Raw genomic sequence first — 118,754 nt, 5'->3', positions numbered from 1 at the left:
GGCTGTAGAGGTGTGCACTGGTGGAGTTCGCTGTCCTGAGGGATGTGGGACAGCAAAGAGTAAAGTCAGGACCCTGGATTTTAGGAAAGCCACCTTCCAGCTCTGCAAGGGGTTAGTCAATGGGACCCCTGGGAAACTGCCCTCAGGGACAAGGGAGCAGAACAGAGCTGGCAGATCTGTAAGGAGGCTTTCCACAGAGCTCCAGAGATCACGATCCCCAGGTGTAAGAAATCAGGTAAGGAGGGCAAGAGGCCAGCATGGCTGAGTTGAGACCTGCTGGTCACACTGGAAGGTGAGAAGAAAATGCACAGGCGGTGGAAGCAGGGACAGGAGTCCTAGGAAGAATACAGGGACACTGCCCGGTTGTGCATATTTTATGCAAGCGGAGATTCAGAGGACAGTCCTTCTCCAGACTTCTGGTTTCTCTGGCTACAGCTTTTCCCACCTGTGAACCCCAAGCATGCACTGGTCTGTTGCACTTGCGTGCTGAGGGGGCTTGCCAGCCTTTTATGGTCTCACTGTCTCCTCCAGGACTCTTCTTTTCTAGGGTTGTAAATCTTAATGGGAATATTAGCTCACAAGAGGAATAGGCTCGAGCAGACAGAAACCTACCAGATAAGGAGACTGCAGTGTCTCCACAGAAGAAACACAGGCAGAGAGATGGCTTACTGCAAGCAACTTCAAAGATGTCCCAGATTTTCTATGAAGCAGCAGCTACAGTCTGACTCAGAAAGACAGCATAAGCAGTGACACTGAAGAGATCACAAAGCAATTGTTATTTTAACGACCTAACGTGAGGTTTTCCAGGGCCAGCCACTTAAGCATCCCATCTTGACTGAATATTGGGCTAGACTGTTGGGGACACAACAGCATTAATCTTCCCAGCATGATCCACCACTCCAAGAAGGCTGAGACTCTGACAGCAGGGTCCACCAGACTTCTTCAAGCTACCCAGTCTCCCTTAGCTTGAACCACCACTTATTAACATGGACATATTAGCAATTTCATACTTATAATATGTATCCTTAAGAACAGGAAGCAGCTACTACAACAGGGCTGCAGTCTCATTTGAGCCTGTTGCATTGCAGTGGAAGAGACATGACAAGGAACAACAGTAAAGTCCAGTAAAAGTCTAGGGCTACAGCATTATCCTAATGCCTGGCTAAATCTGGAACAGCCCTGTGTTGGGAGTCTTGTAATTGACACACATTTTCTAAAAAGCAGACAAAGGCATCTGGGACTCTGGCAACAGGGTATGCTCCCAGTAAATGTTCTTTTGAGGTTTAAGAGGGAGATCAAATAAGATATCTTAGCGAGCAATTTAAAAAGAAGAAAAATATATACCTCATGTAAGGATCAACACTGAGAAACACTGACTCAAGCAGCAACTCTGCAATTAAAGACAAAGCAAATTCCTGAGCATTAACAGTATGGTAAAGCATAGTTTCCATAAGTCAGTCTTCCAGTAAAAGCTACAGGAATTAAAAAAAAACATATCCCATCTTCCTTTAGGGAAACACTACCAGAAAGGACGGCTACATTCATTAACTTTGCCTGGATTATCACTGTGTTATGAAAGACACTTTCTATGGTGTCTCTGTAGCAGGCTAGCTTCTTTTCAACCCTATTTTCTTTATCTGCCTCCTCTCTCTGTAGAAAGCTCCAGACCCCATAAGCAAAACGCTAATTTTTAATCCTGATATAAAATGCCTTTCATAATCTAGCCAGCAGAGGGTAGTAAGAAACCTTGGCACAGGTCAAATATAACTACTTTACTGCCTTAAACAGAAAGCATTAGGCTATCTTTTCTAGGAAGCCTAATCCACTTTACTGTCGCTAGTTCTTGGGAAATACACTGTTAAACAAACTTTAATTTAAATTCTTATTCACACAGCAGTTTTCACCATTTGTCTCCACCTAATAATACTTTTCCTTGTGTGTGCTGCAGTGATCTAGTTAGTACTAATTATTACTACTATTATTATTATTATTATATTTGTGTGATTAGGCAATGTGAGACTGCAAAAGGCTGCATGCTGGAGTTAGAGGAAGTCAGCCACTGTTTTAAAGGCTATTATCAGAAGGCAACGTGTCTTAAAACCCACCAAACCCTTCAGCATACGTGTTCATGAGCAATCGCCCTTGACTGCTAAGGTGCCTGGCTTGCCACAAGCCATGCCAACCCATTTTCAAAAATGCAAGCCAGAAAACACACAAACAGTTCTATGGATGCACAGCCATTTGTCAGCAACCAGACAAACTCCAGAAAAATAAAAACAGGTGGCACTCCACTTACGTCCATCTTTCAGGTTTGGTAGCTCTATCGTTATTAGTTCTAAGTCACTGGCTTTGGGTAAACCATCAAAATGCTTCTTCAGAGCCCAGGCCTTGGCAGTCACCATCCTGCAAAACAAACAGCACAGTCAAAGAACACCTGTCAAAGAGATGCCCAGTGATGCTGGGCTGGTCATGGGGGCTGGTTGAGACTTTATGAAGCAGAAAAGTATCTTGATAACCTGCTATTACACAAGACAGACTCTGCTTGCATCCTATGGCAATATTTCTGTATGAAGAAAATGTCTGAAAAGCCCCTTCATTCCCTAAGCAACCCACAGCTCCCTGCAAACTGCCAGACCTCCCTGTCTGCTGGTAGCAAGCCCTGGCGTGCGAAGTCAGCCCCAGCAAGATGTACAGCTCCTGCTCTAAAGAAACTGAAGAGGGGAAAATCTACTAGTTTAAGAAAATAAAAAATCCCAGAATCAAACCAAACACACACACCAAACCAACCACACAAATAAACACCCCCTCCTAAAAAACAAACAAACAAACAAACACAAGACACTTAAAACTCACCCTTTTGCATCGATTACATGAGATAAGTACTGAACGTAAACTTTTACAAGCTGGAACAAAAGTGTGAGGAATACAAAGGCAAGAAAGACCTCTCGCTATGACACCCCCTATGTTGAAAGAAAATACTTCTCCAGTTGCCAAGGTCAGGGCTTGGAACTGGAAGCATACTGTCACCAGCATTTTCTATACAAGGTGGAAACAAATTGTTTTACCCTCATAGCCCCTTTTTCCTTCCTATAAGCAAGCACATCAACAAAGGCAAAGAAAGAGAAATTTATACTTAGAGCAGGAAGGTGGAAAACTGTGTCTTCTGTTGTAAAGGCCTGTAAAAAACCTTCTGCACTGGACTCAGTTGCCGGCTGGACTCCTTCAGTCACACACAGCTTCTAAAAGGCAAAACCACCTGCTTTTATTGACTGAGTAAGTACCACCCCCAGTGCATTTCCACTGGAGCAAATGTAAACCCTCAATAAACTTGTCACAGGGCATACTCAATGTGATTCACCTTTCTCCTACTAAGATTTGAAATCACCCTTAACAGACTGCCCCAACTCAGCGGCCAGCCAAGCTGCACAGGAATGCAATGTGCTGAGCCAAATAAGAAAACCCCATAGTCCTAGAAACCCTGAAATACGGCAGTGTGGAGACTGAAATTATCTCCCAGAGCAGTTTCTTCAAATCACATTTTACCCATTCAGCCCTAAAACTCTTAATTGAAAGTGAATATATGTCGTGCTTGAGACGGACAAACGACATGGACCAAGTTCTTCCAGGATGAAAGTAGTAGATACCATTTATTGCTACAAGTGCATTTTTATACAATTCTACCAGTTCATGTGTCTTTTCACTATTGGTTACAAGTTACAGCACTAACATCTCGTTGGCTAATTTTGCTATCATCCATGTTATTCTTCTATCCCCTTCTCTCTCACAGGTACATCTCTCCTCTCTCACGGGTACAAATCCATATCTCTGGATACTCCTTTACTCCCATCCTTCTCAAGGGTAAACCTTAATATCTTCAAGGCTGATCTCTACTCCCATACTTTCTGTCAAGGATTCCGCAGACCCGCTGCAGTTTCCCACAAATATAGAATTAATCACTTAACGAATGATACATACATATACCACTATGACAAGTGTGAGAAATGCAGTTGTGATTCGTGCTGAGATGTTTAATGTTTACAGATGTAACCAAATGAGGCACGGACTCTGAACCTGGAAAAAGGGAAGGTGGTTAAGTTCTATGTAAACAGTTATGAAACTTGTTTATGAAGTTATATTGACAGAGGGAACTAACATTTTAAGGGTTAACTAAACATATAATGGGTGCCTACTAACGAACTAACACTTTAAGGCTTAGCCACACAATAAATGCTTAGTTTAGAGCTTTATGTAAACTTATGTTAAGAAAAACAGAACCACATCCAATGCCAAGATAAGTAGTTTTACTGCACCTAGCTGTAAACTTGAGGAGACAAGATAAAGAAGATTTACAGCAAAAGGGGGTGCCAATCTGGTTTCAATCCACTTGGCAGCTTGGGTCCCAGTCAATTCAACATAATGAGCCAAAGGTAAAAAGTTCACTGTGACGAAGCTGAAGGAGTCTTCATCCAAAGACCCCCAAAGACCCCTCCTCAAATTCACCAAGTGACACTGCGCAGATGCAACAGGGGAGGGTCAAGGAGGGGCTATGGAAGTGGTTATCTGAGACTCACTTTATGAATATGTATAGGTGTTCCTGGGGTTATTATGAATATGTAATACCTTACTGTATTTAAGCACACTTCTTATTGTTAAAAGGTGTGCGTGTTGGGCAGAGTGAATCCCTTGTGCACCCAGCACTGTTTTGCTTATGCTCTAATGAACACGTTTAAAGAATACAATTAAGGAATTGCATTAAACGTTGTTTATCCATAGAAAAAGTGTAAGTTATTTATTTCACAAGGGAACACTATAATGACATTTACAGTGTGAGATGCCTGCAGGCTCTCAAAGGAGACATGTACCCACATCTGTACTCTGCCATCTTTGATGTTCCCAGTGCACCCACCAAAGGATCAGAACTGGTGGGGCTGGGCCTCTCCATGCTGGGACTACTGGCATTGCAGAGCCACCTTAAGAGACAGCAGAAACCTTTGGCTTTTTGCCTCAATTGCTTGGAATAAGGCATGTGGCATGTGTCACATCCCACTCTCAGATACTAGTGAGTGGGGAGAAATGACTCAGGTTTGTGGGTCCCCTTTGATTGGAAAACAGTGCATACAGTACTTAAGACCCACAAAGAAAAGGCTTTTATTTTGCAGCTTGGCCCAAATGGTATATGATTTGGTGGCAGAAGGATTTACGTTACTGTCGAGGGTTAAGATTGCGGGGTGACAATAAAACCCTGGCAGATGTGTTGTTAACCTCCTCTCCTCCCCCCACTTCCCCCTTTTGCCCCTCCCTCTCCCCCTTCCCACTCAGGACAGGTGATAGAGAGGGAAAGAAGGACAGAGACAAGAGAGTTGGAAAAATTAAAAATGTTTTACTAATGCTACTGATAAGAATAGAGAAAATAATACAAAATATACAAAACCAATCTTCAAGAGTCTCAGCAACTGCAGAGCCAGCACCCAAAGTCCTGGAGTGGACTCTGCAGCCAACCGGAGCTGGATTCAGTCTGTCACTAGGCCTCAGTTCGCAGGGACGTCTAGCAAGGTCCTCCTAACGTCGGCCATAAGGAAAAGGGACGAGATCCTCGTGAAATACCACTTTTATATGAAGTATTCACGTGAATGGCATGTTATACACAGTTGGTCAGTCTCTTGGTCACCAGTTTCTCGTTGCCCCTCTCGTGAGATGTGAATCTGTGCTTATCAATAAGTTTGCATTCCATTGCTATGTTTACCAAAACATGTATCTGGTTCTCCAGGAAAATGCAGCCAACATGAAGGCTTTAGCTGACAGGCAAATTCACTAAAAGAGAAACTTGGTTTTTAACAAAACCAGGACAGTTACTGTAGGTTTGATTGGTAAACATTAGAAGTTTGCAGGATATGCGGGGCTGTGAACTTTATGTTACTATGTTACATATAAAAAGGAAAGCAAAAAGGCAGAAGTAGGCGGAAGAAAGAATAGAGAGATTTCACAATCCTTATGGCTCCGCTTTATGTGTGATGGAGTTTGCAGTCTCGGGTCCAGCGATGTGCGGTGTCCTCTGGTGTCTTGTTCAGTTCATGTGGTGAGAAGTTCATGTGGTGAGACTGGTGGGCAGAGTAGTCCTCAGGATGGGGGGTGGGCACCACCAGTGCTTGTACAAGGTGGGCCTTTACAGCCCTCTGCATTGCTTGCTTGCATCACTTCTGGTCTTTTGTGGAGGTGTTGTGAAGGAGAGGAAAGTCTGGGGGGAAAGGGTGATGGCGAACGATCGACAAGTCTCGGGACATGTTGAAGGGTCTCAGCTTTTCCCCTTTGTGCCATGCAGGGTGTATCAGAAGGTGGAGCTATGTGCCCTCCAGCTCGTCCCCCACCTTGTGTATTGGACATAAACGCGGGCTGCTGGCCCGATCTGTGGCTCGCTAGCTTGTCGTTGATATGTAAATCGCAGTTCACCCTATACTCACTGTATCATCTCAATGTTTTGGCCATTATTCTTATCAGTACCTGACAGCATGAGAGGAAACTTTGTCCAGGGACTGTCTTCAGCTTTTATTTTTCATGTGAAAATAATTAAGTGTAATATGAAGGGTGGAAAGCGTGAAGAGACCAATACGTAGTGGCAAAGACTAAACTACTCATTAGGAACATAGACCTGAGTAAACCAACAAAAGTTTTCAAAATGTACAAACAAGGACCAGGGAGAACAGGGTGAGCTCTCTGTAATTTATTATAAAGGAAAAGCCACAAGATCCAGTAATTCAACAGCATTCAGCAACTTTCTGGGATGAGTCAGGGATATTCCTGGTCCTTCCATGAGAAAGAAACACGGCACAGGTAAAGGATTCCTGAGTTACAAGTGTGTGATGGGGAAATCATCTATAGCAGGGCATGTACAGAAGCATAGAATAGTGTGAGTCGGAACGGACCTCCAAAGCTCGTCTAGTCCAACCCCCCTGCCATGAGCAGGGACATCTTCACCCAGATGGCATTGCTCAGAGCCCCGTCCAGCCTGGCGTGGGATGTCTCCAGGGATGGGGCATCCACCACCTCTCCGGGCAACCTGGGTCAGTGTTTCACCACCCTCACTGTAAAAAACGTCTTCCTCATGTCCAGCCTGATCTCCTCTCTTTTAGTTTAAAACCATTACTGCTTGTCCTATTGCAACAGGCCCTGCTAAAATGTCTGCCCGTCTTTCTCACAGGCCACTTTTAAATACTGAAAGGCTGCAATAAGGGCTCTCCAGAGCCTTTTCCAGGCTAAACAACCCCAACTCCCTCAGTCTGTCCTCAAAGGAAAGATGTTATAGTGCTCTGATCATTTTTGTGGCCCTACTCATCAAGCTTATTGTCAAAGCATCCTGCATTCATCAAATAAACAGCCAAAATGAGCATTCCTTACATCCCACATACAACCACAAGAATCGTGCTCACAGAAAACCTATCTGCAGCAATTGCCACCGGACCTCAAAAAAAAAAAAAAAAAAAAAGAAAAAGAAAAAGAAAAAAAGAAGCATGTGGCACTGCCCTGGCATTCCCATCTGCTGCTGTACTTGCTTTGGTATAATTTGGTATCACCGTTGCTTATCTGTACTTTTCAGTGACAAAAGATACTGTGACAATGCAGCAACAACAAAGCAAACTCAGCAAAGGGTCTTACAGGAGCAAAATGTGAGAACAGGTTAACACAAAACTGACCACACAAGCACGAGAAGGTGTTTGTCCCAGAAGTGTGTCCTGTGTCTGGACACAGGTACCCAAATGCTCCAGCCAGGAATGACCAGGGACAAGGGATGGTGGCCAGGCTGGCAGCCATGAGCCAATGTGCCAAGAATGATTCAGAAACACTTGTCTCCCATACAGTCCCACCTCTGTGAGTCATCAGTTTTGAATCCTCACTTTTTGTCTCTTTTGCCTGTGTGTCTCAGGGCTCCAGCCCCGTTCTTTACATTCCCACCATCATGATGATCTGCAAATCTAGGTGCCATCAGTGTTGGCCATTTCTGCTTTCTGTGACACACAGATTTTTCAGCAGAGCAATGACCCTTCCTCCAAATGATACTGAACAATTTTGATTACACTTAGGCTGAACTTTGAGAACAAGACAGATTTTCTGGTGACCACTTCTCATCTTTTACTGAAATTGCAATTATTATAGCCATCTCAAGGCTAGTGATGTTTTCCATAGGCTACAAAACAAAAAGCCCCAAACCAACCAAACAAAAACCAGAACACGGACACGTGCTTGATGAATGGATTCACAAACAAACTTCCAGGTTAACAAATCAAGATTATTTTGTATTTTTAGATATAAAATTATAAGGACTGTTAAGGAATATGTTGCTTAAGAGTATTAAAGAACTCTAAAGCACAAACAGCAGTGATGCAACACATGATAGCCACAGTCTCAGGTCTAAGAACAGTAACCATTGTGGTATAAAACTATTTTATTGTCAGTGTCAGTGGGTTCAATTAATACATTTCTTTTGTGTATTTTCTGTAGGAAGTGTTTCCTCAGCCATTATAATCATTACTGCAAAGCAGCTATGATAAATACTTGAGAAAGGACAGTCCACAAAGATGATAAAAAGACTCTTCTAAAAATAATTCACTTCCAGCAAGTCCTGGGGGAAAAAAAAAAAAAAAAGGAGGCGATGAATTTCTGTCTGATATTCTTACAAAAGAACCATTAAAGCTTTTCCTGAAATTGAAGTCCAAAACAGCATTTATTCTGATGTCCTTCAAACCCTTCTTGTACTTTGGTCTAGCCCATCAAGTTATCAAGAAACAACGCTTTACATTAATCTCTATCAGCTTTTTTAATAAAGTCATATATATATGAAACAGCTTAGACTCACAGCTTTGTGCACTAACAATATAGGTAAAGAAGAAAAGAACCAGTCTATGTTCAGACACTGCAGTTAGTGCAAACTGAAGCAGAGATGCAGGCAAAGCACCTTCACACAGGTTACTACAGCTCAATCCTCAAAATCACCATGGGGAAGGAGGTTCACAATTCAAGGGAAAATAGGAGAGAACAAGGAAGAGGTGAAAACTGGGATCCCATAGAAGAGACTAGCAACTGGAAAAAAAAGGTCAGGAATAAAAGAGAAGACAAACTAATTTGAGAAAATCAAGAGAGTTTGACAGGAGGCAGAGGAGATGGTGGTGATACCTGGAATTTGGGAATATTTGCATTAAAGTAGAAGAGTGGTAGTGCTTTCAAGGAAGGAAGTGTCAAATCAGCAAAGTTAACTTTCCTTAAATAGCTCGAACTAACTTTTGTATCCTGTGTGGTATGGTTTCCTAGCCTGGGCTTCCCCAAATCCACCCTTGAGGACAAAATCATCTTAGAAGCCTGTTAGTTACAAATAAGTTCAATTCAAATATCAGGTTAGTTTAATAGTTCATCTTGCTGCCAGTCACAATTAATTTGCAGATACGGCTATGGTACTTGTTTCCTTTCATCTTCATTCTGAAGCAGGAACAGCTATGCTCACAGCTACATTGGAAGAAAACGGTATGATTAAAAGCTGAGTAAAGTAGATCTCTCAGACATAATCAGTTTGTAGATTGGTGCTGAGGAAAAAAAAGCCAACCACCACAACAGCAAATTCATTCAGGAAGACGTGATCTCATCTAGTCCTTTCCTCCAGACCCAATTTACACACTCTCCTGCAGCATTTCAAAGCAATCTGCCAGGCACCAGCATAAAGGACTTTCTAAATACTTCTACAAAGTACAAACAAACTAACATAAAAGGACTTCTTGGCATTAGAGACTGTCAAGAGAGACACAGTTCAGAGGCTATCATGGGATTCCCCATACATGACAGGATTATTGATTACCTGGGAGTGAATATTGCCTCAAATCCTAAGTGCCTGCAAGTCTTAGCAAAACTTGTCTATTCCTCCCCTCTGGTTTAGCTACTACAATGCTCTCTCAGGAATTGTTTCCTGTGGTGTAAAACAAGGTAAAGGCGCACCACCCCCACACAACTTCTAGCAGACACTAGACTTCCAACATCTGAGCAAGCATGACGCTGCATTATTGAACAGTAAGTCTGCAACTTCTCCTCCTTATGCAATACTATGAAGCCCTGGAAGGAGGTCAAAGATTGGGGGTGAGCGGTCACCGCCTAGCAGAAAGACTGTGCTGCCCTGCACTCTATTCAAAGGCTGTAATTCCAACAAAGGTTCAAAAGTCCTGCTGCAAGTGCACATGGGGACAGGAAAAGGGAAGCCAAGACCCACACTGAAATGGGGCAGTTGCCCTTCAGCTTTTAGAATCCGCATGTAAAACAACAACCTTAAGAACGATGTCTGATAAGAAAGAATAAACAAGAATATGCAGGCAGACAGGACAGAGCAGGTGACCTGAACTGACAAACCAAGCCAAGGCTAAGGGCCATCTGTGATTCCCTGGTCACTGCAGGACACTCTTAAGCTTCTTTCAAGCACTCTATTTCCCCCTTGCTTAAATATTGATATGGTCCAAGCACATGCTGCAACATCGGTAAATGCAGTTTCATCAAAACTGTTGAGACATACTGCAAGGTAGCGTCACTTTGTGCATTTGCAGGGACATGCCTCTTACTGCACTACCCAGAAAAATGTTTCATTTGCTTGATTTTACAGCTGCCAAAGAAAACTCAGGTTTTTTAAAAGCTCCATTAAGCTTAAATTTCTTGAAGACTCAAACTAAACCCTAAACTTCTGACTATGGCAAGTAATTTTAGTTTAGGAGGAGAAAGACAAGAAACCTCAGGCTGGTATCTGATGTTCTAAAGTTACTGCAAGAGCTTTGGGACTTACTAAGTCTGACTGCTGGCTCCTCCTTTCCACATTTCTCATTACTTACCTCTACAAAGGTTAAACACCCTTGTCTCTTTCAGTGTAGTGTAATAAGACAGCCCTGTGCACTCCAACGGGAACGCACAAGCACACTTTCAAGCACCAGAAAGCCCCTGAATCCTTCTCCTGAATTTCTGTAATATGACAAGGGCAAGTGGCCTGTTGGTCACCAACACAAGTGAGCTAATTGATGATGTCACACCTGGGCTGTAGAGGTGTGCACTGGTGGAGTTCGCTGTCCTGAGGGATGTGGGACAGCAAAGAGTAAAGTCAGGACCCTGGATTTTAGGAAAGCCACCTTCCAGCTCTGCAAGGGGTTAGTCAATGGGACCCCTGGGAAACTGCCCTCAGGGACAAGGGAGCAGAACAGAGCTGGCAGATCTGTAAGGAGGCTTTCCACAGAGCTCCAGAGATCACGATCCCCAGGTGTAAGAAATCAGGTAAGGAGGGCAAGAGGCCAGCATGGCTGAGTTGAGACCTGCTGGTCACACTGGAAGGTGAGAAGAAAATGCACAGGCGGTGGAAGCAGGGACAGGAGTCCTAGGAAGAATACAGGGACACTGCCCGGTTGTGCATATTTTATGCAAGCGGAGATTCAGAGGACAGTCCTTCTCCAGACTTCTGGTTTCTCTGGCTACAGCTTTTCCCACCTGTGAACCCCAAGCATGCACTGGTCTGTTGCACTTGCGTGCTGAGGGGGCTTGCCAGCCTTTTATGGTCTCACTGTCTCCTCCAGGACTCTTCTTTTCTAGGGTTGTAAATCTTAATGGGAATATTAGCTCACAAGAGGAATAGGCTCGAGCAGACAGAAACCTACCAGATAAGGAGACTGCAGCGTCTCCACAGAAGAAACAACATCTAGTGAGTATCCAACTTGTGTAGATTAGAAATGTACTTTAGTCTCAGTTATCTGACAGAACAAAGGTCAGAATATCTAAATTGACTGCTCAATATGAATAAACACCAGCTGAGTGTGGTGGTTAAGGTTTGTTCTTGCCTCCCGTCTCAAACTGTAGGATTAGTGAATTTCAATGCCCTTATGAAACTTTGAACAACTGACTGGGTTTGCCAGTTCACCTGTGGTCCCAAATTTCCCAGGAAACTGATCCATAACCTGCACTAGTGGATCTTGGATACTGTTGGTTGCCGCAAGGAAATCTGTACCTGCTTTAGACTGAGAGAAACATGTTTTTTTCACATGAAAAACATTTTAAGCAAATAAAGCTGCATAAACACAGCCAAGAATCAGATACAAATACGTCCCTTATGCAATCTCCTGTAGTATCCTTACTGCCCAACTGCTGAGATAAATTGGTCCATAACTGGATAAGAAGGTAGAGGATTGCAGGATTGTGCTCAGTGGGACAAAGGCCCATTACTAGTGGCATCCCTTGGGGAACATATTAGCAGCCATAATGTTTGGTGTCCTCAAAAAACACCTGGACCTGAAAGGACAGAGTCCTTCTCCACCACTCGGAACTTGGACAAGCTGCATTTGGACCACCATGTTGAGTTCTTAGCTCCCCAGTACAAGAAAGTCACTGACATACTTGAGCAAGTCCAGTGTAGGGTCACCAAGCTGATGAAGTGACTGGAAAATGTAACATGAGGAAAAATTTCAGAGAAATGGCTTTGTTCAGCCTCCACAAAGCAAAAGCTACAGGGAGATTTACAACTTTATACAGCTGCTTAGCCAGACAGTACTGAGAAAATAGAAACCAGCTCATCTGAGGGGAGTGCACTGCAGCAGGGTAAGACATGATGAATGTAGCTTGCAAGACAGTCTTTTCCAATGATGCATGGAAAGTTTGGAGATTTCCCTCCCCACCCCCTGAACCATGGAAGGGTCAGATATTGGAACAGGCAGTCTCAAGAGATTGTGGAATCTCCATCATTCAAAATTTTTACATCACATGCCTGTAAGCAATCTGATCAGTCTGGGCTGGCTTTGCCCAGGTGTACAGACTACAGGACCTCTCAAAATCCCTACCCTATTATTCTGTGACTACATAATGGTGAAATAAATAACTTATGCTTTTTCTATAGATAAACAACGTTTAATCCAATTCCTTAGTTGTATTCTTTAAACATGTGTTCATTAGAGCATAAGCAAAACAGCGCTGGGTGCGCGGGGGATTCACTCCGCCCAACACGCACACTTTTAACAATAAGAAGTGTGCTTAAATACAGTAAGGTATTACATATTCATAATAACCCCAGGAACACCTATACATATTCATAAAGTGAGTCTCAGATAACCATTTCCATAGCCCCTCCTTGACCCTCCCCTGTTGCGTCTGCGCAGTGTCACTTGGTGAATTTGAGGAGGGGTCTTTGGGGGTCTTTGGATGAAGGCTCCTTCAGCTTCATCACCTTTGGCTCATTATGAGTAACTGGCTGGAACCCAAGCTACCAAACTGACTGAAACCAGACTGAGACCCCCTTTTTGCTGTAAATCTTGGTTATCTTGTCTCCTCAAGGTTGCAGCGGGTGCTGTAAAACTTCTTATCTTGGCATTTGATGAAGTCCTGCTTTTTTTAGCACAATTAGTTACATGCAGCTCTAAACTAGATATTAATTATGTGGCTTAAAATGTTAGCTTGTTAGTAGGCCCTTATTATGTAGTTGCTTAACCCTTAAAATGTTAGTTCCCTCTATCAATATAACTTCCTAAACAAGTTTCATAACTTTTTACATAGAACTTAATCACCTTTTTCCCTTTTCCAAGTTCAGAGTCCGTGCCTCATTTGGTTACATCTGTAAACATTAAACATCTTAGCACGAATCACAACTGCATTTTTCACAATGGCAACTAGAAATGTAATCATAGAATCATTTTGGTTGAAAGAGACCCTTAAGATCATGGAGTCCAATCATAAGCTAACTCTAGCACTAAACCATGTCCCTAATTTCATATTTATTTATTACTGTTGTTTTTACTTATTATTTAACATAGGTTTCTACAGGATATTCTTCAAAATACCTGAAGAACCAGAAAACTCTCATGGGAGATTTATTCAGCATGTACACACTGTAGTTTCTTTCACCAGAATTGAGATCCTGAGAAGAAAAAAAAAAGAACAAAGAACCAAGACTCAACAGTGCTATAGCATGATTTGCAGAAAAACCCCACCAAAACCCAGAAAACAACCCTTACAATATTTGTCTACCAAAAGAGCTTTGTGTTAAGTTCACCCCATGAGATAAAAAGAAACAGGTGTTGCTTTACCAAAACAGAACAGCATCTTTTATATATCTGCTGTGACCATGCTTTTAGTCCGTAAGAGATTCTAGTGAGCACACTAGTGAGTTCCAGCAAACCCACATCTTTCCGAACTATCATTAATGTTGTGCTCTATTATGATGTACTCACTAAAATCAAACCCTTTCCCAATTTTTAAAGTACTAATTTCACAAACCAGTGAAGATACACTATACAATTACCTTTGCAGAGTGACTTCAGAGACAGGAAAGTTATCTGCTATACATTTAGTATAATGCACATTATGGTATAATAATACTAAAAATTATCTTAGATAAGCAGCTGCTAAAAATACCTTTGCCTTCCTCAAACCACATGCTGTATTCATTCCAACATGCTAACTCCATGTTAGGTAGCTGCAACATTTTTTTTCCTTAAAATTAAAGACTATAATTCAAATAGCACATTTTACCATTATGCCAGATGCACCCATTTTTTTAGGGCCTATGAGGTCAAAAGTAGTATGTAGCAACTTAAGAATGGTGAAATTATTCCTCTCCCTCATGTCATATGCAACCAGAGAACATACATGGTTATCTTTATAGTGGAAAGCCTTTCACATCAGAAGTGGTGTTCTGGTTTGACTGAAATCGAGTTAACTTTCTTCATGCAATTAGAAACTCTTCTATTTTTGCAGCTAGCACAGTTGTTGTTTGGATGTAGTTTGAGAATGAGAAGATAACACCCCAGGACAGAACTGATGTTTTTCTTCAAGTAACTTTCCAGTGTTCTTGAGATGGAATAGAGAATGGAAGAACTAACTGTTATCTTAGCTGTTTTCTGGAAGCCATGGTCTTTCTGAGCTCTACCTGCACGTGTGAGGCAGCTGGTAAGGGAGGCACAGATGGGACAGACCTTGACTGACACAGAATCGTAGAATAGTTTTGGTTGGAAGCGGCTGTCAAAGGTCAGCTAGACCAGCCCCCTTACCATGAGTAGGGACATCTTCAACCAGATCATGTTACTGAGGGCCCTGCTTAGCCTGGCCTTGATTGTTTCCAGGGATGGGTCATCTCCCATCTCTCTGGGCAACCTGGTCCAGTGTTTCAGCAACCCCATTGTAAAAAATGTCTTCCTCATGTCTAGCCTGAATCCCCCCCTCTTTTAGTTTAAAACCATTACCCCTTGTCCTTTCGCAACAGGTCCTGCTAAAAAGTCTGTCCCCATCTTTCTTATATGCCCCTTTTAAGTACTGAAAGGCTGCTCCCTCACAGAAGAAGTGCTTGTACAGATAACAGCTTATTCCCACTGTCCCACACATGCTCTGGAAAGTGAATGCAAAAGCCAAGTTATTAAGTTAAAAAATGCAAAGTTATTGCTACACAACACCTGCATATGTGTAGAAGATTACTCCAGGCGCTGACCTGAAGAGCACCCCCATTACCTGCCTGACAGCTGTCTCAATTAACTGGTAGCACTGGGAGCAGTGCATGGACAGACAGACACTGTACCTGGTGTGCAAAGCCACACAGAAGAAGCAGGGGAGCCCAGTCTGCTTTTGGTGCTGGAGCCACTGGTTGAGCCAATCTGGAAAACACCTGTATTTGGTGCTGCAGTAGAGCTGTGAGCAGGCTGCGAGTACCTCAGGCAGGTAGACAAGTGACAGCATGACACAGGCCATGCAAGGCAGCATTGTGTTGACCACCTCTATGGGTATCTTGTACAACTTGTTCTTCTGCTGCCTGATGTACAGGTGGATGACCTGCTGGATCAGGTTGTATGTGAAGAAGCAAAGAGCCCCAGAGCTAAAAAGACAATGGTGTTCCAGGCTCCAAGAGGCACAGGGGCATGTTCTTGGTCTCAAGGGCTGATGACATGCAGTCCATGTCCACAGAGGTGAAGCCCATGGCTTGAGCAATTTCTGCTACAGTGCACTTGGTTTCTTCATTATTTGAGCAAATCAGAACCTGCTTATATTCCATGCCATTAACATCTTGCTTTGTATTTAATGAGAGTCTGTTTTTATGGCGTGTTAGTCCCGTTCTGGTTCTGCTCTGTTGCGGTTGAGTCTGTTAGCGAGTTCCTTTAGTCTGTCCTTTTGCAGTTCTGTCATTTTGAATTTGCCATCTGGGCCTTTCTGCCTCTCTGGTCTTTTCTCTCTCTCCCCAGTACTGGCTGTTAAGGACCATGGTGCTCTCTCTCCTCATGGGACTGGCTGCTTGGTGCAGATGGAGTTGGTGATGAATTACATTCAGTATGTTTGATTTTATACATATTATTATATGAGTATTATTTTGTTAATTTATTGAACTGTTATACACGAGTTTCTCCCTTCCCTTTCAATTCTCTTCCCTATTTGGGGGGGGGTGGTGGTGAAAGTGACCAAGCAGCTACTGTAGTTTTGATCGCTCTCTGGGGTTAAACTGTAACAACTGGTTCTTCTTTATTCTAATTTCCTGGTTTCAGGCTGCAGTTAGCCTGGAAGGAAAAGGAGTGGCTGGAGAAGGTGCATCACTGGCTACTCAGCTGCCAGCTCTATCAGCCACACATTGACAACCATTTCATTTTCTTTGAAGAGCAAGCAGGTGCCACCTGCTGTGCAGCCTCTCACAGAAACTAATCAGGAACTGGCCTTCAGGCAAGAAACATGCAAGCACATTTGCCACAGATTGCAGATTTTTTTACCAATCAAAAATGATTCAAAAATCGATTTTGAAAGATTTTCAATTTGCCAAATAAAAAGTGGCATGTAATAATGCCTATATAGTTACGTGGTGGACTGATTCTTCCCCATACTTCAAAACATGTTTTTCATAGTATGTTGTCCAGATTTTAGCAAATGAACAGCTGACAGAACATCAAGTGACTCCTAGCTGCAGTACCTCCAGCAGCAGGGCTGTCACACTAATGCCTTGAACAGATCAAGCTGTGTTCAATGTAATTCTTGAAGGAAGCAGACAGACAGATAGTTTTCCCCTGTAATGTAAACCTGCAGCCTGAATTATTTCAAATTATTAAAATAACCTTAGACTATAAACTAGGTAGTTCAATACCACTGGTTTTACAGTAGGGCCAATGCTACATCCAGCTGACAGCAAAACACAAACCCCCCTGTGAAACATCGGTCTGTTTTTACAGCACCACGACAGCAATTGTGGGAAAGTAGATGCATTTGGCTGACTTTGCTTTTCTGCTTTGACCAATGCAGAAAAGACTGTTCTTCTCTTTATTCTGCTCGACTGGAAACATTTCTGGAAATCACAGCAAGAGAGCTAAACAGGCATAGATTTTTTTTTTTTTTTTTGGGGGGGACTGTGGGTGGGACTAAGGCCTGTGGGATTTGAAGCACAGAACTGTACTTTAATTTAAATTAAGGGCTATACAAAGACACTTCCGCCGCAGCCTGCAGTTGGCACTCAAACTCCGCAGCCCCGCTACATAGCCCCACACTAACGTCCAAGTGCCTTCTCACCCACCTCGATCTGCCCTCTGTCACGGCCCGCAGTGCCACAACTGCAGCTGCTATCCCTCACAGAAACGAAACAAAACAACCCCTCCCTCACTCCCATCTCCATCTTCCGTCCTTTTCCGCCATTTTCTGTCCCTTCCCGCCCTGCTCACCGGACCTCTCCCGCCTGTCAGCGCTCGAGGGGGCCTTTCTTCTCAGCGCCCGCCTGCCCGTCGCGTTCGCCTGACCTGAAGGTGCCCGCCGTCCCCTCAGACCGAGAGGCCGCGTAATGGATGTGCTCAGTCCTCCTCTGCAATGGAAGAAGGAGCCGACCTAGCCCCTCACTTCTCTCTCCAGGAAGGGAGGTGCTGGGCCGCCCGAGGCAGGCAGTGTCGGAGCAGCTGCCATCAGGCACCGCCTCTAACGGCCGGCGGCTCTCGGCGCCACAATTTAAGTATTGCCAGCGGGAGCCGCACGGCTCATTCCGCCGTTGGAGCCGCCAGCGAGGGCTCGCTTGACGGAGACTGTGAGGAACCGCGGTACCGTCGGAGAGAAGGTGGGAACGGGCGCTCTGGAGGTGTCAGGGGCAGGGCTGAGGCAGAATTCACGGCGCCTGAAGGGCGAGGCTGTCGTTTTCCTGGGCTTCAGCCCGCTGGTGCGGTGGGGCCCAGCAGGTAGCAGTCCTAGAGGCTGGAGGTGGCCTTTGAAAAGTTGTGGAGAACAAGAGAGTTGCTGCTTTAGCTTTCAAAAAGGCAAAGAAGGAGGACCCAGGAAACTACAGGCCAGTCAGTCTCACCTCCAACCCTGGAAAGGTAGTGGAACAGCCTATTCTGGGTGACATCTCTAAGCATGTGGAGGAAACAAAGGTTATCAGTAGCAACATAGGTTCACCAAGGGGAAATCATGCTTCACCAGCCTGATAGCCTTCTATGATGGTGTGACTGACCGGGCAGATGAGGGAAGAGCAGTGGATATTGTTTACCTTGACTTCAGCAAGGCTTTTAACACCGTCTCTTACAACCTCCTCATAGGCAAGCTCAGGAAGTGCAGGCTGGATGAATGAATGGTGAGACGGATCGTTAACTGTCTTGATGGCCGAGCTCAGAGGGTTGTGATCAACAGTACAGAGTCTGGTTGGAGGCCTGTAATTAGTGGGGTCCCTCAGGGGTCAGTGCTGGGTCCAGTCCTGTTCCATCTGTACATAAATGACCTGGATGAAGAGACTGAGTGCACGTTTGCTGATGATACCAAACTGGGAGTGGCTGATACAGCAGAAGGCTGTGTTACCATTCAGTGAGGCTTAGACAGTTTAGAGAGTTGGATGAGGTGGAACTTGATGAAATTCAACAAAGGCAAGTGTAGGGTCCTGCACCTGGGGAGGAACAACCCCCAGGCACCAGTACAGGTGAGGGGTGGACCTGCTGGAAAGCAGCTCGGCAGAGAAGGACCTGGGAGTTTTGTTGGACAACAGGTTGACTGTGAACCAGCAACGCGCCCTTGTGGCCAAGAAGGCCAATGGTACATGGTGTACATTAAGAGGAGTGTGAACAGCAGGTCCTGCCCCCTTATTCTCCCCCGGTGAGGCTGCATCTGGAGTACTGTGTCCAGTTCTGGGCTCCACAGTTTAAGAAGCACAAGGAATTCCTGGAGGGAGTCCAGGAGTGGGCTATGGAGATGATTAGGGGTCTGGAGCACTTTTCTTATGAGGAGCAACTGAGACAGCTGGGCCTGCTCAGCCTGGAGAAGAGAAGGTTGAGAGGGGATTTCATCAACATATTTATAAATACCTCAAGGGTAGGTGTCAAGAGGATGGACCAGACTCTTTTCAGTGGTGCCCAATGATAGGATGAGGGGCAACAAGCACAGACTGAAACACAGGAGGTTCCATCTGAATATAAGGAGAAACTTATTTACTTTGATGGTGACAAAGCCCTGGAACAGGCTGCTTAGAGAGGTTGTGAAATCTCCTTCTCTGGAGACGTTCAAAACCCACCTGCACGCATTTCTGTGTGATCTGTTCTGGTGAACCTGCTTTAGCAGGTGGGTTGGACGAGATGACCTCCAGAGATCCCTTCCAACCCCAACCATTCTGTGATTTTGTGAAAGTGAGGCTCCACTTCTGCTGGGTTCTGAAAGAACTGAACCTTTGCATTTCCTTCATTGGCTGGTGGACTAGCAGCCGGGTTTGTGAGAAACCAGGCTTATGCCACAATCTTCATACAAATGTCACTATGAAGTCATGTTGCTTAAAAATGTTGAAATATAGGTTATTATTGGGCTGCTTCCTGGATCTGGGGTCTGCTTGGAACTTTTCATTTATAAATGCAGAATCTTTTTGTTGTAAAAGGCATGTGTTCTTTCTATTTTATCACATGTTTATGTGTTAGCTTGACATGCAGTATGATTAATTTGCTTCTTTTTCTTTGTTTGAAGTCTGTAGGATTATAATCCAGATAACTTCCTTCGTATTCTTGGACGACTACTTTGCCAGGCACCCTAGGAACACAGAGAAGATGTACATCAAGTCAATTGTTATTGAAGGGTTTAAATCCTATGCTCAGAGGACAGAAATCAAAGACTTTGACCGATTATTCAATGCCATTACTGGTTTGAATGGTAGTGGCAAGTCCAATATCTTGGACTCTATCTGTTTTGTGTTGGGAATCTCCAATCTGTCACAGGTAAAGAGAGGGGGTGCATTTAGAAAGGTCTTTCTTCTTTCAACAACATTTCATATTACTCTCTTGAGTAAGCTCTGATGGAAGCCCTGAAGTGGTACTTCTATCAAAACAAAATAATTTTATTTATATTGACTTTTCATTATGTAAAACTTGGTCTCTGTCATTCTTGCTCACATTAAGATTGAATTACAATTTCATCAGTATACTAAAGTAGCTGAAACTATGCGACTTAGAGCATTAGATCTTTTGCAACTAAAGACACAAAGTTGTTTATTTGTAATAAACTTTTTCACTTCTGGACTGGGTCTTACAATTTGGCCAGCTGGTTCATCAGAAAAAAAATAAAAAATTGTTTTTCATTCAGTGCTTGCTATTTAAAGATTATATATCTACTTTATTCTTATTAAATATTATGTACTCCAAGATCAGTTTTACTCTCTGTCTTCAGGTATTTTTTTTCCCCACCACCTGTAACTGTAGATAAATCCACCAGACCTACAAGAAACACTTTCTGAGTACTTTTTCTGAGGACTACCTTGTGAATCCTTGGGTGTATTACAAGGGGGGTGGTCAGTAGATCGAGAGAGGTCCTCCTTCCCCTCTACTCCGCCCTGGTGAGACCCCATCTGGAATATTGTGTTCAGTTCTGGGCCCCTCAGTTCAAGAAGGACAGGGAACTGCTGGAGAGGGTCCAGCGTAGGGCAACAAAGATGATTAAGGGAGTGGAGCATCTCCCTTATGAAGAAAGGCTGAGGGAGCTGGGGCTCTTTAGTTTGGAGAAGAGGAGACTGAGGGGTGACCTTATTAATGTTTATAAATATATAAAGGGTGAGTGCCATGAGGATGGAGTCAGGCTCTTCTCAGTGGCAAACAATGATAGGACAAGGGGCAATGGGATCAAGCTGGAACACAAGAGGTTCCACTTAAATTTGAGAAAGAACTTCTTCTCAGTGAGGGTAACAGAGCACTGGAACAGGCTACCCAGGGAGGTTGTGGAGTCTCCTTCCCTGGAGACATTCAAAGCCCGCCTGGACACATTCCTGTGCGACCTCACCTAGGCCTTCCTGCTCCAGCAGGGGGATTGGACTAGATGATCTTTTGAGGTCCCTTCCAATCCCAAACATACTGTGATACTGTGATACTGTGAATACAAAATGCTTTTTACGTAAACTTACTGGTGACTGACCTAGACATCTGGCTTTTTTTTTTGAACATGTATTCAGTTTTTGTCAGGAATCTCATGCAGAAACAATTAGCTGACTCAGTAAAATTTGACTAGCATGGTCTGTCTAACAACGCTAGCACCTTGCAGCTCCTATATGTCTGTCTCTCACATTAACTCTTAAATCTACTACTAGGTCTGCATTTTTTCATTAATTTGTCTAAAATTTATAGCAGTGCACTAAAGCTGCGTAACTCATTTATTTCAATAATGTATTTATCTGTTCCAGGTGCGAGCTTCCAACTTGCAAGATCTCATTTATAAAAATGGGCAAGCTGGAATTACTAAAGCAACTGTGTCTATTACCTTTGATAATACTGACAAGAAAGTAAGTCCACTGGGATTTGAAAATAATGATGAGATCACCATCACTAGGCAGGTGAGTATGACATCTGTATTGCTCAGTAACCTGTATACATTTTTTACTATGCTCAGAGTGACTTTTCAAGGAAAAAAATAAATAATTTTTGAGTGTTTGCAATTGAGGCAGTGCTTCTACAGTGTAGTTAGTAACACAAACTGTAGAAGTAAATCCAGTGTACTAGATTAAAAAAATCAGAATTACTGGAAAAATAAGTTTAATGTTGTTAAATGTATTTTATCAATAAAGTTTTCTATGAACTTGCAGAGAAACATCATAATAATAATAATAATGAAATAATGTTCGTGAAGCAAGTTATAATTTTCTGATTTGTGGCTGCTCCTTCTGCTTTCATATTTTCCTCTTAATATCTTAAATATATGTTAAATTTGGTATCCAGGGAAAAAAATACTTTCATCTTTCTGATTAAGATGTCTCTGAAGGTTTTTAATTAAAAAAAAAAAAAAAATTGAAAACATGTGGAGTTTGGAAACTTTGTAAATATTGCCCTCAATGACTGACCTTTCTTATGTTTTACTTAGGTATTTGAAATGTCCCTTCAGTCAACAAGAATCTGTTTTGATGTTCTGTATAGCATACGTATATACATGTATGCAAAGACATAATATATGTGATTCGCTCAGATGATTTCTTTATTACAACTGCTATTCTTGTAATGCCAAGTCATTTTTAAATCACTTACATTTTCTTCCATTTCTTTTCCTTGTCCAGATTATCATGGGAGGTAAAAATAAGTATCTTGTCAATGGCGTGAATGCTAGCAGCACTCGCGTGCAGGACATCTTCTGTTCCATTGGACTCAATGTCAATAACCCTCACTTCCTCATTATGCAGGTACTGTGTGCATCTTTATAAAATCCAAAAAGAATAGAAGTTGCACTGAACTTGAGGCAGGCTAGATAACGGAAGAACACTTAGTTTTCTCATCAGAGAAAAGCAACTTCTTATCGAGTAAAAATCAGGTGTCTGTTAAGTAGTTAAGATTTCTGGTGCGGCAGAATTTGATCGTAACACACATGTCATGTAGCATGAGACTTCATGCAGCAATCTTTTTCTAAAACATGTTCCAATTGTATTTTCTTTTTTGTCTCTTTAACAGATAGCTATTTCTTCTATTATTATGATAAAAAGACAATTATTTTCTATCCTGTTACATGTTTTCCACAAGTGGGGTTTTTCGAGGTTGGGGTTTTGCTTGCTTGCTTTTTTTTTTTTTTTTAAACTATCATGTGGTACACAACCACTGTTTTATTTTTTTTTTTTTTTTTTTCTGTCACCAGGGTCAAATTACCAAAGTTCTAAATATGAAGCCACCGGAGGTAAGAACATTGTGGAATTTTTTGTCTGAGGTTTTACTGTTTTGTTTTGTTCTGTTTTAAATGAAAAGAACCTATATGGGGTTGAGATGGGGCAACAAAAAATGTATAAGAGGGAGAGATGAGATGTTCAACACAGATCTGAGTTGAACCCATCTAACATACCAGATAACATCAAGTTTTTGTTGCATTGTTTTATTTTAGATTTTAGCTATGGTTGAAGAAGCAGCTGGTACTAGGATGTATGAATGCAAGAAATTAGCTGTCCAGAAAACCATAGAGAAGAAAGAAACCAAACTCGGAAGCATTACAATGGTACTAAAATTTGGAAAGCATACTTTCTTTTATATTTGTTGAAGATAAATGAATAACTAGTGTAGTATGTTTTTTTATTTGCGGAATATTTTATTTCTGCACCTGGAACTAGACATGTAAGAGTCTTAAAAATCTGAATATAAATGTTCTGGGTTTTGTTTCAGATCATAAATGAGGAGATCACTCCAACTTTACAGAAACTGAAAGAGGTATGGAAAAATTGGAAGAGTGGTAGGCCCTTAAAGTGCTGAAAAAATACTTTCAGCTACCTTGAAACTGTAGGTGGTGACTAAAAGCTATCATGTTTTCAAGCTTTGTAGAATCTTCTAAGAGAGGTAAAATTTGTCTTCTGTCCAAATAGGGAAATTGTGACATTCAGGACTTCCAGAAAATCCTAGAGGAGGATGTAGGGAGAATGAAGAAAACAAGAGAACTAGATAAGATATATTTTTATCTTGTACTTTTACTACTTAAACTTGTGTCAAGTGATATTTCTGCTGTACACTCAATTGTGCAAGTATTGTTTTAGCTAAGATTTTTCCTAAGCAGGTCTGCAATGTACAATACCAAATGTATTACTTAACATAAAGAATCCTTCCTCTTATCTACAAGCATTAATGTTAGTAGACATGTTTAGAAGATTTCTGTAACAGTCCTACTTAATATTATTTTACATCAATTTTACAGGTTTTTTTATTTGATATCTTTTCAGGATCGAGTGTCCTATCTAGAATACCAAAAAATAGCACGAGCAATAGACCAATTAAGCCACTTCTGCATAGCCTATCAGTTTGTTATGGCTGAAAAGGCAAAGACTTCCTGCACTGAACTGTTAAGGAAAATGCAGACTGATGTAGAGAAAAGTCAGGAAATGATGGCTGAAAGTGAAAAGAAGATGGAACAACTTAATGAAGAAGTTGAGGAGATGGAAAAGGAAAAGGCTAAGGTAACAGAGAACAGAGTCATGCTTGTTTGAACTACAAGGAGTTATAATATATGAGAAGGGCATTTATTGAGGGTGCCAGCACACTGGAACAGGGTGCTCAGAGAAGTTGTGGAGTCTCATTCTCTGGAGACATTCAAAACCTGCCTGGACACATTCCTGTGTGATCTGCTCTAAGTGAACCTGCTGTAGCAGGTGGGTTGGACTAGATCAGGGATGTCAAACTCATTTTCACCAGGAACCAGAGTAGTTACATTTGTACATGTGCTAGTTTGACTGAAAATGAGTAAATTTTCTTCATGCAGTTAGGTTTCTAACTGCATGAAGAAAATTCTTATTTCTTCTTCATAGCTAGCACAGTCATTATTTGGACTTAGTTTGAGAACAAGAGAGAACACCCCAGGACAGAGTTGCTGTTTTTAATTGTTCTGGTCTGAGAACCAAGGGTGTTCTGAGTGTTTTGCCCACAGGTGTGAGACATTGAGGAAGGGGGACATGTGTGGGCTGGAGCTTGACTAACATCCAGGCTGATCAATAAGAGTATTCCAACCCGTTAGTGTCATGCTTCAGATTTAAAGAGAGTGAGGCCTTCTGGTCTGACTCTCTCTCTGTAGGGTGCCCTTGCTTTTGCTTGCTCTTGGGAGTTTTTTTCTTTCTTTCTTTGCTCGTTACTGGAGCCATGGCTCCCCCATGGTAGTTCTGCCAGATAATTTGTTTTTCTCCTTTTATTGTTAATGTCTCAAAAGAAATACACTTCAAGTAGGAAACTCATGTTCAACAAAAATTGGTACTGACCTCGATTTTGGGGGCTGTAAATTTGGTTAGATACAGGATGGCCCATAGGCTTTTTGGATGCCTCAGTGCTGCTTTTGTGCAGGGACAGTGCCACGTGATATGGGATGATGTGGGGCTCTGGTAATTGCTTCAAGTCAGCTTGCATTTCAGAGGGAAGAGATGTTCTGACCTGTTTGCACTGGAGCCTAACCTGCCTACTTGAGCAGATATTTGTCTCTTCCACATTTAGCTTGGAACGTAAGATGAAATATTACAAATACTGTGTCTGTTTCTTAGGCTGATTTAAATTTACTTAATATCTTTTTGTAGGTAGTTGGTGGGAAGTTCTGTTCACTGGAAGATGCGCTCTCAGAAATGAAAAGGCTTGATACTAAAGCACAAAGTGCCCTTGACCTCAAGAAGAAAAATTTAAAGACTGAACAGAATAAGTACGAAGAACTGGTAAAAAATATGCAGGAGGTAGGACCTTTGTATATGATTTTATTTTAACATTGAATTAATTCAGATTGAGTTGGACAGCTGTTTCTTCTTACTTATTATGATAAAGAAAATCCTATGATAGTTAAGAATTACATCAGGAAAGCAGAAATAAATGGTAAGGGCATTGGTTTGTGCAGCGTAGGTAGTAGGTTCCCATTAGAAACAAATGTGTTGCATATACAAAGAATGTGCTACTCTTTATGGTTGTCATCCTTCTATTAAGCTCAAGAGAGACCTCTATAGCTTCAAAAATATTATGCTCTCTGGGCACATGGTATTCTTTAGAGGAGAAATATCTACATTGCATATTTCTGACAGTTGATGTTTTTTATGTAAGCAGAGCACTGAAGAATACTTTTGAGATATTGGGAGGAAAGAGCTATTTCTTCTAGTTTTTGGGCAGCTACCTTCTTGTATTTCACTTTTCTGTATGTCTTCAGTGCACTCGTGGGACAAGTACACACTTGAAACCATGAAAAGACAAATTGTAAGATCAAAAATCTGACAAAGGGTCATAGAAATATGGTTGATTAAACTACTCTTAGCTCTTCCTCTTAACTAAGTGAATTTAAAGTTAATGGGACTCAGGTTCTCTCTTCCTTTTTTTGTTTGTTGTTTTTTTGTTTTGCTGAAGGATTCTAAAGCATTAACATCAAAGGAGAAAGAAATACAGAAGATACAGAAAGAACTCAATGCTTTACAGGAAGAAAGTGAAAAAGATGCAGATGCTTTAGCTGCAGCACAACAGCATTTTAATGCTGTGTCTGCTGGCTTGTCCAGCAATGCCGATGGGGAAGATGCTACTCTTGCGGAGCAGATGATGACCTGCAAAAATGAAATCAGCAAAGCAGTCACAGAGGCTAAGCAGGTATGTATGAAAGGTGTCAGAAAACCAAATGGCGCACACTTGAAATGTCAGTGAAGAGATTTTCTGGATATCTATGCAAGATATTTTAGAAACTGGCATATGCATTAAGGTGACTTTGATAAAACAAGTCCTTGAAAAAAATATCCTTGCATAAATGCAGACAAATAAGGAAAAGCTATCACATTGCTGTGAGGAAGTACAGAAACTGATATTTGAGACATAAAGTAATACAGTACTCAAGTGACAGACAGGATAGGAAGAAATGAATACTGCTTTCCATGATACACATTCATACTATAGAGATTGCTACAGTAAAACTTAATCGAATCAAAATAAAGGTGCGTGAGACTAGGAATGGAGAGTCCAGAAGAAACTGTTTTCAGTTAAATTGTGTGCTAGTCATATAACTCAAACAGATGACACTTCTTTTGTCTTAAGACAGGAAACTTCTGCTGTGGTAGTTCTCATGGTGGAATTTAAATTGTCAAAGTTGAGACAGCCAAGCTGCAGTTTCACTTAAAGAAAAACTCTGAGGAAAATAACAGAGACAGCTGTGTCCTGCGTTTTACCTTCCTTCTTCTCAGACTCTATTCGTGTGCTAGTATGAGTTATTGTATCCAAACACAAGATGTATTTTCTCCCAAGTCACCTGTGCCTTACTTTCAAAAGCCAATGCTGCTTTTTGGCATTTCTGCAACCAATGGAAACTTTTACAAATTATATGAGCACCTTGTTAGTGCAAGTGTTCCAAATTTGCACCTGCAAGATTGTTTTTAAAAATCTGCTGATTCCATATTTTCTTACTCATTACAGGCTCAAATGAAGTTGAATTATGTACAAAAAGAATTAAAGACAAAACAAGCTGAAGTTAAAAAGATGGATGGAGGATACAAGAAAGACAAAGAAGCACTTGAAGCTGTCAGGAAAACAAAAGAAAAACTAGAGAGCCAAATGAAGATGTTGAACTATGAAGGTCTGTACAGACTTCTGGTGTGTGATTTGGGGGGAATCCGAAAAGGAATATAAAAGTGTGGTGGCTTAACCTTGGTTGGCTGTGTGGTACGCACCAAACTGCTCTATCATTCCCCTTCCTCAACTGGACAGGGGAGAGAAAATATAACAGCTCATGGGTTGAGATAAGGACAGGTAGAGAACACTCAGAAATTACCATCATGGGCAAAACAGACTCAAACAGGAGAAAATTAATTTAATTTATTACCTATCAAATCAAATGAGAAATAAGAGCAAACTTTCAGACACCTTCCCTTCTTCCTGTGCTCAACTTCACTCGTCGTTTTTCTACCTCCTCCCTGCGAGCTGTGCAGGAGAACGGGGACTGGGGGTTGTGGTCAGTTCATCACATGTTGCTCTGCTGCTCCTTCCTCCTCAGAACTCCTTGCACTCTTTCCTTGCTTCAGCATGGATTCCCTCTCATGGGAGACAGTCCTTCGTGGACCTCTCCTCCATGGGTCCTTCCCATGGGCTGCAGTTTTTCATAAACTGCTCCAGTGTGGGTCCCTTCTGTGGGGTGCAGCCCTTCAGGAACAAACTGCTACACCCTGGCTCCCCCATGGGGTCACAACTCCTGGCAGCAAACCTGCTTCAGGATGTACTGCTCTTTCCGTGGGGCCACAGGTCCTGCCAGGAACCTGCTCCAGCACTGACTCTTTGTGGGATCACAGCATCCTTCAGGTGTCCACCTGCTCTGGTGTGGGGTCCTTGCTGGGCTGCAGGTGGAGATCTGCTCCACCATGGACCAACATGGGCTGCAGTGGACAGCCGGCTTCACCATGGTCTGCACCATGGGCTGCAGGAGAATCTCTGGCACCTGGAGCACCTTGTCCCCTGCTTTTCTGGCCTTGCTGTCTGCAGGGCTGTTTCTCTCACATATTCTCACTCCTCTCTCTGGCTGCTGTAGTGCAGCAGTTTTTACTTCTATAATATGTTATCCCAGAGGTCCTACCACCAATGCTGATGGGCTTAGACTTGGACAGTGATGAGTCTGTCATGGAGCCAGCTGGAACTCGCTTTATTGGTGACAGAAGCAAAGGAAAACAAACAGATTTACTGTCTGCTTCCCATCAGCAGGCAGCGTCCAGCCACTTCCTGGGAAGTGGCGCCTCAGCATGCGTAGTGGTTGGTCTGGAAGACAAATACCTTAATAATGAATGCCCCCTCCCATGCCTCCTTTTCTCTTATTATAGGTTTTATTTCTGAGCATGTCCTCATATGGTATGGAATACTGCTTGTGTCAGCTGTCCTGGCTTTGTGTCCCCCCACCAACCTCTTGCCCACCCCCACCCTACTGGGGGTTGAAGGGGGCTGGAGAGGCAGCCTTGATGCTGTTGGGAGCACTGCTCAGCAGCAGCCAAAACACTGGTGTGTTACCGACACCATCCTAGAATTACTCAGCACAGCACTATGAGTGCTGCTCTGGAGAATGTTAACGTCATCCCAGAGAGACTCAATACAAGAAGAAGTTGAAAAACCAAGCTTGCTGCTTTCATGCAGAAAGAAATTTCTCTGGTCAGAGTTCTGCAAGCTTTTACATTCCACAGAAAATAGTTTAAAATATGATTTTATAAACTTAGGCTAAATCTGTTACAGTTTGATGGAAAATTAAAATGCCTTCTAAAATCTAGGTGGAAAAAGTGTCCAGCCTCTCTATTCTTTCATGTTTTTCCCTACCTAAAACACTTCTTAAAGTTCATTTCTTGTTCCAGGTAATATTTTATACAGAAGCTACTCAGAACTGCAAACTGATATTCCAGAATGACATTCAGAGAAGCACATCAGATGTTAAACTCTTTCTTTGCATGTTTGGTATTGTGATGGTGTTAATGTGGCTAAACTGGAAATTTACAAAGAATTTTAGAAAGTCTTTAAGTATTCTACACATATAGAACAGTGTAGCATACCAATCTTTAAGCTAATACATTTCCATGCTCTGGACGCTTATCTACTGTTTGTGTTCAACTCTTCAGAAGAGAAAGAAGCAGCCCTTTTAGCAAAAAAGAAGGCATTGACTTCTGACATCAGTCGACTGAGAGAATTGTATGAAGGCTTAATGGCGAAGTTTCCTCATCTACGGTTTGAATACAAGTAAGATCTTAGTGTGATCCTGTAAGGCACTTGAAAGTGCTTTTGGGGGCATCTTATGTGTGGCTTATGGGACTAAGTGGATAATTCACAGAATCACAGAATGTTAGGGATTGGAAGGGACCTTATCCAGTCCAATCCCCCTGCCGGAGCAGGAACACCTAAATGAGGTTACACAGGAAAGGTGTCCAGGTGGGTTTGAATGTCTCCAGAGTAGGAGACTCCACAACCTTCCTGGGCAGCCTGGTCCAGTGTTCTGTCACCCTCACTGAGAAGAAGTTTCTTCTCAAATTTAAGTGGAACCTCTTGTGTTCCAGTTTGTACCCATTACCCCTTGTCCTGTCATTGGTTGTCACCGAGAAGAGCCTGGCTCCATCCTCCTGACACTCACCCTTTATATATTTGTAAACATTAATGAGGTCACCCCTCAGTCTCCTCTTCTCCAGGCTAAAGAGCCCCAGCTCCCTCAGCCTTTCCTCATAAGGGAGATGCTGCACTCCCTTCATCATCTTCATTGCCCTGTGCTGGACTCTCTCCAGCAGTTCCCTGTTCTGCAACTGAGGGGCCCAGAGCTGGACACAACATTCCAGGTGTGGTCTCCCCAGGGCAGAGTAGAGGGGAAGGAGAACTTCTCTGGACCTACTAACCACCCCCCTTTTAATACATCCCAGTATGCCATTGGCCTTCTTGGCCACAAGGACACAGTGCTGGCTCATGGTCATCCAGCTGTCCCTTGGGACCCCCAGGTCCCTTTCCCCTGCACTGCTCTCTGACAGGTTGTTCCCCAACTTATACTGAAACCTGGGGTTGTTCCTACCCAGATGCAAGACTCTACACCTTTCCTTGTTATATTTCATTAAATTTTTCCCTGCCCAACTCTCCAGCCTGTCCAGGTCTCTGGATGGCAGCACAGCCTTCTGGTGTGTCAGCCACTCCTCCCAGCTGTGTCATCAGCAAACTTACTGATAGCACACTCTACTCCCTCATCCAAATAATTGATGAATATATTGAATAATACTGGCCCCAGTACTGACCCCTGAGGCACTCCACTAGATACAGGCCTCCAACTGGACTCTGCCCTATTGACCATGACGCTCTGGCTTCTTCCCTTCAACCAGTTCGCAGTCCACCTCACTACCTGATCATCCACATCGCACTCCCTCAGTTTAGCTGTGAGGATACTGTGGGAGACTGTGTCAAATGCCTTACTCAAGTCAAGGTGGACCACATTCATCGCTCTGCCATCATCCAGCGATCCTTTTATGTCCTCATAAAAGTCAATGAGGTTGATCAGGCATGACTTACCTTTGGTGAAGCCATGTTGACTGCCCCTAATGACCCTCTTATCCCTGATATGCCTTGAGGTGGCACCAAGGATAAGTTGTTCCATCAGTTTCCCAGGGATGGAGGTGAGGCTGACTGGTCTATAGTTACCCGGGTCCTCCTTCTTGCCCTTTTTGAAGACTGGAGTGACATTTGCTTTCCTCCAGTCCTCAGGCACCTCTCCTGTTTCCCAAGACTTGGCAAAAGGGGTAGAGAGTGGCACCGCAATGACCTCAGCCAGCTCCCTCAGCACCCGTGGGTGCATCCCATCCAGACCCATGGATTTATGGATGTCCAGATTGCCTAACTGCTCCCTAACCCAGTCCTCATCAACCAAGACAAACTCCTCCATTGGCCCAACTTCCTCTGGGACCTCAGTGGTATGGGGCTCCTCAGGACAGCTTTCGGCAGAGTAGACAAAGAACGCGTTCAGTAACTCTGCCTTCTCTGTATCTCCTGCCACCAGGGCAACCACCTCATTTATCACTGGGCCTGCATTGCCTCTGTTGTTAGTTTTATCTGCCACATATTTGAAAAAGCTCTTTCGGTTGTCCATGACCCCTCTCACCAGCTTTAATTCTAAGGAGGCCTTAGCTTTCCTAGTTGCCTCCCTACCCCCTCTATCAATAGCCTTATATTCTCCCCAAGTGGCCAGCCCCTCCTTCCATGATCTATAAACTCTCCTCTTCCACTTGAGCTTACCCAGCAGTTCCCTGTTTAACCACTCAGGTTTCCTAGCTCCCTTCCTTGACTTCCTACATGTGGGGATGCTCTGATTTTTGCCCGGTAGAGACAGTCCCTAAACACTAATCTACTATTCCAGTGATTGCTTAGCAGTTACTTTCTTTTTGGTGCAAATGAATAACAATTATCTTACCTGTGATCCAAATGTTGTGGGGGGGAAGTCAGGAAATGTTTGCACAATTAATGGGCAGGAGGGAAGGTGACACAGTCATTCTTAAATAGCAGCCTTATCAAAATCACTGGAATGTAACAGTTTTGTACAGTGGTGTTTGCAAGCCATGACTCAACTTCGGTAGCTAAAAACATAAAATTCAAAGGTCGAAACCGCAAAAATACATAATCGTTACTTTTCAGAAACCTGCCATGAGGACTGTGAGTAGACCTGCTCTGTGGAGTTCAACATTGTATCTGTCTCCACCAATCAAATATATGTATCCCTGGTTTTTTTTGCTTATCTAATAACCAATATGAACATATGACTTTACTAATAATTTGACCCATAGTAAAAATAAATTGAAAATTGCATGAAGAAATTATACCAACATCAAGAAAAATATTTTCTAATGACTTTGTAACTGATTCTTTATTGGAAAGTCACTTGCCCTGAGGTATTAAATTTAACCATTTCTTGAGGTTTTGGTCTTGTGCTTGTTTTGTTTTGTTTGTTTTTTTTTTTTGTGGTAGAATTTAGAACTTCTTATACCGATATAATAAGTCTTATGAGTTTTTAAATACATGTGTGGGAGAGAAACAAACATGATTTTTCATAATTTAAATTTATTTTAAGAGATCCAGAAAAGAATTGGAATCCAAACCATGTGAAAGGCGCTGTTGTGTCTCTTATCTCTGTGAAGGATCTGTCCAAAGCAAAAGCCCTAGAAGCTGTGGCTGGGGGGAAACTCTATAACATTATTGTGGACACAGAGGTATGTTTATTACTTTAATACAGAACTCTGAATGTTGAGATGAGGCCTTGTAATTCCAGGTTAGCAAGCATGTGTGTTGTTACTGAATGCTTAAGAGTTGCTTTGGACCCATGTATATGTTTAGATTAGGTCAAGAGAGTCCTGCACAAAATCAGTTGTGTATTCAGGTATCCTTTGTAACTCTTCTCATTTGAGGGTACTGGCAAAAAGCTTCTTGAAAAGGGTGAACTTCAGCGTCGATACACCATCATTCCACTGAACAAAATTTCGGCCAGATGTGTTGGACAAAAAACAGTCAAGTTGGCCCAGACCTTGGTATGTAAATAAATACACTATTTAAAATATTTTGCTTTTTCATTGTGTTTCTTTGCTAAAAACATGAACTTCTTAATGGTTATACTAATAAGAACTTTTATAGTGTTTGAAGGTATTTTGATTTGATTTTTTCCTTTGTATTATCCTTTCAGCTATGTGATGTTTAGATAGATTTTCATTATTGTACTTTTAACTGTAATTGTTTTAAAACATAATGATGCTTTTAGACAGTGCTTTTATCAAGAGAACACAGAAATTATATTTGAAAATTCTTATAACTTAAGGCATTTCATTTGCTTTCTAGGCTGATCCTGAGAGCTTGCATTTAGCCCTGTCTCTAGTTGAATATGAACCTGAACTGCAGAAAGCAATGAAATATGTATTTGGAACAACACTGATCTGTGACAACATGGATATTGCTAAGAAAGTGACCTTTGACAAAAGGATAATGACAAAGAGTGTTACACTTGATGGAGATGTGTTTGACCCCCAGGGCACTCTGCATGGAGGCAATTGCTGGTTTTATTCGTACAATAATACTGTGTGCCTGTTGATTTGTTAACTGGCCTGCATGTTTTTTATAAAAATGACCAGTAACATTTTTATTTAGACCCATACTGGGAATAATATGATCGGTTTCAGCAAAGATTTGTCAGTTTTTAGCTGAAATAAGATGATTAGGCTATGTAAAAAATGGTTAACTATTAGCATAGGATAGTTTAGATTTTAAATACCTAAGTCGTATTTGACTATATAATCCTCTTAGAAGGAGAAATGCTTTGAATTCAAGCGCTTTTTCAAGTAATTCATAATTAATTTGAGGTAATTTCATAAATTAGGAAAAGTTAGTTGATTTCACAATAAATTCCTGTGTAGTATTCGAAGTTTGCAGAACAAAATTCTGTAACAGAGGAGGTAGTCTTTCTGCACTGAGAACTGCTGTAATTTTAGCCTAACTGCCTTTGTTTCAGAACATGTGTCATTAACATTTAGAGTTTACTGTTTGCCAGTAATGAAACCATTAATCTCATTGATCTAATTCCAGTTAGCTTGACTTCCCTTTTTTTTTTTTCTTCTTTTCACTGGACAGGTGCATCCTCACAGGCTGCATCCGTATTGTCTAAATTTCAAGAAATTAAATGTGTTGAATTAGAACTCAGGACAAAGGAATCTGAACTTGAGGCTGTAGAGAATGAACTGGCAAGCTTGAAGAATGTTGCTGAAAAGTAAGGTTTGCCCTATGAAATGTCTATCATTTCTGTTGTGTGACTGAGGAAGTGTAATATAAAGAAGTATTTTTGGAGCACATAGGGCCTATTGAGAATGTGATATGCAGAAAATTATTCCCTTCCTCCCTCTCCCTCCTCCCAGTTACATTTTTTAGTACAGCAATCAACAAGCAAATTTAGTTTTTAGATAAAACATGCAATAAATCTTTATTTTGGGTAATACAGGAAAAAAAAAGATGTCTACTTGAAATTACGTGAAGATTTCTGAAGTTTCATGAAGTCTACTGAAGAATGGATCTGTCCCAGTCATATTTTGCAGTAACCATACAGAATTTCATTTTGTGATAGCTCTTACTTTTCTCCCAATAAAATATAGATACTAAAGGGGAATATCTGAGTGATAGTGCTATAAGGAGTTAAAATAAATAACTTAAGTATATTTAATTTTCAGCTACCCAGTTTCTGAAGATATTTTTAAAGGATGGCATATAAAAGTACATTTAGTCAGTTCTGTAAAATCCCTTAAAGAGGCAGTGTTGTGTATACACTAGCTACTGACTGGATTTATTTTTCAAATTATTTTGAGTTGCAGTAGGCTTCCAGAAATGTGACCAAAAGGAAGGAGTGAGTTTTGCTTTTAGACATCTTTTCTTTAATGCTTCAGCCTAGCATCTCTCATGCTGCTGGTTGGAAAAACACAAGGTCTGAATTGTTGCCAGCTTCCATGTGTCCCATTTGTTAGTTTTTGAAAACCTTGTTGGCGCTACGTAACCAGGAGGAGTTATATATGTAATAACATACCTACAAACTTCATAACTGCTATTAAAGAAATTATGCCAGACTTTCATGCATTTAAGCTTACTTGTCCTACAGTCATCATTGTGTTTCACGTTAGAATGGGAATATAAATATTTCTTTATCTACTTATTTCTGTATCTACTTTTTTCAACTTTGAAACTGAAGTGCTGGGTACCCTGCATTATAACAGTGTATATCATCACTGTCTTCAAAGGTACCAGAAACTGAAGCAGCAGTGGGAGATGAAGTCAGAGGAAGCAGAGCTGTTGCAGACAAAACTTCATCAAAGTGCTTATCACAAACAAGAGGAGGAGCTGCTTGCCCTGAAGAAAACCATTGGTGACAAATGTGTTCTTATTCTTTTAACTGAAAACTAACTGCTAAGAATGAGCTGGATATTTGGCTGTTTGAGTAGCAGAATGTTTGCTTAAGGAAAAGAATAGCTTTGAAAAAAATAGCTTTATATTCTGAAAAATGTAACAAATACAGAATCATAATATACTTGTATGGAGGTTATTCACGTAAGGTCAATCATTCTCTTGTAGTAAAGGTTATGTTCTTAAGTGTGTTACATATTTCATAATAAAAGGAAAAATGCCTTTGCAGGGAAGCTTTTAAATTGATTTAATCCCATATTTGAGTAATCTTTGTTTTTTCCAAGCCATCTGTTTCTGTAGTTATTCAAGGTTAGCAATATGAATAGTTTGTGTAACAAGAAGGCATTGGAAAGAAGTACTGTGCATATAGCTAAGGAAAAACACAAAGGGAATCAAATGCAGCAATAAGTAAAACATCTAAAGGAAAAGGTGGACAGAAGTGATATACCTGCACCTGTTAAAAAAAAAAAAAAAGACTTATTTTCATTAATTTTAATGACTGGTTGTCCATTTGGTCCCCTTCTAATAAATGGTAACAACAGCATGCTGTCCTGGAGTAATCATTGAAAGAGCTGATTTCAGTAACTAGCAAACATACAAGCATTTTTGGGTTGTTTTGCTAGAGGCAAAGATAAATTTATTTCAGTTGGAGTTCAGGATCTAAATATAAAGATAAAAACAACATCCAAACTCAGTATTGTGCTTCTTGATTCAGCTGACTGTGAAGAGACATTAAAGAGAACTGAAGAGAACAAAAAGAATGCAGAAGATAAATACAAGGTATTAGAGACTAAAATGAAAAATGCAGAAGGAGAACGTGAAAAAGAACTAAAAAATGCCCAGCAGAATCTAGATGGTGCCCAAAAAAAGGCAGACGCTTCAAGCAAAAAAATGAAAGGGAAGCAACAGGTAAAACTTAACCTTTTTGCCAATTTTCTCGAGGTCAAAATTTTAATACTGTCATTTTTGGAACTTGATATGTTACCCTGTAGTCAGTGACACAGAAATTGCTGGTGCCTTTTTTTGTGATATTGTTTCCTTGGTGAGTAACAGGCACTGTTAGTCTTATACAGCATTACTACATCAAACTGAATCTTAATTCTTTCTGTTTGACTGTAATAAATTTGAAAACATCTCCCTAGGAAGTTGAAGCCGTAGTTCTGGAACTTGAAGAGCTCAAACAAGAACAGGCCTCCTATGAACAACAGATAGAAGCTGCAGAAAAAGTAATAAAATCCTACAAGGAGCAAGTTAATGCTCTGGCAGCTGAGGTGTCCAAGACAAAGGTAAAGCAAATACTGCATTTCATTATCCTTGTTGATGTTACTGATTATATGATTCTCCTAAAGCTCAAATTATAATGTGTATTCTGTTGTTTGGATTTTCTTGCCAGTACTCAATTATATTTAGCCTAGGTAGTTATTCTTTTGCTTCATTATGACACGTGAATTTTTTTTCTCATTCCTTGCTGTGTCCTTCTCTTCTAATAACTGTCTGACACCAGCCTTTAAAAGCAGCTAATAAATGGCTCTGTGATTTGTTTTTCAGGAATCTGTAAAGAAAGCAGAGGATGAGCTGAACAAGCAGAAGGAAATAATTATGTTACAGGATAAAGCAATTAAAGCTAAAACAGCAGAGATAACAAAATACAGAGAAGAAAATAATGCATTACAGCTTAAGATTGAAACATTAGAACACAACATCAGGAAACATCAACAAGATGCTGCTGATGCTTCTGCCAAGGTATTTCAGAACTGTGCTTTTCTATTCATCTTGTGACTGAGAGTAGTTATTTCCCTGATCACAGGCAAAGGAAAAAGCCTTTTTTTCTAATAAGCAATGACAATTGCAGCTCTTGATGTGAAGCTTTCTATCCCAGGAGAAGGGTGTGGAAATCGTGAATTGTAACAGAGCTTATTAGTATGGCTTAATAGAGAGTAGATCAGAGTCAGAACGTGATCAATGAGAAGAACATTCTGACTGTAGAGACAAATTAGGTAACTAATCAAATAAACTAATCCTGAGATTTAGTGACAGTGTCTTATCCCACGTGTTCTAAGCAAGTGTGATGAGTGTATATGAAAGCTCTCTTGGAAATCACATGAAGCATTGTAACGGTATTGTGTTGCGTTGGGATTGAAGAATTAATGTACAGTAATTGCAGGATTTTTGAAAAAAAATTATTTTTCATTCACATTTGAGAAGGAAAAAAAAAGCCTCAACATACCTTCTTGTTTACAGGTGACCAGAATGCTGAAAGAGCATGAGTGGATAGCTTCAGAGAAATCACTTTTTGGTCAGCCAAACACAGCCTTTGACTTCGAAAGTAATGATCCAAAAGAAGCATGTGAGCAACTGCAGAAATTGCAGGAGAAAAAAGAGAAGCTGGGAAAGAATGTGAACTTGAGAGCTATGAATGCACTTTCTGAGACAGAACAGAGGGTAAATGTTTTGTGTTTTAACCTTCAAAGATTGGGCAGGTCGGGTATCTGCTATTATGTATAAAGTAGCTATATATTTTTATAGGTTTTATTTTTGAGTACAAAAAATATAAAACTATATCTTCATGAGACAGCAGGAAACTTTTTGTTAAATCTTTTATACTAATCTTACATTTTTGAACTATTCTGTTGTGCAATAGTCTTGTAAATTATACATAAACTTGACTTCAGATGGCAAGAAGAATTATTTCTTTCTGCCCTACCCAAGTCCATCCTGAGTTGTCAGCCGCAGCATTAGACGAGCTTTCTGGTATCAATTACAGTGTTTGTGAATTACAAACTTTATCAAGGGTTGCAATCAAAAAAATGTTCATCTTCAAGCATGATAGCTTGGAAATGTTCTAGGCTTGTCTTGATTTCATCTGTATCTTTAGGCTATTCCAAGAGTGTCTCAAAACTATCCACTGACTGACACTTCAAGTTTTCTAGTACTGTTCTTCCTATTAGCTTCCAGAAGCATTCTTTGCTCTAAGGAAAGACAAATAAAACATGGTTAATTTGAAAAGGAAGTGCAGCTTTCAGAGTAATGTTGGTCTTCCTCTTTGCCAGCTGTTGAAATTTCTAATGCTTGAATTTGCAAATAATATCCTGAAACTTAAATCCTGCATGCAGCTCTAAATGAATGCTTTGGATTTTAATCTTGTGGTCAATGGATCTTTCATAGTTACAAAACCGATAAATTGTGAAACTGTAAGATTAGCATGATATATTTGAGCACAAAGTTCATTGAAATATTTTCTTCTTATTGCAACAGTACAATGACTTAATGAAGAAAAAAAGAATTGTAGAGAATGACAAGTCAAAAATTATTGCAGCCATTGAAGAGCTTGACCATAAGAAAATTGAAACTTTAAATATGGCTTGGGAAAAGGTATGACACTTGAAATCTAATCTTCACATTTTAGCAAAAGATCAGATTTGTTTCAGATTAGTTTTGTGTATTTCCATGCCAAAAGTAAAAATGATGTCTCGTTCCAGAATTAATCTCCCTTGCCTAGTGTTTAAATTACAAAACAACCACTTCATTTCTCGTGTTTCATCTCACTTTTGGGAATAACACATTAATTCTCTGAGAATTTTAAAAATAAAGTTAAACCCGAAAAACTATTTTACTGCTCTCTTTTAGTCCCCACAAAATTTTAAGGACAGTTAAGCTCCTTACATGCTGAAATCATCATCTGTCACATGGAAGTTGGACAAAACAGTGAGACTGTTTATTTTTCTTTTTGTTTACTTAAGCTACTATTTGACCAGAGTTAAAATCTGGTTCTGTGTAGCCCCACACCATGTGGGGCTGTGTTCCTTTCACGAATAGTCTGGGTAATACTGGAACAGAGCAACAGCTGATTTAGGTTTCTATTATCTAAGCACTCAGCCTTCTTATTACAACAGTTCTCTCATATCATGAACTAAAGTATAAAATTTCCCCTTCTATGTGGAAAGTTCTTGACATATTCTTTTCTGCTGTAAAAGGAGAAGTTGTACTTTTTGGCCTTTGAGAACATTGATTATGTCAAAGATTAAATTGCTCATAAATGAAGTATTTGTTTTAAATATAACTGCCCATATGCAAGGTATCACTGACAAAATGATACCTTTTCATTGCAAAATCTTGTTTGGCAAAAATTAGTGAACTGTATTTAAAAGCATCATGGGTGCTGGAAGAAGTGTGTGTTCAGATGCATTCCATGACCTAGGAAATTTTAATCTACATTTACAAAGTTGCATCACATCCAGTACCTGGACATTGCTTAAGTAACCTTGGGAAGCAGTGTGGAGGTTGACAGTGTGTGCCTCTTTCAAGATGCTTATACTTCTAATAGTTTTTTAATTGGGAGAAATCGCAGTTCACCTATTAATAAATCTGAGGTAGGGCATAACCATTTCCCTGGCTGATAGGATAAATAAGCCTTCCAATATTTCCTTCATTTGATCCTTCTAAAATGCTTAGTATAAAAGTCCTCTATATATATCCCTTGGTGTTGCTTTTCAGTATAGAGAAAATAAAAGATTCCACATGCTAATAATTTCCCTCTATCCTGTATGTGCTAATCTTAAAGATGGAAGTGGTAATTTGGTTAAATTGGGCAAGAAGTCTAGGACACTTAAGTTTTTAGCTGTTTGTGCTCTTTATTCAAAGCACGTACCCACATCTTTTGTGGTTTGACTTCTAGGTGGATAAAGACTTCGGTTTAATTTTCTCAACGCTTCTACCAGGAGCCAGAGCTAGACTAGAACCCTGTAAAACTGGTCATGTCTTGACTGGTCTGGAGTTCAGAATTGCCTTAGGAAACACCTGGAAGGAAAACTTAACAGAACTTAGTGGAGGACAAAGGTTGGTGAACTTTGCGGGTTTTTTGTTTGTTTCCTTTGCAAACTGCAGTGTATATAATTGACATGTCTAGCTAACTATAGTTCAGAAAAGCAAAAAACGTATCTTTTCCCTGGTCAAGTCAGGGATTCTGTCTCCTAACTTTCAATATTAAGTCAGGTTGGAAGAACAATGCATTACTTGGCATATGGTAACAAACAAAACTTTAATCTGTAGCGAAGTGACAAAAAATAAATTGAGTGGTGAGAAAATTGCATTTAACTCTAGGGTAGTACTGAGGTGCTGTTGAATTAAATGCTTCAGCCTTTGAGTTATAATCTCAAAAAAATAAATAGGTAAGTTCTGCCCCCGTGTCAGAGTAGTGTCAGTGACAATTTTCTTCTCCAGTGATTACAGCTACTGTGTAGGGTATGTGTTCCTCTGCAACTTCTAAGGAAAAATCTAACAAATTTAAAAGTAGGAACAGAATTTAGGAAGCAGTGAGACAGATACGGAACTTTCTGAAGGACAAAGTGCTTCAAGAACAGTGTTGAAAAACAGCACTGCAAAACTCAGAATTGAAAATGGGTAAAGCAACAGGATGATTTTAAATATCATTACCCAGCTAACCTGACCATCCCATAAAAGAATAAGTAACATTGCCATTTCTAACAGAAGGCTTCACATTTTAAAATAGAAAGTTGTGGCAGAAGCTGTGATTCTGTCTCTTCAAAACTCATCGCATGAATCTGCTTTTGAGAGAGCATTTTGTTAATTACCAGACAATTGTTTTCATAAGCCAAAGCCTCTCGAAGAAGACAGTAAAACATAGTTTTCCTGTTCTCTGTCTTAGATCATTGGTGGCCTTGTCCTTGATCTTAGCTCTGCTTCTCTTCAAACCTGCCCCAATTTACATCTTGGATGAAGTGGATGCAGCCCTTGATCTCTCGCATACCCAGAATATTGGGCACATGATTCACACTTACTTCAGACACTCTCAGGTATGGTCTTGAAGCTATTGTGGTCATCCATTTATATATTTAATTGTTTTCAGAGCAGTCTGCCACTCTGGAGTGTTAGCTGTTCAAGTATTTTATTTCAGTGTGTTGTATTTTTAAGTTGTTTCAACTGGAAGTTACACTGAAGATATGGCAACTATGAAACTTGTGAGTGTTACATTTTAATATAAGCGGTTGCTGCAGTGTCTGAAAAAAAACCCAGGTAGTAATGGGGAAGAATATCTGTTATGATAAATTTTAGGGATGACCCACATCTAACTTTGTAGGATTTTTTTTGCTAAAGTTCTTTAACCAAAGCTTTAAAAATATTTCCTTTTTGATCCCATTGAAATGAGGCACTAGCAGAAGGAATCTCTGTATCACTGTGGCCTGTGCTTTAAAAAAATCGGTAGAACTGAAGGAACTTAGTACTCTGAGTAAAAGGCAATACCTGTCTCAATTTGGTGGTTGGATACAACTTTTCCAAATTGTGAGAGAGAAGGGAACATTTGTTTCCAAAATTGTAAAATAATTAAAGCAGCATCTTTAGACTAGAAAAGTTCTTGCATTCTTCCAAAATTCATGACATTTCTTCCACTGATTGGTGCACCATGAAGTGCTATTCTGTATTGTGGCCCGTATCCCAGGCCAAGTGCTGGCATGTGGCCACAGCTGGACATCATTAGCTGCAGAAAATGTCTGGCCTGTGCATGTACGTTACCCTGCCTGGCACTTTCTGTTGGGATTCAGTTATGTTCATAACATTTTTAAAAAAATTACTACCAAGATATTAGCCAAGTAAAGTAAAAGGAATTATATTTGTTAGAAGCCTTCTCCAGTGTTGCATAAAGTCTTTATTTGGATAGCAGCATTTACTTTTAAGCTTTCTGGTTTTAGTTTCTTGTGGTGTCCCTGAAGGATGGAATGTTTAACAACGCAAATGTCCTCTACAAGACGAGGTTTCTGGATGGTGTATCAACTGTTGCAAGATATGAGCAAAGGAGAAATGTATCTGCTCACAGAGAAGTCCCAAAACCATGTAAGAACAACGAAGAAAGATCTGAAACAGTGGCAAACTTTTTAATCAATTCTCCATATGCAGTAGTAATTTCTTAAGTGTTCCCTGGCCCCAGTCTGTGTGCTGTTGTGTGCTTGTTTTTTTTCTAAGTATTTTGAATCTTGAACTTTATGTGTTAGATTTCTTTGCATCGTAGTAAGAAGTGAAACTTACCAAGAATGTTGGCTGTACTATTAGCTAAACTGGCTGCATTTATTCCTCTTGGTATCCTGTAAGTAATTCCCGTCATCGCTCCACGAGCATTTATGCATAACCATATGTGAACAGTAGCTCTGTGAGCTCAACAATAGGAACTGAAGCCTTTGAGGAAAAACTGCTTGACTTGCATTGTTCACGGCCTCCAAAAAACCTGTTCTAAGTGCTAAAGCTGTTTTTCTTTTCTGTTGGCATATACCAGAGGAAAGTGGCCTATCACTTTTTATTCTACTATACCTGTTTAAGCAGCAAGCATTAAACATTTTTAACTCCCAAGCTGTCTTTATAATTTTGCTACAGTAATTTTTAATAAACATTTTTAGCTACACAACCTGATTGTGTATGGGCTTTCCTTCCTCACTGTTTTTCACTGAATGGTGCCTACTCAGAATGAAACACTTCCTCAGTTTTGAACCTTCTTGTTTTATTTCTCAAAGCTTGATGATTTAATTCTGTACTCCAAACACCAGAGCTAAGAGCAAATGCTGTAAAATACAGTGGGAGAAAAAAACACTACCAGTCACTTCAAAGAACAGGTCATGCAGCTTTTATTTTTACCTTTTTGGTAAGCAGGAGGGTTTTCTTTCAGTCAGACCATTCACATACTTTGACAGTACAGATTGCAGTGAATTTGATGGAGATCTTGCAACATTAGAAAACTTTTCTCAATGTACATCCATTTAAGCAACAGCTTATAGGTCAATGCGAGTGCTAGAGTCAAGTCTGCCCACTGCACTCAGGTATACAAAGCATTGCAGCAGCACAAGAGATGCCCGTGCTGGGCAAAGTACAGTGTGTTTTATGTAGTGCAATCACTTTTAGAGGAAAAACTCTAGGAAGGCCACATCTATTTATTAATTTTATGTTTACAAATGCGAGGGGGGTAGAAATCAAACCTCTGACTGAATTAACTTTTGTACAGGTAGGTTTTGTGTATAGGCACGTGCTTTAGAGAGGAGCTCTGAATCTGTTCTGTAATCGCCAGAAAGACATATTGCTTTGTGATTCAGAAAGTGTTATACCATCTCCCTAACATTCTTGGCCAGAGTTGATGATCCAGCTGTTTGTAGAGTTCCTAGAACATGCTCTTCCCTCTAGTGTAAATCCCCAATAGAGAAATTCAGGTTGCTATTCACAATTATTACAGTTATTCTACTTATGATCATTTGACCATATTATGCATTGCCTCTGAATCCTCCAGTCCACAGTGAAAACTTGAACTACCAGAGATGTGGAGGCTCTTGCTTTTCTGTTACTGTCGCTCACCAGTATGAAAAAAAACCCAAGTCAGACAATGAACTGCTACAGCAAAGCATCACTGGTAATATTCATCTAATACAAAAAGAAAAAAAAAGCACTGATGACACTACATGTCACGGTAAGCGAGGTTTCAAAGATACTGCAAAGTGATTTGCTCAGGAAAATTTTAAAATGTACACTGTGCTCGATAGTTCAAACTACACGTAAACAAAGAGCAGCTCCCTGCAACAAGGTGTAAATCAAAACATTATAGCACCAGCTCCCAGCACCAAGGAGTTGCCCACTGACCAGTCAGAGTGTACAATGCAATAGTGCTCGCTGAGGTTTCTGCTACACGAGAGCCACAGTGGGCAGCTCTGCCCATTTCTTGCTGAATATTTTCTGTGCAGGTCTGCACAAATTACATTCCTCTCTTCCTGTGGAGAGCAAGTCAGACGATGAGATGGTTACAGTACCAGAAAACACTGAATTGGAAATGGCACCTGAGGGAAAAGTAGGTACTGCATACCTGATTCTGAAGAAAAGGGCATGGAGGAAACGTGGCGTTATCTGAGCAATCCTCTCCCTAACAGATGAACTCTGAAAGGAGCTGCAGACTGTAAGAAAGGAAATGAGCCTTCCAATGCTGAAAGCCATGGACATTATATTGCCCACACTAGCGATTTTACTTCACCATCAGCAAAGCGTTTATCCCCAAAAAGCTGTACACATACTGGTCAGATTATGGTGCAGTGCTAAATTTACATGATTAAAGGTCTGTTGCTATAGTGGTCTGGTTTGTCTTTTATCTCAGGAGGGCAAAAAAAAAAGGAGACAGGCAGCATGGCCACATCACCATATAGCAATTTTACTCCACATTAATGCAGTTATAATCTTTTTTTGTAAGTGCAAATTAAAAAGTAGTTGCTAAAAACCAGCATGACTTGGGCTGCTGAGAAATGACGCGATTCAGTTTCTTACAAATATTGACAAGTCTAATTCATTACAGGTTTCCAAAGCAAGAACAGGGTTACGAACAGGAAGGGATTAAAACATTACCACTATTAAAAAAAAAAAAAAAAGTGTCATTGCAAACTTCAAACACTCTTCAAAAACATATCTAGAAAAGATTGTTTTTGTATATTTTTTTTCCTGCAGCTGAGGAGTGTCCATGCAAAACAATTTTGAGAAGAGCAGTGTTCCATCTGGGCACCAACTTTGGGCACAACTTTGTCCCACACAGCCCAGTAAAGTGCTTTCTTGTGCATCCTTCGAAGAAAAAAGCTCTCATTTAAAGTTTGGGAGGCCGAGGCTGCTAGAAGGCAGAGTCTCGGTCAATCCATGTTGAGGTCAGAGAAGAAGGAAGGAGTGAAGCTAACAGCACTCTGCCTTTCACAGCTCACAGACAACAGCCTGCAAGGGAGGAGCAAGCAAGAGAAGCAGAGGTGGGTGGCAGATGAAACCCTGCCCTGGGAAGCCGTCAGTGTTTAACATGGGCTTCATCAGGGGAAGCATTTAATTCTTTATAGATAACAAACACTAGCTCTACTGCAGAGTCCCAAAGATTTACTGTTTGCACACCAGGTAACAGATCTCCACACACAACAAAAGTGAAAATCAAATATGCTTTTCACTTCCTGGACTGGTGGTTTTTCAACAATTCCTTTGATGGACGAAGGGGATCTGACTAACCTTTTGCCAATTTAAATTAAAAAAAATAAAAGCATCTTGCCCTCAACATCTTTCATGTTGCACACTTACTTACAAACATTCTAGGGCAGACTGCTAGAGGTATTTACTGATAGAACAACCAACCCTCAGCTTAAAAAAGTAAAAATAACATTAATGGGGAAAAGAATTTAAGGCATTTTTTATTTTGGCCAGGAATGATGCATGCTACACAGTAATCTTCATTTTCTCACTTGGTTTTCAGACCACTGCACTCTTTTGTTTTTGTTTTACATGGCACTTTGTAGTTTGTGTTTTACAGCTTAGTCAAGATTTTCAAGTGTTTTCTTCAGTATAAATGCTTTCTCTTGTAGCTCAGGTCTGCTATCTGACACCATCGTAGACAACGAACGAATGAGGTGCTCTCTGCATTCTCGTGTCAGGCTTTCCCACTGTTGGGCTTCTGTGTAGATAAAAGAGAGACAGACACTGGTCACGAATACCAGAATGCAAAAAAAAATCCAAGACCCCACCTCCATCCCCAGACAGGCTGAGCGAATGCTTCAGCATTTCACTTGCAGGCTGTACTGTGCTTCCAGGAGGAGGCACATTCAGCTGACACTCTGCTGCATGTGCTGCCTCCTGCACAGGGAGCTGTGCCTGTTTAGATTAGGCTTGACAGTCTAAGCCTCCAAGATGTGAAAACAAGGGCCTGAAGAACCAAATGTTTCCCACTTCACAACTGCTTCATGTAATGTAACAAGAACTTTGCTAGAATAAAGGAAACATGAACTGCATAGCAGAAATCCAAAGGAAAGATTGCTGCAGAACGACTGCAGACATGTATGACCTTGATACCTAAGCAGACTCGTTCTCTGAAGTTAATTCTGCAAGGCTTAAATGCTAAATTAACAATGAGGAATTAAACTTGGCACTAAAAGGGTAAAAAATAACTCTTCTACAGAAACAGGAGTTCCTCCGTCTATGGAGCTTGCACATAATACAGAACCAGACTACACAGCCATTTTCCTCACCCAAGGAATATCCAACAGTACTTCAGATCTTGACTTTATCCACAGTTACTTCAAGCCCTCTCCATGTTTCCCGAGTGATCGAGCACAGAACTCAAGTCCCAACTGCCCCAAAACCACCCAGTGCTGCAGGCAGAGGTAATTTTACCTCTCCAGGGCTCCTGGCCACACAGCCAGGTGCCTTCTTCACCCGTCAGTGGCTCTCTCAGGTGGCAAGCAAAAGTCTCACCTTGCAGTTTGGTAAGCAGCAGCTGTATCACAGACAAAGCTTCTGTTCTTATGGACGTGTAGCTTTTGTTTTCTAAGGGATTTAAAAAAAAAACAAAAAAAAATCCCACAACCACATTGAGAACTGCAGGCACACTGTACAAAAAGCAGCCACCACCGTAGTCTCCGGACCACATTAGCACGGCTCACTGTCCTCATTTGTGCTGGCAGTTACATCTGAATGGCGGAAAGTGACCAACCAGCGGCTGAGAAGTCGATTAAACCTTGTATGTCGCCTGTGCTATTTACCACAGCGCTACTGCTCCTTACACATGTTGAAAGGGAACAAGGCTGGCATAGGTACAGTGTCATCACAGACAACTTCTGTGCATAAGAGACAACTCCTTTGGTGAGCTGTATGGCTATAAATCATCCAGGTTTTAACAAGTAGCATTAAGTGAGGGTACATAAACTTTATGACATCAAGCACAAGATGCTCACAAAAAGTTATTTTGTCTCCTGAGCTAAAATCTTGTTAAGGACTTGGTCCAGGAGCATTCATAGTTAAACTTTCCCCAAAGGGGTCTCTGGATTGGTAGCCAGCTGTGAAGTAGGTGCTGCCTTTAGGCATACCAGAAACGAGCCGCATGCAGGTGCGTGGCACTGTTAGGGTCACTGGACAAGTGGGAACACTCGCTACCACAGTCACAAACAGTCCCCTGCCTGGCAACATTACACACGTAGCACTTATATCCCCAAGGGTGCCCTGTTCAGGGAGAGCACGAACTGCCTCAAAGCCTGGAGAAAACTGCTACGTTTCCAATCTGCACTCGTAAGAGGAGTCTGCTGCCTGGCTCTCCCTCCCCTTTCAAAACTCTCTTGCATCAGAGGAATTTACTTCTCTGTACACAGTACCCTGCACAGAACTGTCTTCAACAGCTACTGCAAGATCAGAATTACTGTAGCACAGTGCAAGGAAGGACAAGATGTTACCTCTGACAGTTTATGCTTATTCTGCACTTCCTCTACCAGCCAACCCCCACAGAAAAATGTATTAACAAGAAATTAATCATTGACCACGAACAAGGAAAAGTCCATTTACCTAAAGAATGTGTGATAGATGAACACGTTTCCAACAGTATTTCTGTCAAAGCCACAGGATCTGAGTGCTCCTGGTCAAACAGCATTAGCCTGTCAAATGCAAAAACACCATCAAGACACAGGGAAAAACACCACACCACTGGGACAGAAGTCTGCTTGACTTCTTCCGAGAATCCAGTGTCATCCTTAATTTCACTAAACACTTTGAAGCAACAAAGAAAAGAAGCATCACCTAAGTGGACTGCAGAAAGGAGAATTACCCTTGAAAGTAAGCGCTCATGGCTTGTAGCACTCCGAGCTGCACTTTCCATGTGCTGAGTTTCAGACGGTCACACATTAACTTGCAAAACTCTTGGCGATAGCAACCTACAGAAAAACAAGGATGTCGTGTTACCAGGGGAGCGGCAGCAGGAAACACTTCGTGCTCTGTCTCCCAGGTGTTCCTTGTGCTTTTCCCCAAGTGACAAGAGTCTAGTCACTGTGTATGACCAAATCAACATCCTGTAGCAAGTGACTCTGAAAATCTTCTCCACATCAACACTTTCATTAATGAACACTGGAGGTTAAACAGCTGCATTACACATTCTGGCATGCCAATAAAAGCAACCTGTTCGTTTGTTTATTTTTTTCAGATATAAATAGTTCCTCCGCCTTGTACCAGTGTTGATGCAAACGTACATGTGAGCAGCAAAACTAGGCTGCTTTTGATAGGCAAGTCACCTCAGGCATTCTGTGTGCCTCCACAGTCCTCACAAGCCTCTCTGATCTCCACGTCCCTCCCTCCCTCCTCCCCCTTTTAGTTTTAAGAGGAAAGGAAGTCAAGGAAGGCAGCCAGGAGACCTGCGTGGTTAAACAGGGAGCTGCTGGGTAAGCTCAAGTGGAAGAGAAGAGTTTATAGATCATGGAAGGAGGGGCTGGCCACTTGGGGAGAATATAAGGCTGTTGATAGAGGGTGTACGGAGGCAACTAGGAAAGCTCAGGCCTCCTTAGAATTAAAGCTGGTGAGAGGGGTCATGGACAACAGAAAGAGCTTTTTCAAATATGTGGCAGATAAAACTAACACCAGAGGCAACGTGGGCCCACTGATGAACGAGGTGGGTGCCCTGGTGACTGAAGATACAGAGAAGGCAGAGTTAATGAACGCCTTCTTTGTCTCTTTCTACTCTGCCAGAAGCTGTCCTGAGGAGCCCTGTATTGCTGAGGCCCCAGAGGAACTCAGGGCAATGGAGGAGTTTGCCTCGGTTGATGAGGACTGGGTTAGGGAGCAGTTAGGCAATCTGGACATCCATAAATCCATGGGTCCGGACAGGATGCACCCGCGGGAGCTGAGGGAGCTGGCTGAGGTCATTGACGACCACTCTCCATCATCTTTGCCAAGACTTGGGAAATGGGAGAGGTGCCTGAGGACTGGAGGAAAGCAAATGGCACTCCAGTCTTCAAATAGGGCAAGAAGGAGGACCCGGGTAACTATAGATCGATCAGCCTCACCTCCATCCCTGGGAAACTGATGGAACAACTTATCCTTGGTGCCACCTCAAGGCATATCAGGGATAAGAGGGTCATTAGGGGCAGTCAACATGGCTTCACCAAGGGCAAGTTGTGCCTACCAACCTCATTGCCTTTTATGAGGACATAACAAGATGGATAGATGATGGCAGAAGTGGTGGACGTGATCTACCTTGATTGAGTAAGGCATTTGACACAGTCTCCCACAGCATCCTCACAGCTAAACTGAGGGAGTGTGGTCTGGATGATCGGGTAGTGAGGTGGACGGCGAATTGGTTGAAGGGAAGAAGCCACAGAGTTGTGGTTAATAGGGCAGAGTCCAGTTGAAGGCCTGTATCTAGTGGAGTGCCTCAGGGGTCAGTACTGAGGCCTGCATTATTCAATATTAATCAATTATTTAGATGAGGGAATAGGGTGCACTGTCAGCAAGTTTGCTGATGACACCAAGCTGGGAGGAGTGGCTGACACACCAGAAGGCTGTGCTGCCATCCAGAGACCTGGACAGGCTGGAGAGTTGGGCAGGGAAAAATTTAATGAAATATAACAAGGGCAAGTGTAGAGTCTTGCATCTGGGTAGGAACAACCCCAGGTTCCACTATAAGTTGGGGAACAATCTGTTAGACAGCAGTGTAGGGGAAAGGGACCTGGGGGTCCCAAGGGACAGCTGGATGACCATGAGTCAGCACTGTGCCCTTGTGGCCAGGAAGGCCAATGGCATCCTGGAGTGTATTAGAAATGGGGGTAGTCAGTAGGTCGAGAGAGGTTCTCCTTCCCCTCTACTCTGCCCTGGTGAAACCACAGCTGGAATATTGTGTCCAGTTCTGGCCCCTCAGTTCCAGAAGGACAGGGAACTGCTGGAGAGTCCAGTGCAGGGCAACAAAGATGATGAAGGGAGTGGAGCATCTCCCTTACGTGGAAAGGCTGAGGGAGCTGGGGCTGTTTAGCCTGGAAAAGAGGAGACTGAGGGGTGGCCTCATTAATATAAAGGGTGAGTGTCAAGAGGATGGAGCCAGGCTCTTCTCGGTGACAACCAATGATAGGACAAGGGGTAACGGGTACAAACTGGAACACAAGAGGTTCCACTTAAATTTGAGAAGAAACTTCTTCTCAGTGAGGGTGACAGACACTGGAACAGGCTGCCCAGGGGGGTTGTGGAGTCTCCTACTCTGGAGGCACTCAGGACCTGCCTGGACACCTTCCTGTGTAACCTCATCTGGGTGTTCCAGCTCCAGCAGGGATATTGGACTAGATGATCTTTCAAGGTCCCTTCAATCCCTAACATTCTGTGATTCTGTGAAATAGTTTGAGCAGAGAAAGTTCACTCTGCACACCATTAGCTGACTTACGTTGTGTCTCTGGGCTCCTTGGCCAGGCTTTGCCCAGGGTCTCGAAGGCACAGATCAGGGACTCCATCTGCACCTCTTTCTCCCTCATGTCCTCGTCCTCTTCATCATGCTTTGGTAAACCCGTGCTTGTGCTCTCAAGAGAGTTCTGTGGAGGCCAAGGGGGAAGGTATGATGGACACAGGGATGAGGACAGGACAGACACACTTCAGTGCAACTGCCTTCCCTCACAGTTTGTACCCAGTCAGTGCCCCACACAGAGGGAGCACAGGTGACCCGGGCCACCGGTAGCCCTGGTGCTACTGGCAGCCTGCAGAAGTGCCCAGCATGCTCAGTGTCCTTGCACCCAAACATCTCCCCGTGCTACAGCAGTCCCACTTGCAGAGCTGCGAAACACTGCAGATAGTAAACAGAAGCACTCTGCACAGCTTCCCAGGAGTCCCCTGCTGCCTGTAGAACAGCCAGGAATTAACTTTTAATTCTGTATTGTGGCAATGCTGGACACTGCAGGAAGCACTCTGCACAGCTGGGCGAGTCCAGAATTTGGGTAGCACAGATACAACCACCCCAGGGCTCATCAGTGGTCTGGTATCCAGCCCCAAGGATCTGGTTGAGTGTGGGGTTTGTACGTAACAGCATCAGCCCAAGTGCCGCCACTTGAGTGTTTCATTTTGAAAGAGGGAAAATTCAAGAAGCTGGACTGTCACCTTCTTTATCATGGGAAAGACGATATCTGCCAGCTCCTGGAACCGGTCTTCCTGCGTTGCCTGCAGCAGCCCAGCTGCACAGCGCAGGGCCACCATCTTATACTTCAGGTTCTCTTTCCGACATTCTTTCAGGACAGCCTGGACAATATCATCGACAGTGGGCTGGCCAGGCACTGACTTCTGCAGCTCTGCACTGAAACACAAGGCATACAGGAACTATCAGACCCACATTAATCCCTCTCCAAATGCCTCCCTTCCCACAGAAAGGAAGCAATTCCAGGCACAGGGCTCCCTACCAACAATTATAACTGAAGTTACACTCCAGTGCTCTTCTTCTATTGTCTGTTCTGTTTTTCTTTCCTGTCTTTCCTCGTATGCTTCCGATGTACTTTCCTTCTCTCACTTCTATGTCTTCTTCTCTTTTCCCTCAGTCTTTTCTTTCTTAGCAATTCCACCTTCTCAACATCCTCCTACTTGCCCATTTATCATTTACCTCTGCAGATCCCTCTGAAGCATCACTTGTCCCTCCCAGCTCTCATCAGTGACCCGCATATTGACAAGTGAGTGGACAAAGACTCCCCACATGCTGATGGTTGATTCGGAGGGTGTTCATAATTTTCTCGAGTCTCCTTAGCACCCAACAGCAACAACACTGTGCAACAACCTCCTTTTTGAGATTCCAGATCCTGAGGGTACCACCTCTTTCAAGACACTTACTTGCATGCAGAGACGACACTGTCAATGGCCTTTAACAGCTCCTCCTGCAATGAGTAAAAGAGAAATCACTGAGAAATGCTGCACAGCCAAACAGCACCATCCTGCTGCACAGGAGAAACCTTTGTGGGGAAATACACCGATGCCACCAGTCTAAACAATCAATTTCTCTCTCTGGCCACTCCCACTGGAGAAGCTGCAGAGGACTTGGCTTTCCACCTGCACTGATCTGGTAGTAGAAGGGGCCTTGCAGTGCCACTGAGCACAAGACAGTGTTCCTCAAGGCCACAACATGGCGTAGCAGAAGTAGTCTAAGTGGGATCCCAACTCTTAAAGCAATCTGAATGCCACCTACTTACCTTCCCTGTCATTTTTCTATTGGCTACATGCAGGCCAAAAGTCATATTCCCTAAGCCAGAGTTCCTACAGATGCTGCTCTGCAGCACAGAACATTGCATGTCCTGGCTCGAGGGCTGCATGCTGGTGCTCACAGTGATCCATGTTCCTTTCTTACCTTGCCAGTCCAGGTTCTCCCTGGCAGGCCCTGCAGCAGTGCGGAGAGCACTATTCCCAGGTGCGGCGGCACCAGGGAGCCCGTCTGTTTGGCAACTGATGCCATGGCAGCTGCTCCCTGGGATTTCATCTTCCAGGACTGGGACTGGAGAGCCTTCTGCGTAATGGTTATCAACTCCTGCATATACAGTCTGATGCCACCCTGAGTACCTGCATGTCAAACAGAGGAAAACTGTAATTCTGCCACAAAATAACAAAAATCTCATCTTATTAAAAAAGGTTGTTACAGATTTTTTTTTTTTTTTGTGATGAAACATATCAGCAAGGCCTACTTCAGGTAAAAGGGTGAAGAATTCCTCCCAGACAGACTGAAGATGGGTTCTGTTTTCAAGGTGCTTCCACAGAAAATCTTTAGCAAACATCCAGACAAAAAGCTCATCTCAGTCTTTCCATACAGCAGACACTAGACAACGTGTTAGATTGTTTCTAAGGAATATAACTTTATTTTGGCAAGAACAGGTCACTGGGAAACATTTCTGCAGCTCCTTTCTGAAACTCCAGAAAAGTAATCTGGTGATTAAGGGACCAGCTCTGAAATCAGGTCAGAGAATCAGCCTGCAAAAGCATTTCACCATGCATCCAGATCTCCTCTACAGACAGAAAGCAAGGCAAAATAGCCCTTCTACAGTGTAGATTAATTCACTGAGGTTAAAACTACATGCACGACCAGAGAGATCTCCAACCTGAAACACAGGTCAAAGTCCCCTGTAACTTCAGAGGGTGTAGCAGCTCTCAAAGTCTGGCATCAAGATTTCCAAAGACATCCAGCTGTCTGCATCACAATCATGGCAATATCACAATGGCATTCAGTGCCTCATAATCTTAAAATACTTCTCCTACTGTGTCTGTGTATCCCCAGCAATCAACATCTCTGTAATTATTTTAAATAGCCACAGAGAAGCTAACCTACTAACCCGAAACTCATACAGGACATCTTTAGCAAGGAAGAAAATGGACAAAAGCTTAATAAATCTCACCATGAGAACTCTGTATTTCCAAAATGGAATTCCCGAAAGCATGATATGGCTTGCCCCATGCTTACCAGAAAGTTTTTACCAGTCTTAGCGAAACTTACCAGGCACATTTTCCTGCCAAATTTCAGTCCACAGTGCAGAATTCTCTTTCTCTCCCTTCTCTTCATCGGTAACCTCATGCATGCCAAGAAAAGCCAATGGCAGCACGTGTTTGCCATGGTTCTTCACTACATCTGGACTGTAGCGTCCCATAGCATGCACAGTTAAAGCACAGCCTGTTCTGTAAATTGGCTCTGAAGGAGAAAAATAGTCAATCACACGTTATGACTGGGAAGGAGAATTTTCTTTTATCGGCTTGGTCTGCTTCTTGGGAAGCACAGGAATGCATAGCATGGTATAATGATGCATGGGAATTATCCAGCCTAGCATCACAGTACAGAAATCTGTTTTCTTAGCACTAGGAACCTTTTCTGCCCTGTATTCTGTAACTGAACACCACAAAAGCAACATACCTTCCTTTTCCAAGTACCAACTGCTGAGTTTGTGCAGCAGCTTCTCAACACTACTGTCCCGGGCAGTCTGTAACACGGGAGAGACTCAAATCACTCAAATGCTTCGAGAAAAAACAACAGCAACAAAGCAAAAAACCAAAACCAAACAAACCAACAACAAAAAACTTAAAACGATCTCAAACTCCAACTCACCCGGACTAGATGCCCCATAGCAAAGGCAAAAGACTTCTGTACCACGCTGTTGCGATCAGTCAGACCACTAAGCAAAGCACTCATAAGTTTGCCTGTTGGAAGAGACTTTCCTTTATCACAAGTATCATGTTTTTATTGCTGCAGCAAGAACTACAATAGCCTGCATTTGATTAGATTGTTCGAATTTACGCATTTTTCGTCACATGTTTGCAGGGTTATGTCTCTCTGGTTCTGATGTTAAAACAAGTGCACAGCATAACACAGCAAGGCTAAGCAGAAACTTGTGTTTTGCCAGCCTCAGCCTGCACACCTTGACTGGTAACGTTCCTGTGACGTGTGCACCCCAGCTGATCATGCTTTCAGCTTTACTTCTGTCTTACAACAGAAACATGACCTTTCTAGTATCAAATCACAATAAACTGTAAAGGGAAGATTAAGACCCAAGGAAGCAAAGGCCCTGTTTATGGTTCACCCATAGCCCAAGCTGAAGGAACAAGTGCTTATTGACAGTGATGCACTAACACCCACATTGTTAGTCTGCTGCAACACAGTCTAGAAATATTTCCATCTGTTCCTGCTAAGTGCTAGTGAGTTCCCTCAACTCCTTCCTCTGCCTCTTCCAATTTGATGAGGTATTTAACATCCCTGGGACCCACCCCCAGCATGCCAGTCTCACACACACAAGGCAACTTCAAACAGCTCTCTGGAAAATAAACACATAAAGATCATTCTTGTAATAAAATCAAGGGTCAACAGGGAGGAAATGCTACGTATAGAACAGCAACAAAAAGCACCTTTAAAACCTGACACTAGAAAGAAACCTCACCTGAATAAGGTGTTAAGTCCTGAGGACACTGTGTGGTTAAGGACACAACTACACTGGCACAGCCTCCCTGGAAGATTGCAACAGTAAACAAAGGTAAGACAAAACAATATTAGCCCCTGGTTATTACTGTTAATACTTGCTGCAGTGCTATATGCACTGGGTAGAAGCACAAAACATTTTGTAACAAATGAATGACGGGAATGAATTAGGAAGTGAAAAAGTTACTGGGACCCACACTGAGGATCCATGGTCCTGAAGGATTTACAGCTACCAAAGACAACCTTCTGCACTCTAGTGTCACAGAGTACAGTGGCTGTGTAGCCCAGGGGCGTTCAGGCAGCACACACTCAGGAAATCACAGGTAATGCAGGCGGTGTGTGACCCAGATGTCAAATGACTACAGTATGAATGAGCCCAAGCTGTCACTTTAAAAGAGACAGTCAAAAGAACAGTATTTACAATGGCATTGCACTGTGTTCCCTTCTCTATTTCCAAATGAACTATTAAAATCCCAGACATACCTTTGTGCCAAGGCCTACTCCACTTTTGATCAGTTCACACAGCCGAGGAATCAGCTCACCCAGGACGGACACATCCAAATACTGCAAACTCTAGGGAAAGGCAAGAGATGGGGATTAAAAAAAAAAAAAGAAAAAGAATAAAGAAAGATAAGAGTGGCAGACTTAAACTGGTCCAGCTTCCAGTTGAGGCCTGCCCCAGCTCTGTGTGCTGGTCTTCAGCTGAATCCTGAGAGGTTGCCAAATGGTGGGAAAAAGGCACCACAAAGTGGTTTCTACCGCATACAGACTCTCCTATCCTACTTCTATGCTAAGCTGACCCCACTAAAATTATAATTTCCTGGAACAGATGCACGCCTGCACTCCAACTATTTAGAAAGCTGAAAGTAACACACTAGCAAGGACTTGTTTTGGGGAGGGAAAGGGATGCAAAGGTTTGCGTATCTCAGGAAAAAGCAGCATTCTGCCCGTCGTATGAAACCCTGAAGCAGTAACATATCCAAACTAGAGAAAGAAATGAACCGACTCGAAGACATTCTTAAACTGGTCAAGATAAACAAGCGGAATAAATGACACAGAGGTAAAAGAGAGTTTTTATTGGTATAATTTCTAATCTCCTATGCCTAAAACGCCACCTGGCAAAAGAGAAAGCCCCAGGTTTTCAGCACTCTGTGTAGCACACTGTCTGCAGAAGGGAGATCCATCCTCTAGCAAATTCAAGAATCACACACTAACTGAAAGTAACACTCTCTTGAGCTTCAGAAGTCAGATCTGCTGTCACTTCCCCCTTCTGCACTGGTATGGCGAAGGGAATAATTCATTATATCCCATCCAATGATATAATCTCCCAGCCAGCCCCAGAATGTAGAGGAACAGAGAGAAGGTTGCTTATAAACCAAGACATCTCCACGTTACTCCAGGGAAGCTATACTATATCTCCCCTTCCCTAGGAAACCCCAAGCATCACCCAGGGCAGCACAGCCATCCCCAAAGGCTGGCAGGGCAGAGGCAGGGCCTGGAGGAGGGACAGCAGCAGCTGCTGCAGCCTGCCCAGTGGCAACCAGGACACTTTTACAAGGAGCCTTTCATTCCCAGCTGCTTTACACGCTATTTATAGAGATCGCTCCACTTGACACCAAAACGCAGCTCCACATGCTGTTCTGTACAGGAGGGCTTGCTGTTGTTACTTTTCCATAAGGGCAGGAAATAAAGAACAGCTCTGGTGTCTATGCTTCTCCTAAAACTTGCTCAGCGTTCACACTCCCTGTCTGCTCGCATGCCCCTGGCTGTGTGTAGCGTCCGAGCAGACAAAAAGGGGGCTTATTTTTGGGAAGAGAGAGGCTCTTACAGAGGGAAGGGAGTTCTGCCAGGACGGACCCTGCAGCATGGTGTCTGGGCATCAGCAACTTCAGGAAACTATGGTGCCAAACACCAGCTGCTGACAGTGCTTTCAGTGATATCAGCTTTTTCTCTCAAACTCCCACCACCAAAGCACCAGCAAGGTCCAGGTAGGGATATCTAAGGCACCACAAAGCAATAGTTGGACAGCATCTGTGCCTTAAAAACAATGACTATCATCAGTGGGAGGTCCAGTTGAGAAGGTGATTGTGGAATTGTAGGCTAGAGATGAAGAGAACAGGCAGCTAGCATAATCCAGAACCAGCTGAGTCTCCATCCAAACAAAACCACTTGAAAGATGTGCTTCATCAAAGCAGGCAGGTCTTCAGGTGGAGAAACAACGCATCTGGCTCCAAATGGAGCCAAGGTTGTTTACAAGTGATGTGAGTGGCAAGCTGCGGCAACAGAATTAAAGAAGTCAGTATGTGAAGAAGAAAGGGGACAGACAACCACATGGAGATGTGATGACAGAATGAACCCTGAAGAGGTATTCTGTCAAGCTCACACTTTGATTCCTATTCTGCTACAACATAGCTTACACTGGTGCCCTTCTGAACCAAGTACTTACCATGTTAATAGTTTCCATCATGGGAGACGACTTGACAGCACTAAGTCTGGCACTATCCATTGCAGTCTGAAAAGGAAAAAAAAAAACCAAAATGAAGAGTAAACTCAATATAAAACAGTGGGAAGGGCAACGTCAGCTATAACTCACTATCTTATAAACTCAAACCAATATCAATTTCAGATGCATGCAGACTGAAATTAATTATGTTCACAGACTCGGAATGTCTCTCTTTCAGAGGTAGATGCTGACATCGAGGAAACAGAAAAAATAAAGGAAAAAATAAAAGAAGAAAAATGAAGGAAAGAAATAAAGAGAAAGAAGGAAGGAAAAGGAAAGACAGAAAGAGAGAGAAAGAGAGTGAGAGAAAAAGTAAGTCCCACTCTGACCTATTGTTCATTCTTTTTTTTGTTTGCAAAGGGCAGAGTTTGAGCCCTTTCCCTTCTCATAACGAAACTGGCTAAATTTGCTTCCGAACCGTGGATTTCAGTCAATTTCCCAGAAGACTACTACTGATCAATATGGTTCTTCGAGAGAGATTAAAGGGCACAGTGCTAACAACATCCACCTCCAGCACACCTTCTAATTTATGTTATAGGGAGTCCTGCAGTTAATCCCCTGGGAAAAGCAGCAGTGAAGTTTGACAGCACAGGTGCATTCCAGATAATTATTACAAACGCTTTCTTCACCTATTTCACAGTTGTACATGGAGGTGAAGTGATATTTAACAACAGTTCTTACTAAGATTGTTCTTCACTTTCTGAAATACGTGGTCTAGTGAGTGAAAAAAAAAATCCAACCCTTCAAAAAAACCCAACATTTGACCAGCCATATTCCGATGACCAAACATCTTTTAGCAATTTATTAGTTATTTCTCTTTCCATGTTTGAACACCTCTCAACCAAATCTGCTACTCTTCTGTTCACTGAATGAGCTTAATTCTTTTGTTATCTCTGTTCTGTTGATACTTTCCCACCACAATTGCACTTACTTTCTCCTGATCTGTTGCACAAAGACTCAAATAATTGAGGACTTGAGGCTCCAGCACACTCAGGGATTCCAACAGGGCCGGGATAAGTTTTGGTGCATGAGGTTTCAGCATAGACCCAGCACTTTTACTGATCTTCACAAGAGTGTTAATGCTGGAAAAAGATCAAAGGGAAGGTCAACACACATATATAGCTGAAAAATCTCTCTGGTCTGCTCTAGTGCAGCACAAACAAAAAGGCCAATCCCAATCTCAGATATACCAATATAAATCTACCTGCAAACAAAAATCAGTGTATTTTTCTGCTTAAGCAAAATCATACTTTAGCCCTGAGCTTCCAACTGATGCTATGCTTTGCACAGACATTGATTACTTTGGCCAGGGTATCACAAAGGGAATGCACAAGAAGGTAGTACTACAGACAGATGTATGAAGAAACAGCACACCTTCATGTTTTAAAGAAGTGCTGCACAAAGTCACTCCAGAGACATCCATTGTCTCTGCCCAAGAAAAAAACAAATTACAAGGATCTGTTCAAATCCCACTTGTCAGTTTCAGAATGACCACGTTTCAGGCTGCATTTTGAAAAAGTGTTTTCATATCTTCAAAAGGGATGAAAACATTCAAGAAATATACACTATAATTTGTTAGGAGTTTTATAACCTTCCTGGATAATTATTTTTTGCAAAGACCAGCTACAATCCAGGTCTGCATTTTCCAGCTTTTCTGTCTCTCAAGCAAATGAAGGAATAAACAAGGTCACAGAGTGACAAGCATATGAAGTCCTTACACATCAAGGGACATCGAACCATTACGTGACATAGAATGTATTTGAACAGTGTGACCAAATGCAGTTTCTTCTGGGATGTGAACTGTCATTACTGACAACCAGTCATGAAATAAGACCTGGCTGTTTCAAGAACTATCGTGGGATTTTTTGTTTACAAGCAGAAGGGGGATGCCAGTCCTGAAGGACAGCCTCAAGTGCAACAAACTGCTTGCAGATCAGTTTGCCAGCTGTACAGGGAGAAAAGAACTTCCTGCTGGGAATCAAATCTGGGCATTTGTGTAGTGGCCAGATGCCCCCAGAAGACAGGCAGAGTTCCCCAGGCTGCTGTCTGAGCAAGGACTCAGCAGGAAGGCTGTTCAGGGGAGAAACTTGTCACTTCAAACACAACATTCAACAACTCAGGTGGATAAGTTGGGTCTCTGGGACAAATCATGACCCGACCCCCAGGGAACTTACACGACGCAGAACTAACCTCAGAGATCGGACTTCAGCAACTGTGCTTACGATTCCTTTGTCTAGCAGGCAAGGGAGCAACACCGCTATAGTCTTCTGACCTGTTGCTCCTTTAGAGGGATCACACATTTTTACACAGACCTGGGGACACATCAGAATCAGTGTTGCACAATGTACAAATCTCCTGACCAGATTACACAAAAGCACCTTCTCCATCAGACAGAAGAAGCCAACAGCAACCAGCACAACTGCTCATGGTCAAACCCTGGCTTTGGTACATCTTCACTGTCCTCTCCAGGAGGTACTTATGCCCCAAGCCACACTCCTAAAAGGAATTTCAGTTGCAGTCAGCTTCCAGAGAAGTCAAATTCAGAGCCCAGTAGGCCTTGATCTGCATCTGGGTGAAGAGACGGATCAAATCACCTCTCAGCTGAGGGACAGCCTATCTCAGCCACACGGATTCAACCATTCCGTGAGGCAGGGCAGCAAGTCCCAGAACACAACAGAATCTGCAATTGCAACAATGTTTTAGGACCAGATGACCACTCATGCCATTGAAAAGTCATGCTGTGTGCATTGAGAAATCTGTGATTTCAAACACAGCTCTTAAGATCTGTTTCCACTTCCACCAATGTGACTCTTTTAGAGAAACATCAAACAAAATATTAAGTAATATGTGCACTACTGGAGGAGCTGTTGACACTCTCCAGGGCAGAGGGGCCCTGCAGAGGGATCTGAATAAATTGGAGAACTGGGCACTCACCAACCACGTGAAATTCAACAAGGGCAAGTGTCAGATTTTGCACCTGGGACACAGCAACCCTGGCTGTACATACAGACTGGGGGACGAGATGCTGGAGAGCAGCTCTGCGGAGAAGGATCTGAGGGTTCTGGTTAAGAGCAAGTTGAACACAAGCCAACAGTGTCCCTGGCAGCCAAGAGGGACCCGTGTCCTGGTGCATCCAGCACAGCATCGCCAGCCGGGCAGGGAGGGGATTGTCCTGCTCTGCTCTGCACTGGTGCGGCCTCACCTGCAGCACTGTGTGCAGGGCTGGGCAGCACAGGGTAAAAAGGGTATAAAGCTACTGGAGAGTGTCCAGAGGAGGCTACAAAGTTGGTGAAGGGTTTGGTGCAGAAGCCATATGAGGAACGGCTAAAGTCACTTGGTTTGTTCAACTTGTAGAAGAGGAGACTGAGAGGAGACCTCATGGCAGCTACAGCTTCCTCACAAGGGGAAGATGAGGGCCAGGTCTTTAGTGACCAGTGACAGAACCCAAGGGAACAGCAGGAAGATGTGCCAGGGGAGGTTCAGGTTGGACATTAGGAAAAGGTTCTTCACCCAGAGGGTGCTGGACACTGGAACAGGCTCCCCAGGGAAGTGTCACGGCCCCAAGCCTGACAGTGTTCAAGAAGGGACTGGACAATGTCCTCAGACACATGATGTGAACTGTAGGGCTGTCCTGTGCAGGGACAGGAGTTGGACTTCATGAGCCTTGTGGGTGCCTTCCAACTCAGGACATTCTATGATACTACACCCAAAAAATCTTGTGTCAGTAACAGCACCAGAGTGGGAAGTCCAGATTGGATTGTTTCACACCAGTAAGGTTCCACTGGGCTCAGTCAACTACATCAGTTGTGCTTGGTCAACTGCTGAATTTACAGCAAGTTTCTTTAAATCCCACCCCAAAGTGGTGAACAAAAGGACATCAAAAGAAAAAAATAAGTTCATTTTATCCCTCCCTTGGTTGTATAGAACATAACATTACATTACATTATCCTCAAGCAGCAGAACTTCATCACCATCAACAAAAGTACAGAAGAGTATGTGGTCAAGCTTATTATGATTGCATTCTAGGGGACTGTTCTGTTTATCACAACTGCACCTTATACCAGAGACTTTTTCAAGACAACAGTCATGATAAACAGGTCACCCCTGCAGACACAACAGTGAATGATTACTTGACATCAAAACCACATGTCTCCTTGTGCAAATGACAAAAATTAGAGTTTTACCTTGCTTAAAGTTTTCAAGGCTAGTTCTGCTGCCTTTCGCACAGTCTCCTAAAAAAAGAAGTCAACAATCCATTGTTACTATTTTAAAATATTCTATAGAATAATTCATATTAACTAATAATGCTAGTACTGACAACACTATATTAATGGCTGATGCTTAATAGAATACCTTTGAAAGAAATTTGGGCTTTTCTCCATCAGAGTATCTGGTCTACTCAATGACAAATACATTAATAATCCTGCCTGACACTATCAGGTTCTCTGTGCTTCTGTTCAAATTTGTCTCTGTGATACTATTTCATTGGTCGTCATTTTCAAAACAAAAAATTTCCACAAAAGAAAAAATGCCAAACAAACAATAAAACCCAACATCAAGCCTCCAAAAAACAATGGAACCTTCTACTACAAAAAGAAGTGCTTTGGGTTTGCTTTACCCTATCCTCAGTATAATGCCTGTTGCCTAGAAATGCCTAGAACTAGAGAAAGATGGACAAAAAGCAAACACTAAAATTAGTGCAGCTCTGGTGGCAGGTGACACATCCACCAAATGCATCAATTACTTGCACTGATGAATTAAGCAGTATCTAGCCATATTCCTGGCTACTGAAACACAATCACCTGGACTGGTATTATCTTAGGATGTTCTTGGAAAACATACGGCCTGCCACAAGCAGACCTTCCCAAGCTGTTTTCCAGGAAAAATTCAAGAATTAGATCCTTCCCAGAAGGCAGCCTGAAGGCAGTTTCTCTATTTTGGAAGCTAATGTGGCTCATCAACACTGAGGTAAAATGGGTCAGTTGGTTTTGGTGCCCAAACCCACTTCTGAACACAAGCACACACATGCACATGTGCGCACACACATGCACATGTGCGCACACACACACACACACTCACTACACTTTGGAAAACAGCTCAGCCTTGCTTAAGCTTGAGCAGAGAAGTCTGGATCCAGAGGGAACACTGCTCAAACCTGGAAGGACCTCAGGACTCTGACTTCATATAGGTAACTAATTTACGCGCAAAAGCAGCCCAAAATAAACGTTCCTATAATCAAGAGTTAAGCAAATCCTTAGGAATTCTTTTATATCCAGAAAAAAAGTGCTGAACCATCAAGAATAAGGACAGTAGGAATGACAACTAACACTTAAAAACACGAGAAACATACACAAAGAACTTCTACGGCAGCACGGAAATGTTAAATGCAAGGAGCCTGAATTTATAGTCTGTTTAATACCTAAAATTCCCACTGGCTTAAACTTCTCAGACAATCTCTCTTTAAACATTGACAACCAATGATAAGAAAAGGGGCAATGGGTATAAACTGGAACACAGGAGGATCCACTTAAATTTGAGAAGAAACTTCTTCTCAGTGAGGGTGACAGACACTGGACCAGGCTGCACAGGGAGGTTGTGGAGTCTCCTTCTCTGGACACATTCAAACCCGCCTGGACACATTCCTGTGTAGCCTCATCTGGGTGTTCTGCTCCGGCAGGGGGATTGGACTGGATGAGCTTTCGAGGTCCCTTCCAATCCCTGACATTTTGTGGTTCTGTGTGTGAAACATCTCAGACTTTGATCAGTGTACTTTCTGTTGAAGATTCTGGATAGTTATCAGTTCCATTACCTTAATGTCATCTTGCACTCTGAACAGAATTTCCCAGATCTCTGGCAGCTTGTCTATAATGTCATCCAAAGGTCTTCCTCTTAGTAAGTCATTCAGTGCCAGACAGCTGCAAAGAAGGAATTTTATTCACATGGTGTACGTATTTGACAAATGTACATACAGATGCTTTTATAAATATAAGGAAATGGTTAAAAAAAAAAAAAGATAACTACTGCACATTCCTTATTTTCCCCAAACCCTACTCTACATTGTCATAAGAACATCTCCTTTAGGATGGAAAAAAACATTCAGCCAGTCAGGTGAAATCTGAAACAGGCAACAGTGAGAAAGGTTGCTGTAGTGAAAATTGCTATTGTAAACATTCTAGTTATGAAATTGCTTCAGATTTTTTATTTAAGTATAGCATAAGAACAAAACAAAACCGTCTAAAGACTGGAATTGAAATTAAGATGGAAGTTTTCAACACAGCATAACTGCAAACCAGAATAAACAAAAAGAAGTTTACTAAAAATGCTATACTGACTGGCATCCTGCTGTTAGGTACATATATCACCAGACTGCCAATATTTTCTAACATTAAGCAATATTTCAGGTTCAAGGATAGGCAGGAACTTATCAGAAAACTCCTCCTTCAGAGAATGCTGTTTAGTATCATGCTCAAGCTACATGTCATAAAAAAAATTCAGGCTAAATGAAGCAAAGAGTTTCAAGATTGAGTCACACTTCCAGTGTAGACTACATGCCTGGGCTCTACCCTGATGAAAGGATGTGTCTTCTTTCCCCCTCAGCTTCTTCAGGTTAACAAGTTTATGGTGAAGAATGGAAGAAAGTTCAAAGAAAATACATTACTTTTCCTAGCAATACCTGGATTCTCTGATCCTCCACAGACTGCTGGTTAGGTTACTGATCAAATCCTCAAGAATCTCCTTCATGTACTTATCAACCTATTTTTAAAAAAGGAAAAATCATGAAACAAGCATGAACCATGCATCCTTTTTCTGTACTCTGAAAAAAAAAATGAAGTTCTTTCGGACAATACAGCCTGCTTTCAGACACAGCAGATGGACTAATGCTTGTCAGAGCTGAGCCCACACAAACCTACCCTGACTTTGCTTTAGGCACACCTTTCTCTGCACTGCTTCATGTTTTAATGCTGTGACAAGAGATGACGAAAAAAAGAGGAAAATCCCTCAGTCCTTTATCAACTGAACTGTTCAGAGGCAGCACCAAACATATATTTACCGGAGAAGCATTTTTGCTTTGATAAGGGACCAGAGTGAATAACTTCACATGTTAAGATCAGATTTGCTAGGAGAAAAGATCTGCAAACCCAGCACCTGGACTTGCAAAGCCAGAACAAGTGCACCCCATTAAAATCACTTATTCCTGAAACTTGTTTGAGAGGAGCTATCCTCAAACTGATGGAACAGTCTCTTCCCATGGGTTTCCTCCCACTTAAAAACCGAGGAACCATATTCAGATGCTCTTCCTCTAGGAAGGGCATCTTGGGTCACCACGATTCCTGAAGAGCTTTCTCATAAGCAATATTAAAGCAATATCAAACTGTGGAAAGACCCCATGTAAAGTAAAGTAAATCATACACTATAACGCAGGCCACACAAACAAGGTCTGCAATATCCTTTCACATGTAAGAGGCAGTGGAAAAATCTCCGCACATCCTCCACCTCATCTGTAGATTCAAGCCCCTCTTTCTCTGTAGGACAATACCTCTCCCCTTTTTGCACAGCCCCTCCTTCACAAGATGCATCTGTCCCATGATGAATGCTGAGATGTCGCTGGTTAGCAGTAAACCTGCCACTCCGCTGCTCACTCACCATTGACTTGTCGGTGACCAAGGCATTCCAAATGCTGGTCATTGCCTGTCGAATGCCCAGGTTGGGGTCAAACTGGTAACGGTAGAGCCGGGGAAGAAGCTGGGGCAAAAATGGAGCCAGCTGCTCTCCAGCCTTGGCAGCTATCACATTGAAACCAAAAGCTGCTCCCTGAAATGATGACAAAAGAGTATTTGTCAAAATAATTTGCATGATCACTCAGTTACTGCTCCTGGGCACACCACAGTCTGTGGTAAAACTAACCAACAGTTTAGACTTCAACCAAATCAAAAGGACTTGAATGGTACCAGAATTAGCTCCTCATCAGTGCTACAGTACCACAGTGATATCAAGCATACAATCACAATCAGCAGACAACAGAATACTTCAAAACTTCCTTCCCTCCAGCCTTCATTTCAAGATACCAAGTGACTCCATTTGATAAAGTGGTGGTGAATTAAAACTATCAAGATGTCGATATGTTCTTCCAAAAGAGGTTCTTTCTCTGAAAAACTGGTGAGGATGAGCCACTGCTTCCCTAAAACTCTGTTTCATTTAGAGAAGTTAGAATAACTTAGGAACAGAAAAGCTAAAAATAAAAGAACTCTACCTTAGTTCTACAACCTGAAATTTCTGAGGATTATAATTTTGCATCTGTCCATATTTACTTTAAACTCTCGTATTCTTCCATACTCTTTTCTTTCTTCCCTGTCAGTTCCACTGTCAACTCTAACACAGGGGAGCTGCTGCTCACCCATGAAGTCCCATGGGATCTGCCCAGAAAAAAATTGCTCCATACAGGTTGTGCAGTGACTGCCTCTAATAACTTCATGTTTCCTGACTTGCAGTGTCAAAAGCTGCCACTCGAAACCCCACACTAGGAATTTCCCAGGATAGGATGTGCTATCCGGATTAGTCTAGAAAAGGAAGAGTAATAAAGACAAACTCTCAGTTATGACCACTGACGTGAGGACCAAGAGGCTGCAGAAAGTCTAAGAAAAAGGGAGGCATCATCTGCAAGGCCCTGAGCAGCTTGCTCTTGTGCAGACTTTTGGAACTTAGACTTCCAGATGTCCTCTTTAACTTAAACGGTTCTGCAATTTTCCCAAATGTCAACAGTCAGCCCACAGTTCCTGAGTGGATTTTCTTGACTTATCCTGGCTGGTGAAATTCCACAAGGGTCAAGAACCTAATTAGGCTCCTGTGCTTCAGAAGTCCCAGTGCAAAGACAGGGAAGTCTTGAGAGATGTGCTGACTTGTGAAACTCAAAAGGTGCAATGCAGAAGACAAAGATGCTGCATCTCCTTTACAAAAGGTGCTCTGCCTACTCCCAGGGACAAAACAAGTTATTCCACACTGCGGTAAAGCCAGTGAAAAAGTCCCCAGGTTAAAACTCTGAAATGTATACTTAAATCTTGAAATTTATGATGCTATCTTTTTTGCAGGAAGTGGATCCAATAGTATTTTGACTTTGCTAAGGGTTCCAGTAGCTTTGAAATATAAAGACTTGAGTTAAAAAGGATACTTTTGACAGTAGTGATTAAACTAGTGTATTGTCAACTGGCTTTTTTAGTGACTTGTTGCTGAATATTTTTTTGCTCTGCCTTTTTACATCACAAAGTTCACTTTCTTTGGCATTTTAAAATTCATCCAGTTTTGAAAATACGATCTCACTGTTTGAGCACATCAAGATCTGGCCTCTACACACACTCAAAAGTAAAACAAGGGATCAAAATTGATTCAACAGTGAATGTGGGATCATATGAACCCTGTGAAACCAATGTTTTGCTACAAGAATTTAGAGTAATCCTGAATTTGTTTCTCAGACTGGTAAATCTGTGTTGGACCTGATGCCAAAGCATCAACAAATGCTTTCCACATGCAGTTATCCATAGACCATACAACCAGAGCTAGGAACATGAAGTTATTGTTTCCAGAGTTCACAGTGGGAATGGAAGTATGAAAGCAGTGAATTACCTTCCGAGAATTCCACATGGCATGATGGTTGGCCAGATTCATGAATTTGTACACCAGGTCTGGTTGATTGAGATCACTAGCCAGTGAACAAAGTTCCTTGTAGGTAGAAAGACCTTGACTTTAGAAAGCAGAAGGGAAATCAGTGTCACTATTTTTAGCTACATAAATCTCGTAACAGCTAAAGCTATAGTCAAATCTCAGCCAAAAGCAGACAGAGAGAAGTGAATACCCTGTCTGTACTGCAAGAAAATAGCTATGGTAACTTAGAGAACAAGAAAGAATAAAAAGCTCAAGAAGTAGATTTATAAGTAAGGGAATACTGTTTCAGCACTAATTGTGTGTCTGTCATTGAGACTGTCAGTAAACTCACCCATCTGGGGTTTTGCTCAGGCCACCCTGAAACACCACAGTTTCTCCAGTCATCTCATGTTTGGCTCTGGTAGAAAAGAGGTCCAGTATTAGCTTTACCAAACTCTACCCTTGAATGGACTGCATGCTACAGAACAAGTTAATTTGTTTTGTTTTATTAAGTCAGTAATTTCCCATTCTTTCAGTTCCAATCCCACAAAAACCACACAGGTGTGCAATGCCACACACACTGCAAGGAATCTCATTAACCTGTATCTTATAAAGACTTATAAATCCAGGGTGGGTGTCAAGAAGATGGGACTAGACTCTTTTCAGTGGTGCCCAATGACAGGATGAGGGGCAATGGGCACAGACAAAAGCAAAGGAGGTTCCAACTGAATATGAGGAGAAACTTCTTTATTTTGAGGGTGACAAAGCCCTGGAACAGGCTGTCCAGAGAGGTTGTGGAGTCTCCTTCTCCGGAGACATTCAAACCTGCCTGGACACCTTCCTGTGTGATCTGCTCTGGTGAACCTGCTTTAGCAGGTGGGTTGGACTGGATGATCTCCAGAGGTCCCTTCCAATCCCAGCCATTCTGTGATTCTGTTAAGGAGATGTGGCAGAAAAGTGAGAGGTTTGCCATGCAGTCAAAAGGTAAGAAGTCAAAACACTTTTAATTCTGCCCAGACACAAGCCATATAATGGGCAGCAATTCTCTACTTCAAAATGAAGAAATCCCGTTTCCATTCAGCTAATTTGTTCCTGTTTACACCACTGGACCCCTATACTCCAAGCTTGGGGTTCTGACATTCACAGTGGTCACATCCACACCAGGTTAAGACAGGAGTGGGCTGCAGAAGAGCATCGCCAGCCTAACCAACATGATCAGTAGCCAGGAGTTCTTTAAGACCAGCATTTTTTGCACTAAGGCTGAAAAGTGAACATTAACAACACTTTCTCAGCAAAAGGTACAGAGTTCAGGCACAAGCAAATCCTCACTTCTGCAACATTCACATTGTTCAGAGTTGCTGCAAGAGGTCATTGTCCTTGGCAATTACACAATGCAGCAAGCAGGAAATCTAACCAAACATCAGCTGTTTTGAACTGCTTGAATCAGGACTGAATAATTATGTTGAAGCTTTTTTGAATGGAACAAAACTGGAACAACTTCTGTCACAACAAATTCTAAGTTGCATTAAGAAATGTTCCAGTTTGGCCCGCTGGCAATACATGGACACTGGCTTGCCATTGGCTACAAAACATTTCTTCCCACAAACAAGAGATGCACATTTGTGTTCCCATTAGACACATAGCTCAGAGCACTCTCGCACTGTGTTCTGAGCTGACTGTACCTTTTTCCATGCATAAGGGTATCAACAAGTGTGGTGACTAGCTCTTGCTGATCCTGTTCACTTCCTAGTTCATATATCAGCCCAAGACCTTTTGAAGCAACATCTTGACTAAGCTCTGCAAGAGATTTTACAAAGTAAAATTAAAGATAAGCATGTAAATAAGTAACACACTAATTTCAAAAACAAGATTTAACCAAAAGCATGATGTAGTAAACAGAGTTCTGCACTGCAGTTGACAGCTCTCCATTTTGGAGCAGATCTAGTCTGGCAAGGCACAAGCTTTGCATTCTGAAGTAACAATTTGTTCTGAAGGCATGTCCCCCATCAAATTAGGTGACATCTTCATGTTAATATTGTCACTGCAGGTTTCTAAAGTAGCAGAGAGAGTTCCAAGAGCCATAAGTATCCTGACACACTGCTGGTCCATAAAGCCCAGCGAAGTTAATGGTAATACTGTCTTCAACTTCAGTGAGCTTCGGATAGGCTGCTGTATGCTGCCCTTTCCACTAGCTGCCATGGGCAGACCTACAAGCCAAAATCTACTAGCTTAAAGAGGGCTTAGTGGTCCTGTCCATGCAGAATGCTCTGATACACATCCTGCTGCTCAAAGCAGAGCAAAAGTAGCACCACTAAACAGTTTCTGTTACTACAGTCTGAAGGGCAAGTGCAGAAAAAGATTTGTGTTCAGTTAGCAAATGACTAAAAAACGTGCTTCTCATCTCTACATGCAAAGCCTAGAAATAATTCCCATTAGGTCAGGAACGGGATGTTTCTTACAGTCACCTGTTAATGCTGACTGACAGAGAGAGTGTAGGTGACTTTCTGCATGCTCCAAGATTCCCTCCAATCTGTTAAAAGTCCACCAAAAGACAAAATTCTTAAGATGTGGTAGTACTTACCATCACTATCTGACAGAATTGAAACAAATGCACTTTGAATATCCTTGAGATGAGACTGTAAGATGAGGAAAAAAAAGGCATTATTTTTATTTCCGGTTTTGGATCCTTTGTCTGGTCTCAAGGAAAGTTCCTAACAGATAAACAGGCCATTCTATCAATGAGGTTGCCTAGCTAACCTACACTTATGACAATAACTGTCCTCCTCTCCATAAATGTAAGCAGTAGCCTGACTGACATTCACAGAAGAAAACAGTTATGTGTCCAGCACCTTTTTACAGTTACCACGTCATTAGTAAGCCATGTATTTTATTTTCCTTGCCTAATACGTGGCAATAATGCGTCATAAACCTGGCTTGCTGTCAGATGGGGCTATTCTCTGTGCAAGAGTGCCTTTTCTTCATCCCCACACTAGTGGATTTCATCACCTTCCACAACATGCACTGTTTAGACAAGTGTAATATGCGGCAAGGTTTTACACGCAACAAACAGATAACATTTGTAAAGCACCTATTGTCCCAAAGTTCTTTATCATTACCTGGAAGCACAAAATGGTTGCATAGGGCCCTGACAGTCTGTAATACCTCTATGCAGAGAGAGGACATTTTGCTTGGGAATGATTTGTTAAGTCCTTGCGTACAGGACCTTTCAAATTCTCTTATTGGAGAGAAGCATCGTAAATATAAGGTTTTCATCAAAGCACACAAAAAATACACAGTACAAGAAGCATATCGTAACTGCTTCTAGGTACCAAAGTTGTGATAAACTCTGTAAAACAAACAAGTCCAGGAACTCCATCTAGTTCCCCTCCTAGATCTCCTTTCAATACTTTCCAAAAATAAATCCTAAAAACTATACAGACACCAACCTCTTCTTCCCAAGGGAAGATGTACTGCTACTTCATTCCACAACAGCTACTTAAACTAAGCACAGTCTGCCTTGCGTGCAAGTCAGATGTTTATAAAGGTGCTAAACAGCCTAATTCGTCTGTCAGTTAGTATGTTGCCCTAGTAACAAACAATAAGACACATCTCAAAAAGACCTCAATAAGGACTGCAGCAGCACCGAGGGAAAAGAAGCAATGCAACTGAAGGAGAAGGAAGGGACAGAAAAGAGCTGAGAAGCAAAAACAGAGACAATGAGCTAGTGTTAAGAAAGGGTATATTTCTTACCTTAATTGCTTTATGCGTGCTCAGCTTCTTCACCATCGACAGAAGCCAGATGCAAGCTGCCTGTCTGACGTGTGGGTTGGGGCTGATAATGTGCTTGTTCAAAATAAGGTCTAGGACCCAAGGAACCACATCATTCACTTTCAAATCTACATGAAAGCAAGAAAGAAAGAAAGGAGGAGGGGAGGGAGCTTTGTGGATCAGTCACATCCCATTCAATTTCAACATAATGTGCAGTGGTAATAAAAAACCTAATCAGCCCATGAGTACTCAAGTGACGCCTTAATCTCTGCTTATTTAGGAAAAGTCTTCACTGGAGTCAATGTGAAATTATTTCTCCTAATAGAAGCATTGAGCAGAGTCCTCTTAACCCTTCACAAAACTCTTTCAGACCCTGTGGCCAAAAAGAGATACCACTCATACTGCATATGATTCAGTGCACTACTTTTTTTTTGTCAGGACTCAAAATTTCTGGAACAACAGCAGGGTTTGATTTCGACCCCATTCTGCACATGCTCAGCTTTGTGTACACCTGAGATCTAAGACCACTCTCACAACATTAAAACACCGTTTTGCAGGTCTGAGGCTGATATTTACAGCTGCCTGTTTTGAAGCTAACATTTTGTCATGCTTGTATTTCAATGGGTATAGAATCTTAGTACTTACATAAAATTTCTGCATTTACTGCATATAAACGTCACTTAACCATATCAGTCCAAGTTGTTCACAAGAGATTTGCAACCTAATTTTATAGACCTATTTTCCAGTGCAGGCTCTAAAACGCTATTTTAAAAGGTTTGTGTATGTTAAACCTGAAACCAATGCAACATGGCAAAACAAAATGAAAAAAAGAACAAATGCAGTTTCAAGTGGTAATGAATTAGATTGTATCCAGAAGTTATTTAAACAGCACATGAAACAAGTCTTCTACTGTCTGTGCAAACGGACCTGAAGATGTGAAATGACCTGGTACTAGCTCAGCACTGCGAGATTTTACATTCCTGAATCCAGCTCCTATGTTAGGAAAGCCTACCTGAAGGAGGGATGTATTCCTCCTCTGTGACTGTCCACGCATCACGTGCAGCCACCGAGCTGGTTCCTACAGCAGCGCTGGTAATAGCTTCGCCAACAGTGAACTGCAGCTCTATTTGCTTGGCCTGAAAAACAGAACAGACCCTCACTGACAGTACTAATTAAACACAAACCAAAACTCTTGGCATTTCACCAAACCACAGTCTCTCTCCCAGCCCGAATTCTCATCAAGATCCCTCTTTTGGTGAGCATCTGCGACTACATGGCACCTCAGACCCACTGAAATTGATGGAAACTGAGGTGATGTCAGACTCACAAAAATGAATCATAAGAGCTAGAATTTCCACACTTAAAGTGTGCCCCCTACAAAGCACTTGCTAGTCTCTGCAGAAGTTCACCCCAGTGAACTGAAAGAATTGGAGAGACAGGATGATAATGTTTAAAAAGTTAGAACAAGACCGACAGACACTAATGAAAATCACCGTGGCTTTGTATGCAGTAGTAACATATTGTCCTGTAATTCCATCCAGAAGTTGATCATCTCCAAGAGATACACAAATTTGTTTTTCATGTTAAAAGAATGCAGACAATATTTTCCATTGTTTTTCTGTCCTCTTTCCACTACTCTCTAAGCCTTCGGCATAGAATGTTCAGAATTCTGCCACTGTTTTGTCACTATTTATGATGAATCTTGAATTGTAAGAACTGATTTCCGTACCTGTTGAGTACCTTCTAGATAGCTTTCCTTACTCCCTGGAAGCACAAAATGCTCAGGCATTTGGAGATGTAAGCCCTTAGCTTCCTGCAATCTAAGATAATTTTTTTTTCAAGTACACATTTTATAAAAGATGCTGTAATGATCCTAAACAGTTACAGGAGATAAACATGGCACCTAAAAGACATAACTTTATGTTTTTGTACACAATATTCTTACTATTCTTGCTTGCTGGTCACATCAGATTGGAAGACTCAGCAAACCCAGCCTGTCTGATACACAATAGCTGCTTCTACAATGCTGAATCCTGTGTCAGTATGAACAAGGGAGAAAGATAAAACAAGCTGTAAATGAAGAACAATAAAAATGCTCCTTGACTATTTAATTTTGCTGTCTGGCATATTGCAATACATAGAGCAGCTCTGAAGTACTGCGAAAGAACACAGTTCACTACATCAACACATTCAGATTGAAAACAGATACATATATCCCTATAAAGAAAGTTTCTAATTCAAGTGTGCTATATCAGCTGATGTAGTGCAGATGAAAAAGAAGGTCTATTTATATTATCTACTTCTAGGGTATTTTTGAAGGCCAAAGTACAGGCCTATGGCTTCATTACTATAAGCTCTTAAGATTTTACACATACAGACAGTCCTCCTGAAAGGGAATGCATATTTGTCCCAGGGATCGGGGCAGAGATCGTGACTGGCAAGCTTTTAAATCATGGCATAAAACATGAGCCCCAAACATACCTCTGCTCTCTATTTCAAGGCAGTTTTTAAAAATCCAGCAGCACTATTACAAAAAGACAGCTTGCCTTGCAAACTTGGCTCTCAAGATATAAAGAGCATTGAAATAGAAATATACACTGAGTATAAAGACTAATACATGGATAGTGCCTCACCTCCACAGAATCCATTAAACCCTGCAACAGCAGTTTCTGGTGGGGAAAATCTTCATCTCCAACTGGGAAGTAACCCAAGGTTTGTATTGCTCGTTCCTTCATCTTAAATAGAAACAAAAAATGAACATCATCACATAACCTTCCTGTAAATCCAGAAGATACACTTTAGACTCCCTCTTTCACTTAAGGTACCAGAAGTTAGACATGCAAGTGACTTATAAGATCAATCAGTGCAACTCTCTTCCAAAACACAGATCAAAACAAATGTCATGCTACCTTTGAGGATTACTTCCAGGTAAGCGAAGATACTCCCATTTTTCTTGAATTAAAATTAGGACCCTTCATAGTTCTCATCCCTTAAGCTCTTACATAGAACTATAGAATGCAGAAGTGATCAACTGCCCGACAACACTTGAAAAACCCTCAGCCTAATTCTGACTCACTAAAGCAAACAATAAGCATAATTCCTTTAAAAACCAAGGCTGAGTTGGGCAGGTAAGGCATAAACCCGGGGACAGTGCATTCCAGAAATGAACAAGAATCATAACAATACTACAAAATCTTGCCTTGTTTGTTTCCTTGCTGGAAGGGATTCGGGCCAATAAGTTTTCAACAAGCTGCATTTTTGTAAATCCTGGTCCTTCGCTGGGGATCGGCAAGGGGCCGTTCCTGCCAATCTCCCCAAGAGCTGTACAAGCAGCAACCACAAGGAAGGGAGAGCTGCTATCCAGAAAAGAACCTACAGAAAAAAGTAAAACAGGTTCACTCGGATTTTGTATTATTATTTAGCAATGTGCAGGCAGGCACTTGTATATTACCCATGCAAGAAGCAAAATGTTTATCTTGTCTACAGCATTACGCTAGAACAAAATCAAGGCGTTCCTGCTCCAGCAGGGGGATTGGACTAGATGATTTTTTGAGGTCCCTTCCAATCCCAAACATACTGTGATACTGTGATACTGTGAAAGGAGACACTGAGAGAATTCCAGGCAGTGGCACCGCTCCTAATTTTGCTAGTTTGGTCTATGAGCTAAGAGCCCACCTAATTCTTGTTGAAGAGAGTTATGTCCATGCATCTAATCACATGACATTTTTACAGGCTGTAAATTCTATCACAGAAAGTGAACTCAAGATTGCAGTATCTATGGGGTGAATATCTTAGAAAAGTCCTCAGCCAGGGATGGTTGAAAAAACAACTACTACATGTCAGGCAGGAAGTTACCTATTGTCTCCGTCGTTAACTTTATGAGCTGTTCTTGTTCCGGCATGACTGCTGTGTTTGGCTGTTTTATGTCTTGTAGCTCCATTGTTCTCATTTTCCCTTTGGCCAAGTACCTTCCTATGGTAAATCCCAAAGCCAACAACGATCCATGTTGGACCTCCGGGTTCTACAGACAACACCAACAATGCACAAAATCTCATTTTCAAAGCAAGTAACACTTTGCACAAAGCACTGATTTTAAAACACATATGGACAAGCCAGATGAGAAGACACCATTTAAAATGAAGAGTTGTAACACATAATAGAAGAACAGAGAATTTGATATTGCTAGTGTTCTCTGATGGATGGAGCCCTTTAAGATAAAAGTAACAAAACTCAGAAGAGATTTAAGAGGACAAATTAAGAACTTATCATCAGCACTCACATTCCTAAAGTCCATCCCTTGGTAGCCAGGTTAAAAGTCCAACTCATCTGATTTGTTGAGCATACTCAGATTTAGGGGACAAAATGTACTCTTTGGTACAAAGCAGTAAAGGGGAATTAGTCTAGATTTGCCTTGCTAAGAATAAGAACACACTTGGCCTAGAAACACCAAAGTCAATGCCTCTAAACAGTTCAGCAGGCCATCCTACACTGCAGAAAGTTGCATCAGTATGACTGTGCTGCCAGGACGGGATCTTCAGCCTAGCCTGGTGACCAGGGACTGCTCTGTGTTGTGGTCTCACAGCAGCAAAGCCAGCTGAAGACGGTCCTTCACCCTCTCCACTTCAGCTATCCATTTGCACTGCAGTCCTTGCCAGGCCACCACAGATCACCACCACCCCACTGGTTCTGTATGTCCACAGCGCACCAGAGCGCTACCTGACTCACACTCAAAAATGCACGGGAACACTTTTTTTGTTGTCGTTTCATGGTTCACATCCCTCTTTATTCCCAGCCAGGTTCTGCGACAGGTCAACCACGGCTTCGCGGGTGACAGGGGCAGAAAGCAGCAGTGGGGGCTGGGACTCATCTGTGCCAGCTTTGTGACTGCAGAAGCTGCACCCTATGCTAAACCAAGCAATGACATCGCTTTGGCTCACAGACACAGCTTTCACAGACCCAAATTAAATTGTGTTTGTTAACTACAGCATAAAGCAATCAGCACATCTTGTCCGTATTTGAGCCTGTTACCTCCAATGTAAAATAGCAGCCCATAAAGTCCTTCAGAGCGACTGATATAAAATTTTCTTGGGGAAACAGAACCTAAAAGCGGTACTACTGTCCCTCCCTTTCAGGATTCAAGACACACCATCAAAGAAACCTGTGCAATTTGTTTTCAGGAGTCCTTCTCAATGCTTATTGTGGCAAAATGCAGAGATAAAGACAACGGGAGGGGGAAGGAGCTGCAGGAGGAGGGCAGGCAGGCAAACCCACCATGTAACAGCTGAGCAGTCCATGTGGGGTGGCAGGAAGAAAGCAGCCCTCACCCAGCAAAGGCTGCTGTCGGAACAAGACCTGGGGTGATGCAGAGCCAGGAGGCAGCTGTGGCTCAGGAGGGGAGGGGGAGTTGAACATTTAATGAGTTAAACATTTCCTCAGTTCTGCAGATTGTGATCTGTAGTCACAAACAGGGAATCAGCAAACAATTTGAGGTAGGCAGTGTGATCCACTAACACTCTGGGACAAGCGAGCTAAAACTGGTTAAATACATGACAGTGCTGGCTTTGCTTGGGGAGTACCTCCAGGAAACCCTTCTTCTGACCTTAACAACAGCTTCAGGGATTAATTTATTTTAAGATCTGTTGCACTCACCTATAAGAAAAATCCCTTCTCACCATCCAACTGTACGTCATCTAGCTAATTTTACACTCAGATTAACGCTAATACATCCTGGACACACTGTGAGATTCAGATTTCCTATCAGTTACATGTCAAGAGAAAAAACAAGAAGAAGCAGACAAAGGAAGGTAGTTACACGGTTGTCTTTCGTCATCTTGATCAACTGCTCCAAGGAGGCCCTGAGCTCATTTCCAGACATGGTAGATAGCACTACAGAATAAAACAGGGCTGCAAGCTCACGCATTTCTTCTTTATTCGTGTTCATCAGGCTCTGTGGGAGATTTTAAAAAGAAAAATAAAGTATAGAAGCAGTTTCTTATACAGTCTGTTCATACAGAGCTTCAATATACAAGCACAACTGCCAAGCAGCTACATAAATAGTACTTAACTTGTAAACCACTCTTCAAACTGACAGTGTTATCATTTAGTAAGAAACAAAGCACTCAGTTCAGCAGAGCATTTATTACACGCTCAGTGTTTAGGAAGACGATTACCACTAGCCACAAGAGGGCTACCCACACATTCTGGCTTTAACACACTGATTGAATGCTTGGTTGAATTTTGTCTTCAGAGAAGAGCTTCCAGATTTTGCATTCACACTAAGCTAAAAAAAAACCCTAAAGACACCGTTTTTCCTGAGATACTGGAGGCTTTCATTTCTTTTTTATTAATAAAAAAAAAATTGAAGAGGTTAAACCAGTTAAATCCAATGGTGACCAAAAAAAAAAAACCCAAAACCAACAATAAAGTGTTCGGGAAATCACAGCTCTCAATTCAAATTAATCCTCTGTGTCTTGGAGATCTTGTATTTTTTAAATTGTTAAAAAGGTGAATTTGGGAAGCCTCAGGTAATTTGTTAGGATATAATTTTACCTCTGACATTAATGTGGTGTATAATGCAAGACACTGATGTAAAAAATTCATACCAAAAGCTGTGAATGTCTTGGGCCACTGCAGACGCAGCAAAAATGAGCCAAGCAAACAAACAAGAAATTAGATCTGTGAGGCTCATGAAACATAACTCTACCTTCAACTCAAAACTTGCATCAGATCACATAGCTGACTTCCAACAAACCCCCGGCCCTGTCCCTTCCACTTGGCAAAGAGAAATCACACAAAGGATGATTTACATTTCTGTAACTAGGCAGTATCAGCTTAATTTTGCAAATGGACACCAGGAAAAAAGAAAAGAAGGTTTTTCTGCATATGATGAGCAATACTGAAAAGGAGTGTGTTTCTAAGTCCTCTCCTTTGAGATTCATACCTGCTCTTAAATGACTTAAATGGCTTAAACTGTATACAGCACAATGCAGTACAGATATCAGCAGAAGAAATTTATCAAACACATTCTTATTTTTAACTAGACCAATTGTTTTTTTCTGCCAGATTCCCCCAATGAAAGTGAAAGCAACGTGTAAGACCTTAGCTTGAAGCAAATAATGAAAAAGCAGAAAGTTCCCTGAGAAAACAATCTAGTGAAAGGAGAATTCTCTTTGACTTATGCCCAAGTAGGCTCCACTTTACCTGTTTTTTCCTTGAGGCTAGTAAAAAAAAAAGTTAAAAAAACCTCCACAGAAAGGGTTCTAATACAATTAAGGACCTAATTAATCTCATTTTTCTGAGAAGCCACTTGCATTTTCCAACTGGAACATTCCCACTGTTAAACAATTCTTCAAAAAATTTGCAGAATTTTGTTTTCAGTTTTCTTTTGCTCTTTAATGGATCTTCTGATCGACAGGAAAAACTCACTATGCTAACAGGAATGATGACATAGATTACCCAGAACATGTCAGTCAATGAACAAAATCATAACATCAAAGAACAAAAACATAATTTTCCCCATCCCGCTACATGGAATATCTCAGGAGGTGTTGACTGTAGGAAGAAATACAAGATTTCAAATTAAGTGTATACTTGGAAAGAATACTCTATTCCACCATAGGAAAATTATGGATCTTGCTAATGCCAAAGCCCCTTTACAAAAAAAAAAAAAACAACAACCAAAACAAAACAAAACAAAACCAAACAAACAAACCAAATCACAGCAGTAAATGGTTTTCAACATACCTTTATCCAATCCATTTTGTCTACAAATCTAGTGGCTAGTTTTTCTGGATACACTGAAACAACTTCTAGAAGACAATACATGACTGGCAAACCTAAACAGTAATTAAAAAAACAGGTTATTAAACAACTGCAATATTTAAAACCATCTAACAATTGGCGATAAAAGCGCATTAAGAAGTATCGGGCATTTCAAAGCATTCACTTGCATTTCACTAGGGATAACAAATAATGCAGAATAATGGATCATAAAATTTCTCAGAAATACTAGGGAAACTAATAGAAGCAAACATTCTGGTAGCAATTTGTTCTAAAGGCATCCAAGTGCTTTAAGACTACACTTGTCACAGATATGTTATTATCAGAGTGTAGAAGACATAGCATTCACTGCTGAGGAAGCTGTTATAGACAATGGCTTCACAATTTTAAAGCATTGTGTAAAGCAGTGCTGCAATTTGACTGTCCTGCTTCTCCCACCTACACAGCAGCACAAAAGAGAACAAGTTTAAATTGAAGAGTATAACATATAGTCCACGCTGCAGGTCTGTGATTGCTGCAGACAAGTTCAAAGCACTGGGCGCGGCACAAAATTTCTAATAAGGCTTTTTTTTCTTCAAGATGATGCTGCACACAGCGTCTTACCTCCAACACCAGCTAGCAGCTGCTGAAGAAGGCTGATATATATATGTACAGGGTTTGTTTCTCCACTTTTTGAAGAGGAGGAGGAAGAGAAAGATATGTGGTTGCCAGACATGAGGTTTCTTATGTAACGTCCAATGGCTGGAGCATGATCTTGCATATCTGCCAGGCTCTGCGAGGTTGGCATCACACCTGCACTGTGAGCAAGACACATCCGCAGATACAGAACTATCTAAGTACAGAAGAGAAAAACACGCGACAGTAAGTGCATGAGGACTTGGAAAACCACAGAGGAGACAAAATAAAAGGGCAGCAAATATGCTGTGTTTAGTGTAAACAAAACAATACGGTTCTTTCTCTAACCAAATCTGGACAGAAGAGTCAGCATGGACACAGGCACAAATACAAAGTGTAACAAATCTTAGGATCAGCATAATGGGACTTTTGCACAGGATTGCCAGTTTCTCCCTCCGTGGAGCAGCCCTCTTGGGAACTTTCCTCCCACCCCCCCCGACAGTCCTGTTCAAGCTGCCATTTTAGGGACAGACAGATAAAAAACAGAGTCAACCCCAACATCTGCTTAAAAAAAGAATTTTAGAGTGTAGGGTGACTTATGGTAACTGTTAGCTTTTCACACTGTCCTCTAAATAATGGTACAGTTATCCAAGGAAGTAAATCCAGACAATTACCTCTCCAAATGTGGCAGGATTGAAAGGCAACACTGCAGTTCCAGTCATGTATTTAGCTGGAGTTTTCATTCGGTGAGAGGCCTAAACAACAGAGTGCATTAAGACTGAACAGTCAGACCCATGAGCAGCAGAGATGTTGGAAAGGTCAACGAAATTTTGCTGATGCAACTATGTTTATTCTCCACTTAGCAACTGAAAATGTACAACAGTTCTATAACAAGAAGTGCACAGTGCACTTGGTAATACTAGAGCTTAGGTCCATCAGCTTTACATCCCTATCAACTCAGAAAGTGGAAACTCAGAACTTGTGGAGGGAAAGGCAGGGAAGGCTGGAGGAGGACAACGTGCTTTCTTCCCCTCAGGAAAAAAACAACTGCTTTAGAATTTAGAAATGAAATAACTCACAAATTTCCAGACTTTGAAGCACCCCAGCTGACAGGCAGTCATGAACCCTAGGAGGCAGCTCTGCCTGGAGAGGCTCCCCAGTACTGGAGGTGGGTGCCTGAGCCCCACCAGTCAAGCCCAGGGGCTCTCTCAGGCCCTGCTGCCTGCTAGGTAGAAGTGAGCAACTCCTTCAGTGGACATGTTAGCTTTGGCAAGCAGGAGTATTCTGGGGCAAAAACATCTGAACAGAAGGTTTCCAGTGACACCCACTGCAAATGCTGCAGGAAAACATGTCAGGATCCTCTGTGCAATATGCACATTGGCACCAGGGCTGGGCTCAGCACGGTAGCCTTGCATCCGAATAAACACGAGGCAGTGGCACAGAAGTCAATATGTTCCTGGATCTCTTAACATGCTCAGATCTTTGGTAGCACTGGAACTTCAATGACATCCAGAACCATCAGCTAAAACCTGAATTAATGAACCAGATTACTCCTTTGAAGAATGGGTTCTCATCCATACCCAGTAGATCAGGACCTACTCTTTAAGGTATATTTTTTTGCAGAAGGAAAGAAGGATCACATCAACTCATGAATCTTGGGCTGCTGTGCCAAGCAGGGATACAAACTCCTCAAACATCTCCAGCACTCGCAGACTATTCATTGTATGTGAAAATTCACACTTTGAGATAACTAACCAAAGAAAGGATTTTCCTAACCTCAAGGATTTTTTAATATGCCTTCAGGACATGTAAGGAAGATCTGAAAAGTGCTCATTTTATTTTTCTTTTATTTCACCCAGAACTGAGGGAATCTTGATTTTCTCAGTAGTGCTTAAACTAGTTATACTATAGTTATTTAATGACATTACAGAAGAAAAAAAAAAAAAATTAACCACAAGGGGATAGGCATTTAAGTGTTATCTAAAACTCAATCTTGGTTTCTTATTTTTTTATATTTATTTGAATAACCAGTATTTTGGACAAAAGCAAGGTTTTTCATAAAGCTTCGAATATTTCCTACAGTAGCAGAGTACACCATCAGCAGAGTATACAACATTTCACAAGCAATCTCTCATGTGTAAGAGTTCTGCTATCACACAGCTCTTCCAAAGCCAGATGTGCTCCAACATGATATATTTCTGACATTTTTTTTTTTAAATAGACCATCAGAGGAAAAAAAAGTATTGTCAGTGATCTTTCACATCATATTTATAGCTTATAAGCCTAGTATAGCTACTATACACAGAAGTGTGTAACACAAACTAGATTTTAACACCTCTCCAGATGGTGTCTCAGCACAAAAACTGAGGGTAAACTCAGTGGCACAGTTTTTAGCATATACACTAGACTTGTGAAAGGCTAATTACATGGTCATTATTTTCACAGATTGCAATGAAGATGACTAATTAAGACTTTAAGTCAACAAACCAAACTTCTTCATTTGTTCCAGTATCTCCTTTCCTAGCCTGCAACCTTTTTTCTGGTTTAGGCACAATATTATTATTCACTAGTGCAACCAAAGAGTGATCTTCCTATCCCTTCACAAACACATTTGTCAGCAAACTGTGTTTCTAAAATCTACTGGATTATCACCCTTGAACACTGGACTCCTCGCTCCACACATCATCTGCACTAAAACCATCAATGCAAAATAATCCCTTGGTTAAACGACACGCTTCCTTGTTACTTAACATTCAGATCTCTTGTAATTAATGCCAGCAGAAGGTAACAATGAGTGCTAATCTTGGCAATGCAATACTACGCTTGGCCTTCACTGTAATTTTCGCTAACTTTATTCATCAGGGGAGGTGTGGGAGACGGAAACAGGCAAGGGAAGACCATACTTATTACATGCCTGAGCATCAGGAATTTGTATGTCATTTACTGAGACAAAAGCACTGTACCTTGTCTTGAATGTAAAGGACCATTTCAGGGAAGGGAGGAGTCTGCTTCCCAGAACTCTCCTTTTCATTTTTACCAGGAAATGTTCTCAGAACTCGCTGGGCTTCTCCATGTACCTCCTCCCGCCTTTCAGAAGAAAATATGAGACACAGACATTACTTGCACAGAACAAGTGGCCTTTAATGAGCAATGAGATATCTTGGGAAGCTGAGGGAGTTTTTAAATGATAAGTGGGGTTTTTTTGAAAGGAAGGGAAAAAAAGCTTGCATTGGAACTGTTAATGATTTGTTTATTTTAGAGATGGGGAAGAAAAAGGATAGTGATAAGTGGCCTCTGCAAAACAGTCTGGATCAGCCCACTTCTGCTCCTTTTACATCCTGCTGGTGTTCACCACCAGCTCTTGGTTCCCACATTCTTCTTCTCCTGTCTGCTCCTCCTCCCTGTCACTTCCTATATTCAAGCTTCAGCTGACGCCTATCAGGTTTATCACTATCTACGAAGCAGAAGACCAACTCCCGAAATAGGGCTGACGCTGCAACAACAGCCGTTTGTTGCATTGATCATTTTAGCTTTCCTTAGTTACACAATAGCTACTCATGTCAAAAATCAAGCAACTAAAGTAAGCTGGAAAAAAAACCACCACTCAAATTGCAATAACAGAAAACTGCAAATGAAATTATTACTGTAATTTAATGAATCAACTACCCCTCAGCAGAGAGTGGCAACTCTCACAAGCGCATGCTCCTGTCTCTTTGCAAACACAAGTTAAAAATAGACTGCTAGAATTTGCCAGGCAAAATAATTTCTAGTCACTGAAAGGTGATTTCAGTTAATGCATGTTTACTTTGCAATTGCTATTGATCATTAGCACAAAGTGCTTTAGTGACAGCAATTCACCTGAAAAAAGAATCCAAGCCAAAGAATACCATAAGGCACAGTAACACTCTCCACATTACTGTCAAGAATGCCCCTATATAAAGGTTAATTCCCAAATTATTGTACTTATTTTCAGTGAGTGAGTTTTTATTTACTTACATACACACACACACACACACACATATATATGCATTCGTATTTCACACAAATACATATCGGATGCAAAAATATATATATATATATCTACCTGTATCTATCTGTCTGTCTATCTATCTATCTATCTATATCTCTGTGTGTGTGTGTATGAAATAACTTAAAAAGGAAAACAACTTACGGGTCTCCTGCGGCTAACAGGAGTAAGTATTTGGAAGCGATGTGATCTGGAGGGAATACCGTGCTAGCAAATTTCACAGCCACTTGACGTACTTGAACTTCAGGCTTAAAGAGAACAGACACAAACATATGGTTTAATTTTAAATGAACACACTCATGACCTGCATTCATCACTTGTAATCATCAGTCATCTGTTTTGTTTTCTGGTACCAACATGACCCAAAGAGTTTAGACATTTTAAGACAGCATTCTTGCTAACTCTTCATACGGCAGGAGACAGGGAAAAGAAAAGTTAGCGTCTCATACACACACAAGTGGAAAACAAAACATTTAATTAAATACATGTACATTTTTGGGAATCGTAAAGCAGGATTATCGCTAATTCTTAGACATCTTAACTGCCTCACCCAGGCAGTTTTGAAATTAAGAATGACGTACATCATCTATCCACATAAAACAGAGCTGTTCTTAGGAGTTGCACAGCCAGAGATGGAAAAGAAACATTAGCTGAGGGTGGTCATTCTCCCTGCTGGCTTCAGTCTCAAAGTGGTATTGCCTGGAGATCTGGATTGATCAAGCACCCCGGCAAGAGTCATCAGCATGAAAATAGTCTATTACACAGTTACTAGTGCAACCACTAGAAACACGTCTACCTCCACAGTCACTGCGTACACGTGCAAACACAAAACCCACTCTTTCTGAATACCCAGACCTCTGGGGAATTCTGAACACAGACAAGATACTCAGTAAAGTAAGAGAGTCAGTGAAGCGTGTTTTCCTTTGAATTAGTGTTTGAAGGCTAAGCTCCTGGGGGGGTTCCCAGGTGACTTATAATGTTAGAAATCACCCAGTGTACTGAAATCCCCACTTAGCAGTGAATGATCCTTTCTACCGAAGTCTTGTTTTCACAAAGCATTTCACAGGATAGTGTCCCCGAAGCACCTACTTCTCAAAAGTTTTCTTAGGAGAAGACTATGAGAAACATACAATGTAATCCCAATGGCTTTTCTTTACAAAACAGAACACGGATAGAAAGTTGCATTTTTATCCCTCTTGCATCCACTGTAGCATATTAAAAATACTTTATCTGAGCATACAAAACCCTATTCTCTCAGATAGGCCAGTAAGAAAAGGGGGACCTGTTCCAAAAGTATACAACAGGAAGTGTCAAGAAACACAAAAACAATTAACAGTTTTTTTCTTAAGGTAATTAATTAATTAGTTAAGGTAATAAATTAATTCTGACTCCACTGAAAATACCTTTATTAAACAAGAAGCTACAAGAGCTTCCATCAGGGTACGCTGGGCTCCTTCCAAGCTACTGTATGCTCCAACCATCAAAGATAAGGCCTCCTGAACGGCAAGTCTAGTATCAGGATCCTCCTGCAGCACAAAACCAAGAGTTGTCACTCTACAGTGTGCAGGGACAAGAATAAAGCAAAACCAGCACAAAATAGTAACAATTTCCCAAAGACCAGTCAGCACCCACCTTACATAAAGCTTCAAAAAACTGCTGTAGCAGTGCTATATCCTTGGTAAAGAGCTGAGGCATCCGGCTGAAACAACATATTTCAATTAACGAAGTAAGTTTGGTTTAGTTTTGGTTTGATTTATAAGTTGTAATGCTTTACATTACATTTTATTGGTCTTCCCTCATCCCAATTTTAACTGTCAAACAAAACAGAGCCAGCACATGAAGTCTGCTCTATCTTATCCATTTTGACCACAGAGCAGCATCCCACACCTTACGTTTGGAAAGTGAGATATTCTGTGAACAACTACTTAGATCATCCGCACACCACTGAACATGCTACTTGTCCAGTTTTATGCCCTCTGGTTTTTGTTGTACATTCATTACATTTCTGTTTCTGGAAATCCAGAAAGTGGAACCATTTCTTAAATTATGTGCATAATTCATGAGCTGCCATTAATCACTGCCAGAAAAGCTATCAGCTAAAAACATATTTCCTTTTACACCTCTGGGGATGTCACAAGAAGAATGCTTTTCTCTGCACTTTATACTCAATTGCAAAATTGGCAGGTAGCATAAAACTTGCTGCTTAGACTACTCTGGAAAAACTATTTAATGTCCCATTGCTTAAATGATGCTTCAGTTACCTGGAGAGCTTTCCAACCGCTGAATATGCCATTGACAGCAGTTTTGAATCCTTGAATGATAAAACAATAAATATAATTCAGCAAAACTAGAAATACATAAAGGCATATCTTTTATAACTAAACATTTACTTTAAATCCTATCTTCAAAGTGCTCACTTGGGCTTTCAAGGACAGAGAATCTTGGAACATAAAATAATTGTTATCTGAGAACAAAAGCATTAGATAGGAACTGAGGGAGCATGTTTTTCCAAAAGAAATAGGAAATCACACATGTTGACAAAACATTAATGTCCCTTCTGTTCTCAGCTAATCACATTTTATTCCAAGAGAGACAGCCAAGAAGAATCAGCAAATATATGAAACAGTAGCAAAGGGACAGAAATCTTCCCCACCAGCCCTAAGCAGCAGCTTTACACAAAGGAAGCTGTTTGCACAACAGATCCTGCAGATGACCAACACAGCACGTTCATATATGGGCTTCCTTCCTCCTGAACACTCCTTTTTTCATGTCCTTCCCAATGGCAGAGGAGGCCCACGTGCTCAACATCAACTCAGGCCAGGAGGTCACATCCAACAGTTCAAATGAACCAGCAAAAGGATCAAAGCTGCAGAAGAGGTCTGCAACATCAGCCCTTCATAAGCTACATGCAGGAGTATCGTGGGGAATTTGCCTTCTGAACTGGCACTGGGAAGACCTATTCAGGCCTCGCTGGTGTTTGCAGTTTGGTTTGTAACACCCTTCTCAGAGCAATGTCAGCCCTGGACAGACAGGGTGGAAGGTTTTACAAGCAGGTGTACACAGCTGCTAATCACAACGGGCTGTACACCTGGAGCTGCAGCCCCTGTGTGCTCCAGAGTAATGAGTAACAGCAGTGAGATGCAACTCTGGCCTCACTCTTTAGATTAACAACACTCTTATTGCCTGAGACTTTGCAAACAGTGTCCAAGCACCTATCCATAGCTGTTGAACAAACAAAACAGATTTCCTATATAGCTTTTTATAGTATTTGCTCTTCTTCTAACAAAATTGCTTAAAAAGTGTCCTTTGATATCCCCCTCAGCCACCTCCAAAAAGAGATTTATCAGTTTCCAACATAAAGGTATTGTCTTTTGCTTGTATTTGTATGAACAATTATAGCTCTAAAGCAAAGAACTTTTCAGCTTACCTCTTTGTATTCATTGATCATCTTTGTAAGTCCATTTAAAAGCATTGGGCCTAATGGTTTTATTTTACTTTCTGGACAACTGCAATTAGAGACACCAACAAACAAAATATTATCTTTTGCATCGCTTAGAAGTATCTTGTCTCAGTATCATTTTTTCTCAGTTTTATTGAGCTAAGAAATTACAGCTTAATGTGTTTAAGCATGCAAGTACATACACAGACTTCAGGATTAAGGAAAAAACCCTACTTTCTGAGTTTTAGTACTCTTTCTTTGCTGTAGTTTAGTTATATATTTAGAACGGAATGCATTCTAGGCAAATAGCTGACAAACATTGCGCTTACTCTGAATTACTTACATGATACAAATATGATGCACAAACTGCAAGGACAGGCTTCTCAGTTTTGCATTTGTGTTTGCACCAAAGAGTCCATCATAAACCACCTGGCCAAAAGAAATACAGAGCGGGTCAGAGAGTGTCTGGCCTCACTTTCAAAGGTTTTCTAATTCCCCTTCTTCTTTGAACACTGTCATCAGTAACAGCCCTTCCCTGCACTTAGGACTGGAGGAACTCTACTACCAAGCTCATTAGGAAGAGCAGCTTAGGAACATTAGCACTACCTGAATGTTAGCTGGGAACATTTCTGCAGCTTGTCTGGATCGCAGAAGATGAGGAACAATCTTTAATTTAACACGGGTGCTGACTGACTCGCGTTTCATTTCTGGTTTCAGAACAGATCCCTGTCAGAAAGAAAGTTGAAATAATATAGTGCATCTTCGGACAGGATACTTTTAAGTTAGCTAAACTGCCTTCTACTGCAAATCAGAATACACTGGGACAAAGAAAAAATACTAAATAGCAAAACTGTTCAGTGAAAGCAGAGATCAAAGGAAGTAACAGATTTAAGAAATACATATGTGCCTTCTCCAAATACAATAACGCAACTAAAATTAAGCAGGTATGCAACTCTGAAGGCAAACCTTACCTCCTTGGTTTTCAGCGGTATATCCCCAAGATAAACTTTATACATTTTGTTGATGATAGTTGGATTGTTCCAGTCAATTAAACTAAAGGAAAAAACACATTAAACACCGACATGTTATGATTCTGATCCCTGATTACTTTTTAAAATATGTGTTTTACGGTATTTTGCATTATATTAATATTCTTAGCAGAGTTTTAATAGATCTTATTTGACTTCTAATCATGCCCCCCATATCCACACAATATATAATCATTAAGAATGTGAAGCGATTACAAATTTCATCAACAAATTCTGACAATATAATTTCAAATAATTTGTAAGAAACCTACACACTCCCTTCTCTCCCACAGAAACAAGACATATAAACCATGGTAGTCTACCACCTGAATACAGAGTGGTCATCTCTTAACAAATTTCTCCATGTTCTTCAACATGCTTTGACATTTCAACAGAAAAGAGAGTATTTTTAATCCTAGGACTACTTCATCTTGGTCTCTCAGACAAACCTGTGTGCCACAATAAGCATCTAACACTAGCTATTTTTAAGACTGTTTGGAACACACACACATCCAAAAAACACCCCACAGAAAAAAAAGTTAAGCACGCATGCTTCAAAAAGTAGATGAGACAGAACTGCCTCTTTCAGCAAAGCAACTGATTTCCAGACCAAGTGAGCTGTGAAGTAGCATATATTTATCATAAAATACATGTAACATTGCATGTTAACACACATTTTGTACACATACGTGTTCCACTCTCCAGGCACAGAATACCAACACAAAGGGAAAGATGAGACAAACAGCAAAGGACAGACTGTCTTCCTTAACCAGGCTGTCATCACTTACTAGAATCACCTCCCCTGCCACCACTGAGGCACATGAATAGACTCGAATGGAGAAGGTTTCACATTACACATCAGACTCCAAATTAAACAGTCCTATACTTCTAGCAATACAGGAGCCACCTACGCATTTCAAAGGCAGGCCTCTCTTGCTTCAAAACTACATAACCCAGCACATCTTGAAAGATCAATAACTCAGCAAGTGGTATGAACAGCAATTACTCTGGCCTCTTGATAAGCTAATGACAGAAGCATTGTCTTCAGATGATGAAAGGTGGACTGCAGATGTGCAAAAGATTTAATACTGCAGACAACAGTGACTGCCAAACTTCCTAGACTATAGGCCACTTCGCAATTACAGTCTCTTTACACCCTTAACAAATTAAATGAAAGTATACTTTTCTGGGAAAGACAATATAGTTAACTTGACAGGCCGTGACTCATTTACTAAGGGTTTATTGACCATCAATAATCCACAGACAATTTGGAAACCAAGGAGTAAGAAAATGGATCAAAAGCAACACCAAAGGTGACCAAAACCAAACAACTAAAGCTGTCAGCTCTGGAGCCAAGCAATGCTGGCTACAAGACTGTGAGCCACGCCATTCCCAGGTCTGTGTGAATATACGTCAGCTTCACAGGTACGTGGGGGACTGTACTCTTCCTCCTTTCATAGCGCAGTTTCTCTGGAGCACTACAATAGCGAGCTTTGTACAAACACTAGCACCATCTTTTCCAAACACTCAAACTTGTACCTCTGTTTGCTCTTCAGTTCAAGGTCTGCAGCGGTGGCCACACTGTGTCTTGTATCACTGGAGGCTACAATCAGGTGTATAACAGCTTCAAGTTCCGGCACCTGTTCAGCTTCAATGAACTTCACTATTCCCAGCTTACACTGTTCAAGAGTGGGGAACATAAACACAGTGTTACTGACAAGAAAATATATGTATCAGAATTATGATTAGGGATACTCTGCTGCTTACCCACTAAAAAGGAATGCTCCATCAACAAGACAGAGTTTTGTAACCTTAGTACCTTTAGGAGGAAAACACGAGGGTAGGCTGCAGTCATGGTTGCTTCCTAACTGATATCTATATTTCTAATTATTAGACTGGTTTTTAAGGAATTATAGAATTTTAGGAGAATATTAAGGTAGCAATCTTTAAAGATTAACTAGCCACGAAACCATAGAATCTTTTGTATAAGCAGACCATGTAACTATAGCATCTTTGGACTTAGTAATCACAACCTATTCTTAAAATTGACATAGATTTACGACATGCTTTTAAAACAGATAACTGAGAAACACGTGAATGTTGCTCAGCATTGCTTAATGGATAGCTTGTGTTAGAATAGGCGTGGAATATGTTAATGGTGTCCAAGAATTGTAATGAATATGTAATTTTTCTGTCAATATAAGCCATGTATGACCAACTAGTCACCATCGGACCTATGGAGAGACACCCCTAGTCCAGCCCCGGTGACGAATAAGAAGTGCTACTTTGAAACCTTAAAGCATTGTTTAATGAGTCCATTACTTTGCCGATTTTATGGTATCATAACCAGTGCTGGGAACTGCTGGTGCTTCCCACCCCATCTCACTGTGGCAAAGCTCCTTAAGGCATCATGTAAAGTCCCTCAATAAATTGTCTCAGGGCAACTGAAGACCTGGTCAGAGTTAGATTCGTATAATCCCTCTGGCCTTCTGTTCCTCTGTCTGCAGCCGTCCCTGTTACCATCCCCAGTTCACTGAGGACCAGCCCTGCAGTCGCAAGTACCTGTTCCAGCTGCTCTGGTGTCCATGGGCTATCTCCAATTACCCTTTTGGCTGCATAAAAGCTCATCCCTGGAGGCGGTTGAGGGATTCCAGGACCTCCTGCACTACTCGATGAAGACCCCTGCGCCGAGGGCATGTTTTGTCGACTCTGAGATTCATTCAATACAAACCTAAGCAGGTGGGAAAGGAGTTTCATTAGAGGCTTTACCCATCGACACTGCCAGCTGAATTAGATGCTGGAAAAGAGGAGTAAACACAATCTGTCCAACTTTACAAATTCTTCTTTAATTAATCCCATGACTTTGACATAGGACAGAATTTTGTTCAGTTAAGACTCAGCTACCAGCTACCCCAAAATGTCCTGCAGAAGCCATAACGATCTCATTATAACTGTTTGAGAACAAACCTCAGTCAGGAAAGGCAAGGGTCCACTGGTATTTCTGAAAACAGTTATATCAGGTTATGGACCAGAAAAAACGATCTCTCTCATATTAGAAGCGAATATTCTGACAGTACTGCATTTGAGAAATGTGTACTAAAAGCTTTAAAAACATTTGTGTGGTTTCTACGAAAAGCGTAAACCTAGCAATGGAAATAATGAACCCTATGCAACACAATGTAGTGGCAGGAAACAATTCTTGATACATATTAAAAAAAACCCAAGTATTGGAAAATGGCAGTTTTAGTACTGAGCAGGGAAGGAAAGCGAAAGCATAAGGCTCAAGTTAACAGATTTTAGGGTTTTTGGAGACTGGCTAGTCTAGCTGCCCTGTGAACATCTCCATACTCTCACAAAAGCTGCTCCACCCCTCCATGTGTCCTTGGAGGCCGGTCAACACCTGAAGGCATCAAAATTGTAGTGCTGAGACCAGCAACAATTATTTTGCTCCAGACAGCCATCATGTGTTCTGCATTCAGTGCACAGGCAACAAAAGGAAGTAAATAGTCCCAACAATAAGGATAAACATTCATTCCAGGTCTTTTTAGTTAAAACGTTTAAATATTTCAACATGATTATGAGTTTGAAGCCCTACAGTTAGGCTTCCTGATTGTTTTACTGCAGACAGACTAGCAAGGCTAATTCACAACTGTGCAATGACAGAGCAAGTTCTAGCAGCCATAAATTAGCTGTAAACAGCTGCAAGCAGTTCTACCCCAGGGAGCAAGACTTCTAGAGCCAGACATCCAGAGCCACAGGCCAACTGAAGACCCCCTCTGAGCACCTTCTGGAAAGAAAATGAAGCTTTCACCCCTGCCGTGGCCTGGGTAGTTAAAGATTGTCGTGGTTGGTCAGAGTACACCACTTCAAAATGAAGTGAGGTCTCACTGCAAAGCCCCCAGGACTTCATCTGCTGATGCCACAGCCAAAGCAGAGTGGGGGTGAAGATAACAGCATAAACCTGGGCAAACTGAGTGTGAACTGTGAGTAGAGGAGAACACTGGTGTTGTGTATTGATAAGGATCATGGCTGAAACATTGTGGCAAAACTAGTTCCTCCAGTCCCAGGATTGTCAAAGGCTAAAACGAATCACGCCTCAAACATCGTAGCAGATGACACATTCAGCATAGGGTGAACTCTGATTTACATATCAATGACAAGCTAAGGAGCCACAGCCCCAACCTGAGTTGGGGGATGTGCTGGAGGGCACATAGCTCCATCTTCTGCAATGCTCAGCTTGGCACACAGAGGGGAAAAGCTGAAACCATTCAACACGGCCCAGGACTTGTCAAGACTTGTCCATTTTTTGCAATCACCCCTTCCCCCCAGACTTTCCTCTACTTGGACGGCTATAAAAAAGCTCACCTAAAACAGCACTGGTAGGGAACCCACCATGCTGAGGGCCTTTCGCCCACCAGCCTCGCTGCAGGAACGGGACCAGACACCAGAAGACGCTGCGCTCCTGAACTACAAACCCCAGCATCCTCACCGCAGGACACAGGAGGCCATACATCGTCATACAAGTCTCGCCATCCATGCTGCGGAGCTGCAAGGGTGGCTGGATCCCTCACCTTTCCCTTCTTCCTTTCTCTCTGCTCTTTCCTTCTCTCTTTTTTCTTCTATAGCCCTATTTCTTTGCCTCTCCTTCTGTGAGTGGTGATACCTTACTCTCTTTCTCTCTCTTACACCTTAGTTTTCCTCTATCACTCTCCTTCTCTCTTTTCTTTTTGAACACAAAAGAGTAACACAATCTTAAGCTCTGCTGTTGGATTCTTGTTTTGTATTATAGCTACTAGTGGTTGCCAATCCATTGCTTTCAGAAGGACTTTTGCTGTTAATGTATCGATAAGTTCTGTGATATCATAAAATACTTTTGCCAAGCCACTATTCGCTGTAATCAGTATTCTAACATGTGCTTTTAGTAAAACTCATAACTGAATTGGACCCCTGGAGTGATTGTCTGTCATTCACTTCACATAACCACGCAGAATTAACCCAGAGTGAACTCACACCTGAGTCAGGGCACCTGTCATGTTCAGAGTTAACTCATCCCCATCCCACCTGTTGGGATGGGACAGCTGGGCATTTTAAACTACAAGTTGCAAGACTCTGCACACTCAAATGAGCAGGAAGTGGCCCCTGCAGCGCCTGATGGGAACACGGCCTCCAGAAATGCTACATGGAGAAAAACACATGCTTGCTATTTTAAAAGTCATTCCACTTGGGTGGGCAAGAGCTAGGTGCTCAGAAAAATCCTACAGAAATCAATAAACTGCTAGAAAAAAAGACGTGTTCTACTGTTAAAATTACTTGTATTTTCTTTCAAAGCAAAAGATCCCCTAGCAACACAAAGACACTAAAAAAGTTAGTGGAAAACAGATTTTAAGAAAGTACTGATTTTATAACTGTAAGATTCCTAACAAGCAGTGATCAGTAAATTCAAGTTGCTTTGTAAACCATTCTTGCACTCAGAAAACTGTGCTCACAATGAGACATGCCATTACAGTTAAAACATTTTTCATCAGAAGACAGATGAAAGACAAATCTTGTTACTAAAGGTTCAACTCTGGAAAGCACAAGGTTTCAGAGATTATGCTTGCTTATGACCTTGGCAGAATAAGCCTTAAAACTCAAATGCAGGAAGGTGAGCACCCATTTTGGTCTGGCTTCTATTTTAGAGGTTTGGTTATTTAACAGATAGCTCACATGTCTCATAACTTCACTTTGATCCCAAAACAGGTCAAGGACTGAATAGCATAACATCTATTGAAATAGAAAAAAGACATTTGTTAAATAAGGAAGGTGGTGATCCCATTCTTGGAATTAGAACCCTGCTTTGTATCTTACTGAAACATGCAACTGGCTTAATTTGAGCTAGGAAATATGAGTTTATTTCAAATGAGTTTCCAAGGGTGCAGTTTGCAATGTTTCACACATAAAAAACACATCAATACTAGAGAAGACTGGTATTAACTTTTACTTACCCATAAGGCATAAGCAGAACATCCAACATAAAGTCCAAAAGCAGCTGTACAGTCTTTGGTTTTTCAGCAAGATTAAATGGAGAAGCTGCTGCTTTCAGTGGTTCAGCAGGGTATTTCATGTGAAAAAGGGTTGGTATTAGAAGATGCATTAGGCTGAAAAACAATTATATTTACTGCAACCATTTAAAAAAATACAACACCCATTTATTCTTAACATTCAAGAGAGAAACCTTTAACAACAAACCTGGTTTTTAATAGCAAAAAGAAGTATTAGAAAAACTTAAACTGATTCACAATCCCATGGTCTCTGCCACCTGTTATACTTAAAAACAGAAGGCAGAAGATAAATTAGAATTTGCACTTAAAATAGAACATACATATCTCTGTGCGTGCATGCACACACATCTGGAGAGAAAAAGTCACTGCCTTTGTCTAGACTTCTGTTGTTTTGTAATTGTGCCACAAAATACAGTCTAGGACTGTCTTGTCTGTTAGAAATTTAAAGTTTTATATCTAAGTCCATCTAGCACAGAAGTCAATAAACACTGTTCAGCTTCACCAAAGAGTGCACACAGACAAATATATAGATCATATAGCAATATAGCCAGATTTCCCAAAGCTCTCTTCACTCACGTACTTGCTTTTCAGACAGAGAAAAACCATGGCCCCAGAGAAGTCAATCAAGTATTTTCACACTGATCTCATGAACAGAAGCAAGATTTTATGTTTACACTGTCACACTTATATAGAGTGAATGAAGATATGATTTTAATGCCATTTTCCAGTGTCAGCATGGCTCATAATTAACATTAACCTAGAAGTTCTTAGTATGCAGCAGTTCCCAACTTCAGTCTTTGTTTTATTTACTATAACTTAGTGTTTCAAATGAGTAGGAATTTTGTTTATCTCACAATTCAGAGTGGCCAGTCTGACACATTTACTGCTGTTCCTGTTGCTGGACAGTGGCTATTTACTGAAGGTCTGGTAAACTAGAATTTGATGAAGATGGATTAAGGATACGGACAGGCATATCCATCATAACACAGGTTTCTCATCATACAGGGAGTCTGCTGCTGCATATCCTGTATCTTATTACAACATTAGAGTACATGAATTATTTGTATCACCCAAATTACTGAATTGCTGATCCACAATGTGCAAGCCAAGAACATCCTAAGCAATGATGATATCACAAAGGGAGAAAAAAAACTTTTAACAAGTGATAGAAAGTATTTTTCTAAAACAACACCAACAGAATTAACTCCAAGGATAAGTAGCTATACCTGTCTTGCTGTGGTTGAGGTTTCCCTTCCATTGCAGTGAGAAGAGTTGGAGCCAATTCACATTGTTTTTCCACAGGCAGACGGGGGTATCCCATCTTAACATAAATTATGGTAAAATTCTAAAGGAGTAGAAAAAGCACAGAGTATTGCAACAGTGCAAAAGAAACATTTGTTCTTTAAACTCTTCTTGTATGTTGTGTTACATAATTAGGTCTTGGAAACATATGTTTTGGAAGACAAATTTCTTAATTCTAAGGCTCATCAGACTGACATCTATTGAAGGAGAGGTGCAACAAGACCTACTCAGAAAAGCCCTGAATAGGTCTTGCTGAGCTTTCACTTTGAAAGAAGGAAAACAACAATGTAAAAACACCTTTCTATCTTCTCTTATTCACTGCCAATTTCACCAAAAGCATCTTTACCTAAGCAACAGCTTCAAGGAAAGCAAATGCAATTTCCTGTCTTACCTACTTCTGAAATGAAATAGAAAGCAACAGTGATTAAATACAAAGTCATAGGTAAGGTTTCTCTTGAAAATATGTTTCTACATCAGCATAGTAACAAGCTGCAAATGCAAGCCCAACAGAGTCCAGTGATAGGGCAGCACAGCAGAGCAACACTGAATACTGGACGATGTAGCTCCTATTGTGTTGATCCAAGTCCAGCCAAGAACTGTACAAATAAGAGTTAGTTATGTATTCAATGACCTGGTTGAAATAAGTGTTGAAGTGGGAAGCATTATACTTCTTTGTAGATGGCACTTGTTAAAATTTTCTGAAGCGTCATAGCACAAAACAATATGCATCACTGAGATACATGAATGGAAACAGATCTTTAGCATGTCCAGCCACAAGCAGAGTTTATGTCAAGTTTGTCTTCCAACATGATGGTCCTTTTACTGCTCTACAGAACATATGCACTCTAGAAGCCCTAAGCCATCTCCAAAAGGTGAACTGCAGATAATCCCACTTGCTTAAAGACAATCTGAGATTACTTCTATGTTACTGCTATTTAGAACCTAAATATTTATCCATCAGTTTATAAGAGGGTACATTTTCCATTTATGCTACATATGACTGAATAGTCAAATGAGGAGGACACCAAGTTTCCCTCTGATTTTATCACTTTTTTCACTATTGTGATTTGCAATATATCTAGCACAGCTGAAATGAAAATTTTCTTCAGAGTTTCACAAAAAAACCCGTTTTTAAACTACCTTCACTTCTACACTACTTTGAAAGAAAACATCTAGTGAATTTTCCCTATCTACAAAAAAGGTTTTTAAATATTTTTTAATATTTTCTTGCTCAGCTCAGGTCCTGACTCTAAAACCACATAAAAATAAAAGTTTTCCTATGTTCAGAGAAATATGGATGTTTTAATTGAGACTGATCCTGCATGATGTTTTAAGAGCCTGATTCTGCACGTATCAGGATCAGCATAGGTAGCTGTCTGCTGGATCTTCTAACAATGAACAGACCCACTACAAAACAACCAATGACTATTCATGCATTCATGAAACATCAAGAGTAATTATTAGTAATTTGAACAGAATCAATTGTGTAGTTGCTTTATGAAACTAAGTTTCACCCACACTAGATTATAAAGTTTAGTTTAAAAAATATCTTGAAACATCAACTTCATGACAACAACATATCTCCTAGAAGAGCTAACAGAGCTAAATACAGAAGCTTTAACAAATATTCTGCTTGCTACAAGTAAATCAGCAACTATTCTTGGAAGAACAGACACTTACAGTGACAAAAGACACTGCAGAAGGATCTTGATATTGAACTAGCAATGTCTCTACTGGAAGCTGAATTTTTGGACGACTTTTGATGCGCTTATTCAGATGAACCAGCAGCTCCATGACCTGATAGGAAGAAAACAAAACACTTATAAAAACCACCTTTTATTTTACTACTTTGGACTCCACACGTTATCCTCGGTCCACTAGGCAGACCTACTATAAACAGATCAGGCCTGAGCCTCCTGATTATCTAATCTCTGAAAAAACACCAGTCATCATTGATTGTATTACCTTGAAATCACTCTGACGTATCTGAGGTCATTGTTAAGACAAACACATAAGAAGACCCAAACCATGCCACCACCAATAACCTCCACCAACAGAAATGTCAGGAAGAAATGACTACTGAGGATGACCAGTTCTTTCTATACAGTTGGCTATTATCCCTCAAAACAGAGCCTGGTTTGGAAATCTGCGCTGCAGCTCCATCATGCGGCTGTAGAGCAGGGGACAGGGTGCCCTGAAACAAGAAAGGGGCAGAGTGGTACTTTCTCATGATCATGACTCTCTAGTGCAGCAGCAGCCCAGAGGGTTTGTGCAGTCTCTATCCTTCAAGGTTTTTCAAGACTCATCTCAATAAAACCTTCAGCATCCTAGTCTGAACTTATAATGGACCCTGTTTTAATGTTTTAAGCAGGAAGCTGGTCTGCAGACCTCCTGAGATCCCCTCCAAGCTAAGTTATTCCACGACTGTACAATCCCACAAAGCAGTTTCTTGGTATAGCAGCAGCAAAGCGTCATTTGTAAATCCGCTAAATGAGGTATCATAACTGAACACAATAACTTGAAAAACTACAATCTCCATTCTGGAACAACAGGTTTTGAGAAACCACACTGAACATCTGCATCCAGCTCACAAACGCTATCAGATTCTCAAGGAAGGCGGCCCAAAAATATGTGACATTAAATGGAGTCAGCTCAGCTCCAGTAAAACCAGACAAAGCCACTCCTAGAGGCATGTTAGCTTCAAGCAATTGAAGTCAAAAAGCCAGGGTGGGCGTGCTGTCCTGTGCTTTTGATGGCTCATTACTGCGACGATGAGAACAACACATATGAAGATCCAGACAGAGATGCAGACACAGAGTTCTTGTTAGCAGTGAGAGCAGAGCCAGGCAGAGTTGAGCCAAGCTGAGCCTTCCTTAATTAGTCTTTCTCAATTTATAGCTTTACCAAGATGGGCCTGGACTAAGAGGCTAAACAGGATGTTCTTTGCAAAAAATGTTATTCCAAACACACAGGCCCAACATTCACACGTCCTACATACGGTGGCAGTGTTCTGACTCAAGATATCATACTCACTGGTGTGGGCTATCACACTTCACACTCATAAAAAACATACTTCTGTACAAACTGCCCAAGGCCCTTTATGTTTTTACTAACCGCTGTGATTTAATCATGTTAGTATTTATCTCCCTTTATCATCCAGGTAGCTGGAACCGCGTGTCCTGCCGTTCCCACACATTACCGTGATCAAAGTATGGTGAAAACCAGATAAATTGCTGTTACTAAAGTTGGTCATGGAAAATGCAGAACCCTATGCTTGCTGAGCAGTATCTGAGCTAAGACATCCTTGCATCTACTCTATGACTAGGTATCAAACAAAGTAACGTCCAGATATAATCCAGAGGCTGACCACAAGCATGTAACTGAGACCAGAAATAAGCTGACAAACTAAGCAATGCTGACAGCTATCAGATTTTGCTGCTGCAAAATTACTGTAACAGCAGTCACAAATTCCTGTTATTTTAGAGAGGAAAAATTTGTCTGTACACACTTTATTGTGAAGGAAGAGAAACATATGACTACAACAGAGTCTGAGGACCTAGTTCATGGTGGCTGGTGAAAAAAGACACGGCTGGATCTGGGTATATGTAAGGGTTTCACTCATGTCCTGCTTCTCTAATCATTAATACCAAATCAGCGCAGTAAGGATCTCATCCAGTGGTACTCATCAGACTGGAATCAGGCAAACACCTGCACGTCTGAGTATGACCACTTCTTCTGTTTTTGCTGGCTTCACATGGGCTGCATAAAGCAACGCAGTACTCAGTTTGGCACAAATGCCGCCAGTGCATCAGTACTTCTTGCAGCACAATTGAACCAGCACTGTGAATTTACCCTGGATTCGTTCTTTGCATGACACTGGTAGGTAACCAATTTGGTAGAAGACATTCTAGAGCTGAACTTAACTAATCTGTCAAACTGTGGCCTCAAGAGGGATTACCTTTTCAGAATAAATAGATTGAGGAGGTATAAGCATTGCAAGCTTATGCACATACCTAGACTACATCTTAGATCTGAAAATGTATGAGGACAGTAAGTTCAAATTACTGAATGAGGCAGTAATATTGACCTGACAATCACAAAATAAAGGCCAGGGCTAAGACCAACAAAGCAATATACGAAGGCGATCAGAAGGAAAATGGAATTTTAATTTCCCATTTCCATTCTAGCAGGACAAGCTGGAGAATAAAGTTAAGTCTGAGGAGTCAGAGTAAAATTAGAGTGTAGTCAATCCGTCTGGTGACTGAATGAACTACACTGTGTTTCTAAGGCTGGGTGAAAGGAACAGAATCACAGAATGGTTTGGGTTGGAAGGGACCTTCAAAGGGCATCTAGTCCAACCCCCCTGCCATGAGCAGAGACAGCTTCACCCAGAGCAGGTTGCTCAGAGCTCGTCCAGCCTGGCCTTGAAGTACCTGAACACCTGTACTGACATACACTTCACCAGCACACTGCCATCGCACAGATGTTCTTTTTCGCTTGTATATCTATACTACCAAAAGCTACACTGTCAATTCAATTAAAATGGTGTAAGTTTTCCAACCACAATTAATTATGTTGGTGCACTTCGTGTTGGTTTTAAACCACTACAAAGATAGCAGGAGAGACACACGACATGGGATGGCAGAATTTTGTCACTGCCTATAGTCAGACACTGGGTCAAATAAAGTTTGTCCTTCTCCTTCTGTTATATTGCATCTACTTTATTACTTTTTGTTAGATTAGTTTTCCAATTGCCTGAGTGGTCATGGGAAAAAAAAAAAAAAAAAAAAAAAGCTTTTGTTTTCCTTAACACAGCCTTAACATGACTTCGAGGCTGGAGTTGAATAATAGGCACATTCTTTCTTGTCCACCATACAAAATTAGCACTGGAAAGCCAGGTATTCTTATTTAAAAGTCATTAGCATTTGAAAATGCATCAGACTACTTAAGACATTTTCCTACCAGACGAATGACAAGGCAAGAGCAAATAGGAGACTAAAAAGTTGAATTCTGATGTAAGTAACAGAAAAAGGTAATGAGTACGTCGAACAGATTTACCTGCAGGTTATACACTCCGCAGTAAATCTTCACTGATGTTCATTAGAGCAAAAAACTGAGAGTCTTCCCCTCCCCTCTGTCTCAGTGATAATTTATTTTGCTATGTAAAAAATACCAGACAAAATAACCAACATATACAAAGTCTTCTTGTTAGATTTTGAATTTATTATGAAAACAGAATACTGAGAGAAGCAATCTCCCTTCACCAATATGGCAAGAGCAGAATTCAGGGTAATTTCCTTGACTGCAATGAATTTGAAAAATACCAAGAAGCACAGGGAAGTGCTTTAATTGCTTATAATATCATAATCCTGTACAGATAAAAATCTACAGCTTAAACACATAGAAGGAAGAAAAAATAGTTTTGTTATTCATTCTAACATAAAAACTACAGTACACTGTGAAAATGCTGCGTTATTTTGAGAGGCCTCTTAAAATTTAATTTTCAACGGAGTAGTTTTCCCCCTTTCCTGAATCTGACACCACTCCAAAAAACGAGACAACATATTCCAGCTTATGGAAGAAATATCGTATAAAAAAATACCCTAAGAAATTCCACTAGATAATTGGATCCCCTTCTTCAAAGCTTCAAGTGCACATGATAAGCAGGTATTCAGAAGAATCCTCCATGTGAGTTGGAGTGTCTGTCCTTCAACACAGTGGAATTTCTTCACATCTATGGATCCACTTTCAGGTGATCACTGCCAGGACCATGCTTTGTGCAGAACTTTTAGAAAAATCTGTGTTCTAGTTACTCGCAGGTTCTGAAATCTACTCATAAATCCAATGCAGGCATAGTGATTTCCCTATTTCTACAAGACAAAGATGGGATTATAAAATATTATTTCCCACCCCCTGCCCCCAACAGTCCATCAGCATTCTGCTCAGAAAGGTTCTGGTCCACCTCTACCAACAGGCAGCTCCTTCTGATGAACACCTGCACGGACAAGAATTCCTTCTTTACTTTCTGATCCAGCTGCTGATATCTCATGGTCAACTGCTGCTGCCCCATTTGCCTCTCCAGGTCGCACCGCCCTGGCAGAACAGGAAACACACGCGGGTGTTCCTCTGCCTCAACCCAGACCAGGTCACACCACTTCTGCCGTTAACACAAGGTTTAGCGATCCCCTCGTGCAATCCCACAACTGTTGTTGCACGAGACTTGAGCAAGAACACAGGCCTGGGGATAAAATAAAACTGGCAGTAAACAGAGCTCAGTTCCCTGCTGCAGTAGGCAGCTACATCACTGAATCCCTTCATGTTCATATTAAATTCCATCTTCAATACAGTTTAGTCCTTGCCTGGCCACAGGAATAAGGGGAACGACAAGTACACAGTGTTGGGGACCTAGGGCCAGTCCCAGCAGAGGGGAGGTTCTCGCAGCTCCACGTGCCCAGCTCCAACCAGGAGAGGCACATATTGACCAGTGGGCTCCACCTCTAGAGACCCACATTTGCTCCTCCCCAAATCACCTAGCTCCATTCCTTTACTTGCCTTGGGTTCCTCCACTAAACATCCCACTATAAAGCTTATGCAATCCCAAGAAGTTCTTCTCCTGCACCCCATTGTGTCCACTACCCCCGGGTAGCATCCCCTCAGTCCAAAAGTTGTTCTGGTGTTGACTCATCTTGACGGGCTTCATGCCCAGAAAGCAGTGCTAAGGTTCTCCCGAGACAGTCCCGGGAGGGGCCTGGCCAGGGTGCACCTTCCTCTGAGTCCTTAATTTGGGTTCCTGCCTGCCATGGTGCCTCTGTGTTCGCCTGCACTTGTGGGGATGGGCCTCTGATGGGCTGATGGCTCCTATGATGCGCCTGGGAGTAGCTAGGGCAGGGAGTTACACAAGTTTCTGCACTTGCTGTTGTGTCTCTGTGTTTCTACGTGGGTGTGCAGATAAGCTTTTATCCTATAACCTAATACAAGGAACTGAATTCCCCAAGTACATATTAAATTCCATCTCCAAAACTGTTTGGACTCTACTCCTATGCCTGTAACCAGGCAAGGATCAAACAGTTTTGGAGACAGAACCTAATATCTACCTGAATTAATTCTGTGATAAAGCTGCATTCTGTGTCAGGGAACTGAGTTCCTTCAGGTAAGTATCGAATTCCACAATCAAAATTCTTTGGTCCTTGCTGCTATTCCCGTTATCAGACAAGTGAATGACATCAATGAGTGTGTCTTCATGGTCTTTCGTACACTGAAGCAAGCCTGCTTCACACGTGCCCTAAGTCAGGTGGGTGCACAACAGCCCTAATCTGGAAGCCACGGCAACTGCCTCTGTGGCAGAAAGTCTCGATCTCGGGCTAACTCATAGCTAGATGGTCTCAGGGGGAAACAAATGCAGCCTCCAAACACCTGCAAAAGACCTTGTTGACACAAGCAATGACTGTTTTCTTTAAGCCCTAACAGTTGTAATAAAGCCACTCTGTATCAGGCTTATGATAACTTTTCCTCAAAGAGTAAATTTCTCCACAGAGAACATCCAAGTACAGTAAATCACAGTACATAAACGGTATTTCCTTCTCCCATTCCTGTAAATCGCACCCTTACCTTTTTACGAACTCCTTCCTGCGTGCTGGACAGCTTGAGGAGAACAGGGGGTAGGAATTTGGAAATAATGTTCTGTAACTGCTCGTCTGTTTCTGCATGGCCAAGACGCAAGAACACACGTTCAAGTTGATCTGCAGTTAAAAAAAAAGAGGTGGGGGGGAAGAGTGAAACTGGTTGAAACTTAAAATTGCTTTAGCAAGAAAACAACCGGGGCTTGTAAGAAACGCTGCACGCAGTTCCTAAAGTATTTCCACCTAATGGCTTCCAGTACCAGCCAACAGTTATGCAGAGATCACTTGTATCAAAGGCAGAAACAATTAAGATTTCCTTTGCTTTCACACTGTGTTTCAGAGGCTAGAACATCACCAAAGGTGAAATGGAAGGTTAGGATCTCCGAGTCACTCCCCGCCTTTTCTGGTTTGACAGCAAAGGTATGAGGGCTGCCAACTTTCGAAAACACGCTTGCTGTGATAGGCATTCAGATCATGATGTTCTCTATCACCACTAATTAATCCCAGGGCAAAAAGATCTGGCTAATTCTTGTTATTATTCTTATTAAATCTACAGTTCTGGTCATGCACAGGGACCTTACTGCTGTAGACACTGTGTCAACAGAACAAATACACAAAACACACACAACAGAACCCAAGACTAATTACAGTCATTATAGTATTGCAGAAAGGAAGCAGTATAAGCAAAGCAGAAATTATAGGCTTGCGGCAAGCCACACCATGGCAGTTGCAAACAATTAGAGAACAAATAAACAGCCTCTACCCCTGAAAGCACAAGAAACAAACTAAAAAGTGAAAACCAAGTTCTTTGAAAGCTTGACACTACTGTTCCAGGGTAAATTGATTACTCATTCCTAGGACATCCCGACACAGGCTAAACTGTTCTGTCCACAACTTTCTTATTAAGCCACTTAAGTCTTAAAGAAAATCTTTACAAAGCTGTACAAACGTTGGCTGAACCAGTTATTGATATGTTACAATTTGTTGACCTTCTGCCCAATAGACAGCATTATCAATAGGAATAAATGTGAAACACAGGAAATATTGCTGCAGCTTAAAACACAAAGCTCCTATTATCACTCAACGAAGCCACTGGAGTGTTGTAACGAATTCACCTTCCCCCAGTCAGCAGGTTTCCTCCTCAAACCCAGGAAGACAGAAACAAAAAAATTGCAAAAAGGTGGAAGTTGCAACTCTGACAAGATCAAGAGAAGGAAGGGGGAGCAATAAACATGTTTTCTCAGTCAGCTAGCAGATTTTGGAAAGGAAACAGATGAGACCAAAATCTCTGTCAGCAGCTCAAGCGCAAGTGCTGAGGACCATCCGCCTTTATAGAAAGAACGGAAGAGTCCCTGTTTTCAAGTGCCAGCACAGCTTTCTCAACAACTCAACCAGAAGCAAAGCAAATCCTCCCTGGCACAGCAGCATTCCAGATGGTCGGATTGAAGAGAGTGCTGGTGCACGGGACCAGGAGCATCTCTTCTCCACACCGCAGAACTGCAGACCAGATCCACAGGCAGCAAGGAGACATAGGGCTTTTGAAGAGCCTACAGGTCTTGAGACATCCTACAAGGAGGAAACGGTTCCCCCAAAAGGCTAATCTAAGGTGACGTGTTGCAGGCTGAGATTAGAGGGCGACCCAGGAGAGCCCTCTTTCAGCTGAAGAGGATCACTGAGCTGCAGTAAAGGACTAGAGAGGCAAAAAAAGAGAAAAGCACAGAGCAGAGGTAAAACCTGCGATGAACGGATGTAGATGGAATCTAAGTGAACAAAAATGATGTTAAAATAAAAATACAGCTCTAGCTAGCACATCTATGATGTAGTCACAGAAGCCCTTACTGTCTGATTTTTTAAATCTGTGCTATCCCTGCACTAAGACTCCTCACAGCATCATTCCTCCCCTGCCAGCTGTAGATTAAACATAAATGTACCTCTTTCAACATTTTATTTTCTGCTGAGCAAATATGACAGGCAGCTGAAAACACAGACGACTATGAAATGTCACTGTCAGGGAAATTACAAGACAAAATTCTGCAGCACCTACAATAGAAACTGACTTGAGTAAATTTCTTGTTTCAGATAGATTTCACATATCAGGCTGTCAGCTGGTAAATGACCTCAGGATATTTATCTCGTATCCCTCTTTTTTTTTTTTTTTCTAAATCCTAACAATTTTATCTCTCTCTTCACCTTCCTTTTCATGTCATGCTCCATCCTTCCTGAATGATCTCCTCCTCCAAGGACATCCATGGTGTCTCCATGACCCCACCACCAGCAGTAGGAGACCGTTTAGGCCACATCAAGCAGCTGAAATAACTCCAACAATGAAAGAAATCATCCAATCTTTCCCACCCAACCAGGAGATCACTGCACACCCATCTTCAAGCAAGTCAGCTGAGGAACCTCCCCAACAACACGCTCCTTCAGATGGCAACAGATCAGTCTCAAATGTATGGAAACATGAGCGAACTTACTTGTAAAGTCACTTGTTGTAGCCACTGGACTATTATACTTCCAAAGGCAAAAAAAACGTTCTGCACGTGCCCACAGGAACTGCAGCAACGCACTGAATTGCAAACATCTATCCTATTTCCAGCTTCTTCCATTATTGTGTTGTCACAAGTAGCAACCAGAATTACAATAGAGATCAGGAGAAAAAAACCCCAAAACTACCCCCTTGTTTGCACTGCCTGTGAGATATGTTTATCACTTTTCCAGTCTCTCTGCTGCCTAGTCAGTTAAGTCCTGATACTGCCATCAGGTATCCTTGCTGACATGGTTTAACCCGAGCGAGCAATCACAACCACAATAGATGATTGCTCAGTTCCCTGTCCCCCAAGTATGGGAGAGAATCAAAAGGGGAGTGAGAAACTCATGGAATGAGATAAATGCAGTTTAATAAAACTAAAAAACAATACTAATATACTACTACTATAAAATATAAAATAAAAGACACTCAATGTAATTCCTCACAAATTCCATCCGCACTGAGTAGCCAGTCCCAGGAAGAGAGCACCCTGGTCCCCAATAACTGATCCAGAGAGAAAAAAAAATGCCAAAAAGACAGAAAGGCCCAGAGGCAACTGCAAAACTGCAGAAGAGGGAAAACAAACAAACAAATGGAACTCCTGAACAGAACTCAACCCAGACAGACCAGAACTAGAATGGTCCTAACGAGACAGAAAGCCCAACTTTCATTAAGTATGAAGCACAATACTAATGGCATGGAATATTCTCACTTATCAGCCTGGATGTTGGTCTAGGTCTGTCCCACCCATGTCTTCCTTCTTAGGTGACCCACACCTTCAGACAGAGCCCAGAAAGACCTTGGTGTCCCAGACGATGGCTAAGAGAACAGTTTCAACTCAAAAACACTGGAAAGTTACTTGAAGAAAAATATTAATTCTGTCCCAGAGTGCTATTTTATTGTTCTCAAACTAAATCCTAACAACAACTCTGCTAGCTACAAAAAAAGAAGTTTTTAACAGCATTAAAAATATTAACTCTATTTCAGTCAAACCACCACGCTTCGCTTAACCATAAGCATGACAGGACTCTTCAGTAAATTCCAGGAGACTCGTGGCCTGGCTGCAATTGAGAAACTGGTCAGGAGTTTGCCAGAGCACTCTTCCATGCTGCCAGCAGAGGCTCTATCCACAGCAGCGGGACAGGAAAACAAAGAGCTGTAAACCCCCTTAAGTATTGTATATCAACCATTTTCTCCCCAGCTTTTTATTCTACTAGCAATTAAGACCATCTCTCAGGCTGACAGCATTCATTATGGGAAAGAGTACGCCCTGGGGACTTTAAGCACCACACACAGTGGTCCAGGAGAGGAGCTGGGGACGCAACATCTGGGACTTGGACATCGTGTCCTACCTCCCTGCGTGTTGCAGATGTGCTGGCGATGGGGCAAGCTCCTTTCCTTCTGTGCCTCGTGTCTTCTATGGCCTTCACCTGGCCCCCCGTCCAGCCTGCGCCAGCCACCAGAGCGCCATGCATCAGCCAGCAAAAGACACAAACGGTTTGCTCCCAATCCATATCAGCTTCCTGCATCGTGCACTTCACAGATTTTTAAGAATGAAGCCCAACTCTTCTCCATCTAGTTGTGCAGCCCCTACTGCCGACTGTAAAACTGCACAGCTGTAATTTCAGCGGAGGACCACTAGATTATGGCATAGTTAAAACCGGCAAAACAAGAGGTCTAACTTCCTTTGCTACATATCATAGGAAAAAAAGATTACACAAACCGTTTTCAATAATCCTTAGCATCTGAAATAAACTACTACAGCAACCTTATCACAACTTGACAGTAAGAATACTGAATTTTAATTAGAAAGTTTTAGGCATCTCAGTCTTCACCTTTGCTAGCCAACACTGAACTTAAAATGCAGTTCATGCAATGACACAATTCCAATAATTTTTCTTTCCAAAAGTCAACTAATAAAAATCATTTTTTAAGTTTTCCGGAAGCACTGAAGAAGCAAGAAATGGAGGGATGACATTTAATAAAGTATAGCTTTATTCTCATCTAAAAAGCCAATATTTAAGAGATCTGAGATTTTACAAAGGCTTCTCCTTCCTTAATCTCACATTAAACCCTCATCTCAAATTTGGGACTGCAATATTTCCCTGGTATTTGTTCCCACCCATAGCACCTTTTGTATTAGTGTCCCAGTTTTGTTCAGAACAAGACCAATTATCTTTTAGTGATTTTTTTTTCTTTCAGCTAAGTTCTTCCAATAAGTGCACTTTGCTGAAGTTGGCTGCACATTTTTCAGTGTCCATTCCAGAGCTGATCACACGTGTTGTTTACAGTTTTATCCAGCTAACAGCAGAAAGGGCATGCAGAAAAGGCCCAGGTTTATACTTTTTTGTTAAGGAAGACAAGGTCACTGATAGAACTCTTAATGTCCCACAAGTGATGGGATGCATTCATGGGGGGAGGCGGACAGAACAGTGACCCAAATTGAACAAGGTACTCCATGCCATCCACATCATACTTAGTTTAAAACTGGGGGGGCCATGAGGGTCTCACTCTCTTCATCCATGGTCGGCTTCTGATGGGACCCCACCCTGCCTGCAATCCTGATCCAAGTTCCAGTCTGGGCATTCCTGAATCCAGTTCCTGTCTCCTGCAGAGTCCAGTCCAGGACTTCCTAGTGTCGGCTCTGCAGCCACTGGCATGACACTGGGGAAATTCAATACTTTTGCATATTTCGCATTATTTCTCTCATTATTAGCATTATTAATAAAGCTATTTTAATTTTCCAACTTGTAAGTCTCTTTTCCCTTCCCTAGCAGGAAGGGCATGGATTAATTGAAAGCATCTGTTATACTTTATTGTTGCCCTGCAATAAATAGTGACAGATTTATTGGTGCGCATTGTGAGGAGAGTGAGGGGCTGAGAGGGACTCTGACAAAGCAGCTTCCCAGGTAGTATAACCAGGAGAGTATGGGACCCTCCGGCTGAGCTATATGAGCTCAAATCCTGCCTCTCGTGGGATGATCTGGGAAAGCTCAGTCCAGAGAGTATCAACTTTTTCTTTGAAAGATATGAATGGGTGAGGTAATGACAGATCTGTGTGCTCCACAGACCATTTAGCAATGTTAAAGCAAATTGCAGTTATTGTATCGATTTGAATGATGCTGTTACAAATCTTGTGTTATTTGCTCACTTGGTTGGGTTCAATAATGTCTTTTTTGAGGTGCATACTTCTTATTAGTGTTTACATGCGTTTCATCACCTCCAGAAGTCAGCTTAAAGTAATTGCTTTGGTGTTGGGTTACTTAGCATTGCTCTGTGTGGTCATATTTAAGCTGATGGTGTATATATATTCATTATTCTCATACTTCAGGAGTATCTATTTCGGGAACCCTCCAGTAGAAATCAAAGAAAATTGCACCGTTTGTTTTCCAGTCGGAAGAGCCATCCTTTAGAAGAGCTATCCAACTACACCATGCCTTTTTCATTAGGGCAAATTACAGATGCTTCTGATAATTTTGTATATCCCCGGGAAAACGAGCAAAGCTTGTTGGTATTACTGGGTCTCTGGAATGTGTGTCAGTCCTTGCTGATGATAAAACTATTTAGGAGGACTAGATCTACACTAACTCCTGCGACAGGTGCTGGGGCTACTGAAGCTTCAGCAACATGTAGCCAGCTGCCTCTATAACCAGCAAGAAATACAAAAGAAAAACAGTTTGCATAGTGAAGGGAGGTGCAGATGGAGTGCCCACAAGGTACTTCTGAAGCAGAGCCATTAGGGGCGGAAGGGTCAGAACCAGAGGTAACCATCTGCTCCTTATCCCTGGAGAAGCTGTGAGATAAGGAGAAAGATTTTAGTCCTCAAGAAGGTGAGTCACTTGCCACCTGTCTGATTAGATGCTGGAATAGCAGGGCTGACAGTATGGACATACAGGGCAGAGAAGCCCAGCAGCTGGGATCCTTGGCCAGAGAAGGTGGCACTGATAAGGCAGTTGGGAAGAAGACCAAGACTGAAAGTGTCTGGAGCTGAACCCTGTCAGCAGTAAAGAACAGGTATCCACTGAAGGATGACAATATACCCAGGCAAATGGACCACCATGGTGAAAGGTATTAAGAATCTGAGAGAGCTGGCTGTGCAAGAGATAATTCACAGCAACCCACAGACAACTGTAGATCCTGATGGAATGCCATGTACCCAAACTATTACGTGGACATTTGTACAGAGCAGACCATCAACATATGCCCACACATTGGCAATGTTCACCTTGGGAGTGGGTGAAAAGCCACTAACTGTGGGCGATGTGGCTAACAAACTGCAGCAGTATGAACAGTCACTCTTCCCCCCCCACAGGCCTGTGTCTCAGCTGTGGAAAAACTGTGTGGCAAATTGTCCAAGATGAAGAACAGATCCTGTTCTTCACCTGCACAGGCCCAAGTCGCAGGCACTAGAAGACATCCTCCTGCAGGATCGGCTTGAGAGAACAGGACACACCACGAGGTGACTTCTGTTTTTTCCTGTGTGACAGGGGGAAGATATGAGGGACTAGGATGGAAAACCTGCTGCTCACCTGGAGTTAAAAAACAAAACTCCCCAGCCAGGGTAGGTGGGATTCCTACCGCTGCCTACCAGACACACATAAACACCATCAGCCAGCTGGAAGAGAGGGACAACTGAGTTATTGGACTGGGTGATTTGACAGCCTGGTACATCAGAACCACGTGAATATAAAGCCCTGGTACACACCAGCGCACAGTGCACCCTGATGCCATCAGATCATAAAGGGGCAGAATCCACCAGTATTTCTGGAGTGGCTGGGGAATTAGAAACTGAAGCCAGCCTAACTGGGAACGAGTGGGAAAGGCACCCTGTTGTGACTGGCCCAGATGCTCTGTGTAACCCTGGCACAGGCTACCTCAACAGAGGGTATTTTAAGGACCCAAAAGAGTATCGATGGGCCTTTGGTATAGTAGCCGTAGAGACTGAAGACATTAAACAGCTGTCTACTTCGCCTGGTCTCTCAGAAGACCCTTCTGTTGTAGGACTGTTTAAGGTGTAAGAACAAGAGGTGGCGATTGCTACCACAACAGTGCACAGATGACAGTATCGCACCAACCAAGATTCCCTGATCCCTATTAATAAATTGATCCAACAACTAGAGAATCAAAGAGTGATCAGTAAGACTCGATCACCCTTCAACAGTTCTATGCGGCCAGTGCCAAAGCCTAACGGAGAATGGAGACTGACTGGCTGTCGTGGCCTAAATGAAGGTACACCGTCATTAAGTACTGTTGTACTGGTAATGCTACAACTGAAATATGAACTGGAGTCAAAGGCAGCTCAGTGGTTTGCCACAACTGACATTGCTAATGCGTTTTTCTCTACTCCTTTGGCAGAACGCAGGCCACAGTTTGCCTTTAGCTGGAGGGGCATCCAGTACACCTGGAATCAACTGCCTCAGGGGTGGAAACACAGCCCTACCATCTGCCATGGACTGATCCAGACTGCACTGGAACAAGGTGAAGCTCCAGAACACCTGCAATATATTAATGACAATCATTGTATGCAGTGACACAGCAGCGGAAGTCTTCAAGAAAGGTGAGAGAATAATTCAAATTATTTTGAAAGCTGGTTTTGCCATATAGAGAGGTCAGGTCAAGGGACCTGCATGAGAGATCAAAGTTTTAGGAATTAAACAGCAAGAGGGGCATCATCAGATGCCGACAGATGTGCTTAATAAAACAACAGCTCTGTCTCCACCACCTAACAAAAAGGAAACACAGCCTTCTTGGGCACTGTGAGTTTCTGAAGAAAGCATATTCCAGATTACAGCCAGATTGTGCACCCCCTCCATCCAGTGACCCAAAAGAAAAATTATTTTCAATGGAGCCCTGAACAATGACAAGCCTTTGAACAAATTAAACAAGAGCCTGTAAATGCAGTAGCCTTAGGGCCAGTCCAGGCAGAACAGGATATTAAGAATGTGCTCTACACTGCAGCCAGGGACAATGGTCCTACCTGGAGCCTCTGCAAAAGGCACCAGGTGAGATTCGAGGTCAACCCCTGGGGTTTTGGAGTCCAGGATACAAAGGCTCTGAGGCCAACTATACTCCAGTTGAAAAAGAGATATTGGCAGCATATGGAGTTTGAGCTGCTTTGAAAGTGGTTGGTACTGAGGCACAGCTCTTCCTGGGGCCCCGACTGCCAGCACTAGACTGGATGTTCAAGGGAAAGGTTCCTTCTACTCATCTTGCAACTGATGCTACGTGGAGTAACTGGGTCACACCAAACGCACAGCGGGCTGAGTAAACCCAAATTGACCAACGAGGTACTCCATGCCATACACATCATACTCAGTTTGAAATTGGGGGAACATAAGGGTCTCTCTCTCTTCACCCCTGGCTGGCTTCTGATGAGGACCATGCCCATTATTAGCAGTGCTGGTTTGATTTTTCCAGCTTGTGAGTCTCTCTCCCTTTGTCTCCTTCTTCCCTTTCCTTGGGTTGCCCGTGGGTGGGGTGTTAACACCATCTGCTATTGGCCTGCAATAAACAGTGACAATTAGCTCATTATATATGTTTATAGAATGACTTGCATAGTCAATCTACTGCAGGTCAGCTCTGGTGAACGTGGGGCTGGGGGAAGAACAGGCTGTCAGAGGCAAAAGGACCAACTTTTAATGCAGTCCAGAGAATGTACAAAAAAAAAAAAAAAAAAAAACGAAACAACCACACAACAATACACAATTAAAAAAAAAAAAGCCGTTATTTTACTTACAGTGGTAAGAAAGTCAAAGTGAAAGGGAAAAAGGAGGAAAGGAAGGAGCCTTCACTGGAAACAAATGAAAACCCTGTGCCCAGGGCATGCAGGGCTCTACAAAAACCAATCCAAGAACAAACCTGCAGGTCAGAAGCTCTGGAAGAGCATGGGGCACACAGAGATGAACCACCCAGAGCCTTCCAGATCTGCTCACTGCAGAGCCCCTTGCTCTGCCAGAGGGGGCTGGAAGGAATCACCCAAACAGTCCCCGTCAGACTCGCCCACCACATTAAAAAGCACCTCAGAAATTCAGTCTGGTTTAATAAGTAGTCATAGAAACATCATATGTGTGCCACAGTTATGAAAGTCAGCTTTTTACTACGGATTAAAAAACAGAACCAAAACAAACAAAACCCAACCAACAAACCCCACACACAACCAAGAATGAACTGCATAAGTAGAAAAATACTGGGAGGTTTTATTCTTAAAATACATACAATTAAGCCCATGCAAAATTTCTAACAGATATTCATGTGTTTTAGCATGATCACAACTTATTTCCATGCTGCTGTGCAGTGTTTTCACACAATATTTCATTTTTGTGGCATTTTCTTGGGGGAAAAAAAAAAAAAAGAGCTGTTTACAAGAGGATATGAACGTAAATATGGAGAATTTAATAATAGGCATTCTATATGAAAAGATATTCCCTTTCACTGTACGTCAAAGAACCAAAGAGGCAGGAACACAGTATATATATGTGCCTTTGCATCCCTGTTTGCAGCAGCAGTGTCCAATTTGTGTCAACAGACACGGTGTACTTGGATTTTGAAATCCCCAGGTTACCATGGCAATACAGTTACCTATCCGTGAGAGAATGCGTGTTTCACTTCTGGTTCTTTCCAGTCTCCATTTAAGACTACAAGGAGGAATACAGGTTTCAGCACTTACGACCATGCCTCACGCAAAAAGGAAAGGAACGGACTTCAAAACACAGCTAATGTGTACAGATTCTACAAGAAAGTCACACCAAGAGCAAGGCTCCAACTTGTGCTTTATGAACTTCCAAATCCTGCAACACTGGCCATAAAAGGGTCAGAGCTATTTTTAAGTCTTGTTACTTCAGCGCTGATCTTGTCATCTCTCATGCCAACTGCAAACCCCAGCCTGCTCCCCAACCAAAACAACATGCCTCTTCTTCCCCATCTGTACCTGGTAGATTGCCAAAGGGAACAACTGAGAGAAAGACAGAAAAGATCAAGTACATAAATAAACAGCTTATTGTTTTCCTTCCATTAACAAAGGTGTTTCCGTTCCTTCCTCCTTTTTTTTTTTTCCCAATTAAAATCACAGTAGTGAACTTGTTGCTTGGCTGTACTGGGGTAACTACTTCACTATTTATCCATCTCTTTATCAAATAAATCTCCTTTTTGTTCAGTTAAGCATGTTCTTCTCCTTGTTCTTAAACAAGACAAAGAATTAGCTCCCTCTGGCATCCACAGATACCGTGCACAGCACGTCAGCTATTCCGCACAGACCCCTCAGCAATGCGTGTTTGTGTAGCTGGGTATCACATAAAACACACACCGTTCTTTTAATGAAAGACTCTAGAAACTAGCAAGGCGAGGACATGTCAAGCTAACTGTACTTCACACTTTAACTAATCACCAAAAGACCACTGCAGGAACCCAAAAGAGAGTCCAGCTCCTCTGCAAAACAGCGCAGAGTGGGACGGCAAGATCCTGTGTATAAAGCCAGAATTTATCTTTACTTTTCTGATAACTGTCTGTTTCACAGAGTAGTGGGACTGCTACATTAAAGCACTTCTAGAACTGTTTCAGTAAATCAAAAAAATAGACAAAACCTTCCACAGTTACCTGAACTCTGTCGAACCATACATCACACCAGCATCCCCCACATTTTCACCAGAGGGCCCTATAACAAATAACGAGTACTGGGACACAGGAACATTCCAACTTCACTGCCTGGATGGCAGGGATAGATTTAGGGACAGGTCTTGGTTGAAGCACGACCTCAAATACACCCTTTAGTCCTTCCAGAGCTAAACAATTGTTTCTGCACCATTCCACACACAGAATAAAATAGCTCTTGTCTGTTGTGTCACTACTAAAATAGGAGTCAAACTCTTATTCTAACGTTATTAGACTGTGAGAAAAAATGTACTTAGTATGATTACAGTAGCTAACAGTGAGTCAGGATTCACTATTCCTGGCTCTACCAGTAACACGTCGCTTGCCTACACCCGAATCACTTCAGGGGGCATTTGTAAAACAGGCCAGTCAGCTGGTTATTTTACAAGATCTGGCTGGAAAAGGTCAGGAAGGTCTTGTGGAAGGGGGTTATATTCTATTTTTTCATCCTGTTCTTCCACTTTATAGAAAAACCTATACAATAGCAGACAGAAATCCAAATATTTGCAATATGCCAGGCTTAGCCTCTTCATTCCAGTGGCTGACTATTCTTACTCAAGATTAATTTTCTTTTCTCTTGCATATGAACTCTTACGGGTTCAGGGCCAATTTACTGAGTTTGCATTAATTTTTAAACTGCCATGTCTCCATTCTTATGTTGCCTTCAAACAATTTGTCCTCTGAAATGGTGAGCACCTTTACACAGAGTTTAAGCAAACAGTAACAGTTTGTGTGTTTGACTGGAGCTATAGGTCAAAGTTTTTTCTAGCCATGTGTATATAAAGTAATGAAAACTCATCTTCTAATATAAAACTCGTAGTAATTATTCCTGGTTTGAGGGGACTACTCATCATGCTAAAAAAGAACAAATTTCTTTCCAAATATGCTGAAATGTAACCATTTAAATGTATCAAAAGACAGCAGGCCCACAGAGAGGTCCTTTCTTTCTCTACACGAAATTACCTTTTTTCCATTAGCTTTATTTTTTATTTAAAGCTACAGTACTTTCTATTCAGTGACAGATGAGATACTAGGAGAAAAAAACAAAACAAAAAATCCACTCTCCTTCCTCCCCCCGTTCTCCAAAAAATATTTCTAACCAAACCAATAAAAAACTCTTAATTCCAAAGGATGCAGCGGTCAAACAGTCTGAATGGCATTATAATATTATTATTATTAGCATGAATCCCTACCTAAGGACATTTGTCCTTTCAGCGCAGCAAAACACAAAGGGCTGTGTAGCAACCAGCACATGGCTGAGGACTTATTTTTTGCTGGGTGAGATTTGGAGGCTGGGAAGCTACATTAAACACAGATAAAAGCCGAGGAGCTACAGGCGAGAGATCTCACACTGTCCAGTCTCACCAAGGGGAACCAGGTCAGCATTGTGAAAGTGGCAGAGGAATCCCTGGGATGCCAGCAGCAGCGAGGTCTGTCAGGGTCATGATTACAATTTATCCCAGTTGTCAATGGAATAAATAGCCTGGCATTTGTGTCCTCCGATTCGAGGATCAGTGTAACTGAAAGATCCTTCTTATTCCACAGTGATATCCTTGCTCTTTGGCTACATAAAGGACATCCCCACCATTACTGTATACCTTATCCCACTCAGCCTAATTCTAGTAACATCTAACAAAGAGCAGAACAAGGATGTTATCTACACGGCAGTGAAGAAAAGCTGCTAAATTAATGTACGCTGTGATTAAGTTACAAAAGATGTACTCATCATTAACCAATTGACAGGATGAATGTCCTACAAAACGAGGGGATATTTTGCAAGTTTTAGATCCTTCTGCACAACACGAGGGAGACAGAAGATTAAGTAATATATTGTTTAGAAGCAGAGTGCTTAGCTTATACTTGACTAGTAATTTATAGATGTATTGTAAGTAAGAAACTAATCAATTTTGGATAATCAGTTATTTCTTAGTATACATGTATTGTATGTTAAAAATTTCCAAAAATTGTAATGAATATGTAATCATTGTGTGAACATAAGCAACGCATGAGCATTTATGAAGGATGATCCCCAGTGTTCCACAGTGCTGATAAAATAAAGAATGCCTGCTCAACAGTACAATCGACTCTGCTGTTTATTTCTTTGTTTCAGCAGCACAGTGAGAACAACGAAAAAACCCAAGTGACACACCACACAGACGTGCTTTAGAACTGAAAGCCAATAGCACAAATATGCTAGAAGTATTTCTTCTGCCCTTCTTCTCCAGTAGTTGCCAAGTACTATTTCAGGGCAACCAAAGGCCCTCTCGCCTGGCTGAGTCATTCATTATCTTACAATTAACCCTTTATGGTTGACTAAGAACTAGCTCTGTTCCGAGGCAGGAAAAGCAAGGAAAGAAAAACCATTACTTCGAAGTTCCATAGGCTTCTCCAAAGAGAAGCGGATTGTTCACCGCACCGGACTGCGGAAGGGATGTGGAGACGACGAGAGCGCAGGGCTGGGCTCCCGCTGCCCCGCACGCCTGGCGGCAAAGGCAGCTCGGATGCCTCTGCTCCCGCCATGTGCCCAGAGCTGCAGAGCCCGAGGATGCGCTTACACACCCACCGCGACACCCCGCACCGCGCTCGCTGTGCAGGAGCTCAGCACACGGTATTTTACAGCGGCTCTGCGGCCGAACGCGAACAAAGCGGAGCGAGCGCCGCAGGCAGCAGCCGCTGCTCGCCCCGCCGGGGAGCGGGGTGGCGGGGGCTGCCGGTTGCGGACGCTGCCCCTGCACCGTGCGGTCTGCCGGCTCCGCGCCCGCCGCCCCCGCGGGTCCCCCTGGGCCAGGAGCCGCCGCCTCCTCCCCACCGAGCGGGCGGGGCGGCCCCACAAGGTCACGCAGCTGGGAGCGCGGCGCAGGCCCCAGCAGGCCGCAGCCAACCCGCTGTGCCCGCCGCGCGACCGGGGCTGAGGCGAGCCCACCGCAGCCTTCGCTTTCCGCTTCCCGACATGGCTGCTCAAGGCCGGGCACAGCCCCACCGCCGTTACTGCCTCGCCGGGCCGGGGACCGGACCCTCATGGGAGCGGGACCCCCGCCGAGAAGAGACCACGGTCCGGCCCCGCCGCCGGCCCCCACCCGACTGGGAGCCGCGGCCACTTACTGAGCTCGTCCTGGGCAGCAGCGGCGGCCGCAGCCATGTTGCCAGCCGGTGCTGGAGGGAGGCGGTGAAGGACGCGCCGCGGCAGCCCGGCCGCTCGCGCCGGCCGCCCCCGTCCTCTGCCGGCGCTCGCACGGGCTCTGGGCCGCTCTCTCCTCCTTCTCTCTGCGGCTCTCCCCGCCGCCAACCGCCGCGAGGGACGGCGGGGCCCGGCAACGCCCGCCCTCCCGTCACCGCTGTTTTATATTTAGAAAGAGCTGAGCCATCGTCCCCGCCGCCCGCCCCCGCCGCGCACACGCACCGGCCCGCCGGCGCCGCTCGGTCGCGGCGGGGGGCTGTACCGGCCTGCGCCCCCGCCCGCGGCTCCCGGTGGGTGCCCAGGAGAGGGGCGGCGGGGGCCAGCGGACTGACCTGAGTCCGCGCTGACCTCCATGGCGGCCGCGGCGCGCTCCGCGCTCCCGACGCGGGCGGAGGAGGGAGACGGCCCGGGAGCCGCGGACGGCGCAGCTGCGCCCCCTCCTGGCGGCCGTAGCACCAGCAGCCGCTGAACGGGGAGCCCCGCCCACAGCCTGGCATAGCCCCGCCCACAGCCCCACCTAACGCCTGATTACAGCCCCGCCCACAGCTTGGTACATCCATGCCTACAGCCCTGCCTACAGACTGGCACAGCCCCGCCCAGGCCCTGGCACAGCCCCGCCCACAGCCTCACCCACAGCCCCACCCAGACCCTGGCACAGCCCTGCCCACAGCCCCGCCCACAGCCACTCACAGCCCCGGCCGCGCCGCGGGGAAGCTCCGGGCTCTGCTCGCCAGCCCGCAGCCCTCCCTCTACACACGCCTCCTGGGCTGTGGCTGCCTTGGCCCGGGGCCTCAGCGCCAGCACGGGCAGCAGCCGGCGCAGCGGCTGGGCACCTCCTCCTCCCAGCACCTGCCCTGCCACCACTGTCTCCCATGATGAGGTGGGCATGGGTCAGCAGGAGTGAGAAATGCACCCTGAGGACTATCTTGTTTTCCCAAGTCATTAACTAAAGGCAGAAAGCTGCGTTGTGGAACACGTTATGTGCTGGTTTGGTGCGGAAGAAAGATGTGACCACCACACAACATCTTTCTCCTGAGCTCATCGGCGCCCCCTGAAATCTCTGTAGGGAGCATATTGACCAGGCACTAAAACAAGACAACCCAGGATCGTACACTGATCGAACAGTGTGGCACCCATTTGCCGGCTCTTTGAATGCTGCCCGCAGATAACACAGGATTAGCTGGTGACCTCTCTCTTCAGCTCCAGGGACAGCTCTTGGCAGAAGTGAGACCAGGTAACACAGTGCCAAAGAACCAGCAGCCTTCTCAACCTAAAAAAAAAAAAAAAAAAAAGTGACAAAGTCTCGCTTTATTTGTCAAACTCAAGATGTGAGAGGCTGGACTCTTAATGAGCTGGAGAGGGGCTTGTTTGTTTTTTGAGGAAGTACATTTGGGATTCATCCATCTCTCAGGGAAATTACAAACACTTGTTAATGCAAGAAAGAGACAGACACAGGAGGCCAGAAATATAAAGATGTATACTCATTTTGAGCAGAACAGCATGTGTTCTCTGATGAGCTGAATATTTTTGTGGCAGATATTTCCAGCATCTGATTTTCCTGGTAAAGACCTGATATTTAGGCAATGTTCCTGACACTTACACTAAAGCAGAGATGCAGTCCTTGTT

General features: G+C 42.2%; 2 protein-coding genes and 1 long non-coding RNA gene across 9 annotated transcripts; 1 reads left to right on the top strand and 2 right to left on the bottom strand.

Annotated features, from left to right (window-relative positions):
- Nucleotides 1-1,295: 1,295 nt before the first annotated feature.
- On the bottom strand, nucleotides 1,296-17,875 carry LOC136114769 (uncharacterized). Of its 3 annotated transcripts, none has more exons than XR_011736336.1 (6): nucleotides 17,672-17,875; nucleotides 15,557-16,260; nucleotides 13,827-13,903; nucleotides 3,134-3,239; nucleotides 2,297-2,403; nucleotides 1,296-1,390 (listed from the first exon to the last, which is right to left on the bottom strand). It is a non-coding gene; the product is annotated as an uncharacterized lncRNA (long non-coding RNA). The 3 variants fall into 3 exon arrangements; XR_011736335.1 differs by having other exon boundaries at nucleotides 17,667-17,874; XR_010653146.2 differs by lacking the exon at nucleotides 17,672-17,875 and adding an exon at nucleotides 17,522-17,660.
- SMC2 (structural maintenance of chromosomes 2) lies at nucleotides 17,817-42,720 on the top strand. 3 transcript variants are annotated; one of them, XM_065861365.2, is made up of 25 exons: nucleotides 17,820-18,049; nucleotides 19,927-20,174; nucleotides 21,626-21,775; nucleotides 22,490-22,612; nucleotides 23,059-23,097; nucleotides 23,299-23,409; nucleotides 23,574-23,618; nucleotides 24,122-24,355; nucleotides 25,457-25,606; nucleotides 26,262-26,495; nucleotides 27,309-27,468; nucleotides 29,480-29,597; nucleotides 32,449-32,587; nucleotides 32,783-32,902; nucleotides 33,207-33,411; nucleotides 33,993-34,128; nucleotides 35,144-35,268; nucleotides 36,022-36,215; nucleotides 36,449-36,592; nucleotides 36,855-37,049; nucleotides 37,548-37,748; nucleotides 38,562-38,678; nucleotides 39,982-40,142; nucleotides 40,972-41,119; nucleotides 42,014-42,720. In XM_065861365.2, exons 2-25 carry the CDS (start codon nucleotides 20,007-20,009, stop codon nucleotides 42,230-42,232), a joined length of 3,636 nt encoding a protein of 1,211 aa, XP_065717437.1. In that variant the 5' UTR covers nucleotides 17,820-18,049; nucleotides 19,927-20,006; the 3' UTR covers nucleotides 42,233-42,720. The 3 variants fall into 3 exon arrangements, with proteins under 3 accessions (XP_071657816.1, XP_071657817.1, XP_065717437.1); XM_071801715.1 differs by lacking the exon at nucleotides 23,574-23,618 and having other exon boundaries at nucleotides 17,817-18,049; XM_071801716.1 differs by lacking the exons at nucleotides 23,299-23,409; nucleotides 23,574-23,618 and having other exon boundaries at nucleotides 17,819-18,049.
- A 193-nt stretch (nucleotides 42,721-42,913) lies between these two features.
- Nucleotides 42,914-117,580, bottom strand: ECPAS (Ecm29 proteasome adaptor and scaffold). Of its 3 annotated transcripts, none has more exons than XM_065861362.2 (49): nucleotides 117,461-117,580; nucleotides 102,767-102,897; nucleotides 96,839-96,955; nucleotides 95,083-95,201; nucleotides 93,800-93,952; nucleotides 90,378-90,546; nucleotides 89,355-89,494; nucleotides 87,759-87,840; nucleotides 87,394-87,513; nucleotides 87,131-87,216; nucleotides 86,776-86,854; nucleotides 85,610-85,659; nucleotides 84,981-85,047; nucleotides 84,752-84,874; nucleotides 83,493-83,596; nucleotides 82,285-82,408; nucleotides 79,996-80,076; nucleotides 79,310-79,538; nucleotides 78,671-78,762; nucleotides 76,740-76,874; nucleotides 74,783-74,948; nucleotides 74,127-74,299; nucleotides 73,561-73,662; nucleotides 71,940-72,063; nucleotides 70,910-71,055; nucleotides 69,741-69,795; nucleotides 68,842-68,956; nucleotides 67,512-67,577; nucleotides 67,142-67,259; nucleotides 65,168-65,335; nucleotides 64,197-64,276; nucleotides 63,333-63,438; nucleotides 61,708-61,755; nucleotides 59,714-59,835; nucleotides 58,455-58,605; nucleotides 57,467-57,532; nucleotides 55,504-55,593; nucleotides 54,983-55,049; nucleotides 54,157-54,248; nucleotides 53,965-54,031; nucleotides 53,554-53,745; nucleotides 52,420-52,628; nucleotides 51,909-51,952; nucleotides 51,192-51,384; nucleotides 50,488-50,632; nucleotides 47,896-48,001; nucleotides 47,637-47,725; nucleotides 46,557-46,628; nucleotides 42,914-45,759 (listed from the first exon to the last, which is right to left on the bottom strand). In XM_065861362.2, the coding sequence occupies exons 1-49, from the start codon at nucleotides 117,480-117,482 to the stop codon at nucleotides 45,620-45,622; spliced, it is 5,535 nt and encodes a 1,844-aa protein (XP_065717434.1). In that variant the 5' UTR covers nucleotides 117,483-117,580; the 3' UTR covers nucleotides 42,914-45,619. The 3 variants fall into 3 exon arrangements, with proteins under 3 accessions (XP_065717434.1, XP_065717433.1, XP_065717435.1); XM_065861361.2 differs by lacking the exon at nucleotides 117,461-117,580 and adding an exon at nucleotides 117,053-117,294; XM_065861363.2 differs by lacking the exons at nucleotides 102,767-102,897; nucleotides 117,461-117,580 and having other exon boundaries at nucleotides 93,800-93,887; nucleotides 96,839-96,957.
- Nucleotides 117,581-118,754: the final 1,174 nt, after the last annotated feature.

This window comes from Patagioenas fasciata, chromosome Z (genome assembly GCF_037038585.1).
Source record: "Patagioenas fasciata isolate bPatFas1 chromosome Z, bPatFas1.hap1, whole genome shotgun sequence".
In the NCBI taxonomy this organism is placed as follows: Eukaryota; Metazoa; Chordata; class Aves; order Columbiformes; family Columbidae; genus Patagioenas; species Patagioenas fasciata.
This window is presented reverse-complemented; position numbering and strand designations above follow the sequence as displayed.

Bases quoted from the DNA above. Each gene is read 5' to 3' on its own strand.
- ECPAS (XM_065861361.2), bottom strand. From the start codon at position 117,089: ATGGCTGCGGCCGCCGCTGCTGCCCAGGACGAGCTCA. The intron at 50,633-51,191 runs GTGACAGTCCAG...TGGCCTCCACAG, and splicing joins TCTTTCCCATGATAAAGAAG to AACTCTCTTGAGAGCACAAG. The intron at 48,002-50,487 runs GTAAGTCAGCTA...GTTTTTCTGTAG, and splicing joins AAGGAGCCCAGAGACACAAC to GTTGCTATCGCCAAGAGTTT.
- SMC2 (XM_065861365.2), top strand. From the start codon at position 20,007: ATGTACATCAAGTCAATTGTTATTGAAGGGTTTAAATCCTATGCTCAG. The intron at 37,050-37,547 runs GTATTTCAGAAC...TCTTGTTTACAG, and splicing joins CTGCTGATGCTTCTGCCAAG to GTGACCAGAATGCTGAAAGA. The intron at 41,120-42,013 runs GTATGGTCTTGA...TTCTGGTTTTAG, and splicing joins CTTACTTCAGACACTCTCAG to TTTCTTGTGGTGTCCCTGAA.